The 142,292-nt window shown below is 41.3% G+C and overlaps 8 protein-coding genes across 14 annotated transcripts; 4 read left to right on the top strand and 4 right to left on the bottom strand.

Annotated features, from left to right (window-relative positions):
• The first annotated feature begins 2,913 nt into the window (after positions 1 to 2,913).
• acp2 (acid phosphatase 2, lysosomal) lies at positions 2,914 to 13,194 on the top strand. Its single transcript, XM_084347649.1, has 13 exons — positions 2,914 to 3,049; positions 6,136 to 6,231; positions 7,053 to 7,139; positions 7,434 to 7,494; positions 7,603 to 7,694; positions 7,824 to 7,922; positions 8,037 to 8,126; positions 9,241 to 9,324; positions 9,782 to 9,830; positions 10,371 to 10,462; positions 10,729 to 10,835; positions 11,159 to 11,334; positions 11,423 to 13,194. The coding sequence occupies exons 1-13, from the start codon at positions 2,960 to 2,962 to the stop codon at positions 11,566 to 11,568; spliced, it is 1,269 nt and encodes a 422-aa protein (XP_084203775.1). The 5' UTR covers positions 2,914 to 2,959; the 3' UTR covers positions 11,569 to 13,194.
• A 1,035-nt stretch (positions 13,195 to 14,229) lies between these two features.
• On the bottom strand, positions 14,230 to 26,206 carry gpr137c (G protein-coupled receptor 137c). Its single transcript, XM_084346676.1, has 8 exons — positions 25,518 to 26,206; positions 20,627 to 20,676; positions 20,347 to 20,454; positions 20,096 to 20,234; positions 18,747 to 18,896; positions 17,426 to 17,551; positions 17,220 to 17,344; positions 14,230 to 17,093 (listed from the first exon to the last, which is right to left on the bottom strand). The coding sequence occupies exons 1-8, from the start codon at positions 25,890 to 25,892 to the stop codon at positions 16,808 to 16,810; spliced, it is 1,359 nt and encodes a 452-aa protein (XP_084202802.1). The 5' UTR covers positions 25,893 to 26,206; the 3' UTR covers positions 14,230 to 16,807.
• A 1,142-nt stretch (positions 26,207 to 27,348) lies between these two features.
• On the top strand, positions 27,349 to 37,537 carry txndc16 (thioredoxin domain containing 16). The gene is made up of 20 exons (XM_084346757.1): positions 27,349 to 27,780; positions 27,989 to 28,173; positions 28,976 to 29,058; positions 29,176 to 29,249; positions 29,380 to 29,454; positions 29,551 to 29,672; positions 29,857 to 29,947; positions 30,046 to 30,214; positions 30,592 to 30,761; positions 31,038 to 31,098; positions 31,190 to 31,337; positions 31,504 to 31,650; positions 31,745 to 31,804; positions 32,059 to 32,254; positions 32,963 to 33,099; positions 34,378 to 34,462; positions 34,696 to 34,837; positions 35,632 to 35,819; positions 35,905 to 36,095; positions 37,248 to 37,537. Exons 2-20 carry the CDS (start codon positions 28,014 to 28,016, stop codon positions 37,478 to 37,480), a joined length of 2,532 nt encoding a protein of 843 aa, XP_084202883.1. The 5' UTR covers positions 27,349 to 27,780; positions 27,989 to 28,013; the 3' UTR covers positions 37,481 to 37,537.
• Positions 37,538 to 66,404: 28,867 nt separating this feature from the next.
• ptger2a (prostaglandin E receptor 2a (subtype EP2)) lies at positions 66,405 to 82,076 on the bottom strand. Of its 4 annotated transcripts, XR_014621704.1 has the most exons (5): positions 81,925 to 82,076; positions 81,177 to 81,241; positions 78,929 to 79,846; positions 69,408 to 70,300; positions 66,405 to 69,243 (listed from the first exon to the last, which is right to left on the bottom strand). XR_014621704.1 is itself a non-coding variant. In XM_084347610.1 (4 exons), exons 3-4 carry the CDS (start codon positions 79,754 to 79,756, stop codon positions 69,992 to 69,994), a joined length of 1,137 nt encoding a protein of 378 aa, XP_084203736.1. In that variant the 5' UTR covers positions 79,757 to 79,846; positions 81,177 to 81,241; positions 81,925 to 82,076; the 3' UTR covers positions 66,405 to 69,991. The 4 variants fall into 4 exon arrangements, 3 of the variants coding, with proteins under 3 accessions (XP_084203736.1, XP_084203738.1, XP_084203737.1); XM_084347610.1 differs by having other exon boundaries at positions 66,405 to 70,300; XM_084347612.1 differs by having other exon boundaries at positions 66,405 to 70,300; positions 81,181 to 81,241.
• A 5,563-nt stretch (positions 82,077 to 87,639) lies between these two features.
• nid2a (nidogen 2a (osteonidogen)) lies at positions 87,640 to 122,641 on the top strand. 3 transcript variants are annotated; one of them, XM_084347607.1, is made up of 42 exons: positions 87,640 to 87,935; positions 89,497 to 89,682; positions 89,928 to 90,044; positions 97,492 to 97,593; positions 97,701 to 97,840; positions 98,486 to 98,618; positions 98,708 to 98,962; positions 99,406 to 99,517; positions 101,230 to 101,269; positions 101,463 to 101,572; positions 101,655 to 101,788; positions 101,874 to 101,985; positions 102,395 to 102,595; positions 102,677 to 102,907; positions 107,083 to 107,229; positions 107,929 to 108,057; positions 109,358 to 109,483; positions 109,974 to 110,107; positions 110,193 to 110,298; positions 110,479 to 110,612; positions 110,730 to 110,835; positions 111,216 to 111,349; positions 111,458 to 111,563; positions 111,761 to 111,894; positions 111,994 to 112,099; positions 112,789 to 112,922; positions 113,021 to 113,126; positions 113,254 to 113,387; positions 113,472 to 113,577; positions 113,737 to 113,870; positions 113,958 to 114,063; positions 114,929 to 115,062; positions 115,166 to 115,271; positions 116,855 to 116,984; positions 117,075 to 117,175; positions 117,263 to 117,435; positions 117,539 to 117,668; positions 117,758 to 117,929; positions 119,739 to 119,896; positions 120,066 to 120,189; positions 120,277 to 120,389; positions 121,629 to 122,641. In XM_084347607.1, exons 1-42 carry the CDS (start codon positions 87,729 to 87,731, stop codon positions 121,637 to 121,639), a joined length of 5,514 nt encoding a protein of 1,837 aa, XP_084203733.1. In that variant the 5' UTR covers positions 87,640 to 87,728; the 3' UTR covers positions 121,640 to 122,641. The 3 variants fall into 3 exon arrangements, with proteins under 3 accessions (XP_084203733.1, XP_084203734.1, XP_084203735.1); XM_084347608.1 differs by lacking the exons at positions 113,254 to 113,387; positions 113,472 to 113,577; XM_084347609.1 differs by lacking the exons at positions 113,021 to 113,126; positions 113,254 to 113,387; positions 113,472 to 113,577; positions 113,737 to 113,870.
• Positions 122,642 to 122,711: 70 nt separating this feature from the next.
• rtraf (RNA transcription, translation and transport factor) lies at positions 122,712 to 125,626 on the bottom strand. The gene is made up of 8 exons (XM_084347613.1): positions 125,456 to 125,626; positions 124,712 to 124,836; positions 124,486 to 124,585; positions 124,102 to 124,176; positions 123,915 to 124,003; positions 123,653 to 123,721; positions 123,481 to 123,529; positions 122,712 to 123,337 (listed from the first exon to the last, which is right to left on the bottom strand). The coding sequence occupies exons 1-8, from the start codon at positions 125,514 to 125,516 to the stop codon at positions 123,183 to 123,185; spliced, it is 723 nt and encodes a 240-aa protein (XP_084203739.1). The 5' UTR covers positions 125,517 to 125,626; the 3' UTR covers positions 122,712 to 123,182.
• Positions 125,627 to 126,143: 517 nt separating this feature from the next.
• Positions 126,144 to 128,054, bottom strand: sap18 (Sin3A-associated protein). The gene is made up of 4 exons (XM_084347614.1): positions 127,869 to 128,054; positions 126,825 to 126,934; positions 126,559 to 126,681; positions 126,144 to 126,462 (listed from the first exon to the last, which is right to left on the bottom strand). The coding sequence occupies exons 1-4, from the start codon at positions 127,938 to 127,940 to the stop codon at positions 126,309 to 126,311; spliced, it is 459 nt and encodes a 152-aa protein (XP_084203740.1). The 5' UTR covers positions 127,941 to 128,054; the 3' UTR covers positions 126,144 to 126,308.
• Positions 128,055 to 137,346: 9,292 nt separating this feature from the next.
• LOC311253200 (gap junction beta-6 protein-like) lies at positions 137,347 to 140,878 on the top strand. Of its 2 annotated transcripts, XM_084346985.1 has the most exons (7): positions 137,347 to 137,354; positions 137,500 to 137,548; positions 138,127 to 138,298; positions 138,468 to 138,620; positions 139,823 to 139,971; positions 140,057 to 140,263; positions 140,461 to 140,878. In XM_084346985.1, the coding sequence occupies exons 3-7, from the start codon at positions 138,128 to 138,130 to the stop codon at positions 140,555 to 140,557; spliced, it is 777 nt and encodes a 258-aa protein (XP_084203111.1). In that variant the 5' UTR covers positions 137,347 to 137,354; positions 137,500 to 137,548; position 138,127; the 3' UTR covers positions 140,558 to 140,878. The 2 variants fall into 2 exon arrangements, with proteins under 2 accessions (XP_084203111.1, XP_084203112.1); XM_084346986.1 differs by lacking the exon at positions 137,347 to 137,354 and having other exon boundaries at positions 137,422 to 137,548; positions 140,057 to 140,292; positions 140,461 to 140,546.
• The last annotated feature ends 1,414 nt before the right edge of the window (positions 140,879 to 142,292 follow it).

The following is a 142,292-nucleotide window of genomic DNA, read 5'->3' as shown; positions in this document are numbered from 1 at the left end:
AACTCCACGAAGCCGCCACGTTATACGATCCCAGCATGAACAGGCCTGAGGACAGACACTTGTACTCTTATTCCCAGAAAATCTCCCACTCTGTCGTCCCTCCAGATTAGATTCTCTGGAGCAGCTCCAGCCCAAGTATCAGCTCTCAGGCCGGGGGAAAGATTTCTGAGGAGCCTGTTTTGCAACAGAGGAAACTCAAGACCGACTTACCAGCTTTTTCTGGGTAGTGGGAGTAAGAGTCGGACTAAACGTAGCAGCATTAGAAGCCTAGTACCCAGTGGTTGATAGAAATAGTGGTTATAATAAACATACCAACAAAATGTGTTCTTCCTGCTTCCTTGTTCATTTGAACTAAAAATTGCTTATAAATTAACGTATCATTTAATACATTAAAATACTAGTTAAATACTTATTCAAAGGTAGTGTAAAACCACATCAATTCATGTCAATTCTACACATGTCAGGCTAAATAAGACAAATAGCAGCTATGCTACTGCTACACTGTTATGCTGGATAAGGCTAGTTAACCTTTAAGCTAGTTTAGTTGGTGCTACTTCTTGTTAAAAAGTTGTGGTTGAGTGTAGCCACGGTCTCATTTACGTGAAATAACACAACATTTTATTAACAAAAGTTTTTTTTTTCGAAAACATAGAAAGAACAGGTGGAGAAGGGTAAGTAAGTTTAGCGTTAGCTCAGGCTAGCTGTGGTTAACTCACCAACTAGCTGCTCTCTTGCTGTCTGGCAGATTAGGCTACGCGACGTGCTGTTTTGTGAAATTTTACAGTCAATAATTTTTTAGATGATAAAAACAAATGTCATCAAATCAAATTAATTACACAGTGGTGACAAAGAAGCCCAGTGTCTCAACTTGAAATGAAAGTGTTGAGGAGCAGTAGCAAAGCAGCATAAGAGGACAATGCACCAAAACACCGGGGGAAGCCGTGTTCACAAAGGGCTTAGTCACTCTATTTGTTTGGAAACTATTGCGAAAAGTACGGTTAACACATAGTTGAATGCCGGTATTGAAAAAAGGATATCAGATTCCCACTGGGATCCAGGCTCAGTGCTTCTTGTTGCCAGATACTCACACAACAAAGCTGCTTTTCACTGTGTAAACACACACAGATCAGCATACCGGAGGGTCATGCAAGACAGGTTTCAGGACCAAAGGTTTTCAGTGTTAAGAGCTCTGAATCACAGAGAGCCTTTTCAGACATCAAACGTTCCACACATGCAGCTTTAACATTTAACACCTCCATGATTGTGGCTCACGTAAAATAAGTGTGATTATGACACAGTGCTTGACAGTTTCTGTAAGCCAGATAAGGATGAAAGGTCACAGTCGTTATTTTTACACTTAACCCAAGACCCACATGTCCAAAGGGTAACTTGAGGATCGCAGCTTTAGTGAAATATGTACATAATATGATTAAAATTTACATAGAAGCTGCTGGTAATAATTATTTGAATTATGAAGTAATCTGTTAATTATATTGATTTTTGTGATTAATTATTAAATAATGTACCGTATAAAATGTGAGATAAAAACAGGCCTATCCCAAATATCCAGACGTGCACATATCCGAATGCAGTACTTAAATGGCAAAAGTTCCAGCAACATCTTTGTACGCACAGGTACAGACACAAGCAAGTAATTCTAATCAGTAACACATACTTAAGGTTGCACAGCAATTTCACTGTATGCTGTGTGTCTGACAGGTAAGAAGATGTTTGATTGTAGCCAAGACAACACTGACCTCTAGTGTCTGAAGAGAAAAACTGTTAGCCTCAAAGTGAATGGTCTGATAATACTGATCTGTGTGTTTTGGTGGATTCACCAGCCCAAGTTACAGTATGGAAGCCTGTTTCTGCCAACAAAAAGTTAGACATCATAAAAAATAATATTCATGTAAATATTAGTCAAAATTATATATTTTTTATTTACTAACTTACAGTGTAGAGTTGATATATAGAAAATAATATATTCTAAGACTTGCTGTCTCGTAATATTTATAAGTCAAGTCTAACTCAGTATCTAGAATTAGTAAGCCATTTTTTACATTTGCTATATCAGAAAAGACTTATGACTTATCCTCTAGTAAGTAAATACGATGCCATTTTGACCTCATAAACCAGAAATATGTATATAGCTCATGCTGTAATTTTGACATTCCCATGGGTATTTGTATTATTTTGTCTTTTTTACAATGCACGGCTTTTAATCTATTTTTTTGTCCTTCCATAGATATTTGAGTAATATCTAATATATATTTGCTTCTAATAGATAATAACAGCTTTAAAGGGCAAAAAATATTTACAAAAACTGAAAAATAGTTTTCTAAATGATGATCATAATTAATGAAGCGGAAGAAGAAGTAGATAAAGACAAGCCCTCCTCTCGTCTGTAGCCAATAGAGATAAGAAGCTTTTCTCGTAAAAATCAAGGAGGATAACAAAGTAGTTTACATGATTAGAAATAAATAAAATAAAATAAATAAAATAAAACGTCGCAGCTTGTGCGTGGGTCAAAAACACTGCTCTGTACAGTAACAGAAGTCTTCAGGACTATTTTCAAGCATGCACACGGATTCCGTCACTTCCGTTTCCCCTTACCATGTCAAGTTAACTGTAAATACGCAGACTGTTGATTTCAAAATAAAATGCGTGCTGAACAACATGTCCCTTTTTTCAAGTAAAAAGATGAAAATGGGGGGTGATTAATGAAGCATATGATTTAAAACAATTATATCATAGGTATATAGCCCTTTCCCAACGCTTTATCTTCCCCCAGTCTTGTAATTTTATGTTAAAACTATATGCCTCAATTTATGCTTGAACTTCCGAGCTGCTTCCGGCGGTGTTAACCTTGGCTGACTTGATGCAGCACAGCTAGACGTACGAAACCGACAGGGTTAGCAAACAGAGCAGGGGTTAGCGGTCCTGTGGCAGAGACGGAAACATGGTGTCTGTTGGGGTGCTCTTTCTTTTGACGGTGGGCTCTGTTTGTGGAAAGGTTGCGGCAGAAAGACAACTTGTTTATGTGACTGTGGTGAGTATTATTACTAACAAGTGTAACGCTACGGAGGCTGTGTTGAACTCTATGGCGGATTCGCCTTGGCGTGGAGAGACGCTCACGGAATTGCATTCAACATTTAGGAGGTTTTGTCTATTCTTTGCTAATTTGCAAACATGCGTATTTATGTGAACACAAATGAAGTCTAACGGATATCAGCTGGGTCTTCTGGTGAATTCGGCATATTAATAATCCATCTAGAAACAATTACTTTTTAAAAAGCACCTTTTCTGTTTGGTTTACGTCGCTTGCATCGTAATAGAAAACTAGCTTACTCACCCGTCGCAAAAGTGGACATTTTGTTGAAATAATTTTAAAATTGGACATTAAACTAATATTTTTGAATTGGAAAGCGTATAAAAAAGTAAGGTGTGCTTTGAATTGATAGACATGAGACACAACATGACCAAAGACACAACAGGAACTCTGTTAACAAGTGTTCAAGTGACACTTGAAATAAATGAGCTGGGACCCCTGAACTCCCATGTTAAGGTTATTCGAGGCGAGCGAGAAGTCAGCACTACGTTGCAAACTTTAGTGTCTAGCTGTCAGCTTGAACAGATGATTCATAATATAATGTTTGTGCATGGTGACAAACTCGCTCTATCAGGTGACTTGTCATCTGGACGGATAGTTTAAACAACACTTGGAAAACACTTAAAACTCTCTTCTCTGGGGCATTTATGGTCAGATTGTTAATGGTTTGGATGCTTCCCTGTGTTCAAGCGCACATTAGCCACATGACAACAAAGCACATGCTCAAATATTTGCAGGTACTGCTGCCCTGCCCAGATGAATATGACTAAGTGTATTTTTATTTCTAATTTTTCAACAGATAACGTGCAAATATTTTATCATAAATTCGTTAGGTCAGGATAACCGTGTAGGGAAAGTATGATATTGTGTAAGCCCTAATTTACAAACCAGCATTCAAGCATCACTTTCACCTCAAGTGCTTACATTGCACTCAGCAAACAGTTAACATGCGGTGACAACATACTGTGGCAAGCTGTGGCAAAATCGTATAATTCCAAAAAAAATGTAAACAATAGTTTTTAAAGCGTCCGGAAAATTTTGAATATGAAGAATCCCCGAAAGAAATATATTTTTTTTATTTAAAAAGTGTCTAACCCTTTCTGGCTCGTCTAGTTTGAGTGTTTCCCACCCTCCCACCCTTTCCCCATGGCATCTGTCATGGATGTGAGAATTGAAATAGCGTTAGACACACTGATTTCCCTTGTTAAAGCTGTTCCCTCAAGCATCTTGCATGTCAAAGTGTTAAAACATGATGCTGAGAGTTTGTAACAAAGGTTTTTTTCGGATTAAAGTTTGTTGACTGTCATTGCTGCTACTACTAAAGGAGCTTAATGTTACATGTTCTTGCACTCATTCTTAGAAACGTCTACCTAGATAGCCATTAAAGGATCATGGAACGGATAAGATTAGGAGTTTTAAAGGGATAATCCAACCTTTAAATGGAGTTTACACACTTTTTCAGCTATTTCAGACTGATCAGTCATGTGTGCTCTTCACAATAGAAAACCAACACTTCCCTTTTAGTGTCTCGAAGTTGAATCTCGAAACTGTTCTACATGAAAAACCAGCTGATGTGGGCTAACAAAGCCTGATTGACCAGAAACTGACATTTATTTAACCAAAACCAACAATAGGTTTCACATCAGTAGTCATGATAGTCTCCGTTTGCTATCAAAGGAGCAGGTATCTGTTCATTAACATAGGTACACTGAGGCAATTTTATAAGTCTAACTCTAATGTAAAAAACACCATTAATGCTCATTCTTGACTTCCTCTTTTTGTTTCTGCACCTGCTTATATTGCAGTTCTTAATCATTATAAGCCTTTTTGTAGCCTTTTGTCTTCAGTTGACATGTTTCAGCCGCCCATAACTGACAGTACAGTATCTGACAAACTGTAACTATCAGCTGACTGGAATTTATAACAGCCTGTGCTGACACAAATAAAACTAGGACGAAGGTTTTGGCTGGATTCTGCTTCAGAGGAGCTGCAGGGTGTTTACAGTGTTACATGTACTGTATGAAAGGTTAAAAAAAAGAATTGTTTGAGTAGTGAGAAGCAGTAGAACACAGGGGTAAGAAGGAGGCTTGTAAAGGCCAGAGTCAAACAAAAGTCACATGACGAAAGTGAAAGTTTAATTTGCTGACATTCAGTAAAATGAGCTGGAAGTGGCTTCTAACCTGCTACAAAAAAGAAAAACACTTTTTCCATCATATATGCAGTTTTGTTTGATTCATTTTCATTTCTAATATTGACGAGTCTTTTATGATGTCTATTTATTTCAGTAATATTGAATCAAAAGGCAATGTTAAATCCTAATATTTTTGGTAACACTTTTCAATATAAGTTTCCAAAACAGACATATTTTCTGACATTTAAGGACAAAATACTGGAGTGGTCAACATCAAATAATCCACACAAAATTTCTGCCGAAGTAATTGCTTACTTTTCACATCTAACTATAAAGCAAGAAATCTTTGTCTGTCAGTCTGTGGTTCGCATATCTCGAGAACCGTTCACCCAATCTACTTCAGACATGGCAGGTTTGTTGAAGATGACCCGCTGAAGTGCAGTGCTGAATTTGGTGCAATTTGGACAAACGATACTTTTAATATTAAGAAAGTTTGAATAAACAGGGAACAACACTCACCACTAAAGCGGCAGTGACTGAAATCTGCATGTTTTGCTGTCGCGATTCTCACTTTTAAACCTTCTTTCCCATTTTTGGCAATATCTAGTTGAGTGTTTATCAGGCTTTCAGTATACTCAATAATGAAAACATAGACAGTGATTCCACTACAGCTGATATCCAGCCCTGCTAATCTTATCACCACATGACAGTCTGTTCCTTTTCTAGTCTCTGTGCAGCAATGCTGGGATTTTTCAGTCAATAGGAAAGTAGAACAGAACTTTCAGAACTGAAAGTGACTCTGCAATCACATTTTCTTGTGCCATAGTGGAAGATTCTTGCAGTAGCAAAGTAAAAGGGTAATGACATCCTGACATCTTCTCTCTCTCTCCTCTAGTTGTTTCGCCATGGTGACCGGTCGCCAGTCAAAGCCTATCCCAACGACCCGCACCAAGAGAGCGACTGGCCACAAGGCTTTGGACAGCTATCACAGGTATGATGATTCTTTCGTTGGAGCGATTGCAGAAGTTTGTGCATTGAGTGTAGCAACAAGTGCATCATTTTATGCAGTATCTTGGGTTTTTAATTTTTTAAACTTATTTAATAAGCTGTTCTTGAAAAACAGGATTTTTTTTGTCCTAAACTAAATTCAATTTATATTACAAAATGTTCAGTGTTGCACTAAACTGATCAACTGTGGTGAAGGTCATTATGATGTCACGCACAGTTTATGTAATGCATCATACGCTGTGTGTATTGAAGCTCTGTTCACTCCCATTGCATCTATTACTCAGCCAATGCATTTAGGTCAGTGGTTTTTTATTAAATTTCCCCATACCAGGCTGTTTAGTATCAGTGTGCAGGGCAAACGCGTACTTTCTTGAGCAAATCATTCTCTAGTTTATTGCATCTAAACCTGCTATTTGAACCACTGATATACATACTGTAAAAATGGATGACAGGTCTCCACTGTACAAAAATGAAGCCAAGATATCCGGGATACAGTTGCTGCCATCTTGCGCTACTGCAAATTCTGTGCTGCGGTGACCGGGCGATGAAGCCGTGCTATCGTGGTCTTGCCCGTACACCTGATCAACACAATCATGACCAGTGTCAGCTATCAATCATAGCATCTCAACCCCAATTATAGCATTAAATGACTAATTAATGACAGAAACTATCTTTGGGAAGAATTTATTTGACGTACTTCGAGCTTTTAGGTTGGGATTGAATGGTGAGGCGTCAGGAGATTCCCCCCCTCTTGCATCAGGAGTGTAATGTCTGTTTCATCTGGATTTTTGTGTGTGTTTTCAGGAGGGGATGAGGCAACACTTTGACCTGGGCAACTTTCTGAGGAATCGATACAAAGGATTCCTCAGTGAATCTTATGACAGACACGAGGTGGGTGCACTGGCCTCTTCAGCGTTCAGGTCACATGTTGCCGAGGCAGACAGGCAATCATTCATATTAAAGTTAAAGTTAATGGGAGAGGGCCTCTTGCCATGTCGGTGTTATACAGGGTTACCACTGGTGCTGGAATTCCTGGAACATGATGCAAGTCTGAGATGTGTTTTCCAGGCTGTTATCAGCTCTTCTCTTCAAACTTATAAATATATTTAATGCTGTCATGTCCAAGCTATGGTTTGTAAATGATAATATATTTTTATTCCTCACTGGCCGCTCCTTCGTCCTCAGATCTCAGTTCGCAGTACAGACTACGACCGCACCCTGATGAGCGCTGAAGCCAACCTAGCAGGTCTGACCGTCCTCTTCCTCCTACGTCTCTTCCCTCTACCAGTAATTATCTTTCTAGCACTTCCTCTTATTAACAGTTTGTTTTGTTTGGACTCCTGCTGTCATCTAGGTCTGTACCCCCCCTCTGGTCAGCAGGTCTTCACACCGAGCTTGAAGTGGCAGCCGATACCTGTGCACACAGTGCCACAAAATGAAGAGAGGGTGTGTATTATGGTTGTCAGGAATACTAGTGTAAAAAACTCCTCTTTTGGTGTCATGGAAAAAAGAAAAATAAAGGGTCGTAGACCCACAAAATAGGGTAATATATAAACTTTGTGTCTCTTCTTTCAGCTTCTGTCATTTCCTCTGAATGACTGCCCACGCTACAAACAGCTGATGAATGAAACTGAACACACGGAGGAATTTCTTAATGTTACTAAAACATATGAGGTACAGTTTTTTCTTTTCCTCTCTTTTTTTTCCTTCCCTTCAGTCAAGTCAAGTCATTCTGAAAGATTTTTGAGGATGATACAGTTGTTGAGCTTCCCGTGTTTCTTTCTTCAGGACATTATAGAGCTAGTGAGGAATAAAACCGGGCTGAATAAAACCACTGTGGAGTCGGTCTGGAGCGTGTACGACACACTCTTCTGTGAGGTGAGAACACAGGTCACACAGAAACACACAGTCACCACCAGCAATTACAAGAAGTCAACTGCTTGTATAGATAATCAAGGGCGTAGGTTTGGTTTCAAACACTTCACTTGCTGCATTCAGACTTTTTTAAATGCATCAATTTTTTTACCTTTTCTGCATCAATTTATAATGGAAATGTCTTTATTTGTGTGAAGGATGCAGATGCAAGGTAACATTTTAAAATGTGATGGAATATAATGCAGTAAGGCTCTCAGGCAAGCAATCCGTCCAAATAAAAGTCCCCTGCAACTTTATTGGCAGGTGATGACAATAAAAACACACTTGTGTCATGTGATGCTGCACGAAAGCTCAACTCTCGAAAAAGTTACATCATCTGAGAAGCAGGAAATGTTGAGTAACCTCTAGTTTTACAGAGAGTTTGTGGCAGGGTATCATGTTATAGTTAGAACGTGTTTTAAGTGAGAGGAAGTATGAAAAACTAAAGAAGAATAAAGGGGATAGCTTTAATACTAATGTAGAAATGATATTTCACCTAAGTTTCTGTAATCTATGTTATGTTGGTTTTAAGTCTTGTGACTCAGCTGGCCACACCAGTGTTTTGAGGAACACGTGGCAATTTTGGCAAACAAGCTCTGAGAGGAAGAGGATGGTGCAACTACGAGCTCTTTCACATCTGCATTTTTGTCTTATCTGTCAAAGGTCACTGGGTACATTTTTGAGCATGGCGCAAAGTAGACGATCAATATAGTGCATTAATGTCGATACAAATTTTTCACAAATTCAGGGATGAAATGCACATCATTATGAGTCAAATACACACAAAATAGTGCGAAGTGTGAGATAATAAGAGATCAGGGACAGCTGGATCACAGCAATGTGAGAGATGGTTGCAGAGAGAGTGAAGGTGAAGGCAGAGGACTGCTGACAAAGTGTTATCAAGAAAAGAATGACCTCATTGTCAACTGTCTTTTTCATGGTGTTCATGTTCATAACTCCCACTGTGTCTGTGTGTCTGTGTGTGTGTGTCTGTGTGTGTGTGTGTGTGTGTGTCTGTGTGTGTGTGTGTGTGTGTGTGTGTGTGTGTGTGTGTGTGTGTGTGTGTGTGTGTACTCAGTCCCGTCACAACATGTCAGCTCCTGACTGGGTGAATACTGAAGTTATGGAGAAGCTCCGAGTGCTCAAAGACTTTGGATTTCAGGTAAAAGTAGCAGCATTTTCTACAGTTTCCATGAGGAGCTTTGGTGTCTCATGGTGGTCTAAATTCTGTTTAAAGGTGCATGATGTAAGAGCTGGTCACCTCCTGAATTCAAACACCAAATAAATAGGGGGCAGCATATCATCAGAGTAACCACTAGCTGCACAGCTAATTGAGCTGACGAGCTAACGGTAGCTACAGTTAGCAGCAGTTAGTGGTCCGGACTGTCAGAAAGGTACTACCAGACAGGACAGGCACTGGCTAGCTGGTTAGCATGCTAACTTGAGTGGATATCTCTGCAACACAACACATAGACGTCTTTGACGTATCTTCAGATCTCTTATTTCTACACATTCTTTTGATAATTTTAGTTATTTCTTGAACTAATATTCCTACACATCGCACCTTTTGAGAGTTACAAGTAGTGTAATGTTATTAAACTGTTTGATGTCATGTCCAGGTCATGTTCGGGGTCTACAATCAACAAGAAAAGAGCCGGCTGCAGGGAGGTATGTGCTTGCAGTTTTGGGAAATTCAACCTCCTTACTGCAGGATTGACGTACATAAATCAGCATTACAAAAAATATTGAATTTCTTTCTTTCTTTTTTTAATTTATTTTTTAATAAGGCTGAATATGTTTTTAGCAAACGTTACTTAAACAGGAGGAAATAGTGCATTTATTGGGGACTATTTTCAGTGGTGGATGAATACACACTTGATGCTCTAGTGAGTAGTTCACGTAGTAAGACGGTGTTTGAAGGATTATGTCAAAATAAACTACCTAGTGTGTTCATGGTAATGAAGAAACATGTCACCTTGTAACAGTGTGGCTCATTGATGATTTTAATCGTTTAGATACACACACACACACACACACACACACACACACACACACACACACACACACACACACAATACTTTCAATACGTTTCATTGTTGGTTTTGGTCATGTGATTTGTTGACAATAACACAATTATAAAATATGACCAGAGTTATATTTTTAATACAGGATTAAATAGGTTAATATGAACTGCTGTCTGTCTTGCAGGTATGCTGTTGGGTGAAATAGTGAAGAATCTTTCCAAGATGGCCGTCCCAGACCAACAGAAACAGAGACTGAAAATGATGATGCTGTCAGCGGTGAGCAGCGAACAATACTAACACTCCAAAAATAACTTCCGGAATAAATTTAAGTCAGATTTTCTACCGTTAATACTGCCATGCTAGCTGTTTGCCTCTGTTTGCAGTCTTTATGCTAAGCTAAGCTAACCATCTCCTGGCTGTAGCTTCAAATTTAGCGTACAGACACGAGAGTGGTATAAATTTTCTCATCTGACTCTAAGCCAGAGAGCAAGTAAGAGCATTTCACAAAATGTCGAACTAATTCTTTAATGTCTGTTCTACAGCATGACACCACTGTAGCAGCTCTCCAGGCCAGCTTGAATTTGTTCAATGGACGACAGCCGCCGTATGCTTCATGTCAAATATTTGAGCTGTACAGGGACGAGAACGGGTAAAACGCACACAAACTGTAGACACTCACTCAAGCATGATATTGACACACACCAGAAAGAATAGAACGACTATGCTATGGAGAATAAATGGATGAAACTTTTTTTTTGAAATTTAAAACAACCAGGTTAATAAAATATGAATAAGTCGATTTAAAACTGCTTTTATGATACTGTAAAGCTCCACATAATCAGTCATGTTATCTTTAATGTCCACTAGGACTGAGAGCGGACATTAAACATCTTTAAACGGTATATTAGAGAGTCATGTGCTGTCAATTAAAATCATTAAACCTCTCTCTTTCCTCTCTTTGTGTCCGTCCAGCTCTGCGTCTGTGTCAATGTTTTACCGGAATGACAGCAAAGTGGAGCCGTACCCTCTACAGTTACCAGGCTGCTCCCTTGACTGCCCCCTGGAGGAGTTTGTGGGAATCACAAAGCTCTCTATTTCAGACGACCGGGACAAGGAGTGTCAAGTGCCTTCAGAAGGGAGAGATACAGGTGAATGTTTTTGAAGACTGCTAAAACAAACAAAAGCATGACCGATTGTGCCATCACTGATCCCTTTTTTCTGTCTCTCCGTCCTCAGAAGTGATCATCAGTCTGGCGGTGTCTGGCTGCCTGCTCTTCCTCCTCGTCGCCCTGCTCCTCGGCGTCATCTGTTGGCACAAGGAGCCAATGAGCAGCCGGGGATACCACCACGTTATCAACCAGGAAGCGGGAGACGAATCCTGACAGAAGCACAAACTCCTCCCCCGGAGATCTAAAGACCTCCTGTCTTGGGACAGCAGCGATGACGATGAACTCTAAATGTCCTGAGTGACCTTTTAGACGTTCGGTTCGGGACCCGCGATCATTTGATTATGTCTAAACGACAAGCTTACGTCCATAATGACCCTGTTTCTTGTTGGGTCAGAGGGAAGACTTTTAGAGAAGCATCCAAAAATTCTTATCACCACTCTCATCTAACATGAGTATTGATGAGTGAGACTTTGTCGGAGGGACCAGGATGGATTTCTTCATCAAGAAAACACAGCAGGGAAAACTTTTTTTGCATTTTAGGGATTGTTAGTAAAGTATCCCTTGTGTTTCTATGTGGTCTGATCTCCAGTCTGCCAAATAAGTTCTTGTTTTCAACAAATATGACTTGGAAAGATGCTATCTACGTGGTTCAGTCTGGGTTTTTTGTAACTGTGCGCTTTAAGACTTAAAAGACCGCAGAAAATGGTGATAAATTTGTGATCTTTAATCATGTAATCTGAAAACATGATGGTGAATTCTCAGTAATGTCATTTTTCCTCCAGGTAGGTCTGATTATTCTTCAAGAAATGTATTACAAATAAGACTTTCCCTGATTACAAAACATGTAATTTCAACTTTATCTAAAAATGTTTGGGTACTGAATCTGGGTCCAGAATATTTCCAGAACTGATCCATGTAATCACCGTCTTTTCCAGACAAGAATAAGTTTGTTTTGATGTGTGTAATTGTAAGTAATTCATGCGTATGTCCATGAATGATCGCTTCGTGTGTTGTGATTTGTGTACAGTATGTATGTGTTGGCCCATCCGTGTTGTTTGCGTAGACTCTGAGGCCTAACGACCGAGATGCCTTAAATATTTTTAATAACAAGCTTTCTCTGTTCTGCATAATAACACATATTTTTGTAGGATTTCTGGGTTTTTCATTTGGACTTCTTCAAAGTTCAACAAGGTGTCAACAAGAATCAAATCAGTTAGTTGTGAATATCTTGAAACACTGGAAACCTTTACATGTGTGTGTTTTTTTAATCTGGCAGCCTTTTTAAGAATTCAGGTTTGGATTATTTGAGAAAGAAACTGTTTGTTCGTTTGTGGGTTTTTTGTTGTCTTTGAACTAATCATCTTTTAAACACAGAAGAAATATTGAATGCTTTTCCGTACGCAATTTCATGAAAAACCAGAAAGTTTGGACCTTTTTAAGCTCATGCAGTTTTGGAAAAAGAGAAAACTGGGTTTTATACAACAGGAGATTTCTTTGTTCGCCTTGGGTCTTTGGTTTCAAACAAAATGGAATATATTACAAACTAACTATAAATGCTAATGCAGGTATGAGCAGGGTCTCATGTTTCAAGTCAGGATCCAGATCATGGACTTAAAATTAATTTCCATAAGTGTTAAAATCATCGTGGACAACACATGATATTTGCTAACACTTGTCGCCATCGCAGTATTCAACACAATTAAGGTTAATTTAAAATATTGTGTGAACCCTCCAATATTTCATGTCAATTTTCTTTCATTTCTGTATAAAATGATCAATCAGACTTTGAGAATATGTTGCTTGTAAATGGTTTGTTTGAAAAATAAAAGATCAATCATTTCCAATGTTGTTTATAGATACAGGTGTACAAAGCACAGGTTCTCTTCGCTTAACAGATGTAAAAGATTTAATTTGTGTATTTATCATTCTGACAGGATGTCGTCTTTGTTCACAGAAAAAACACTCGCACTCAGTTTCTTTAATTGATAGTCAGCTGCCCTAAAGATGTAATATGTAAGAATTGGTCTAATTCATACTCCACACAAGTAGGGGGCAGCATATCACAAGCTAACCGCTTACTGCTGTTTACTCTAGGTTCGGTTAGCTAGTTAGCTCAGTCTGCCATGCAGCTAGCAGTCAAGACTGGGAACACGGAGAACTGGGGAAGTTTATACAGCTAACACAGGAGCTGTGGCCTGGGACAGGGGTAGCTCATTAGCATGCTAACTTCAGTAGATATCTCAGCAACACAATAAGTAGACAGCAACCTGAATGATAAATACTAAATAATGACTGTGGCTATTCAATAAAATTCAACTACTAAATAGCTAAAATAGTATCAGTCTGTTATAAATTTTTAATCAGTTAAATTCAGCAAAAAAACAGCAATTAAGCGATCAATCATTAACATCTAGTATACCTGGAGGTCTGCGTTTGAAGACAAATGGCCGCTTCACATGGGCAGATATATTTATGTCTCAGAGAGCAGCAACAAAACTTGGCTAATGTTTTGTTTGCACTGGACTGGCCAGCGTCTCTCCTGACCTAATTCGAAAGTTCCTCATAAACTTGTTAACTGGTAAAGTCTGCCACATGACCAGCTGCAGGAGCTGACTCCTGTGGTGAAGCAGCGATGTACTGATCTCATTTAGTCACGCTGCACATCAGTCTGAGTTGTGTTTTGTGCAAAACTGTTAAGTAAAGAGGCTCTATGTAACAATGTGTAGCACATGAGCCTGTGGACCATTTGTTTAAGTTGTTTAATGCTGCTCATGCTAACAGAGAGCAACAGAAGCTAGCGTAACAGCGTTTTAATATTTTTTTGCAACCGTTCCGGTGATCGATTTACAAACTCAAGTTCAGCTTCGTCTTAAAAACAGTGCAGTAGGCCTTTATTTCAACACGGTAGTGCTTTTTCTTGCATACATCGTTAGTGATCTGTCGCACGATAGGTTACATTCAGTATGGCCACGGATAAAACAAATCCAGAACATAAAAACAATTCACTGCCTTTTTTTTTGAAAAGCAGATAGAGCAAATAACATTTTCACAAAAACAAGAACACACTGGAAAGAAAATATGACACTTGAGTTCTTGCACTCTAATGCAGAAGCATGCACTGCAGATGTTAAGTTTCCTGCAATAGGAGAACAGCTGGACCCAACACTGACAACTTCATTTTCGTTATTGTATTTAAGTGTTGTTGATACAAGTAATGTTTTCTTGTCTTCTTGTACGAAGTTAAAGGTTGCATGGTCATTTACAGATTGAGTTTTCATGACAGCTGAAGTACCACTGTGTTCAAGAACATACGGGCGGCATCTTTTCTTTCAGTTTTGGTCTGAGAACTGGGTTATATATGAAAATGATCCATCACTGCTCACAAGAGAGCTGCAGTCTGTCATGAGAGTCAGAAAAGTTTGTGAGATTATGAATATTGATAGAAGAGAGGGAAAGTGATGAGAGGAAACAATACAATCTGTTAAACGATAAAAGTCAATGTAAAAAAAAAAAAAAATGTACAAAAGCATATCGATCTTCAACAACGAAAATCTAACGTAACACACATACCGACTCGTATTGTCACTTCACGCACACGGATTAGGAATCGATTAACTCGGGAGACACACAAACAATAAAAAAAACACATCATCCAACCGTTTCTTGTGCAAAAATATTTTCCTTAAGGAATGAAACTACTAGATATGACAACATGTGATGGCACATTGATATTTCCTTTCTCAAAGGATAAATAGTAAAATATATCATACAGACGATGATTGAAGAAAGTACATAAAACAAGTAGGAGATGAAATCCTACGTTCAGGCCCGAAGCCTTTTTCTCTGAAGGTCTTCTAAGTGCAAATTGTTGCCTCGCAGCTCACAAAGGATCCGATTACAGGAAAGGTTTTTTGGTCAAAAATACAATTCAGAGACCCTTTGACCCTGTTAATGAGCAATCCTGATGATTTTAACTCCAATGTTAAATGTTAAATTACATACTGTTACTTTGATCTATTCTATATTGTCCAAATGATACGGATATAAGCTAAGGATACGAAGGTAAGCAGGATTTGGCTGCTGTTGAATATTTTCATCCAACAGCAGTGGCACGTTCTTGTGAGTAGATTTGAATTAAAGCCTGAGTCTGAGCCCTAAAGTCATCTGTTTGAAACCGATCATCCACCATTACTTGTTTTTTTAAATGCATTTGTTTGATGTTACATTGTTTTTTCTACACATTTACATATTGAACAAGCTTGTGCTATTCAGATATGGCAGCTACATATAAATTTCACATGTATTTTGCGGCTGTAAGCGGTTTACATGGATGATAGTTGCGAACACTGAGATAAATTGACCAGTATTTTTTATTACGGTAAGTAATGAGAAGTGTAAAAAGCTTATTTTACATGTCAGACTAAACAAGATTTCAGTAAAGTACGACTGAGATGGCAAGCTAAAGGCTAACGCTTGCTAACGTTTTTTTCAAAATCAACAATCAGGTTTTGCCACCAACAATATTAGATTACCAAGTCTGTAACGGACGAAATTTGATTAGCTTTTGTATTTTTGTTTTCTTGGTTAAGCAGATTTTGAGTTTAAGCTAGCTGTTAGCGTTGGCTAGAAGCTAGCTCTCACCTGCTACAGCTGATGGCAAATTAGCAACCGCTAATTCCTGTCGTACATTACCACACCTAAAAGTGAGAAACACCATGAAATGCCCTTTGTAGATGCATATCATTTGGTTTTCATTGTCAGAAGTCTGTTTGAGGATGAAGCTAGCAGGCTAGCATCCTTCACTGTTCTTTTCCGGCCTAAATTACCCTTTTTTATGCTAGTTACAATGATTGTATCAGTCACACAACCCATTTTTGACAAATAATAGTTTGACATTTGCTGAGTGACTAACGTTTTTGTGTCCAGAAGTGTTGACAGGCTTCAGCACTAGCCACGTTAGCTTAATTAGCTGCTAGGCCTCCATGGCTCCTGTCTGACCAGAATGGTATGTTCCATAGAAGTATGATTGGACAAAATTATCAAGGGAAAAGGGGGAAGGGATGATGAGAGCAATGATTATCTGGTCCCTGATAATTCCAGTCTCTGGTCTTTGTAGTTTTACGTTCATTAGCCGTGTAAGTGCTAAAACTCTTAATGTCCATGGGCTCAATTTCTTTCATTCTGGTCCAAAAATGACAAAAAGTTCAGATACTGTGAGAGGAAAATGGGACTATATGTGCCATTTAATGACATCGGTGTCCTAAAACATGACACGACAATTGTCCACTTTGCGGATGCCACCAAATTTCTCTGGAAGAATTCGGCGGACCAATTTTTAGGCACGACCTCCGAAGTACCTGCTTCGACACACCACGGAAAGCAAAATGGTGACAAAAATATGGGGAATTGTTAGTTATAAGTCTTTTTAAAATCTTTTTACGATGGACTCCGCTCAATTCTGTGGGGTGCAGAAATACGTTTGCGACCCGCAGTAATAATTCTGTGGCGTGGAGTAGAAGTTACTGTGATGGTGATGGTGGTAGTTGTTGTTCTGCGGGGTGGAGTAGTAGTTGTGATGGTGGTTTTGGTGACTCTGGATGTTTCCGTAGGCAAAGAGCAGCGGGGCCGTGGAGGATGGGGTTTGCTGGGCGGTCGCAACGCCCGCTGTCAGAGTCCCGTTGCGTTGGATGGAGCCGTACCAACTAGACGTACCCAGCTGGGGAGTGGTGGAGAGGAGACTGAGAGGTGTTGAAGAAGGAGGGAGAGGATAGAGAAAGTAATTTAATCAGTCAGAGTATTGATTTTCGATTAGTTCAACTGATTTGCTGTTAATACTGGACTTGACTGTATTTGTGCTTCAGTACCTGGCCCGATCATTCCTACTATTAATGCTCCTGGACAGGTCGTCGTCACTATCGTATCGTCGAGGGTTGTCAAAGAAATAAGCTCTGGAGCTGAAACTGTGGCTGTTGATCATCCCTCCTGGAGCCTGAGAGGTACAGAAATGTGTTAGCTTTGTTATAGCTCACAGATTATTGCTGGCATTTGTAATTTTAGCGTGTAATTTTACCAGGTTTTGGTTGGGTCTCTGGACTCGGAAGAAAACCACCACTAAGCTTGTAGGCAGCAGTTCCCAGAAGAACAGAATGATTCCGAACACGATGTAGGCTTCACCGCTGATCTCCTGCACATCGGCCTGTAACACACACAAACACTGGACTGAAAAATATTGGACTGAATACTGAGGAAACAGCTAGCTATACTCAAACCACAACTGTCGTTGTTATGTCTTAGCTTATGCTAAGCTAAGCTAATCACCCACTGACTTTAACAAACAATGCAAGTAGAAACATGATAGTTGTTCTAATGTAAGTCGTTACTTTCATGTTGTATTTACAAAAATGTAGGACTAGGCTAGCTGTTTTTCCTTGCTTACAGTCTTTATGCTAAGCTAAGCTAATCACCCACTGACTTTAACAAACAATGCAAGTAGAAACATGATAGTGGTACCAATGTAAGTCATGTAACTATCATGTTGTATTTACCCAAATGTAGGACCAGGCTTGCTGTTTCTCATTGCTAACAGTCCTTATGCTAAGCTAGCTCTCCTGGCTGTAGCTCAATAGTTAACACACAGAAACAAGAATTATTCTGATCTTCTCATCTGACTCTGAAAACATGCTTATTCATCTGTGAATGAGCATGTTTATAGCCACTTGAGTTGTTCATTAGCTAACTCTGGTTATTAAGCTACTTTCGGGTTAGCTCTTCTTGGTTTGAGTGCACAAGATGAAGCTGTGGTTTTATTGAACACCTTCAAACATACTTATGTTATACTCTGACCAGTAAAGTAAGGTTAAATAAAATGAAGATAGACTATAATTAATGAGAAATGTAGTATAAGAAGCTACTGTGTAGTATAAATATGGGTAAAAAGCTTGGTACACACACTCACAGACACACACGATCAGTGAAAGGACAGAATAATGAGATTTTGTACTGACAGCTGGTACACAGACAGATTAAAGAAATCATTTGTAATGTCAGATTATGGCCACACATACACATAGTAGATGTCTGCTGGTGTGTAATGTATCCAACACACAAACATACATGATGGAAGCCTTTAAAGTGGGCTGTCCATCTCCAGGCCTGAACCATGATGTAGGTCAGACACACAGACACACTGACACAAGCACACGCACACACACACACACACACACACACACACACACAGGGTTATTTATAGCCAAACAAAGCCCTTTACCCCACTAAGCATTGCTTCCCCAAATCTCCTAAGATGGATTGTCCACACACACACACTGGGTACAGGGTTTCTTCCACATAAATGCATATTTTCCATCTATAGCTGAATACACTTGGTACAGTACCTGATCAGAGACGCTGTACCAGCCGTAGTTGAAGGGACTGGGTCTGTCCTGTGGCGACAGGGCCACCACCACCAGGTTGTAACAGGCTCTGGACGTGTAGAGCAGAATGACCACGGCTCCTATGGCGGTCGCTTGGCACACTGATGTTCCCTGGAGAAAGAGTTATCGTGCTTATTACAAGCTCACGCTCATGTGACAGTCAGCCATCGGCCCGTAGTTGAATGTCAGAAATGGGCCACAGATGTGATTCACCGATTTTAAGTGAGGCCTTGCCATAACCAAAATGACAGACTGTAGGCCAGGAATGAAGTTTTGAGGGAGAGAAATTTAAGCTTCTGTATTTTTTTGCATTATGGTTACAGTCATGAGTCACCATTACAGCCCAAAGTGCCGGGTATCGTTTAAAAATGATCTTTACCAGTGCAAATAGGCGAGTTTAAAGAGAGTATCAGTGAATTTGACAGGCTTTCACCAAGTTTAAACCAACTAATTCTAGACGTTCAAAGCCTTTAACATCACATCTAAATTCTCACTGTAAATGCAATCCCAAAAAAATAAAGTTTACATTATCTTTGTATACCCAAAACAATCAGTGTAGCCTAGGCTAGCCTATTTCACATGCACCATTTAGCCAATAATTGCTAACTCTTATCAACTGCATTCATCTATGTCAAACGTTTATCATTCAGCCCATTTTTAAAAGCTAGCTATATCAAATATTTATAATTTTAGCTAACTATTTCAACTGTTTATTAATTACTATTAGCAAACCAGCCTAGTTCAACTGTATTGCTAACTTTCAGCTAGCTAATTGCTACTGTGTATCCATACAGTTAGCTTAGTATGAAAATTCCTTACATCTAGCTAACAATGTCAACTGTGAGCGATTACATTTGCCTATTGCCGCTTTTTTTAGCATTACTGTCAGCTAGCTAACTTAACTTATTTATGTGGTGACTACTAGACTATATTGTCACTTAGTTTATTTTTACCAGCTGTTCATAGTAACCTTGATTATATGTTTTTAACGTGATAATACAATGCTCGCTAAGCTCAATGCTAGGAGACAGATAGTGTTTTGTTTATATGAGTGATTGTGCATGAAATACCAAATTAGGTTGAAAGTAAAGCATTTTTTAAGGAGTATATTCAAATTCAAACATACTGCTAACCTTCAAAAAGGTTAAAGGACTTTTTACAAACCCTGCTTACTTTGTGGAAGATGTTTTTTGCAACATAATAATACCTGTGTTAATTTAGTCTCAACACAAACAGCAGTACAAGAACTATTCCTCAGCAAAATACAGTCTAAAATTAGCAGAATGACGCAAGCATGGTGTTTTCCGTACCTTGGATTCAAGGTAAACGTTGGCAGAGGACATCTTGGCAATCTTGAAGATGCAGACAGCCAGAGAGACGGCACACAGGACGAACAGACTGTCGTTGATCAAGACCCGGGCCAGGACTGCATGTCTGATACCCACATCACTGGAGACATGAAATCAGTCGAGTACACAGACAATTAACAAAACCGTTCTGGGGGAGCTAAATGTGACGATGAAAGGAGAAAGTGTTCTATTAATGGTTGTTGTTTGTTCACCTCGGTGACTCAGAGCGCTCCAGAGCTCCTTGCACTAACAACGCACAAGTTAGATTCACCACCAGGAAAAAAACACTGAGACACAGGAAGAACAAACGCAGAGGAACCCTGGAGAGAGAACGAGAGGAGAAAACAGTGAGAGGATAGCCCAAATAGGTGACTATATTCATAAACAACAACTGATTAAAATTCATGCTGTTAAAGCTGCAAACAAGGAAAATAAAGCCCGTCTGGTTCTGGTTATGTTGTGTAGATATAGACAGATACAGGACAGACTTACTTGTATTTGGTGAGCTCTGGGGAGTACTTTGCTTTAGCCTTAAACATCACCTGAACAAGAAAAGTATAAAAAAAAATACCATCACACACATATTAAACATATTTTCACACTCAGTTTCATGTTGCATTTTTTCATATTTCTCATTAAGGCTCAGCTGGAGACGCATTTGTATGATGACTGAACAGTTTCTAGGGGAGAGATTTAATAAATCCACAAAATAAGAACATGATACCAGTAAAAAGAGAGACCGGAGGGGGGGTGGGTTTCTTTTAGGAGAGGAGTGTGAACCTAACAGCGCCTGAGGAGATTCCATTCGCTCAGCACACATTCAAACAACGCTAGAAACACGAAAAAGCCAAGAAGGAATCCACATTACAGTAGACAGATAGTAGATAGTAGACTTACGATAGATAGTAGACTTTACTTTACTTTGTCACGCTGCCTTCCATTTGTTTTGAGTATGAATTCAATTTAAAAATGATTTGCAACCATTAGCCCAATATGGCCTAATACACTTGTATCCAGTAAGAATCTAATTTGCTTTCATCATAATGGAAGTTTACCTTTTTTTTTACCTTCCTATATTAGACGCTTTATTCAATATGCTGTTCAAATAAACTGTACGTTTCTCTGCTACAAGATGTACACATGACAAGGCCACTGACCTTTTGGTAACAAGTGGCGATGGCAACAGTAACGCTGCTGACATCAGCCTATGTAAGTTCAGTATTTACCATTTACTGACTGCTATCTGTTAACTAAATTGCCCCTTTAAGACAATAAACCTTTACTCCCATTAAAGGGATCGCTACATTGGAAGGATCAGTTCAGCAAAATCTCCACTGGTTGGCAAATCTCTATCATCTAGTGTTATGTATTGTCACATTGCCTAATCCTAATAATAGATAAGGAGACGTTAGCCAAAAGTTAATATATGCTGCACATAAATCATCACTTAACCCACTGCCTTGCTGCCAACATGTTATCAGTGGTGACCTCAAATAACTGTACACAAGTCCGATTTACAAAAAGCTGGGACGCTGGCCTCAAATGATCTGGTTCACCCACATCCTAGAATGTTGTTTTTGAAAACTGTTGACCAAAAACATGTAGTTTACTCAGCTAATAAGAGGAACAAACATGAAGACGTATACAATACAATCTGTGATTGGCCCGCTCAAAGCCATTTATCCGTAAGGCTTTCTTTTTTATATTACATGATGAGTGCCGAGGCCACAGAGGTCCTTGAAAATTGCTCAACATTGTCAACAAGAGTTTAAACACACACAAGCACTCACAGAATCTAGGCCAAGAGGTCGTTTGAAACCTAGAAATGAAGCAACCAGTAAACAGAACCCTGACAGATTACATACTGAATGTACAATATAGGTGAAATACTGTTTTTTTTATCTGATCATCATTATTACTTGCTTTGGTGAGAAAGAGGTTAGAAGTAATGAGGGGGAAGTAAATCACAGGTCGGGTCTGGACTCATCCTGACTCATCAGAAAACACACGAGTATTTCCACACATGCATGTGTGTGTCAGGTGACGGGCCGTGTCACGGTGGCATGATGTTATATCAGCCTTCTGCAGGTTCAACATTAAAACAGCACTGTTCAGCAATAATGTATAAACAGAAGATCCTTGTGGTTTGGGCTGCTGGTCGGATAAATCAAGCAATTCAAATGAGTCACATTCAATCGATGATATTAAGAAAAAGATCTTTAATTGCAGCCATAAGTTGATGAGTCAGTGAGGCCACTTCCAGTTACCCCTGAATGAATTAAAATGCAGTGCAGCCTCATAAATTAATAAGAGTTTAAGACTGTAGTTCCCAACCTTTATGGCTTGTCTCCTTTAAACAAAGCAATCTTTATGTTTGAGTAGCTTGTTTTTCTCAGCCTGTAGTTGTCACATGATCACACAAAAATAACAGCAATATTGCAACAATGACATGTGAATATCGACCAACCAAGTCTATGTTTTAGTTAAAAATGTCTGTGTTGTAGTGCCGCTATTAAGTCAATCCATGTTATTTCTCCTCACTCCAGGTTTCCGAATAATCCGACACATAATCCAAATACACAAATGACTTAAACCGGCATTAACTGATTTTTGAGGCCACAACAAGCTTTAAACACAACACTGACATATCTCAAGCTTTTAGGTTCATATGGTGAACGTGTTAGCAAACAGTGGCTCATCCAGCAGGTAGAGTGGAGTCCTGTTTGTGTTCTCTCGTCTTTTAGCTCCGTTTTTGGTCCCCTCCACCTCCACCATTTTAATCAGACTTTCAGTAGAAGTGCTCCTTTTTTGATTGAGAACTTTAATATAACTGAGACTTTTAAAGCAGTTTGTTATGCTACTCTTCAGTGTACCAGGTGAGTCAGGATCGATGGCACTGCAGCAGGTCAGGGTGGTCAAAGTTTCTACTGTGAGAAAATCTGATATATTACTCAGGTCTGACCCGGCTAGACATGAAACCACAAGCAGGAAAAGTTTGTTCACTGGGCTGACCGGTCACATGGTTTCCTCACATAGATAGAGGGACGTATTTTTAAACATATAATGACGGGGTTTGAAGATATGGAAGGATACCATTTTGTTGTTAATGGCGGAAAAGAAAAAAGGCCGCTCGTTTTGAGTAAATGATTGTAGCCGCTGAGTTTTAACTGGCCACAGATCAGCTAATGGGCTACAATGTTTAATCAGCAGTCATATGACACCGCTGGCTTCCTTACCTAATCTCCACTCAGTCAGTTGGACAAGCTTCCTTTCTCCTCGCACCCTTACATGTGATTGAGATACACGCTGTGTTTTCCTTTGAGGCAGTGATTGAACTGTTGGTGTTGCCAGCGAAAAGTCTCAGAGTGCGTAGGTGTTTTCTGACAGAGGAACAAACAGGTCTCTGACATTTGGAGTGGGCAGGTGTTAAACAACTGTGGCTCACCAACTGTGTCCACACGGTTTGGGACACACGCCTCAGATAGGAACATTTGCTTCAGACTTATTGAATAAAACACATCAATGGAGGCTGGGACTTAATGCAACACAGGCTTGTAGAGGGAGATGTGAACATCTGTCACCGCGGGACATGGACTGAGTCAGTTTGCAGAGCTTTCAAATCGACAGCAACCCAAAGAAACTGCTTCAATCAGGCAACCACTCGAATATAGGACATGTAGGCCGCTGGTGACCACGGTGACCACATTTCCCCATTTGGAAAAGAGGAAACGCTGGCTACAGAACCCCACAAGCAAGAACTTGAGTTTTAAGTTACTTGGCTAGGAAAACAGACATGTCTTGAGTGTTACACATTGGTTAGCCACAATACTGCACTCTGACTGGCTTGTAGAAATACTTTTAAACGTGTTAATTTGCCTTCCTTAATGAGTCATTCAGCCCTTCATACTATATGTTTTAAAGCATTTTTAAAAATAGGTTGCTTCAAAAGCCTTTTTAGACCATTATACAACTACTTAGTCAATAACAGGAACTTTTCAGTGCCTTCAAAACCGATCGCAGGGATGTCAAAGGCCAAAAGACCAAATTCACACGGCGGCCATTTTCCCCTAATTTTGCGAACGCTGGGATAAAGATCATCCTGCTGTGGTCTAGCTTGCAAGTCGTACTAAACATAGAGAATCTGACAAATTGTTATCATTTCACCACTTCCCGATTGACAAGCAACTGAAAAGATGACAGATAGTGAAATCTGGAGGCACATCGGGCCATATTTCAAGGTAAAACAACATATGTCCCGTTAGCTAACGTTACAGTTCAACCGCTTCCTAGCTAACGCTACCGTTTCATTACATCCAGTGTGTTTCACTTTCAGGCTTAAATAAATTAGATTTATAAATATATTGTGAATTAGATATAATTAATACTTTTCCTGTTGCATCGTATCACTATCAAATGGTGATATTAGCTAGCATGGCCGCCATGTGAATCTGGTCTATAGCTCATGAACATGCTAACGCAAACACAACAGGCACACTTCAGCCACTGCTATGTCATCTTGTGCCGATAGCAGTCAACAAGGCGAGTATCGGCCGATAAATCACTGCATCCCTATTAAGTATGAAGCTTCAGCCAGGGGATGGAGAACTTAGCTTAGCATAAAGACTGGAAAAGATCACATCTGTGAAGCTAGAAGCAGCTAATTTTTGACATATTTGCTTTTGACAAGCATTTAATAGATTAACAAAATAGTGTTGACTGAGTGTTTCAGCTCTACCCAACATATCTGCAAGCCTATGCCAAAGAAGCACTGCCAAAGCCTCATGGGAGCTGTAGTTTTTGAATAGCTGGACGTTTATCTTTGCTAAAATGAAAACCAGAGCTGCACGTTATGGTTAAAAAAAATGATATTGTGGTTATAGTGAAAGATATTTTTACATCCCAATCTTCATTTCCACTTCCACAAAAATATCAACATCATGATGATGTGACATTTGTTGGGGTCAATACCACACAGACATGTTTTCTGACATCTGGAGAACAAGATTTGTGGGCGAGGACATCTCTGCAGCACCACAGTGATGCATTATAACGCTCTTGGACACTATTTATAAATTGCGGCTTCTTGCTATTTGGATATTGCAAATATTCCTTGGAGAGCATGTTGACTACAGGGTGTTGGTTAATGCTGGCACCAGGAATTCAGGACACTGGGATTAACAGAAGTCCTCCGAAGGAGACAACACAATATGATCTGCTTATAGGGAGGTTAAAATGTGAAATCATATGAACACAATGAACACAAAATTGCAGTGTCAGCCGTTTTATGAAATCAGGTCACACACACACAAACACTGCCCACCATCTCACACACACACATCCTCTCTCCAGACACTCACAGACAGACACACACACACCCAGTTACCTGTGTGAAGTAGAGGTTGAGCAGGCAGAGGGTGAAGAACTGCAGGCAGACGGGGCAGCAGTAGAGCAGCCAGTAGGCCAGAGGCTGCAGCTGGTTCGCCTGCACCACATTTTTAAAGTAGAAAGAGAAGAGGGTCGTCCTCAGCGCGGCCCACAGCAAGCACAGAAACAAAAACACACTCTGGTAGCTGAAGCGCTTGTGTCCGTAGTGCAGAATGAGCCAGAGCTGCAGGTAGACGAAAACAAACAGGAAAGAGTAGAGGACGGTGTAGACGGCGGTCAGACTGAGCTCCAGTGTTGGGGAGATTGCAGCTCCATGGGACTCCTTCAGCGAGGTAAACAAATGGGAATTAACCTCCTCTCCTGCCGAAAACATCTCCACTGCGGGCTCGCACTAACACATGGGATGCTGGGAAAGGCGAAAACATTCAAAGTGGGTCAGCCCTGGGCTAAATTCTCCGCGGATGACAAAAAGACGGAGGGTATTCGGGTGAAAATTTGCGACAAAAGCAGTTTATTCTGAAAAGAAGTGGCATATTGAAACAGCGCTGGTGCTCAAATCCGGTAGGTTGAAGACAGATTTGGGTGTAGTTTTTAAAAAGCGTGAGGTCCAACATAGAAGGAGGGACAGAAAGAAAACAAGAGAGGTCCCCCTGTGAATCTCTGCAAAGCTGCTCTCTGCAAAAACAACTTAAGGGGGGAAAACCTCCAGATCAGCTGTGATGCAGTTCTAGACCCGCCCCCCTTGTTCTCAAATAAAATGGCAACTGGCTGCGCGTTGGCCGCCATCTTGGCTCAACACCAGGCTCATTTTCATGTGAAACAGCTGACTCCGGAGCCACGGATTCTAGCCAGTTTCCGAGCCAAATCTCCCAAGTGAAGGACGTCCTCACGCCCACTTCCTGGATGCGCCGCCTCATTGGTCAAACCCGCCGCCCAGCCTCCGCAGTTCTCCCGCCCCATTGGTTTATGATGATGTCAGCTGTGGCAGTGCCCGCCCTCTGTGAGCCCGTGATTGGTCAATTGTTCAAGTCAAAGCTGTCCCCCGATTTTATTGGCGCAAAGATGCACGTGGGCGTCTCTCGCAGGGAAAGAGGCATCAAAACAACATTTTGCAGACGTTTACGTCAAGTTACTAAGCAACAACCTGCATTTACGTAAACGTTTTGTTGCCTTCAAAATAAAAGTATAAAATGATTCATGGAAAAGTAAGCTTTCATTTCACTCATAGAAAGTCAATTCAACTATTTTATGTTAATGTACATGGAAGATGGATTAACACGACTCTTACCCTCTTATACATTTTAGTCAGAACTGACAGAAAAACAACATTAATTTTTCTACATTGGTTCCATTAAAGTCAATTTCTGCCTAGATAGAGAAATGACAGTGTGTAGCAGTGTAGCTGTGTCATTATGTTGCACATATTATCATTTTATTTTATTACTATTTTTTTATTTTGGTGAACATTCTCAAAACCTGTTCGTAATATTCTCTGCCACAATGGCCATTTATGTATCACCAGCGTTACATTGAACAAGTGTGACCGCCTGACATCCTGTGTGTGTATGTTGTTATCATCTTGTAATCAATCAAATGTAAAGGTTCATGGACGTGAATGGTCTTCTTTTAGATTTGAGAACATGTACATGGCTCAAAGCTTTTCAAAGTAGACTATAACTTAAAGTTTATACAGCTAGGTTCTCATCACACTCTTATAATATCATTTTCGTCTTCATTATACTGACTACGCAAAACACATAGCCAAGCGAGCAATAATGATTTTATTTTGAAGGGATAACAGGAAGTACTATCATAACTACAGCAGCTTTAAAGATGGAGCGTCAGTTTTAATGACACAATTTTAAATGTCACTCTGCAGCTTGCTGAAATATATTCTTGCTGACTTGCTTTGACCAAACATCAGCTACCTCTCCCTCGGACATGTTCCGACATGCATCTGTAAATGTGCAGGTGTTAGCGTGAGCTAGCTGTTTGAAGCCATGGTCGAACATCCATCAGTGCATCTGCGATCCAGCTAGCTAGCCTAGCTAATGAGCTAGCTAGCATTAACTACATTCCAAAGTTAGGAGAAAGCGCCATTTTTGGACTTTTTTCTGGACTTTTTACGCTTGAAGGATAGGCTGCTGCTTATAATTCGCATCATAATGTCTTTATGTCCTTCTGCCACGGGTTTAACTGTGGTTTGCAACGTTTGTTCCACCTGGAAAGACAAAAGTTGAAGTTTAACCCCACTGCCTCAGGTAACACTCTGCTAGCATCTTTGTTATCACTGCTTTCTTTTTTCTCTCTCACAGCTCATTCAGTTGCATTTTGCCATGAACCATTTATAAATAAAACAGTGTAGGTCATATGAAATAATAGTGAACATATTGTAATCCTTCCTGTCATCCAGAAAGTATCCTTTTCATCATGTTTGTCTACTTCATTACAACACATTTCCCCCCACAGAGAGCAGAGCAGAGCCTGTTCCTCCATGATGTGGTGGCTGTGCATTGCAGTCTTCCTGCTGTGGATGAGGTCAGGAGGATGCACAGAAAAAGCCAACACGTCAGACCTGATTGAATACACAGCTGCAGACTTCTATGAGAAACTGCATTCTGGGAAGATGATGTTCATCTATTTCGAGCATCAAGGTATGCTGCCTATTCTGTAGTAAATGGAAACTAAGCAAGCTTTTTCACACATTTTCTAATACATTAATAGGTAATGCAATACATTTGTGACTATAACTGTGTAGTAATTTACATTTGCAGCTCCGATGTCTAAAATATTCTTTAGGTACATAAAAAGGCAGTATATACTGTATATATAACTTGATATAACCAGATTATGTAACTACAAAGAGACACGAGACAAACAGCAAAGAGACCTGCAATGACCAAGAGACAAAAAAGGCCACAGAGATGCTTAAAACGACCTTGAAGAGACACTAAACGACTGCAAAGAGATGTGCAATGACCAAAAAAGATGCAGAATTACAACAAAGGCAACAGAGGCGCACAAAGCAACCGCAGAGACGCAAAATGCCCACAAAGAGATGCAAAATAGCTACAAGAAGACACAGAATGACCACAAAGAGATTTAAAATAACTCGAGGGGGCAAAACATGACCAGGAAAGGATGCAAAACAATGACTGAAAGACACAAAATGACCACAAAGAGATGTAGACAACCTGAAAGAGATGCAAAGCAACAGAAAAGAGACACAAAATGATCAGAAAAAGCTGCTTAACAACTACAGAAAGATGCAAATCAACTACAAGAACATGTAAATCGACCACAATGAGATTTAAAACGATCACAAAGAGATCCAAAACTACTGCAGTCAGACACTAAAGGTCTGCAACGAGATGCAAAACCACCACCAAGAGCTAAATTCATATTGTGTCTTTTAACCTGCTTGTCATGTATTACATTACTTCCCTTTGTATCCAGTCTCTCCAACCATCTCTCTCTTCCTGGTGGAGTTGGAAAAGTCTGCTGACGCACTGCAGGATTATGGGGTGCTGGTTGGCAAGGTAACAGTGTCATGTACTCCTTCTTTAATTAAAGTTGACGTTAAAGCTAAAAGTTTTGATAAGTTGAAGTGAACGGTTAGAGAGGTGGTAGTTCAATACTTTTGTGTTCTTTCTCAGGTCAACTGTAATAAAGAGCTGGTTCACACGTACTGCACAGAGGAGAGGGTGCTGCACACAGCCTTTCTGTTCAGGTATGTTGTGTTGACGTGAAGATGTCACTGGTGGTTAGGCAATAAATACAATTAAATTAAAATCAGGAATTTATCACAACAGACATGGAAGACATGTATGTATATTGGCATTGTCTTCAATCTCCCTCAGAGGTGGTAAAGAGTTCTTGGGGTTTGATCTGGACACCGTGTTTGACGTCAACTCCATAGTCTCTGAAGTCTTGTTGTAAGTAAACAACATTCCCTCAAAATGATATATTACTTATAATACTTGACAGTCAAAATCAGCATCTCTCTCTCTCTCTCTGTCTTTACCCTCCAGTGCCATTCTGCGTGAAGAGGTCAAGTACGTCCACACAGACTCCGACCTCCTAGCCATGGAGAAGGCAGCCAGAGGGAAGAAGGACATTGTGCTGGGTTACGTCAGCAGTCTGGGAACACAAGGTAACGAAAGGAAAGAGTGTGACACAGAGGCAACCGAGAGTGAAAGTAGTTGTGTGTGGGGTCAGTGCTAGAAATGTTCTGGCTAATGTATTTAAGGACTGATTAATGACTCACTGTGTAAGGCGGTGACTCTGAACAACTAATCAGATTAATTGTGTTGTTTCTGCTGATTGTCTTGCTTAAGAGCACAGATCGATAATGGAGACAGCGTACGTGTACGGAACCAAATACCAGTTCATCCTCATAACTGGAGGCCCAGTCTTGAAGAACTTGGGGTAGGTTCTTTGAGGAAAAAGCTGTCTTGCCTGTGAGAGGAGTATTTTTGATGAGAAAAGTTGTATTTACTGTGCGTCTCTGTCTGTCTTTGTTTCAGTGTCAATGAGTTTACTCACTCGTCTCGAGTGTGGTTCCTCCACTGTAGAGATCATAGTGGGTTCACAACCCCGATGACCTCTGAGCGCTGCCCTTTGACACTCATGAGGAAACCCCTGTCCACCCTCAGCCTCCACTCCTTCCTGCAGCTCATGGAGGCTCCACTAGTGGTCAGTATCACATAGATGAAGATGCACGGTGGTACACACTTCAGCAACTTAAGTCTAGAGCTGAAAACAGTTAGTCTATTAATCATTAATCAACATGATTTGTTCTACTTTTGATACTTTTGATTGTTTTTTGTTCTTACTCGATCCATTAATTGGTGAAGTCTGTTTTTTTGTTTTTTTATACCTTTTAAGTCCAAAACTTCCTAACTACATTTTTCTTAAGTGTCAGTAAGCTGTCATTTTCATCTTTATACGAAGTTGTCCCAAATAAACATTTTTAGTCTGATTTTGTAGCAAAAAACAAAATATCTATAAGTAAAATAAGGGCAAAAGTGAATAAAAAATATTAAATGTACATTGTGTCTCTCCGCTGCCAGTCTGAAGTTTACGACGACCCCTCCTCGGTCCAGCCCCCCCAGTTCCCCTACCAGCAGACCCCCCAGGTCTTCCTCTTCTCTCGTCCCGCAACCGGGCACCTGGACCGGGACACAGCCACCACTCTGGCCTGGAGGCTCCGTGGCCTCGCCCTGCTGGTGCTCGTACACAGGTACACATCATCGCTTTAGGCTTTGTTTTGAAATGACCAACATTGATTAATTTTTCTGTAACTCCACATAGAATTTAATCTTGTTATCGCTTTTGAGTTTGTTATGTTTTGCAAATATTCTTTTTTCTTTTCCTTTTACGTAACCAGATTGTGTTCTTTATATATTTTTTCCAGTAACAGTCAAAATCATCTTTTATAGCCGTCTCATATTCGTCTGTTTGTGTGTGTGTGTGTGTGTGTGTGTGTGTGTGTGTGTGTGTGTGTGTCTGTTATCAGGCAGAGTCCCGCAGTGAAAACCCCAGATGAATACAATGCTGCTTACAGGTTGAATGAAAAGGTATGATGGTCACTTACATACAAACATACCAAACTAAGCGTTGTTCATACCTGTTTGTTTTACTTTATTGTGTGTGTGTGTGTGCTTGGAGAGTTCAGAGGTGGAGTATTTGACCCTACACGACCTCGATGAGGTGATGGACCTCGTCGCAAACCAAGAGAAAGAGGAGGAGGAGGATGATGAAGAGGAAGAGGAGGACATGGGCGTGGTGGATGACGAGGAGGAGGATTCACGTTTTGGTGAATGTCTGATTTTAAAATGAAGAGAATGAAAGAGAGGAATCAAACAGCAGCAAAGGAGGGAGGACGTGTGTGTGTGTGTGTGTGTGTGTGTGTGTGTGTGTGTGTGTGTGTGTGTGTGTGTGTGTGTGTGTATTTACTGTATCTAATGTGTATCTCCATCTAGGCAAGCTGGACGATGAAGTTGCAGCATCTGTCTACGAAAACCGTGGCGACGTGACGGACATGGACTCAATTACCCAACTAACCTCTGACAACTTCCACGCCGCGGTAGCTCAAAGCAGCCTGACAGTGGCGCTCTTCTACCTCAGATGTAAGACACACTCTCCCTACTGTCCGGAGCACATTTGTATGAATTCAAATAGATGTGTAATGAAATGAATTGTAGTTTCTGTTTTCACCACCAGGGGATGCCGTTTCCATGGTGCTCCTCAACTCTTTCATTGAAGTTGCAGAGAGACTTGCAGGTAAACTGCAGAGTGAATGTAACCGTCCCATTCACCTCACACAGTACCTTTGCTTCACATCACTCCACTCTCACTGTTTAAAAACCTCTGCCTTAAGTTGCATTCATGAAAACCAGGAATTTGCCCAACTCTGATCTAGGAAGATATTTCTTTGTCTTTACGCAATGATTCATTGTAATTATGTATTTATTTTAATATTTTTTTTTTATGTAAGTCAGTCAAGTCAATGTCTGCCTGATTGATAATTCCTTCAGATTCCTCAGTCCAGATGAGCGCTGTTGACTGTGGAGAGTGGACCGACCTCTGTGCAGCTCAGCCCGGCGGCTCCCTCCCGATCCCCTTTCAGCCGATCACTTCCTTCCCCAGCGTCTTGCTGCTCCGCCCCCAGGAGACGGCCCAGCACTACGGAGGCATGCTGGGTACTGAGGCGCTACATCGCTTCATCATGATGTGAGAATGTTTCTAAGAATCCACAGACACGAATGTGACTTTGATAGCATATTTCATCATCAGGTGCGTTTTACACTTCCAGTTAAGATCAGTCATCACGGAGAGTACTAGGCAATGGCAGTGTTTAAAAGATTAAAGATTTAATAACATGCAAAGATTGTATCAGAGAGTAGGGTGAAATTTGGATTATTGGACAGATGAGAACAATCAGATAATAGTGTTTAGATTACTGGTGGGTGTCTTTTATCTATTAAACCTCACTGTGGCCTTAAATAAATCAGTTTTTATCTGTACCGCTACAAATAAACACACACAGGAAACACCTTTGTACATGAGCTTGGTAATCTGAACAGCCGGACATAATAAATCCATGTCGGGGAGCTTTTCTAAATACATTTTATGTCTGAATCCTTGAGTCATTGCTTATATAGATGTGCAGTCATGTTTTCTATAAAAGCTTTTTTGTCCTGTAATCGCCTGGAGGCTCAAGCCGTGCTTTTCTGTCATCATGTCTTGACTGAGGAGCGTCTCCTCAGAGCAGAGACAAATCAGGCCAATCAGCCCGTAATGTTGTGGCTGTTCTCCTGGAATACCTTCATTTCTGTACCTTTAACCTCCGCCAGGTCCTCTGTGCTCATGAGGCTCTCTTGCCTCTTTTGCCTTCATAGTCTTGTTTATAAATGCTTATTTTTTCTGTTCTTTAACCAGGAGCCACCAAGCTTCTCCTGTGCTACTGTCCACCCAAGAGGAAGTGACATCATTCATTCAGGACGTGCCTCACACTGAGCTAGCAGGCTATAAGCCTGACAGAGTGCTGGGGCTGTTCAAGACACAAGCACACACAGGTAGGAGGCTGTAGTGCACTTTATGTTTAATGATTGTTTTGTAAAATTCTCCAATTGGTGGTGATGCCTCAAATAGCTTAAGTCTTTTGAAAGAAGATCCCGCACACTGCTCTCGATCAGCATCACCAAACCTAACGTTTCGTTCCCTCTGGACCTTCTTCAAGATTGTTTCAAAAGACTCTTGATAAAGATCCAGGGGTCAAGAGTGTCTGTTAGTGAAATGTTATGTTAAGTGGAGATGCCTCAATAGCTGAAGCCGAAACCAGGACTTCTTAACTTTTTTTTTTTAGTGAAAGCAATATTGTTTGGTGTAAAAATCACAATATATATACAGATTTTGAACTTTTTGAACATAGTTAATAAAAATATTAATAGAGATTAAAAACGGCAGCAAAGAAAACGACGGTACTCAAATTGTAAACATGCAAGAGACAAAAACAAAAGAAAAAAAAAAACAAGTTAACAGAAATAAAGAGATAAATACACATTCAGGCACGTCACCCTGGCTCATTGGACTTTTTCACTTTTTAATAGATCAGCAATTGTGTCTAAGTTAGTCCAGATAAGTTGTATCCCTGAAACTTTGCTTGTGTTGTTATTGTTGTATATTTTTCTAACTGCTGACCAAATCCCATGGAAAGAGGAAAAACTAAGGGGTGTGTTAGTCTGCCTGTCAGCACTTCCTGAACTTCCAGGACTCAGGAAGTTCAGTGACAGAGTGACAGAAATATGAGTTTCCCAGACAACAAAACACCACACAACAACTTCGAATACTTATCAATTCTGTTTGATCGGGAGGTAAACAGTGGAAATACAGAGTTAGTTTCTGAGGTACGCTACTAAGAATGTGTGTTTGTTGATGTGCTCTGGCAAAAGATGAACCAGGTTTTTCCTCTCTGTGTGTTGGCCTCCCCGCTGTGTCAACAGACTGACTCTGTTCGGATGATTGATGGAGCTGCGTTTTTCACACAGTGCTAAAGAACTCAGCTTTATTGAGTATTTCTTGCAGCAGGACGGTGTACGTGGGGGCTGAGTCAAAAAACAGTGTCACTGACTGACGCTCCAACACTGGAGCTCTATGGCACAGATGAATAAGATATATCAGGCTTTAGATAGACACAAACCACAACAAACCAACTTTAAAGATGAGAAAATGAAACTGATGACACAAGACGGACCAGGTCGCTCTACAACCTACTCTCTTTGAGAACCACTGACCTGTCCACTGTCCTTGACATCATACGATGATGTATTAGTGATGTTTCTCTGTCTTTCCAGGCGTATCACTGTTTACCGAGGCAGCAAAGTCATTGAGAGGAGAGGTGTTGACTGGACTGCTGACAGATGGGCTGGCACAGAAATGGTAACAGTCTCGTCATTCCTGTTTCAAGGTTGCGTCCCTGACAATCACCTTTGAGTGCTTCACTTGTGCGAAGTTGTAATTTACTATTCACTTGAGTTCTTTGAGATCTTTGTTTTGAATTTGACAAAAGACAAAATTAGCATTATCCACAGTCCTTTTCAGCGGTATGCGATTGATTGACAGTGTTTTTGAGTGTTTTAAATATTGATTTAAGTTGTGTGTTTGCTGTGCAGGGCGGCAGAGCACACAGTGGATCTCCCTGCTGTGTTTGTGTTTCCATCTTGGAGGACACACACTCAGCCCTCCTCACTGTCTGTGTCCACTTCTGCTGAAGAGCTGCTCTCACACATTAACTCTGCACGGCTGCATCCACTGGTAAAACAAACTATGTGTTCATAGTGTCTCATAAAGTCATGTCTACGCTGAGAGATACTAAAGAAAAACAAAGATGCTTCTAAGCTTAACTATGTAAATACAGCTAAAAAAATCTAAATGCCGACGTCTCCCAGCCCACACTGTGAGCCAATCTTTATCTAAATCTCATGAAATTAAATAACCATAGATAAATGATGTGGACGTAACTTCCTGGATGTTCGGTTCGCAGTATGTCACAGATAACGAGCGCCATATGTGGGTTCACAGAGTTCGGCCGTGGTTTCCTCAATACATCCAGGGTCAGAGTCATGCGTCACGCCTGAGTTTACATTTGCTCATTTAAACAAATACAGCGAGCTGATGTGGAAACGGGTCTTTAATGCAGACGTCCCTCAACAAGATAAGTTCAGCTCCTCCTTTGAGTGTTTATTATGCTGTTTCAAGTTAGTTTATAGGGTTGTGAAGTTAAACAGTTGAAATGCACCAGCAAGGGTTGAGAGTCTAAAAACTAGTGTTCAAACAGTAACAGAGTCTTCCTTTTGGTGGTGCTGTTGTCCTCAGTTTTATCAGGACTCAGGAATACAGCAAGATTTCACAAGTCTATCCAGGTCTTTCCAAGTAAAAGCAGAATTTCTTATATATATATATTTTAAAAAATGCAAGATGATTTTTCCTTCCACCCACAGTTATTTGTTAATTCAACCTTCCAATGTGATATTACTGTTTCAGAACAAGCTATCGCCGCACACGGATACTATTTAAATCTTTGTTCTTTATCTCCGTTTTATCCTCAGCCTGAGCTGACGGTGGAAAACCTGCCGTCCTTCCTCTCCCTGGGTAAAGCCCTCCTGCTCCTCTTTGTGGGAGAGGAGGAGGACGAGATTGGGCGGAGGCAGAACCAGGCGCTGGTGGAGGAGATGAGAGGAGTGGTGGACTCGGGAGAGGGGAGGATGGAGCGATACCTGGCCTGCTGGATCCACCTGTACATACAAATTCAACTCACATTATATTACATTTATATACTATTTATGATATTAATAGGTATATTGTGTTGTTCTGGGTTCCAGTGGCCGTACTCCAGCTGGTATGTCCGTCCTGGGGTCATACCTTGGCTCTATGCCCCCCCTCCCTGCTCTGGTCCTCACCCATCTACCCTCTGGAGATGAAATCTATCAGTACTCCCCCAACACCCCCATAACGGCCCCCTCTGTCCTACAGTGGCTGCAGAGGGTCGAGGACGGCACAGAGTCACCTGCAGGTAAGGAGGAGGAAGTGCTGGATGGCAAAGAGATAAGTTGAGCAGTATTTGGGAAAGAATTCAATATGATAATATGACACGGCAGGTGACCGGGCAGTTTGGGTTCACAGGTCTCCTTTCATTGAAGAGGTCGTCCTCTGAAGCAGCAGGAGTCACAGTAATGATGCTTTTAACTGCAGAAAGCCCACTCCTCTCCTCAGTGATTGCCTACTTACTTGCAGTGATTAGCTGACTGCCTGCAGTCATGACTTTCCAACACACTCTATAGCTACCTTTCCACCTGGATGACTCTGGTCAACACTTTGTTGGCACAATGGCTGCTGAGTACATGCGAGATAGATCCAGATACAGACATTATTTCAGGTGTCACTAGAAGAAGAGTACAAGGAAATACCATCACATTTTTTGCTGGACACGTACAGAATAATGGACTGTGCTCTCAAGATGTATAGATGTTAAAGGAATATGTCACCAATTTGAAATTGTCATGGCCCTCAGACAAGCCTGCAGGATCCAACTTGTGTTGTTCTTGTCTGAGGAATGTTAAGTTATGGGCTACAATCTTTGAGTTCAGCAGCAACACGAGTAATGAACTTAAAAGGGTCTTTAAATGAAGGCGATGATTGTTAAGGTACCTTCAGGCTTTAACCTTTGACCTTTTGAACCCTGCAGTTTGTATAGGTGTGGGCCAGGATGTGACACCAGTCTCGCTGTGACTTGTTTTTGTTTATCTGATGCAAAGGATTGCTGTCCAGCACATTCCAGCCATTCTCTGCAGAGAAACCAGGGACCTGCAGGCTTTAGGGATGAACTTTGGCTTTAAGCTTCCAGGTTTTGCTTCCTGTGACTGTTTCCTTGCAAGGCAGTTTCCAAAACACCTTGTATGAACAGAAAGTGTGCACCTTGTCAAATAGCTATGGCTCATAACATTAATGGCTTTTGAGTTTTAAAAATCGCAACTGGACAAGTTGGACTTTATGGACTGCAGTTCATTTTTTCAAAACTTGCGTTTCATTTGCTTAATTTGTTTTTTTTAAAGACTCTTATTTCATGGCATTATTCAGTGTTGTTGTTGCATGAGAGTATCATCTTTAATGATGAATCACGTTGCACGTTGTCATTATAGATCTCTGTCTTGGTCCATCTATGCAGGGATGTTGGGTGATGATAACTGGCCTCCAGCTGTCGATTTCTATGACTTCCTGAAAATCATGGACGAGCAGGAACCTGACTCTGCCCAGCAACAAACTCCTGACGAGGACGAGGAGGAGGATGATGAGGAGGATGTGGATGTGGAGGAACACGTGGGGGTAAAAGAGACGACACATTCCTTCTCCACCTCTCCCACACCTGACAATAACCCAAAGACTCACACTGAACTGTAATGGACCAGATGGGAGAGATGTGTCTCTAGCTTTTGATTAAACGTGATTGTATTTTTATCTGGGCTTCAGTTGTTTCTTTTACTGATATCATACTGGCTTGTAATATTATTGTTGGCATATTTTCTATTCATGCTTTCCTACTTAATTTTACGATTTTTCACGGCCTTGACAACTTCCTAATCAGTCATATGATCAGAGCAGCTACACTGTTATCTTTTCTCCCTGCCTTATAAATAATAATGGTTTAACTGTTCTTTCTTCCCGTTTATAAAATCAAACCATGTGTGGAAATCGCAGTGACTTTAGGTGAAGGGTATCTTGTGTCCTGGAAATGTCTTGGCATTTGTTCTGACGTTATTCTTCCCATCAGTCCACCTCGTGTCCCGTAATGACAGTGGCATCATGGGATGGCTGTGTAACTCTTCCCGGCAGCTGAGATGCAGATCAAAGGAAGTGGCATAGGTTAGTCGGATTGGTCCGTTTTAATTACAGTGGTTTCTGGGACCGAGAGTTGTTTGAATCAATTAGTGTCTCAGTTAAAAGGGAACATCCGTCCTAAACCGTGAAGACTCTGAAAGGCTTGTGGTTTACAGCCGATTCTCTTTCGAGTCCATATGTGAATCTTCTGCTTCAATTTTTCTCCACTTGCTCACTTTTTTCTTTGTTGTAATTGCGCTGACGTACTGTGAATATGATCCAAGGTCTTACAATTTATATTGTAAATGGCTTAGTTAATGCTGTAAGGGCTTGGTTCATCACAACAACAGAAATACATAAATAAATATTTAGATAGTTAATTGGAATTGGGTTATTATATAAGACATAATGGGCAAAATACAGAGAACATAAAACACTTGAGTAGCTAAAAGTCAATGTATATTCTACACTATGTTATTAAAGGTCAAGCAATGGGACCATTTTGAAAAGTCTCACTTAAACATAATATCCCTTGAATTGATGAATGTTTTTTAAATTCATCAAATAAAAAAAAAAATCTTAAATTGTGTAACTGGGACTTGAATATTGGCCCTAAATCACTGTCATAGTGTTTATGAATAGCGTAGATGATCAAGTTCTCTCAAAAGCGTGAAACAGCGCCCCCGTTGCTTGTAAGAACTGGTAAATGTTAGCCGGTCTGTGTGGTCACAAGCGGTATTGCACCCCTGAAGCTGTTGTGTTTTTGTCGCTGTCCACATGGACACAGTTACAGGGACAGGGCCTGCTGAAATAATGAATAAATTCATCATTCAGTCACCAGACAGCTAGAATACTGTTGGCCTATAGGCACAATTTTGTATGGCATGCATACAGATAAGTGTGTGTAAGTCATGTATCTGATATGTGCACTGTTTCTTTTTGATTGGCACTTTCTTAACTCTCAAAGTTAATTTTACTGGCCCCTTTAAAGGAACATCTGGTCCCATCTGGCACTTTGGATGCATGTTGATCACTACCACCAGTGCCATCAGTATTACATTGTACTGCCAATGTATAACAAGATAATAGTAAGCATTAGTTGGGTTTTTATTGATTGATTACTTTAAGAAATACTTGCAGCCAGAAAGCCATTATAGCATATGATTCTTGTCTTGGAGTGGATTTCTCCATCATGAAGTCAGTCTTCAGTTTACTGTGCCCTGCTCAAGTCGATCAGTGTCACAGCTGTAGTGAGCAGAGCAGAAAAACACCAAGCAAGCCAAGACCGAGTCAGTCGGTGTGTGATTACACATCACAGGCGTCTGGCTTTCACCGGAAAGTCATGTTTGGGTTTCCCAGCGATTAGAAAAGGATTAAACCCTGAGGTGCTGCCTGTCTGGAAAAAAAACATTAAAATAAAATAACATTTTTTCAGAGTTCTGGACTTAAAGAGCTTATCTGATCTCGATTCATGTGTCAGCCATGTAATATATGGCAGAGCCACTGTTGGCTTGAATAAATGATAAATAAATGCTGTCACTGGCTTTTAACAGTGAGCTCTCCTGCTGTTGGCAGCTAACTGACTCCTGCCAGAGGATCTGAGGTGAGAATGAAATGCAATGAGATGATGTGTGGCTGCCCAGTTAGCCAGATAACTGAGACAGTAATCTGTGTAGCTGCAGACAGTTTGATTCATGATGACAACTTAAACCTGCGCGGGCCAATTTCACAATCTGCTTATGGCACCAAATGGCAGCACAAGCTACCCAGAAAACCTACTAAATGTCTCGAGTTGAAGAAATTGAAGGTTCTGACATCAATGCGTCTCCCGCATTTACGTACATTGGTGTAAGTCTGTGACTCACCTGAAAAGTCCCTGTTGATTCATGCCCTCGGCCATGTACGCATGAATCTTCAGGAGCATTTCTTCCACAGTGAGGGTCTGCGAACATACAGAACGTGTGTGAGTCTGTCGTCCATATGCCTGCCGATCCGAGAGCCGCGCCATCAAACACGCAAACATACAAAATAATTGCATTTGCTGCTGCTGCTGCCTGGAAAAAAACCTGAGTCGGCGTATTCGATCAGTTGGGAAATGGTCCAACGTAGATCAAATGTGTAACTAGATTGCAGACCAGCCACCCACCCCTGCGTTACATGTGAGTTATGATATCAGCCAAAGCAGACCATGTATATTATTTAATTATCGGGACACGCGCGCGTGCACAGAGCGGACCTGATGCCTCACGCGGTGTGTTTACTGTTAACCTTTTGCAGACAGTTTGATGTCACCATGCGTTTGGGGGAAGTCAGTGATTCCTCACTGATAAGAAGTTAGTCAGCCTGGCTTTGTTAAAGCCTGCATTACCATATGTCATACTGAGGGATCGCAAACTGGCGGTCAAGAAAAAGGCACATTTTCCATAACTTATTCCTTTTTTTTAAAACAGTTTCAGCAGTTGCATAACACCGACCAAAACGACTGGTTTCAACCATGTGTGCAGCAGCTACAGAGAGATGAAACCAAAAGCACGAGCGAGTCAGCACACACGCAGACAGGCACATGGAGGAGGAATCTGGCGTGATTACAAGGTCGGTATTTCGGCAATTACAGAGAAATGATGGCATAATAACACACAGATGCTGCGATGAGTGTAAGAATGCAAAAACAAAATGAGATGACGGGGCGGCAGAAGCACAGCAGGGCCGGGGGAGGATCGTATACAGTACGTCTCTGGTTCCACTGTGTCTCAACGTAAAGCCTCCAGCACTGATTATGGGATTGCATAAGGAGGTCTTACCTGTGCTTGTGTGCGTCCATGTAATCAAGCCAGGCACTGCAGCCACATCCTCTTACAGCATGAGCCCGAGCCGGTGGATGTACGTCACTGATGTGTGTGTGTGCCACAGAGAAATGATCCCAGTCGTCCGGGAGCAGGGTTACAGAGATACGGAGCTGTGTTGGGAATACTTTCAGAACGCGCGCGTGTGTGTGTGAACTTGATCTGGCCCCTGTGTGGGAAAGCATATTTCATGATTATGATAATCAAATTGCTGACCATAATTATGCGGAAAACTCCTTCGGGATGTCCCTTTTATCAGTGTTCTCAGAGACACACACACGTCCACACAGACAGGATCTCACCACCAAAGCCAGGCTCCACTCTGGATTTTCCAGATTTCTTAAAGGAATTTTCGATTAGTCAACTAGACGGTCCAAATTGAGTACAGTTCTGGTGTTGGCTTGTGAGGATGGCAACGGCATCCAATTGCACACATTCCTCATTTTTACATCACAACGCACGGAAAGAGCTTACAACAGCCTCGCAGGTGCGTCTCTGTGGAGCAGTCAGAGTGGATTATTCCACCTCTATCGCAGCCGCCCGCTATCAAACATACTAATAAGGAATGCTCATTCGTATACTGGGCCAGTGCATTCCTTTGAAAAGCTAAAAGAAGCCTCGGGCATCAGCTACGCAGATTAAAAAATGTGATATGGGGTGACTTTGCTATGTCAGAGCTGTGTGGTTATCTGAAAATGATGCATATCCTCTGTCCTGGTGGTTAATTACCCTTTTGACTTGTTCCCAGTTTAAGACCTCTAGTTATAAAGATTTCCCAGTCAAAAAATGTTGGCAATGTACATTTGTACCCCTGGGTCAGATAAAGATCGTGTTTTGGCTTAAAATACCTGTTATGGTTGCAAAAAAAACCAGTTTCCCATCTTCAGTTTTGTCTACCTTCCTTACACAATAATGATCCAGCGTAGAGCCACATCATGGCAGCTGTTACGGTTTCTCTGGCACGCTGCTCTGCTTTGGATTTGTTTGCAATAAACCAGAAGAGCAACTAGATACCTGGATCCCAGATTGAGGGCTCTCAGAGGCCGTGGAGCATGCCACGGGATTGTAGATATATTTTTTGCATAACAGCTGGTTTCCCTGCGCCAACAGCACGCCTCAGGGTGTGACTTAAGTTAATGAATCGATCCTTTTGTTGCGCGGACTTGTATATTATCCTGCTCTTTCTGTGCGTCTTTCCTACCGATCGTAACCGACTGAAGCTTGAACTCAAAGTCTATATGAGCCTTTTATCCTTCCATTCTGCTGTAAAAGTAGGAATGTGGTCCATAAAATAAAACGTCTGTGCTATCTGCAGCGGAAAAAATGAGCTAGTGTTAAGGAGATTGAAGCCGGTATCAAGTGAACGTCTCATAAAAGACTTGAAGATTTGATGCGTTTCAGACCCAGCGTTCCCCTTCAGAGGAGAAAAAGGGTTTTTTTTTCTGCCTTGTGGGGAAATTATGTCAGTCAGGTCATCAGGAAGTCAGTGAGTAATTATGACAAATGTGTGAGTGTGAATGGTGGAAAGTTATATTTTATTAATATGTTTAATTCATCAGCTCCAGAGGTCACTGCTAATATTTGGTCAGCTCATGTTGCCATGGGAACCATCCAGTGCCATTTCCTGTCTCTTCTGCCATAGGGGACGAGTGAAAAAAAAAAGGAATTGAGCCGTGAAGGGCGAAGGACAACTGATGAGTCAAAATGAGGCTAGACTACAATTTCATATTAACTTTGACTGTCATCTCTTTGGAGAATTGAGTCAGTGCTGACCCCGCAGCCTCGTCATGACTGCTGAAGAATATGACGAAATGCATACTGTGCAGTAACTCTATTTAAAGCCGTGCATCATTTTGATCTGGAAGTCTGCACGGTGGAAAAAAAAAGGTTACGTTATGAGAAGATGGGCACCAAAATGATATTTCTAAATAAACACTATAGTCATTTTGCATCATCACTGACAGCTGCGGAGTCGTACAGTAAAATATATATAGATATACATGTATTTAGACAATGCCGGGAATTGTATTGTGCAATTCATGAGTAGAAAGTATTATCAACGTCATGAACATTACTTTATTTGTCCCATTGTGGGGATGGATTATGTTTCCTATAGTGTTATAGTGGAGGCACCTTGCCTGAAACAAAGAGCACCTCAGCTAATATCAGACAAAATTATTACATTTCTAGAAATATAAGATCAGGCTTGTGATGGTAGGTGAGTAGCTCTCATCTTGCAGTTGGCGGCACCTCCAGCTCTGAGGTACGGCGGTGTATCGCTGCTGCTGCAGAAAAAGAAAAAACAATCTTTATCATGTTTAAACGTGAAAAGTTATGAGAGGATTTTATATGTTGTGACAACACAGCAAAGGCCACATTTTAAATGACTGAGGGGGCTGTTTCTAACGTTACATTGATAACAGGACGAGATATGTGAGGATGTCTGTGACTCCGCTCAGCTTATGACTGTTTTACTGATCAAATCACATGTTCAACTGGTGGTGGTTAATCAGTGACATTAAACAAACAAACACCTCAGAGTTTGGGGGAAAAGTTGAGAAGGCAACCGTCACCACTGAGCAGCAGGTCAGACACCTGGCTGAGGTCAGTTTCTAAGAGAAACGATGAAATATGATAAGAAGTCAGGGGAAGAACGGAGATGAGGCTTTAAATGACATTACCTCTCTGTCCATTTTTATTGCACACGATCAGGAAGGACAATTTACACCTTAACGATTCTTCTTCATGAAGTTTGATGAGCTCCCCTCCCAACGGGAAGCTGAGCAGAAGTCCAGTTAACGAAGACGAAGTGAAAGCACCTTTGTGAAAGTGCAGCGGCTGCTTCGCTTTTATTTCTTGTGACGTGGACGTTTTCTTTTAGAATTACACAGAGACAAAGTTTCCCATTTTTCAATAAACTGCAGCATCTACTTTGTGAAGTCAGCCAAGAGGGGGAGCCAGCAACATTATGAAGTCATCCTTAAGCGTTTGTCAATATTTTCAATGTTAGTTTCTCTGCTCCAACACACCTGATTCGAATGAGTGCGTCCTTAGCGGAGCTCGATTTTGAGCTCTTTATTTGAATCAGATGTGTTAGCGCAGAGAAATAGTGACCCCAAAATACCAAAATACAGTGACTCCTTTACACATTTATTAAGATGCATTTGTGGTTGCATCCTAATAAATGTATATCTCCAAATGTATGTGTTGATGGTGAATTTAGCAGCTTGTTTGCAGAGGTTGATATTGTGTGTGTGTGTGTGTGTGAGAGAGAGAGAGAGAGATCTACTGCAGGAGAGAGACATCCGAGAGGCTTTTTATTGGGTTTGTTACACAATTCTGGGAAGAGAAACACAATAGCCTGCCATGGAGGAATAGATGTCAGGAAATTTGGTTGCTTTTGTCCGAGAATACGGCCGACGGTAACGCGGCTTTCTACAAATCCTCTCACACTTTTCCAGGATTTGATGCCCCTTTTTTTTTTCTTTCTTGTAATATTTCAAACAGAACGTAGCTGACCACGCCGCACCGCTGCCAGCTCTGAAGCCAACCAGAAGAAGACTTTTTTCTTCTTTCTTGTTATGTTTCAGTTAGAGACAGATCTGCGGTGTAAGAACAGAAACACAGGGTGGCATGGAAAGTGCCTCTCTTGGTGGCCACAATACAAAGAAATGCTCTCCTACCTCCAGCTCCTGAGAGTCTTACAATTCAATACCTTTTAGCAGCTATTGGAATGGTCCACAAAGGCTCTGTATGTATGTATGTGTGTGTGTGTTGGTGCTGACTGTGGACAGGTGAACAAAGGCAGTGTGTGTCGGCGACAGAGAGGGGAAGATAAAGTCCGGCTGCGGGTGACTTTCTATTAAATCGCAGATACTTTCTGCCTCGACTGCAGAAAGCTTGAGGAGTTTGTTGTTGTTCTTCTGGCTGCTTGAATAAAAAACAATCTGGATCCATGCGCAGTTTGTTCTTTAGCTTTTCATCAATCCTGTCAGGACACAGCATCAGACACACATGACTGAAATTTGCAAAAAGGGCACAAAAGTATTTACTTTAGAGGAATGTGGGAGTTAAATTTGATTGACAAACATAGATAGATGTAGCTGATGCATGTTTATTATTACTTTCATAGTTTGGTAAGTTGTCTCATTAGATCTTTAAATTTGTGCAGATCAGTATCCTTTCGGTTGACGTACTGATACCAATAATAATATTACTCAGACCAACACCCACTTGAGTTTTTTTACGTATTGATCCTTTTTTTCTAAAATTGTAATCAACCTTGACCAGTGTCTGCACATGGGAATAAAATGAACTCTCTGTCTCATGACCGTGAACTCTTTCCCACAGTCATTTTGTTATTGGCTCTAAGTCCACAATCCTTTTAAACCCGGTTGGACTGGACGAAGGCAGTGTGTGTATGTGCTTTGTATGTGTGTGTGTGTGTGTGTGTGTGTGTGTGTGTGTGTGTGTGCACGCATTTTGCATTTCAGCAAGACTGTCTATCTTTGGCTATTTTTTGGGTTCTTTCCCTTTTTAAACCATCAACATTGGAGATGCTGAGGTGGAACAAAGAGAAACAGGAAGTTGTCATCACGCTTCCACGATGATGGAGGAGAGGTCGCCTCAGGACGCGCCGCAGCATCAACACATGCACGCGTTCATCTGCGTATCTGTGAGTGTGTGGGACAGAAGTCACTGAAGGGTCGACAATAACTGATAAACAACGGGCGTTAATGATGTTTATTTAAGTGTGTGTGTGTGTTTCTGCATGATACGATCTCAGGCACTTACTCCCTTTTAGGGACGGATGTGGAGGAGGATCTTTATTAATTGGATTTCTTTTCACAGTAAAAGCCTCATATTCTTCCACTGTTCAGTCAGCTCCACATTGCTCACACCTATATTTTATTAAATATGAAGTATATAATGTTGTTGATGGAATTTTTAATATATATATTTTTAGGGACACTGCGTTATCTAATGCTGAATAAATGTGGGTATTATTATACTTTATTATGTAACATGTATGACCCTCTAAATCACAAGCGTTAATGGATGTTCCTGTCCAGTCTCCTACTCACGGCTGAATCTACAGTATGAGAAGCTTTCAGACTAAAACCTTGACTGATGGGGGATTGACTTTTATTGACGTTCCCTCGGGTTTCTCCTTTCATCTCACGTCTCCTTTATTGTTCTTTTGTTACAAGACTCTTCATTAAAGTGTTTCGGTTTCAAGACTGTTTTTCCCTCCGTCCATGCATCGAGTTTGAAGAAATGGGAAAGGTAAGCTGAGCTCGGCCGCTGTAAACTTACAAAAGTGGTCGAGTAAACCTTTTAAACTCTCCAAACATGGATCTCGAGGAACAGAGACGTCGGATTTCGCATGGCTGAGGTGAAGTGTTTCCAGCCTGCAGCCTCTGTTCTGGGTTTTTACCCAGTGTGATGAGTTCATCCTGTTGAAGTGTCCGTAACCCTAAGGTCAAAGTGATGTGATCCAATAGTTGTGTGTATTTGTATCTCCTGGTACTTTTTCTTCATGACTGATGTTGCTCCGTCAGCTGTAATAACAGTGTGTGACGGGAGACGGATTAAGTAATCTCTTACTTGGAACTTTCCAAAATTCAGCATGGATTAAAAAGCACATGTTTTTACTGGGAACTAATTGCAAAGTAGGGAGGCAGAGGCTCGAAAAAAAGAGGAAGAGCAGAGGTCAGCATTCCTGCAGGTCCTCAGAGACTCAGAGACATGTTGCAGACAGAGCAGAGGCATCGCGAAGCGGCAGAAAGCACAGGGCGTCCCCATCAGAGCACGAGGGAGTCCACTCTGCCAGAGGTCTGCTGCTGCTCAGAGTCACTCAAGCTGCCTTAACATGGGTTGTCAAAAATGTAGTTTTATGATTTTGAATGACATAAAGGTGAGTTCAGCATCGCATTCAGGCTGAGATAGAAATCTCCCACCTGTCCTGTATCAGGGGTCGCCACGGCAACTGTGAAAGCATACACGTTTGGGTTGATCGCAGTTGAAAATCGGATAGCAGATGTCGAAGTTTAAGTTATTTGGAGATTAAGATATGTCAAAACATTACTGTGGCATTGGTTATGATGCTGGCTTTGTGTTGCAGCTCTGATTAAACATCAACAAACATCGGCAATCCAAATTCTACCAAAAATCCGAAACACATGATGTTGTGAAAGTGAAATTTTGGCAATGGTTGTAGTTGTAATAGGAGTGGAAGTGATTCACAGACTGGCAGGCAGACGCTCCTCGCTCCTGTGTGGGCAGGTCACTGATAAAAACACAGCCCTGCATGTCTGATTTCAGTTTCTAACGAGCTTTTTCTTTCTAGATCAAACCTTTCTTTCATTGGCACAGGTTCTACAACATGATCGTACTTTTTATTTATATTTGTGGCATCACTTTATTTCCCTGCATTTATGACCGTTTCACTTCCTGTTAGATTGCGATCTGCTTGTAAACTGAATAATTGATTACTTTCATGACATTTAATAATGTTAATTGAGATATCAATGCCAATTATGGTTTAAAGTTACACGCAATGAATTAATGATGCAGGCGCTGTAAAAAACAACAACACAGCAGTGTGTGTAACGGTTGCTCTGGCGTTGGCACCTGAACAGTGTGCTGTGTGTGTTGTTCTTCCCACTGATAGATCGAGCTGCAGAAGTATTAATCAGCAGGTCTACATACAGTTATGAGTGAAAATCAGGCTCCTGCATGTGTGAGACAAAGTTTTACGCATGCAGAGCCAGATGTTTCTAGTAAAACGGTGATCCTGAAGATTACTAACTCTCTGAGGTCCGGCTCACATGAAAATCGTTGATCGTCATCTACTGTAAATCGAGTTTTACGAGGAAAGATGATGGATCTTTCCAAACAAAAGTTGTGTCCATATAAGCGAGCAGCATAAACATCAGGATAAGCAACTTGACATCTGTTGACCTTCCCTTAATTTTTCTTAGTGGGTTTGCTTTTGTTTGATAAATTCAAAGTTTGTGAGAAGAAGTCGTCCGAATCGTTCCCATGACAATGACGAGTCTGATGAGGTGTGTGAGCTGTGTCATTTTCTAAAGAAGCAATTGGATTTATCTTGAAGCCTGGTGATGTAAGAGTCGTTAACTTTACTAGGGTTAAATCCCAAGATGCGTTTTGTAATGTCTGTGTTAAAGTGCTTCCTTTAAAGGAAAAGAGAAATGTAAGAATAGTGCTCCATGGCCTACTTATGGAGAGTACTGGAGGAAATGTCAGCTGCATTAGAGAATAATTGATATATAGTAGGGGTATTAATATGTTCACATACATTACTTTACACATTTTTACTACATTCTGGCAACTACCAAGACCTTTGATGCTGACCAGACATGTTACCAACAGTGTTATACTATACTGAAAAAGCATATGGTTAAAATATATCTATGCTGACTGTTTGTAGGAAACAGGAAACCAGCAACGGTCTCCCATGCTAAAGTGTGACATGTCGTTGACTCACCCAACCACATCGGGTCTCTTCCCACTGCTGGCAGTAGCATCGCCTGACTTCCTCCTTTGCTTCTGCTGCCGTCACTTGAGCATGATGTTTTTGGGCACGACCAAACGACCGACTCTGTTGTTTTTCTGCGCAGGTCGGTCTCCTAAACTCATCGAAATACACATGAAGCTTACGCGAATCAAATTTTTATGCAGACTCTCTTCTTGGGTTGAACTGAAAAAGCAGAAAGCAGCACAGTAGGTTCCAGTTATCTGCTGTTTATTGGAGCGTGTGGTAGTTTGAAAAATGTAAATTCCTCTTTTTACAGAACATAAAATCCCGCTGCGCATAAACACCAGTATACCACCAATGTCAACACTGTTTCTCTTTATTACAAAGCCAGTGAGAACACTGAACTTTCTGATGGTTATGATGTCATGCCAGCATGATCTCCTGCTGATCTCCTGATTTATTTATGAGGGCTTTTTTCTAAATACCGTCTTCTGTGATTGCAATGCAGCATTACTGTAACGAACCTAATGCACACACACACACACACACACACACACACACCCCTGTAGTCAGCATTTAATTAAATCCGCTGCCATTAAGAGGTTTTCGCGGGATCAATATGGAAGAAATGTTCTGCAAAAGTGCATTTTCATATTGGTATGATTATTTAAAGCACAAAAAGAGTCAACACAGTTTGTTCTGTGTGTGTGTGTATGTGTGTGTGTGTGTGTGTTGTGTGTGTTGAGGTCGCACACGCTTTACATGGGCTTTTCCTACAATATATGAAGCTGCGGTACAGAAAACATCCTCCTCTTTGTGCCTCTCTCTGTCTCCACATGTACAACCTGGTAAACATCCTCCTCTGCCTCCGTCCCTCAGGAATGTCCCACAGCTTTCATGTTCTTGATTGAGTGTGTGTGAGTGTGTGTCAGCCATGATAAGCCCGGACAGCTCTCTCCTGTCAAAACAGTGTGTTTTGTGGTTAACTGGTGCGTTTGATGACGTCAGAGCTCTCGTTTCTCTTTTGTATCTACATTCCTATTCTACCTCACACACACACACAGACACACAAATGTACTATTGACACTGTGCTGTGTTTCAGCATGCAATGTTGAGCTGTGTAAGTCCTTAAACTGGGTATTCGCTGAGCATAATCAAATGCATGATGGGAGATTGCTGCAGAGGCAGTTGTCACCATTGCATCTTTGCCTCAGACAGACAATTCATTCTGTTCTTAATCTGTGCTCTGCTGCCTCAGAGCGCCACTGCAGCCAGAGTTTTTGAAGTTGATCCTGTAAGCACTGGCTTCATCTGGAGGAAATCCCAAAGCGTGCGCTCCCTCCGCACCCACGTGCGCGCCTGCTCCCCTTTGAGAGCAGCAGTGATCACAGATGTGCTCCGAGGCCTTCAAGGGGAGTCTTCTGCAGGTGGTCTTCATGCGGTTAATGACGGTGTTGCTATTTTCTTCTGTTGTACTTCACGTGTAACTACAGCGGTTGTGCCGCCAAAATGTTGCTGCCCTATGCTCAATGTGGTGCCTGAGCGAAACGTGTGTCGACAGACAGAGGATGAAGCTGCTGCTGCTCTGCCAAGACGAGAAGTATGATTCAGAGGACCCTGCATCTGGCAGACGGTGTGGTTTTCCACATGCAGGTTGGCAATTTGACCTGACACCGCCGGGACCTTTTCTCACATCCTCTGATGACTCACTGGGAGCTGGACTCCACCACGGAGGCAGCAGGGTTTACAGCAGCCGGACAAAACCTTCATTTCACATGTTTGAGGATTTCGGATAAAAAATTGAAATCCTATAGAAGCAACCTGTCATTACAGCTGACTGATGACTAAACCATCGGCAGGGAAAACCCATTACGTTGAGCTCAAGGCTTATTGGCATATTAATGTGTCACCAGAATGGTTCATTAGCCAGGGTGAGAGGTTAAGCTTCGAGCTGTGTGCATACAAAGCACAAAATAGGTGATTTGTGTCATGTATGAGCTCAACTGCGACACAGGCTGAGGGCGCTGGGGTCGGTGGATCAATACGAGTGTTGCGTGGATGCAAATCCCTGCAAAATCTCTTAACATCCCAGAGCTCTGCATACCGGCTGGCACTCAGTATTACTGTCAACTGCAGGCACTGTCGCCATGACTGGACTGCTTAATGTAAATGCGCATATGGCAGCAAATCATAGACGAGTCTGCGGGGCTTTGAATAGCTCCCGTGGCTGCACAGGTCACCTGCATGCATTAGACATGTGATGTATTTATGAATGAGGGATGATGGATGGAGGTGTGAGGAGAGAAGTGAAGAGATCAGCCGGCTTCTCTGTTCTGGGCAGTGTGTGATTCGGGAATGATGTTCGATAAGGATCTATAAGCTGGATGAATGATGTGCGCTCTGCTGTGTCCTTGAGAAATGTCACGCACACACACACACACACAGGGCAGAGGTGATGAAGTGTTCATAGTAAACTAGACCAGATAAATCACCTGAATGTGGCAGTTGTGTGATGATCTCAACACACACACACACACAGAGAGAGAGAGAGAGAGTTTGGTTTGAAACACTGTTTGAGTTATTGTGTTTCTTTTAACTTGGTTTGATATATAGATGCTGCAAATGGTGTGTATAACCAACACACACACACACACACACACACACACACACACACACACACACACACACACAACACACACACGGCTGTGTTGTGATAAATGGGACTGCCATACTCCCACTGGCCTGTAAATCAATGACATCATAATTGTTTGTTCTCTGCTCTTGTTTCGTGGTCGTACCAGTCTCGTCACTTTCTCTCGCTGGAGAAAAGGAAGTACACGGACTGTCCTTTAATGAAGCGTCGCTTGCAAAGTATTTCACAAGGAACGCAAAGTAAAGAAAAGACTTACGAGGCACTTAACCTGTGGCAGAAGTGGTACGATCATCAGCTAGTGAATTGTGTAATGTGGAGCTAGCAGCAGCTTGACTGGGAAGGTGTGAACTAGTTCTCTTTCTGCTGGTTGGGACTTGTTTGAATGATTGTGCGACACTGTAGCTGTGACCCGCTTCCATACAACATACCAATTATGCAATATGTGTTATTATACAAATCATTCAAGTGCATTGTTTATTTTGCAGTTAGTATAGAGGACATCAGCATATTCACTATTTTATACTAACAGGAAAGGTGTGCTGTTCATCAAACTGAATTTAAAGCGGACGCAGGCAACTTTTCAACCCCCCAGTAGGAAGAATCCAACTGTAAGACTCTCAACGTGACCTAGAAACCCTGATCTCAGCGCCATGAACAAGCAGAGTAAAACACCTAGTTGTAATAAGTAGTTAGGTCTTGTTACTCACTGATCTAGTAGAAAGAAAGCCGGTTTTTCAGCTGCCTCAAGTCAAGTAAGAGGAAACACATATTTGGGGGTGTGGACCGATTTCGACTCAACACCAGCGTTTTCCATTGAGTGAAGGCCCTTCCTTTCATTCTTGTGTTCCCTCGGTTTCATCACTCCCCCTCTTCGCCTTCTCTCTTTTTCTTTTGCAGTGTAGAGTTTCTGCAGTTCTTCCACTGTAACCTTGGGACGGCGACCAGGTAAAGCAATGCCTCTTCCTGTTTTGGTTGGGCAATGACAGCAACGCTTCCTTTTCGCAGTAATCAAACCTTTGTTTTCCACGAACACTGTTGAATCAGTGCTTACTTCAGAATGATGAGCTGTCTATTACCAGTTTACCTTCACAGATTAAAAAAAAGGATGATTTTTCCAAATATTTCATACCACATCTGTTTCTTTGTGAAGCTGCTTGGCCATCTTACACTGTTTATTAAAACTTTAACTGTTGGAGTATTCTTGTTCTTAATCCTTAACGTCATTTTTGCATTATGAGCACGTCTTTAAACATTCAAAACTTAGAATTAGAGGGCATAATGAATGTGGGACTTTAAGACGGAGCAGAAAACAGGTCAAAGCGAGACCACAAGTAAGGGTTGGGGTTAGACATGTAGCCGTGGTGGTCACGTAAAGGGGCTTCTATGTCAACGAGGGTCCTCACGAGAATAGTGTGTGTTTAATTGTGGATGATGAAGAACAATACACATGCCCTAACAATAACAACAGGAAATTAAAAGTGTTTTCCATCATAGGGTGTAGTCATGCTGAGTGATGAAGTGCAAAGTGCAGGCAGGTCGCGCTTGCACAACGCATATTTTTTCCATTACAGTGCTGTGGTGTTGTCTAGTTTGCCCACACTGATCATGTGTGGGTGGTTTCGAGCCGCTCATGTCATGGGGAGCAAAACATTTCCCGTTGTCGGTGTGATAGAAATAGCCACGGAGCTCTCGGTACTTGGTGTTGTTTTGTTGATCAGTTTTGTGATACCGATGCGTGGAGGTTGCGACTCTATACCGTAGAACCGCCTCGCGATGCTCTGCAGCAGGCGGATTCACGCGTGGTTTTTCACACCTCGTAAACCACAGCTCTGCTTACATGTAAATATCTCTGTGGCCTCACTTCCTCTCCAGTGATCTGCTCTACTCTCTGTGCGGTTCTTATTCTTTGATCCTTATTGAATCCCTACTTGATCGGTTCAATCAACAGCTGTGACAAAAAGCAAGAAATGACTCATCACTTTCAGTAAACGCATCAGAACTGGGGGTGTTGGTAGGTACAGCGTAGCTTGTCAACAGTGTGGTTGCACAGGACTATCTAGGAATTAAGGCTGGTTAATTTCCTGTGAAATTACTGTTCGCTAGAAGAACGTCAGTGAGCTGTTTGGAGCTTCAGGCCATGTTTCCTGAACCGCAGATTCCTGTTATAAATCACCGGGAGTCACAGAGGGTATCAAGGGAGTATAGACATGGCAGAAAAGGACAGATACGGAGAGGTATTTCAATATTTATGGATGACCAGGGGTCAGAGGGAAAAGGAAGTTTGACATGGAAAGTGATCAAGGGAAGGTAGAGTTAGATTATGTGTGAGGGGGAGAGCAGAGGGAAGGGAGTGGATAAACAGAGATAAATGGAGATATGTCAATATTTATGAATAGTTTCGGGGTTAAAAATAATGTTTTTGTTCCGGCGTACGTACAGCTTTAGCTTGAGCTCTTCCATCTTCAATCCTTTATTTGGAGCAGCAGTTTTATGTCACTGTCGCTGCAGGACCACCTGTAGTTTTATCAATTCAAACAGTCCCAAGCAAAATCATGCACGCTTTACCTTAGCGTACAGCCAACTGAAACACACTGACTTATACATTATTACCCTTTGGAGGAGCACAACGGCCACATAATTCATTATTTTGGCCTACTGTTTTGTCTCTTATGTTCATTTTATTAGAAGAGCAAAATGGAGACCAGTCTCTGCTTTTCGGGGGAAATTTCATGAAGCTGACATCACTAATTGTAATGACTGAGGTAATTTTTTTAATGGGTTTCACGGTGGATTTTCCCTGTCGACTGGAACTTCAAAGGACTCATCAGCCTTCACTTTATTGATTCGCAGGAAGCCACCGCAAGAGTACTTTCTGTTCCGCAGCATCATCTCATAACAACAAGATGACGCAGTGCCTCACTCACCTTTTTTAAAACTGCTTTGAACGTATAACTCCTGTCTCTCTTTTTTATGTTTTTAGTGTGTTGTTTTTATTATTCTGCTTTTTAAATAAATGTAGTATTATTATTATTATATGACGGACAGCCAGCTCAAGCAAACTGCAGAATCGACGAAGGTGTTCCCTCCAAAATAAGATTTCAAAAGGTTTGAGTTTCAGTTAGATAACCATCTTACCCCTGATAGTGACAACAACAAAGAGGGTGGATCCAAACAGACAAAAACATTAAGCCAAAGAAATGCTATGGAGGTTAAATCATACCAGAAAAAAAGTAATGTGTGGTAAAAATAGAAACAATGAAATGCTGAAGTCAGTGATAGGAAATACATTTCAAGATAGGAAACTTATGATGAGCTTTTGTGTGTGTGTGTGTGTGTGTGTGTGTGTGTGCGGTTGACACCAAAGTGAATATATTCAAATATCTTCGACTCCATCACTTGTTGACACATGATGCCAGGAAATAGCTACCTCTCACACAATTGGCAGGCAAAATATAAAACACCACAGCATTTTCATGCTATGGAGGAGTTGAAAAACCAGTCTGCACTGGTTCTCATACAAAATGCTCCAGTCCTGAAGACGCTAAAGCATCATATTAAGCACCTAAATATATATATATACCTTTGTACTTGTGGGAAAACATAGAATCTAAAATTGCATTACACATAACTGAGAGATCTTGGATATAAGAGCCAAAACTCAGATTGTCGGGATCTCTGTGGCTGCACTTATCTTCATTCTTTTGGTGGTGTGGTTTGGAAAGGAGACATGACTCGCAATCAATAACATCCATTCAGCCACGAGAAAAACCAACAGGAAGACCACGGTAGCATCCGCCTGCCATCAGTCCCTTAAGAACACAAACACTGTCTGCAGACTGTAGATCCTGCTATTTATTGCAGAAAGCTACTGGGGAGATACAACTGCGCTGCTAGCTCTGCCTGTTTGCCAGCATTATTCGAACATCACTTTCTTAGTGCAGGTCGTGACAAGGCTCACTGTTGGCTCGCGTACAGAACTAACACTACCACAAACACACGCCCATGTACCGTGCACCCAGTGGGAGACACACCTCATAACATATTGTTGGTTTTGTTTACTTAAGCACAGAATGTCGTGCGGATTGTTGGTTGCAGATGAACAAAAAGACAATTAGGAGGAAGAGGAAGAGCAAAGGAGTTGCCTAGAGCTCAGGGTTCGCTTGTTCAGAGGAAGAAGCTGACTTTACTCCAACTCACTGATATTCAGGAAGAGATGATGAAAGGTTAACTGACATTTCGCAATAAATGGCTGACTCAGGAGGATCACCTGCAGCCGATGTTGTAATAATTGAAGTTTTTGCATAACCTCAGGAAATGGGCTTTTCAAACTTGTACCAATGGCATACAATGCAGTGAGAAATACAAGAAATACAAGGATTCAGCCGAAGATTTAGGATAGAAATTTGTCTGGCAGGACAGAAATCAGTGCTGCGACAGTGGTGCACAGACACAAGTGGAATATTTCTTGCTGTCATTATCATGTAAATCTTTTAAAAACTGGAATTGATGGTGAACAAAAAGATGTAGCAAGGGAAAACAGAAAATGTCGTGTCGGTATAACTGAAAATAGATAAAAGTGCACCAAGATCAACTAATAATAAAGTTTTTGATAGGTGACAGTATCATTTAGTCCGTTATATTTTTGACTTGTCTGATAGCCTTTTACTGTTTGTGTGCTCCATAGAAACATATGCATATGTACTAGACGTGACAAAAGGTTATGCTGAATAGGAGGACACTGACATGTAAGGTCAACACATTTTAGCTTGGCATTTCAGCCACTCGTATTTGCGTGTGCCAAACTGAAACAAAGGCTTGTGAATGTTTTGTCCCGGTCCAACTCAGCTAAACAAAGTCAAACAGGCCTTTGACATTTCAGCTAGTTGGAATAAACTCCCCGACAGACCTGTTGAGAGTCTGAAGAGCGCGGCACTCAGACAGTTACAGCAGGGGAGGGGAGGACAGTTACAGCGTTAGAGTGAAACTGGATGTGTTCAGACCTGCACCGGAGGAAGGGGGGGAGTTTTTTTTACACAACTCTGAAACAGTGTTATTTATGTAACTCGCAGGAAGTGTTTCAGAAATCAGATTCTCAGGCATTAATGTGTCAAGTCAAGCACAAGCTGCTTCTTGCTGTTTTTTTGTACTACATTTCCCAGAAAACAATAGTAGTACTTTAGTTTTACTTATATTTCCCAAACAAACAAGATAAAACACTGTATATGTGCATTACTTATGCCGGACATATAGTGTTTGGATAAGAAAACAAAGATTATACGAGTTACAATCCTTAAGATTTCAGTCTTGGTTGTTTTGGCGCCACCTGTGGTTACTGGTGGTAACAGCAAGTGCAGTTTAATCCGACAGCTCTTCTTAAAGCCGCCATGTGTTTAGCCAGTTGAACGATTTCAATGTGAAGCTGTGAAACTGCTGGCTTAGCATTAGCACTAAGTTAATACAGCTTTAATAGGGCTGTAGAGTAAACAGGAAACAGCGGGGCTGATATCAGTGAGATCAAATTAAGACCAATAACTCTGCATTACACTGATGCCTCGTTTCCTGTTGAATCCAGTGTGGAAATGGCGGACTCCGCCACTTACAGTGACAAATACTGTATAGAGAAATACTTACAGGATGTAAATCCACTCAAAGGATATTGGCTGACCATCGAAAAAGGTGATTGATTACATGAAAATGTAAAGGTTTCTAATTTTAAACTGAATACACTGTGTAAAGTTTGTGATACATGTTGCCTGATGACGATTTAATTTGATATTCAACTGTGATGGGATCTCAACTCAATGGTTTTATTGCCCTTGTGTGCAAAATACAGCAGAGTTTTCTAGTCTAGGGTCACATTTCTGCTCTTTCCTGTGGTTCAATACTGTCAGCGTGAGTGATGTATTGCTTTAGCTGCAAAAAAAAAATGAATGAGAAACGGCGGGACAAACACACACATGCACATTTAACTTCTCCCCTAGAAGAGACATGTCTAGATCCCTGACTTCTCACCTCCTCCACTCTCACACAAACACACAAATACAACACACCTTTTACCGAGTCAACTTTGGACACTTGCTATTGTCTCTGCCAGTGTCTCTGTGATCATAACACCACATGTCTGTGTTGTTCATGTTCAGAAACTACTGTTTTTGTACTTTCCTCTGTGAACAGATGTATCCTGCGGGGATACGCTCACCCGTCTCTGCGGTGCCTAAAAGAACAGATAGCAATTGCAGCTGCAAACCACACTGCTGCCACTCAAACTCATTTGCTGAATATGACATATCAGTGGTTACATATTTTTAGCATTAATAGTGTAAATAACTGCCAGGAACATGTCAAACTAATTAGTGTTAATCTTGTACAAAGATAAACACATGATATCCAGGTTTCTTAACAGAGTCAAGAGCTTCTGTCTGACAGTAGTGATATCACAGCTGTTTGTGGACAGTTTTAGCCAATATTTGCACTTCACTGAAGTTTAAACATAGAAAGAGTCCAATGTAAAAATACCAAATATACATTTTTTCCCTTTTGGACCAATAATAATTATGCGTTCATTCCCAGTGAAAGATCTGTTTGGCCGATCACTCCTCTGGCAACTGGACAAGGTCGTTCCACGATCTCTGCTTGACCAGAAATGACTCCTGTCCATGTTCCCCTCAGTAGCCCTCTTTGCTGTAAATGCACTACTCACCTCTGAATACCATCACTGTGAGGAGCATCCTGAAAACCCCGCTCTTGAATGGTTTTAAGGATCTTGAATCTTGACGCATGGAGTTTTAAAAGATGTTGAAAAACTCTATCAAAAGTTACTTACAGACACTAATTAAACACTTTTTTAAACAATTCTTAAAACTGGAAGTGTCATCGAAATCAGATGTAGTCAAATCAAGACAGTGCCTTTGGGCTTGCTCACCAATTTCAGTTAAACTACAGATGATGCTGAACACACTGAATATACTGTTGGCTGCTAAACTTGTTTGCCGGCATTGCCAGGAAAAGAAGTGGAGGTGTTTGTGTGTGTGTGTGTGTGTTTGTATGTGTGTGTGTGTGTTTGTGTGTGTGTGTGTGTGTTTGTGTGTGTGTGTGTGTGTGCCAGAAATGATTCACACATACTTGCTCTACTTTTTGATGAAAGAAACTGAGAGCAAAACATTTCTGAAGAAGTTGGGTTGAGGTTTGTTCAGGAAAACAGTGTGAAGAGAAGCGTATTGTGGCTTTGGTTTGCCCCCAAACAGCCAACGTACCTACTGCACAGATATCAGCGATGTGCAAACTAGCAACTGATGCACTGACCTTGTGTGTGTGGTCATGTCTGTGTTTGTATTTGGTTCAGCCTCTGACCAAACTCAGAACTCTGCAGAATCTCTGGTTCTCTCTCTTTTCCCCCTTCAATCTTTCTTCTTATTCTTCTCGTGTTGGTACGTTTATGAAGCAGATACAATGACTTCCGAAGTTTCACTGCTGTCGTCTAAACATTTCCAGTTTCTTTGTTTTTGAACCATAAAGTGTGTTGTTTCTCACGAGTCCTGGTGCACAGCAGTAAAAATGGCGCCTCACTTGCTTGTGGAGGAAACCGTTTTCACACAGATGTTCTGATGTTGTCGTTGTGATCCTGCTCTTACTGCTGTGTGAGTTGTGGAAAGCCTGTGTTGTTATATTTAACTACACCCGGTGTCCAGAGGCTGTTTGTCACTGCAGTGTGTAATAGTGGACATTTAAGAGTTAGGCAACCCTGCTTCTGTTTCCCCCGTGCTGTATGACCACAGGGGGAAATCCCTCCCCACTTCATGCATCCTTTCTCACCGTGTCTTTACTCTCCGGCTCATTCTGTCTGACTTTGTCAGTGTTTCGACCTGTAAATGAGCCGTGGGATGTGTATTGATGTTAGAGTGAAAGTGGAGGAGAGTTGTTGCGGTTCGCAGGGGAAGCGGTTTCATGACTGAAGAAACGAGACATCTGTCTAGAGGCTGGCATCTCTCTGGAATCAGAGAGATGCCAGTTTTCCTGTCTGATTCACATATTTCTCAACAGGCAGTTAGGCAGACATTGAGCTAAATAAGCGTTCAGTTCAAATTTTCTGGAATCTATGAATGTCCGTACAAAATTTCATGGGAATGGATATTTCTGGACCGAGGTGGAGGACTGCCAGACAAACATGGCCATCCATAGAGCCACTCTACTAGCATGGCCAAAAAGCAAAAGTAGTATATGTAGGCTACTATTTGTATAATCTATCAAGGAAGTGTAAATCACTAAGAGATGGTGACGGGGCTCCAGACTTTCCACAACGGTTTCACTGGCCTAACTTCCACTACGTTACATTTCACTACATTTTAATTTCATAACACAATTTGTAAATTGATATAAACAGGATTAAAAGTGACATGTTTCTCTTAATTTGAATCACAGCACACTGCAATAAATTCATGTAATAAATAATACAACGTTAAATTGAGAGTTCTCAGCGTTCTCTGTCCGACAGATGTGAGATGTTGTCGAGAAATATTGCTTTGGGCAGGATGTGTTGCAAGATGCTTCTCTCAAGCTCTCAAGGTCCCTAAATACATTACTTCACAACATTTCTAAAGTACAAAGGAAGGGAGACATAAAACAGATGTTGGAAATCATTGCCACAAAAAAATTTGTCTGGTAAGTTTTACACTCTTGCACTCAAGCCCGCAGCTGGAGGACCAATAAAATAATGCTGAGGACCATTTGCTAAGGTCACTATTGCTACAACTGTCAGGCTATCGATTACAGCACGACACGAGTAGTTTGCAGTAGATAACAGTGGAAGACACTCAACTTGAATATTTAAGAGTCTTAATTTTACAAAGACGTAGACAGAAGGATCATCATTTGCAGCAACAGTTTATTTTGTTAAACAGAAATAACTGCAGATGAACATACTGTTGAGTCCAATACTATTCTACTTCTACAATATTTTTTACCAGATTGGATAAAAGCATTGTGCTAAGCTTAGCTATGGCAATATGATACCCAGAGTCAAGGCTCAAAGCTCATTTTGATGGAGGACAAATATGCTGGCAGCCACTATGTATATAAACCTACCCTCGTTGCTCAAACAAGCAATATACTGTATTTGTCTGCTCTCTAGGGACACTCATCTGACACTGACTTGATTTTGCCACAGATCGGTCAGAGCGGTCTTCGACTCTGACGTTTGTGGTTTCAAATAAACCCTCATCTCCATGAGGACAAATGAAGCAGTTTTACAAGCTATTACCAGAAGAATGCTCCGTCATTATAGTCAGGATGAAGAAGATGAGTTTTAATTTTCAAATGGAAATCTCAAGTCGTGCTGGAAAAGCACAGCAACAGGGGAGTTTTAACCCTATTTTGGTACATATCTCACTTACTCATCGGTTATGTTGGCTTCACTGCGCAGACTTCATTACTCCGGCCAAACACAAACCAGATATAGAGTATGACATCTACTCCTGTTTTACATCAGCTCTAACTGCCCTTCAAAACATTTGCAATAATAAAAAATATTAAAGAAACTTCAAAAACTTTAAGAAACACAGTGTATGCCTCTCAATCACAGTACTGGATTACATGTAATCAACTTGACTGAAAAGCATTAAAAATATATTATATAGCTGACAAAGTGCACTTTATTCTAAGCAGATGATGCTTTTCCTCATCTACAGCAGTGGCTTTTAAGATTAATTATCACAAGGTCAAACCAGAGATCCTACCCCAAGGTAAAGTCAGTCAGCCACTTTGCCCAAAAGTTGCTTTTCCAACCTTTGATCTTCAGATCGTCAGCTGATGGCTGCAGAGAGAAGATATAAGATAATAAAGATAAGGGCAACTCGTTGTATTACTGTCTGTTGGTTGGTAAGCAAGCTGTTTCAAACTGGAGTACAATTATCCCAGAATAACATGCAGAGATTTTGCTGTATGTATTGTTTGATTTGCAATGAAAACTCTGAAAAATTCAGAGAGATTACTGTGTTTCTATATAAATGCTCAAGCTGGCAAATCTAAAGCTACAAGCTGATTGGGAGAACTATGGCATATACGGAACAAGACATATACAGTCATTTACCACATCTGATTTGTATCTACCCAGCAGTTCGTCTTTCTCAGAACTATAGGGGATTGAAAAGTGCATATGAAAGTGGAAAATATTGTTATTCATCAACGTGTTTGGCCGTGGGAACTTTCATGAGTGCAATACGGGAAGTTGACTGACTAATTTCAGTGTGAGTGTTGAAGAAACAGATTATCTGGAAATCAGAATCACGTTAATGGACAGGGGGTTTTTTTGGGGACATTTCAACTGACATTTCAATTGCTTTCATCTCATTGTCTTTCAGTTCATACGCTTGAACTAGCACAAATTTCTTTCACTTAAACAAAAATTTGAACAGATTTTTTCATCTTATTTCAGTTTTCGTATTTCAGCCGTCGATTCTCAAATGTCTAAAAGGTCAATTATAAGCTGTTTCTAGTTTTCTCTATGACATTAGTCAAAAGCCACTCAATGTTCCTTTAGTCCCAGGAACTACTCTTCAAGGAACGAAAATGTTTATTGCGCCTCTCTGCGTTTTAATTGTGGTCTAAAGACACGCAGAGATGAGGCACATTAGTCTGCTGAGATGAAAAAGCAACATATGTCATTACACCTCATTTTGCTACATTCAACATAGATCATCATTGGTCCATCTGTCGTATGCTGTCTTCTGTAGGTCAGATGTGTCAAAGCACAATGAAGATAAATGCAAACTGGTTTGCAGCTCCAGATGTTTAAAAATGCTTGACCAATCAGAAATGTTCAGTGCTTCAAACCTCAACCTCAAAGTTCCTTTATACTTTTGGAAAGTACTGCCCTCCAGGCAGGGACCTTTTTCTGGAGGTAAAATAACGACCCAGGAACTTGAACCCTGGTCCCTGTGGTCGTAACGCTTGAGTTGCTCCAGAGGTTCCTAGTCCCTGGGGAAAGTTCCTTTTGTGGAAATGCGGCTAAAACTGTTTTGTCTGAAAAAGGCAACAACAAAAAGTAAGCTTTAATGATGAGCTGATATCCAAAGTATGAAATCCAAAATCTGAAATGCAAGTCAATAGGCAAAAAAGTTGGATGAACAAACGAAGAGTAAAGAAAAAGGGCAGGAAAACAGACAAAGACAGGAAGTGTAAAGTAAAAAATACACATTAGGATAAACTTTTAACATGAAACAGGAAATCAGCTGAAATAAAAACCTAGGACCATGACAGTACAGTCACATACTATTATGAAACATATACATTATATCATCATGCACTAAGGGTTTCTTGAAGAAAAGCAAGTATTCTTTGCTATGCTGATGACACCCAGCTTTATATCATATTTAAATACACTGATAGCGTTTTGTTAAACGTGTTTAAGGCTGAAGGGATTTGGTTAGAAGACATGACTGGAACTCAAAACCTTCGGCCAACATTGTGAATCCTGGCTCGGACTCCTCATATTCTCAGATGTGGAAAAAGTCATTTAGATAATAACTACATAGCCAAGTAATTTCCTGTTAATTTGTGTAAATTACTCGTATTTAGCTTCCCCGCTGCTGGTTAATAATGATGCTGCTTTACTGGTTTAAAAAAAAAAAAAAAAGGGTTAATCACATTTCTTCTGCACTGGCCTTTTTTTCCCCGTGTACGCTCTGCAATTTGCTCATTTTAAGGTTTTGTTCTTTCTTTAAGCTTCCCCCACATAGCGGGGCCCAACATCTAACTGTTAGGGAAAAAATGAATCTCAAGCTATTTGTGGACAAGGGTCAAGGGGTTGTGAACATCCCCTTGAACATTTTGTAAATCCCTACAGCTTTCAGGGTTGGCTCCCAATAATGCCATGCTCGTCTCTGGAATGAGCAAAGTAATCTGCACACTCTCAATATAAACTCAGCAGACACATCAGCTCCTTCCTTCCTCTGACCTAATCTTTACACAAGAAGACACGAGATTATCCAATTAAAGGGACAGGGTTAATTAATCAGCTAATCAATTATGTTGAATAAACTTAGTTAAAGCTGATGTGTTCCAGATGTCTGGTTGATCAGTTGGATGTAATTGTTTTTTGGTTGGACATTAATTGACGGAAAGCATGCAGGATGTGTAATGAATTATTGGTAATTATAGGTGGAAATTACATTCTTGTCTTAATGTGATCGGATGACGTGTGCTTTCAACGGTGCAAGTTTGACTCTCAATACTTTGGTCCATTTGTCCCCTAATGGCCCCTGTTGGATTGTAGGTGGTGTGAGCCTAATAAGGAGGTGTCATTGATGGAGGACATTATTATTCAACACTACAATAAGGTGGCAAACTCAGGATTGGTTCTGGCCAGATAGTGTACTTTTGGTTTGTAAGTGCAGTATGTTGATTTGTAAACAACACCGATGAGAGCTAATGTTGTGGGCCGTAAAAACAATGAGCTAAAAGATGCTAAAATGCTCCACATGGCTGAGGGGGCTGCAGAGTCAGATGACAACTCCTCATCGTTACGACATACTGTAGTGTCAGTAAAGTCATGTCATCTGTAGACCTTTTCGACAGCTGAACACATTTTGGCATTTCCTAGTTAGCAGGCGACACACAGATGTAACTGATTTGCATGAATGCAGCTTCCTAGCAGGGAGAGAGCATGGGAGCTGAAGTAACTACTCATTTTTACTGCGGTCGTCACTGTTTATGTTTATGTGAGAGGGAAAACCTGTGGCTCATCTTAAAAGCATGCAAAGACACAGGAAGTCTCCATTACATAACTCGAGCAGTAGAAGACGTGTTTTTGGGGGGAAATTTCGATGTGCACGCTAATAACATTTAACAATTAACAATTGGTAGTTCATTCTGCAGTACAATGATCAGGCAACAGGAGGTGACGATCAGATGCTAATGAATATTCACTTGCACTTTAATATGCTAACACATCTGTGCACACACACACACTCTCACTGATGGACTGTTAGCACCGCTGCCTGATGCCAAGGGGCTCTTAGTTTACTATTGCTGGAGAGACAGATGAAAAGAAAGAGGGAGGCAGTGAGAAATATTAATTTGCAGAGTGGATTGAAAGAGAGGGAGAGGAGAGATGGGCTTATAAATGGGTTGTGGCATTTAATGTCTCCAGTCCTCAGTCTTGACTCTTGATAAATTAGATTATCTCACATTCGCTGGCTAATGGTGGGAGGAGAGGAGAGGAGAGAGGGAAATGTCTCGAGAAGAAGGGAAGAAGGAATAGAGGGAGATTCGTTTGATGATTAAAACTGAAGACAAAATTGTTGGGTGTGAGTGAAACATGAATTTTGAAGCCCCGATGATTGATTCTGATTGACTAATTTGTTGTCTTCACCTCTCGACCCACAGGACAATATTACTTAGAAGCAAAACATCTTCCAAACAGTAGTGTGATCACACCACCCACACAAAGCCGGACTCACGTAGCACACGACTACTATCTGTATCTATTAATATCACAAAAAGTGTGGTTGGATTCGTAGTAGAAATGAGAAGGTGGCACAGGAAGTTGCTAGAAATCTAGACTGATTGATTTTAATGTAACACCGAGTTCGAGTTCAGCAGCTCGCAAAAATATAGAAATATAATAAGATGTGATTTCTGTTAGAGCCTGATCTTCAAAAACAAAAAGCCTAAACTGTGTCAAAATAAAAGCTGTGTAGCTTTGGAAGTGAATGGTGAAAACAGGATGCTTTAACAGTGAAAAGGTCAGAATTGCATTAGGCCAAATTGCAAAATCTGGAAGGAAGTTGTGCATGAAAAGGGTGGAGGTGCCGATGAAAATGAAGTCCGTCAGCACCATGCCTGCAGCCAGTTTGTTTACATCTTGGTAAATCTGTATCAGTCACGCTTCTTTGGCTGTGGTTGTTCCTCTTCTCACTGTACAGACAACAATCAGCTGGATCACTGATATAGTTATAAGATGAGCCTTTTGAGTCTTGTGAATGCGAAATGTCTCGGAAATGCCAGAGACAATCGTCCACTTGGAGTCAAGGAGGAACTGATAAGAATTTGGTGGTCAGAGGTCACTGTGACCTCACAAAAACACGCTTTTAGCCATAACTTAAGAATTCATTTGCTGATTATAACAACATTTCACACACATGTAAAATAGGATAAAATAAAGAAGTGATGACACTTTATGGCCAAAAGGTCAAAGATCAACTTTACTGTAACATCATAATGTTCTGCAAAATCACTTTTCTGGCCGTCATTCAACACCATAAATCAGGAACAGAAAGGGAGATTGGTTGGATACTGAACTGGTGACCACTAATCTTGCGTGTCCATCTTGAAACTGTTGTGATTGCAGAGATCTTCTGTGCTGCCGGGTTTAAATCCCTAGAATAAGTTTATAAATAACACAATAACTCATCTAATTTTGTTTTAACAACGCTGTGCTAATGATCTTATTAGGTTTAGAAGCAAAAGAAAAATATCCAGTAGTTTCACACTTACAAATGTTGAAGCGCTGTCTTGAACTGTGGTTACTGGCCTGACAGCCTTCTCGCATGTAGCTCCACCAGCGTCCCCTCCACATACACATGCAACATGACACATTTTGTAGAACACAGCCAATGACACGTGCAAATGCGAACGTGTCCGTGGTTTGCAGAAAACACTTGTGAAGCATCCCGTTTTAGATATGTAGCTTCTTTGCAGCAACATGTTTAATTGATGTGGTCCACCACAAGCTCATAGGTTTCTCTGATACTGAGCTTCAGCTGATTGTCGTTGCACCGTGTGACAAGGCTCTCTGTCAAATAGTCTCTAAATGAAGATATATTCAATATAATGACTAAAAAATGCACAGATTCCTTTAAAGTCTTCACTCCGTGAGTTTGGACAGACATAGATGTAGACTGCAACTTAACTGGTTGGCAGGTGCATACAAACGAAAGGCAGTAATTGCAGTGGTTCATCATCAGAGTTGTGACTGAAAAGAAATGGTGTGATGTGTGACACATTCATGCGGTTTCTATCTTATCACATGAATAATACGTACATGTTGATGTACTTCCCATTTGCCATCCATTTCAGTCTCTTAATAAGGTGCCGTGAAGGAAGAAAAAACAACAAAATGATGAACACATTTATGATTATTAAACTGTGGCTGAAAACAATGCGAAAGAGCTGACTGACTAAGATCACACGCCCATTTTTGACTTCCTGTGTGCTGGCGTGCTGTCAGAAGCCCACGGAGGCTGTTGTGGTCACTGCTTACACTCGATACATTGGCCTACTTGGGTTAAACAATAGAAATGTGTTGTGTTCAAATGATGGAAGAAGAAAAAAACCCGAACAAAGCAGCCTGTCTTAAAATGACGTGGAGGGAAAATTCAAGGCAGACGTACAGATACTGAAACACGCACGCGTCAAAATGAGAGATGCAGCTATATTCTTAACATCTGGAGCCCATCCACAAACTGAGTGTGTGTGTGTGTGTTACAAAACAGGTCGGACAGAATATGTGGTGGATGAGATGTTTATTTACACAAGCCATAAAACACACGCACATACTTGTGTGCTCAGTGCATTCAGTTTCATGTACAGTACTTTTTAATAACAGAGTACAAGACATCCAGGTAGTTAGCATTCTACATCATTACAAATCAGTGCTGTTGGACACACGCACACGCACGCACGCGCACGCACACACACACACACACACACACACACACACACACACACAAGCTTGAACAAATTATAGCTACACACACACACACATACATACATAAAAGCAATTCTCACATAACATCCACAGGAAGCAGTAAGTCACTGTTGTAAACACCGAACATTTTTAAGCTGAGCTCAGAATCAACAACAGACCAATAGAGACAATAAAACATCTCACAACATCACAATAGCAACATCATCTGTGCACACACACACACTCTCACTCACACACACACACACACACACACACACACACACTTTCAAATAAAGGCTCGCAGCCCAAATTTTCTGGCCTCCTTTCAAAATGTCAGACCGTTGAGAACTTGTAACTTTCTTCTCACATTTTTCACCGACCTCGTACTTTTTGTTTTTCACACCGGACTCCCGCTGTTACACAACTGCGTCAGTGTTTTTCTATTTCCAGAGATTAAATGACCAGAGATCCTGCAAAAACCTGTAGTAGCTTATTTTCTCGCCAAGCGCTTGAGCCCCGTGTAAATTTGACTTTAAAGGGAAAGGAGCTGCGACAGAATCCCCCGTGGTGTTGTGTAATTCGAAACACTAGGAATCTCACCATGTGTAGCTTCAACCGGTATGCAAACTGCCTACTTCTTTTTTTTTTCGTCCAGGAAACTCATCTGGTTTCAAGTCGGATAGAGCTGACATCATTGTAACGTAACGATGTGCTATGTAGGTGGGCGGCGGATCACATGACAGCTGCACATTGTGTAATGGAGACTATGGCTCAAGTGGACCTGAACGTAAACCCGCTTTTTCTGGGTTTGCTTTAGTTGGCAGCTTCACTTGCGTGAATTAAATGAGGATAATCAGAGACTGCAATCATGACGCTTCCCTTCTGGGCTCTGAGTGGTTCTTTTTTTAACGTGGGCGTACATTGTCCCATATGAATTGTGATTCTCTGGAAAGACAAGCGTTGAATAAAAATAACATTTCAAGATGTTCCCCGGTAAAACTACTGCAGTTCCAGTGGCACTTTAAGTCGTTAAGTTGCTGGATAAAAAATTAGGGGCGTTAGTTTCCAAATAACTTACGGGCAACGGGACAGAACAAAGTGCCTGGCAAAAGAAAATGAGGCATGATACAGAGGGAAAATTATAAAGTTGAGTAAGAGCTCTGTCCCAACTGACTGAGAACTGATTCATGGCACAAAATGAAAGCAAAACATGGTACTTTTTAAAGGGTAACAAACAATTTATGTACTGCAAATGAGATTATTGGGTTATTAATTGATTACGACTTATATTTAACTGAATGATAATTATAATTCAACTGCAGCCAAACAGTTAAAGGTACCATGTGGAGTTTTTGACATGTGGCTCCCTGTTTTGTTTATATTCTCCATGCTCAAGAGGACACACATGCATGAGCACTGGTGATGAGATACACATTACTGCCAAAGGGATTCGGGCTATTCCAATGACAGACTAAGTGTAAACATGACTTTGTTTGTTTACAGGAAAACGCCACGGGGCACCTTTAATTTCAGCTCCGGCATGTTTTCATCCCGGAAAGACAGACTTAACTCAAGTTTGTCTTTTAATACTAATAATTGAAAGATTAAAAAAAAAAACATGATTTGTTGAAGTTTGTTATGTGTTGTTTAAGGAGGTAGCATGCTCTTCAAAAAGTACCATCATTTGTTAAAATGGGCGCTATCATCATTCAGTATTTAAACCAGATAATGTGAGAAGCAGAAGTTTTCAAGTCAAGAAGTAACTGCTGTTTCATATGAAATACGCATCTATTAACTGCTACATACTGTACATGTCAATATAAATGAAATCTGGTCACTACAATCAACACCCTTTTTGTTTATCGCTCTCTCCCGCCCACCCTTTGACTATCTTGTGCACCAGAAACTCTCTCAGGCATGTCGCCTTTTGACCTCTCCAGCAGGAATCTGATTGGAGTGTGAGGGCAGAGGTTACCAAAGCAGACCAGAGATTAAGGCCAGGGGTTAAGAGGTAAAGGTCAGAGGTAACGCAAAGATAATGTTCTCAAGATGATGAGCCACAGTGCTTTAAAGAGAAAGTGATGCCCCAAATATCTATCAAATATTTGAGCTACCCCGCCAAGCTACCTTAATACATGAGCATTGTGATCCCAATTGATCTGAATGCGCTTACTTTATGTTGGTGCGTCATTAAGTTTATCTTGGTTTTAATTCATGTAACCTGATATAGGCTCCATGCAGGCTGTTCTTTGACTGTGCTCTATTCAACTGCATGCTAATGGCAGGTAACGAAAACGCCCAATAACAACCGTTTGGAAAGCAGCATTGAAATCGGCGAGGGGCACGTACAGCAGGACCTTAAAGGTCACATAGTGTAGAAAGTGAGATTTACATGTCTTTTTATATTATAAAGCCGGTCTTGGTGCTATATGAATGCCGTGAAATGTCAAAATGTCAATCCACAGAGAAATGTTCACGGCCCGTATTCAGAAGCTGCCTTCAAACGAGCCGTCGGGACTTTAGTAAGGTCGTGATGTCACAACTATCCAGTCACCGCCAGCCATGATTGCCAAAACACAGGAAGAGCTGATGTGAAAACACTGTGGGTGGAGCCTGCCCAGGCCTGTGAGAGCTGACCAATCAGAGGCTTTTCAGGAGTGGGAGGGCCTTAAAGAGACAGGCACAAATAGGGTGAATAGAGGTGCTGCAGTATGAGAAAAATAATGTGTTTTTTGAACGATAAAGCATGTAAACATTTTCTAGTAGACACCCAAAATGAAAGTATGAACCTGAAGATGAGCATAATATTGAACATTTAAGTCATTGGTTACCTCTTCTTTCACTGTTCATCCTGTAATGGAGGCTGGTCCCATTTCTATCCACGAGTGTCTTTAGTATGTTGACATCTTTCACATCTCCTTGCACAAGCTTCTCCAACCGGACATCTTTGTTCAATACAATGTAGACAGAAGATCTTGCAGTTTTTTCAATTCCAGATCATTACAGAATCTGGATAAAGTCTTTCTTTTGCCAGTTCCCGTCAGCAGCCTTTTCATTCATGTATTTCATTGGCATAAAACATAAGCAGCAAATGTTGCAAAACATTGAGCTTTTACACTTAGAATATGAAGCTCTAGAGGAGTCAGTATGCATTCGACATGCATAAACTCAGCTCAAAATGCAAATGGCTGGAAACACCCTGTAAATGGCAGGAGGCGGCCACCAGCTGTTAGAACTGATGTGTTTATCAGTCAAACAGAAAGAGGCATTATCTAATGGAAACACCCCATAAATAGATAAGAAAGTCCACACGCGTTGGGAGAGATGTTGTGGTCCACAAAACCTCTCCACTGAAGCAGAACACACTGTTCAATCCTGTGTCAAATAAATATAAATATCAAATAATAAAATACTGTTATTGTAATAGAGTTTCCGCAGTGGGTAGAGTTTCTGCAGTGTGGAAATGACCGTTGGAGTTCGCCGATGGGCGAGCCAGTTCCAGGTCAGCTGGTGAATTGGCCAGCGATGATTTAAACACCGAACCCCTGGAGATTCCCACAGGGCCCCTGCAGACCGAGGACCAGCAAAAGTGCAGCACGCTGGGGGAGAGGAGGATAAAGACCCAGGGGTCGATGATGGAGTTCACGGAGATGAAGCGGAGGGCGATCAGATCCAATCTGTGAGACTCTGTGTCAGTCCAGACGGAGTTGATGTACACTCGGAACTGAGAGATGGACAGGAGAGGAGAGGCGAGGAGAGGGAAGAAAGAGATTGGGTGTTGAATTAGCTGTTGTTGTATGATCCCTCTGCTTACACCAACATGACACCCACATCCTAGCCAACATCCTGGTTTAACACTAACCCCTCTATAGCATCAGTAACAGATGACGACTGGGACCAGTTTAGGGGATTAGTGGGACAGCCTGATATGGGGGATTCATCATGCATGTTTGGTTTAAAAGTCCCTTAAATGCCAGGGTTGCTGATTGATGTGAATCCCAGTGTTGGGCACACGGTGTTGTTTGAATGCATGAAAGAGGAAGTGGGACATCTCTGTGACCAGTAACCTTTTCTTTGTTTCTGATCCTGCCAGTGCAGTAAGATAAAACAACAGCCTGAAATCAAGTGTAGCAGCCATCATAAATGTCATCACAGTCCAGGAAAGCATTTAAAGTGCAGGTCAATAACTGTATACCAACAACTGGCATACAGATAAATGGAGTGTATCCATGTATTTTACATCCCCTGGTCCTCGTATTTGCCCAGATCCCATGGCAACCACATCTTGTTTGTCATTATTTTAATTTTTGTTTGCCTGAGAAATGCTTTGAGGTTTGAAACTTTGCGTCAAGACATTTCTTTGGTAGCTTTCGCTTTTCAATGTGGGGATTAACTGTTCATTTCCTTCAATAACAAACTAAAGTACTGGACAAGGTCGACCCTAGAGCCATAAGACTAGCGCGGATAAAACACAAATGCGGCGTTGATTATCTTCCATATTTATGACTTATTTTCATTTTTGAATTTTGGGAGGGATGAGGAAAAATACACATAGACTTACTGCAAAGCTTTTTATGTTAAATAACAATATTTCCACTTGGTTTCCAAAGATTATAATAAATATGCTGCAAGACGAGCAAAAGCTGTCACTAAGCTAACATGTCTGACTGTTTGCAGAGGTAAGTGGAGTGAGTGTGTACTTAGTTTAAATATGTGTTTGCTCACAATAACTGTAAAAAGTCACTTATGAATTTTCGGCTGAATGCACACTTCCTTATACCATCCTCTGACACGCTGTTGATCCCAGCACACACAGGATGTTTGCAGAGAACGGAGTGATGTCCTAATTCAAAGGGGACACTTGAATTACCCTCAGCATAATTTTGTTTGCTTTTTCAGAGGCAAACACAGGCAGCCGATAAATAATCGAGACTGTGACCATGTGTGTACTTTATGGTTTGAGGAAAGGCTGAGAGGCAGATGTTTGAATTTCTCCGGCCAAGTCAAATAGAGATTCCCATGCTGATATCCAGCTGAGTCGGTTTACCGACTAAGATGCACAGATTAGGAAAGAATCCTTGTTGTGAAATGAGGATTGTTGTTCATTTTTACTGTCATATATCACAGGATGTTCGTACGCTAATGGAAATGTCTAGTGCTTCTGACATAATCTGACTTGTGAACAAACATTTCTCTCTGTTGGTATTGAGGAGAGCTTCCAGGTTTTGAATCACTGAACATTTACAGCCTGTTAAAATGGTAAAATAGAGGCCTTGGGAGCTGCAAAATCTAATTTTACTCTCTTGGACCAGGAAAGTATTTTGAACTTGATTTAACCAGAATTTGTGCCTAATAAACTGAAATGATTTCGTCAATCAATACCTTGCCAAACATATTTCCCCCACTATATTGATTATTCATAGTTCATACATGTGTTTAAATGTCTCAGTTTTCTTGTCTATGTGATTTTAAGGTACTTTAACCTCAACAAACTGTGAAATTCACTAGATGGCAGTTATTGCTACCTCGCTATGCTAGTCTAGTTATCTTGTGTTAGCTGAAGTTGAGCTGTTTTCTTTTTCCAGATAAATTGCTCTTTAGCTACTGGCTCATTTATCTGGGATAGATAAATAAATGACTAAAATGTTCGTTTGTCAGAATTTGTATTTTTTTATTTGAGACAAGAGCTCGCAAAAAAGTAAGTGAATATATCTTTAGCTAATGCTAGCCTAGACTACCGTATCAGCGAGCTTTGACTTGAAGCAGCTAACATTAACATTAACATTAACATTTTATCATGTGAAACAGAAGTCAAGAGGTCCTTTTTTTTTTTTTTTAATCTTATCTTAACTCTGTTTTGACCAAATTTGGTATCTGGGTTTTGCCCTCGTAGACCAGAAACCGTTTCGGGAATGATCCTCTTTCTTGTGAAGTCATGAATTTGTTTCGCCTTCAGCCTTTTTCCAAACAATCAACACTGGAAAGATAAAAATCTAAATTCCCCTTCACTATATCTCACATGCAAGCACACTGGTGTGACGTGTGTTCTTCTGCGACTGCAAATGCCTGCTTTATTACAAAGTCTTTGACCTTTATAAAAGGAAACAGCTTTTTAATATGGCTGTTTTTATTAACGCGACTGAGGGCCAAGTATGAGCAGCTGATTTCATTTATTAGTTCCTCCTCTGTGGCTAAAATACGTGAGCGAAAACAGCTACTGTGGCGATTGGCTGAACTGAAAAACAGTAAACTCCCCGAGCTGATGGCCACAAGGTTGGGAACCAGCATATTAATACAATCCATGGAAGCTGTGACTAGTTCACAGGTTTAGAAATTCCTGCTGCTGGACTTTCTGGGGGTCAGACAGGAACAATATCCAGTTAAATGCGATGGGAAAAGTGACCTTAAAGCAGATTGTAAAGTCGATCTATTCACTGAAAACGTATTATTCCCTTCTGTGACATTTCCCGTTCTCTTTCCCTTTTCTAACTTCATCCTTCTACCCACCCTTTTTTTTCTCTTGCAGTTTTACCACCATCTCTCTCCTCGTACTCTTTCCTATTCCTCGTTCCATTATAAAGTTATTTCTTCTCTACTGACTCAGGTTTGACTCTTAAAAGCACCAAATTTCCCAACATGCCGATGTTTGCGCAAGCATCGTCACGCCAGACTCATTAGGCCAATTTCCTGTTGCTCAGTCTCACAACCCAGTGGCTGAATTGTTACCATGAAGACTAATTGCTTTTTTTTTTTGGGCTTTCCCAGCCACCGGCACAGCTGCAAAAGGCACTTAAGAGTCTCTCTTGAGAGTACATCACCAGCCATTAGTTTGATGGGTGAGAAAGCTGTTAAATACTCCGTTTTCCAGAATTTTACTGCAGGGGAACGGTTATTGTTTCATAACCCTAACAACAAAATAATTGCATAAAGCTCAAAAATAATAACAAATAAACTAAATTGTAAGAACTCTTACAAATCAAATGACTTTGAAATGACTCATACAAGAAATGTGGTATGTGTTTTCTCTTGAGGTGTGGAACACCTCCATGCTAATCATGCTAATGTTGTTTTAAAACCGCATGGGATCATTACTGTGATTAGTGCCAGGCCTTGCCATGTGTGTGTGAGACAAAAACAATGTAGGCGGAGGCTTGTGTGCGCATGTGGAGACAGATTTTTTTGGTTTATCCTGGCTCAGCCGTGAAATCCAACTCACACTGTGAACCCCGTGTTTGCTCTCCTCTCTCGGGGGCAGACAGGAAGCGTAATAAAAGTGTTAATTCAAAGTGTCTGCAAGGAGGTGATCCTCGGAGAACAACACATTGCCCTCAGTGTGGGTTTAGTTTTCAAGGAATTGCATCCTGTTTGCATATAATGCAAAAAACCTAAAATCTTAGAATCAGCTGCACCACTCAGATCACATAACTGTATTGAAATGTGATCCTTTCACTCTACCTCTCCATCAATATGTCTCTTTCTAGCTATTTTCTAGCCATTAAAATTTTTAATGCAGTCACAAAGAACCGCAGGCACGTCATGCACACGAACACGTAAGCACGCAGTTTCATACTTGCAGAAAAATGCGATATGATCTGTGTGTGTGTCTCTGTCAGATATCCCGACCACAGATTGTAGCATCGCATTACTGGCAGTCACCCCGCCAGTGTTTATATACGGCTCTTGATAAATTATGCATTGGTAAGAACGGTTTATCTTGAGGAGCTGAGGAAGACCACCAAACCAGTATAAAACACATCTTAATCTTAATGAATAATCTCATCATTAATCTAAATCTTAATAAATCTACCTAGTATCTTGTAAGTCTTTATACAAATGAATGATACTAGTTACTGCTGAACCACAGCAGCAACTAGCTTCCCACTCTAACACTGCAAATACGCAATTCTAGACATTTAGTCACTGACAGATGCTATCAGATGTAGCTAGTTAGCAAATATACACAATCCTGTGAATTATAATTAACTGTAGGCTGTGTTAGAGTGTGAACTCTTTAAAAAGGAGTTTTAAAGGGGCAATGTGTAAGATTCAAATTGTTTTAGGCAACAAACTAACTAACTTCCGTAACACGGTGTGGTTGGTTATCTGTACTGGACTTTCGGTTTGCTGTTCTTGGCCGCAGTACAAACTGATTTAGACATGTGTGGGCCACCTCAGCATTTCTCTATGCGTACATGAGCAATTTATCTGAAAGGTCAAGCTAAACTTACACAATGTTGGTGATAGTGTACGTGTGAAAACTCACAGATGGTTAGAAGTGAAAGAGCACGACGTTCAGTTCATGTGCCTGACGATCAGAATTTACAAAAGTCAAAGTACAAGCACGTAATTAATCAATAGTAAGGTTTCATGTCATGTCAGTCTTCAGCGAGCTGTAAGAGCACTTTTCTCTGAGCAGCAGCTCACGTTTGTCCCCACCAACACAGCAAATGTCTCAAATTACAGACTTCTCCTCTGCATCTTTGAAGAGGCCACTGAGGTCCTATATAAGGCCTGGCTCCGGCACCACAACAATGAAAATGTAAAATGGCAATAGGTACATTTTTCCTCATCTTAGTGCGGGGCAACAAATGGAAACGTCTGCCAATAGGTCAATGTGGCCGTTCAGCGGAAATATGGAGGAGAGGCTAACGTCACAGCCGCAGGTAAGTGATTCACTAGTATGCATGACACAGGACTCCCATTACAAAAATAATTTATCATGTCTGGCTGACGTTAATGTTATGATGACTTCTGCCTGCAGTGGTGAAAGGTCTGGTGACCCTCACTGGATATCTGATCCAGAGAAGGTAAGACAGGCTAATAGCCGGAGATAATGGACATGAAGACGCTGATAAGCAGCCTAATAAATCAAAGGACCAACGCACTGACTTGTGCAGGCACAAGACAAAGACCTTCTCGCCACAAATTTGAAATCAAGAGTGCTTTAAAAATAAAGAACAAGAACAAGAATGTCTACCCAACAAAGCAAATGGATGCTTTTTCTGAACTTGTTTCTGAACCTACCAGACTGACTAAATCAACTATAAACTTCTTGTCTCATTAAACTGCAGATCCCTGTTTGAGGCTTCATGTTCCTCTGCACTATAACTCTCAGTTCTGCTTTGTGGTTAGCTTTTGGCTTCGTTAGCTCAATTAGCCCTGTAGCCAAGCCACTGTGAACTAGTTTTGTTCTCACATTAAACTGCAGTTCACTGTTTAAGGCCGTTATTCTGAATAGAAACTCACAGTCCTGCTTTGACTTTAGCTATTCGCTGTGTTACCTCTATTCAATTCATTAGCTGTTAGCTCTCTTGGCCAAACCACTCTAAACTTGTTGCGTTGTCGCTGTTAACTCTTCACGTTCCTGCTGTTCGTTAAGCTGTTCACTCTCTTAGCTCGTTTAGCTCCGTTCGTTAGCAGTTAACTCCTTTTAAACAACGCCGCAGAACTATGCTGCCCGCCAGCCGCTAAACGCTAACAGCTAACTAGCTCTCCTGCTGATTTCAACACAAACGGCTGACTAGCTTCCACGTTTGAGTAGAGTTAGCTTGATATATTTAGCACTGAGCTCTAGTAGACAATTGTTTTTGTCATATAATACTGCCAGGTAGATACTGTATATACTGATTTATATATACGGTATATGGATGTATTTTAGGTGTTCAACTTTTACTTTTTTGAGTCCTGCTAATACCACGGGAGAGGAGAAAGGATCTGCCGTCCGTCAGTGTTCTGTCCTTTCTGTCCGTCCTTGTTTACCCTCACTGTTGTACCCGAGTCATCTGTTTCATTCAGCCTGTTGATGAGGAAGTGAAAAGAGCCAATGTGGAAAGCTGATACCAGCGTCCTTTACCTGCCTACAGTGGAGTGCACCTGGTACATAGTGTACTGGTGTCCAGTGGAGGACAATTTAATGACATCAACCATCATATATAACCATCTTTGCTGTAAACGGCCTGTAGATGATTCTCTGTTTGGGCAGCAGCTGTCTGGCGAATTCATTTTCCTCACCACAATAGGAGGTAATAGAAATGAACAAACATTATGAGTTCATCAAGTAGTACTGACTCAGAGTTTCTAAGAAATTGTATCCCATTATGCTTTCAAGAAATAAAGACTTGTATCAAAAGATGCTCTGTTTATTGATTTGAATGGCTGCTAAACTGTGACTGACTCTATAAAAGACTCCATTCAGTGAGGAAACAGAGGTCGTCCAATTGCTTCTGTCTTCATGTGGTCTGTGTTTGTGGATGCTATTAAGTACGCTGCAGTATTTGGCAGAGCAGACGACTCGAGCCACGGCTGAGATGCCGCAGAGCACGAGATGGCACTTTGGCCCATTACTGCTAAAATAAAGTGCACAAAAAATCATATCCTGCTGGGAAAGTAATATTGATTTTCAATTTGAGATCCAAAGTGACACTTTTGAGAACTGAGGGGGCTCACAAACAGATGACTCAGGGGTCGTACAGCATAATGGCTCACAGTTTGGATAATGAGCCATTTGTGGGTAGAAATTGTACTTTGGTTTGTCCATCCATCGAGCCAATATCAACTTTCTGGCTCGTGTATCAACATTAGAAATACGCCAACATTACCTTCTTGCCAGCACTGACATCAGCCAATCAGAATCCTGTTTTAAATCTCAAAAAGTTTCCTCTGCAGTGCATGTGTTATCAGTTTATACATCCCTTGTGTGTGATTCATTAATCTACTGGACCAAATCATTTAGTGGCTGTTCTCCTGCGATGGGGTCGATGTCATTAAATCGTTAACGCAGTCCATCATTGGAGCATCTAACAGGCATGGTCAATGATTATTATCCCCCAGTTAGCCATCAGTCACAGCAGGGTTTTTTGTTGTTGTTGCTGCATTTGAGACCAAATGTATAATTACAGATCTTCACAAAGATCCCTTATCCATCTTCTCATTATGGTCTCTGCCCAAATTGTTTCCTGATGACAAAACTGATTAAATCCTGGACTCTTCAAAGAGCATTTACAATAAAGCAGTTTGCCGTCGGTATGGTGGAGTTTCACGTTAACAATCAGCTCTGTTGGATGGTGTTTTTCTAGAAATATCGCTGCACTCATTGATTAATTCATTGGAAACTAACTTGATAATTGAATAATTGTTTCAGCTGTTTTTTTTTAAAAACAGTAGATAGTTAACTGAATGTTTAGGGGTTTTGGACTGTTGTTGGGGTCTGGGAATTCATAAAGAGCTTTTTTTTTGACATTTTATAGACAAAAAGGATCAATTAATTGAGAAAATGTCATCTGATTAATCTTTGATGAAGATACCTATTACCTGCAGCTCTAATTAGGGACACTGACCATTTTGCACATGTAATTTTAACGAACACCACACAAAAACTAGTTCTCTCAGACTAAAAACCAAAATTCTAGGCATTTATGATAATTATAAATTATAATAATAAATGATTTTGCATAATTCAACCTTAAAGGTGCATGTTGTAAGAGTTTGAGTTAAACAAATTCGAAAATGTAGTATAATTATTAACAGAAAGATGAAAAATAACTGTTAAAAATAATGTCAAAGATGTTTCTAGTGACTGGACTCTCCACCTGAATAAGCATTTATTGTTTTCTTTGGAAAAATACAGAGTGTTTGTCACTGTGGACTGGGAAGTTCCATTAAAATGAAAAAAATGTAACATCTGGTTTTTTACAGTGATTAATATTTCCCTTTAAAACCCAAAAAGTCTGAATATCTGAGTAGATTAACCACTACAATGACATTATATCTATATTTAATACCTATTGCATCAAATAAGCAGCTGAGTCAGACACGCTGTGAATGGCACTGATAGAGTGTTTCCTGTCTACAACAGAACAGCCCATAGTCCATTGTATTATTTATGAATAGCCCACAAAATGTCACAAGTGCAGATACACAGTTGCACGCAGATGTGTATCACAGCAGACTGTGTTTATTGTGTCTGCTCAGGTGACAGCGGTTTGCTTTATCTTTCAACTGTGATCACATTAGGGAACTGAAAACTAAAGAAAATATAGTTTATCACACAACGTAGTCATCACCTCTTTGCTCAAAGAAATTGAATTAGTGATTTATTCAATTTTCAGTCCTGATTCTGATACAGGTCCTCCAATATTGTAATATAATATCTAATATATATCTGCTGATACCGAGTCTGAGTACCGTCTTAAAGCAGATGGCAGATTTAAACACACCCCACGACCAACACAACACAATTTAAAGACACTTGTTGCACTCAGTCGGACCTTACAGAGTGAATTCACCCCACTCATCTTAAATCTTCTTGTGTGTATTTTAAAGCATGCATGTGAGTGTTTTGCTGCCATCTTACCACCAGGGGCAGTGTGCAGATGATGAAGATGATGGTCATGAAGACCAACAGGATGAGATGCTCCACCTCCTCAGCCATGGACGTCGACCTGCGCTCCTTGTGGCATCTTGTGGTCGATATCACCGAGCCGCCGTTCCTCCTACGACGCTGGTACATCTTAAACAGCTGGTACACCACAAACCCGTTGCACGTCACGATAGCCAGAACCAGCACGAGCATCACAGTGGCATACAGGTTGGCGTAGACCCGGTGGATCTTTATTTTCGGGTTCATGTCAATGAAACACCATGTCCCGGGGCAGTATTGTACATATTTACCAAATCCCGCAAAAGGGAGGAGACAGAATAATGTACATAATATAAACACCACTGGGATCGTGATATAGGCACATTTCTTGGTGACATGCCTGTTGTACAGGTAGGGGTACCCAATGGCAAGGCATCTTTCTAGTGCCGTAGTGAAGAGAAGCGACATGGTGGCGAGGCTGAAGAAGGTCATGCTCACGCCGAAGTATTGACACGCGCTGTCAGACGTAGGCGACATCCCCACCAAGGTGGTGTTCTGGTTATACGACAGCTGCACCAGCGGGCTGACGAGGCAGGTGCCTGCAAGGTCCGTGACCACCAACGATGTGATGAGGATGTGAAACAGCGAACGCCGGCGCCCACCCCCATTCCTCGAGTCTCTACAGCGCCGGACTTCCAGGATCACCAGGGCGGCCACGTTGCCAATGATGCCTGCAGCAAACATGATGGCACTGATCGTCTGGGTCGTGGGGGGATCGATGAATAGCTTGCTGTGGCACGTGTCGTTTTCTGGATTCCCCATGGCTGAATGCTGGCTGGGTGTAATTCAGAAATACGTCTCTGGTTCCAAACGTTTCAAAAATGTGTCCTTAAAAAGTTGTCTGAAGCCATCCTGGTTAAAGAGAGAGGAAGAAAGAAAGCATGTGAGATGTGGAGCTGCAACAGTTAGTCGTTTCATCAATAACACTTTCTTTTCCTCTCCTCCAGTGACAGACAAAGTTTCTTTCACTGTGGAGATCCTTGTAAAAAAAATGCATTTAGCAAAGCTGCTCTGTTGTTAGTGCTGATGGCTCAGGCGTGTCTGAGCTGACCAATCAGAGCAGCCTGGGTTTTCAGGAAAGGGGCCTTAAAGAGACAAGAGCGGAAACAGAGCGTTTTCACTGGACAGTATGAGAAAAATGTGATTTTTGAGCATTAATGCATGTAAACCTATTCTAATAGTAACCCAAAATAAAAATAATGTGAACCTGAATATGAGCATGCTTTTCTTCATCATGTGTGAAAGTAAACTTTGGGTTTGCTCTGACAATTTGAATATATCACCTTTAGCTGTGGGGAGTTATAAGAAAAATGTTTGATTGATCTTGATCAACTGAGAAAACAGTCTTCAGATTCATCGATAATGAAAATAACCTTTAACTGCTGCGGGAGATAATAAGAGAAATGTTTGAGCAACACAGCTTTTCTGTTCTGGGTAAAAACTCGATAATGAGATGATTGATTTCAGTTATGTTCAGACATGTTTCATGCTTGCGAGCGCAGAATTCAAAGCCAATTATGGAAGTTAACCAAAGTCGCAGCCTTCAGACCATCTGCCTATCATCAAACTCAAGATCTTGGCTCCTGAGTAAATTAAATTCTGGGTGAACTTTAGCGAAGGTCACGATTTAATGCTGTTCAAATGTTCCAGCATTTAAAAAATTACACTTACTGGCCACAACATTTGTTTACTTTCTCATAAGCCCAAAGGGATCCTGCATCATTTGCGAAAGATGTTTACTAGTCTCCTTTGACTTTCACTGACACTGTTTTGACTAGATGTCAACAGCTCTGACTACACACATCACTTTAATTCTTCTTCGCTGATCCCCTACATACACAGAAAAGCCGCAACAACATCTTTCTCACATAAAAAAGGGACATTTTGCATACACTGAAAAATTCCAGGGCTTCAACTGTGCTTCATTGTGGGTTTGGGAGTTGTGAAACCCAAAGTTGTTCCCCTTCTGTCTCACGGCTTAACAGATATCAGCTGACCGGGTGAACTTTCAGAAGCTGTGATCCAAGTTTTCACACTGAATTTTCTGCTCAGATTCCCTCTTGGGTTTATGAGTGTGCTGTAAATATAAGCCTGCATAACATTAAACATATGTTCCACTTGCATGACCTGCATGTGCCTTCACTTTTTCAGTGGGTGTGTAAAAGCCAGATAACTGACTCACCTACTTGCTCTGTCCAACGTGTCCGCTGTGGTGACGCCTGCTGGAGTACAGGGCTCCAAATGTCACTGGATCGGTCCAAAAAAAGACACTTATTAACTGTGAAAACGTGAAATGTTCGCCTCAAAAAACAGCTGAGAGCTCTGACAGATGTGTCCAGGTGTTGGGTCAGCGGGCAGCTGGATGCGTTTCACAGAGATTAAGGGAGATTTTATGTCAGCGGTGATATTAGCGGGATAATACCGTGTAATCAGACGTGTAAGGACGTGAGACACGTTCTTTCGTTTGGAATAATACCAGATTACCTTTAAAAAACGGACAAATTCAGGGTTTCTTGCTTGTGAGCACAAACTAAGAGTAAGCAGCACCACTTGTCCATTAAGACAGAAACAGGTCTGAAGTTCGGCTAAATTAAATGCACTGAATCGAGTTTGAAAAAGTCTGTGTACAGCCTACAAAACGTGTTGATAAATGAGACAACAGACAGAAGTAACTACTTGTTAAAGTTGTATATTGCTTGAAAATACACGCTGCTGGCTGTCTACAATGTATGCCGAATGGAAGATTGACTACAGACATACAAAACAAATAACGTCTATCTCTGACCGCGGAGGCGTTTTTAGTCAGCAAGCAAATTTGACATTTTCTAAACAGAGTTTCGCTTTAAGGTCGCCCCGGCTGACAAAAACAGCGCGAGGCAGCAGCTGCCTGTCACGTCCGCGTGGACGCATCCACACAGCGAACTTCTCACCTGTTTAATAACTTGCTCCGCGCGATGTGTTTATGTCCGTGTTATGAAGTCCAGACTGAGTCTCAGAAGAAGTAGAAGAAATAAATCCCAACGTATCCTCAGTTTCACTTCTGACGCCGCTCCGGTTTAAAGGTGAGGTGTGGAGAGGGCGAGGCGCGCGGCACTGTGATGAGGCGGGCATGAATGGACCCGGGGTACAGGGAATGATGCGGTGACGTCACGAGAAATGGGTACAACCCCCCCAGCTTTCTGCGTGCAGGCTGGAGCTGTGTGATAAACTGCAAGCATCAACCCAAAACTACTACAAAATACTACTGGGAGTACCAAGTATGGAGCAATCTGTCATCATGATACACTAAACATGTCACTTATTATAAGTAGTAGTAGTAGTACAATTGAATACATATTTATTTTAAATATAGTAATTATTGTTCTGCAGGAAAACATCCCGCAGCGACAGAAATTACATACTGTGGGATTAATGTCCAAATTAAATTAAAGAGTAACTCCACCAGTTTTCCACATTACAGTGTGTTTACAGGTGTTGGGGAGTACTACTGCACATGTGAAAAAAGTAGTGTAAAGCGTTTTGTGGCTCCACAGGAAGCTGCATGTAATCTTATAAACTGCCGCCAGTGATGTCACTCAGGGGCTAAGTTGCATTGTGGGTACTGTAGGCGCCAGGTTATGAAAAGCAGTCCGCTGGTCTCATCGTACTCGTATAACACTGTTGGACTCATTATAGATGGTTTAAAAACAAATGATTGAAATCGATACAGCAGAGCCAGACATATCATGTTTTATATTCCACGCAAACCTGGTGCCTGCATTACCCACAATGCAATTTAGCCACTGAGTGACATCACTAACAGCAATTTATCAGATTACATGCAGCTTCCTCTGGAGCCGCAAAAAAGGCTTTATACTACTATTTTCACAGAAAACAATTTGCTTTTGGAGAAAGGAGTATGCACACATTTTTGTATTTGTGCACAGTCTTGAAACAATTATTTTGATCATAGTTTAATCCATAAATTAGTTTTATATTGGTTATTCAACAGAAAATAGTCAGAAAATTGTCCGAAACTCATAAATATTATATTAAAAATTGTATAAAACAGCCCAAAGCAGCATATCCTACTACTGGAGAACCAAAACCAGGAAATGTTTGGTATTTCTAGCATGATTAAAATTTTGCAGTGACAACCACTGTGTCAGAAAGGACATTAAATAACTACTATTTCTCTCTCTTGTCTGTGTTTTGCATGATAACAGAATTACTGTTACTGATACTCACCTTGAATTATGCAGCACACATGTACAAACTGACTGAGTGAGACAATTTGCATAGCAAACACTCAATCATTTTCCAGTCCCATAATAAATGCTTCTCTAAACAAGCGACAAGGAAAGTCTTCCCACTGTCCATGCAAATAAAGTTGGCTCCAAAACCAACATTATCATGTTTTTGTGAGTATCACGCAACCCTCTATGTACACGAATGGGTGGAAGACGTCTTTCTGTCTTTCCTTGTAAACCGGTGACATATCCGGCATATCACATGTCTTCTATTATAATTTGCTGGTGATCCAAGAAGGCGAAGGATGAATCAACAATTGACCAGCAGCTGGTGTGACTATCTCACATTTATCTGTTTTCCTTTCCAGGGCTGTGCCATGCTGTTGATGATTCTGTGGGGCGAGGATGACATCAACCGTAAAGGCGTAATCCAAACATCTGCTCGTTTTTTAGCGCAGTAGCTCTCAGAAATTCCATAATGCACTGAAATGTTACTCTAATTACATTTTTTAAAGAAAAGAATAACTGCCAAACAGGATTCTGTAGGCTGAAAGCCCTGAAATGACGGTGCTTGAGTGCCTTTTATTCAGGTCCATTAACGTGACATATTGCCATTATGCCATCGCTGCTTCCTCTCTCCCTCCTTCTGTCTACACTCGTCTCTGGTCCTGCAGACTTTTGTGCTCCTCCAGACTGAGCTCAGCTACTTTAACATTGCTTAACCCTAAAGTCCTTCAGCTGATGAAGTGTTGAAGTGATTATGTAAGTAAGCCATGTAAACATTTTACAGCCAGACTCGTAAAGTTCTCGGTGTTATTTTTAGTTTTGACAGCAGGAATCCTGTGCACGTCTCCTTTCTGCCTCATCTTTCCTTTGCTTCTCTTTCTTTCTGTAGTTCACTGTCTCCATTCAGGTCTCTCTCCCTGTCTCCTCTTACCTTTGCTCTATTTTTGCTTCCTCCCAAGCAGAGGCCTCTTTTACCTTGTCCTCTGCCCTTAATGACACCAAAATACCTTTCCTTTCCTTTCCTTTCCTTTCCTTTCCTTTCCTTTCCTTTCCTTTCTTTGTTGTTAATTTTCTGTCATTTTCTCCGTTTCCTTTCCTTTCCTTTCCTTGTTCAATCATTTCCTGTCTTCTTCTTGCATCTCATTTCCTGTCCTTTCCCTTACTTTTCTTTAATTTCTGCTCTTTGACTTTACTTCCCCCTTTTCCTCTTTTTCTTTCTTTTTTTCCTTCCTCATCCATCCTTTCTTTTTTGCCTTTAATGTCCTGTCATTTCCCCTCATTGCCCCCTCTGTCCTCCCCTGTTTTCCTCTGTTATGCTTTCCTTTCCCTTTCCTTCCTTGAATTTCCTCTTTTTCTGTTTGTTCCCTTCCATTTTGTGTTGTTTTCTTTCTTTTACTCGCTTTTCCCTTCACTCCCTATTTTTACTTGCTTTCCTTTCCTCTCCTTTCCTTTCCTTTCCTTTCCTTTCCTTTCCTTTCCTCTCCTTTCCTTTCCAGCCAAGGCACAGCCACACAGCTGGAGTTCAGAGGAGCAATTGTTTAGATGATTGACCCTCAGTGACTTTATTGCATATTAAAGCACTATTACAACGCATTACGTACACTTATAATAAAGTCTTCCAGATGACAGTTTTAAACAGAATCAGACACGTCCGTTTGTCTGATACAAATTCAATAAGAATCTCTGTGAAGAGTCCAGATCTGTGAAGCTCACTGATCCACCGTTGAGTCGTCATCGATCCAGATGATGAGAGAAAATACCATCTTAAGTGGCGATTCTCACCTTCTGTCTGCACTCTTTATATTTAGAAGATATTAAATTATTGATCAAGGTCCTAATCCACAAATCCTCTGCTCAGCTCTGCTGGTAAACAGCCTTTGTTGAGGGCCTGGCACCAGTTAAAGTGCTGACAAGGGCTGGATGTATTGTTAGTCCGTCTCTGCACACACATACACACACACAAACACACACACACATACTGTATATAGAGGCTTCATTTGTCACGTCAGTCAAAATGCATTAGTGTGTGTGTGTGTGTGTGTGTGTGTGTGTGTGTGTGTTTATGTGTGTGTGCGTGCTCCAGCCTGCTAATGGTCTCTGTCTGAATCATTGATGAGTTCATTGATTTTTGTGAATATCTGATGTCATCAGTGAAGTCAGTCTGTCAGTCAGCGGCCTGTGATTACACACTGTGATACTGACAAACATCAACAGAGCAGGTCTGACATCAGATTTTCAGGCCATGGTTGGTTAGAGCGCAGTTATCCATGATCAGGTTACATACGGGCGTTTTTGATGATCTGGCTGAATGTAAAACTGAGTTTGATCATTGAATCCATGTCAGACTGCAGAACATAAAATAATATAAGTAAAACATAATTTTGGGTTTCACAAACCAAATGAATGAAATAAAATGTGCTTTCTTGTGCTTGTTTCGTTGTACCGTGGTATCTCAGCCTTGTCTTTGCCTCCACCTACAGGTTCCTCTAGGTAAGTACAAGCATCATCCATGACTGCACAGTATTGATTGATCAGCACTAGAAGGCATTTTCAATCAATAAAATCTACTTGTCCAAATTCACTCGACTGGACTCCGTTAAGAAAGGCATGCACCTGTATAATCACATTGTGTAGAGGAACTGATCCAGGCAGTGTCCGCTTGAGCACAGTGGGCTCAGTTTTTGTTAAATGGAAGATGCAAGGAAAAGACGCAAGTAAGGGAAAAGGGATGTACTCTGTGTAGACAGGAAGGATCTCAGTCAGAGCGGTGATGAAGACTCTAATGGCCACTAACAGAGCCTCAGAAGTCTTCTGCAGAGATATGGGACAACCATCTCAAAAGTACTCCCCTTTGGTAGAGTGGACATAGAGAAGCTTCACCTTAGTAAAAGGCAAATTGCAACACACCTAAAGTTCAGCAAAAGGAACCTAAAGGACACAGGAAAACGATTCTCTGGCACTGCATCTGCTGAAATCATCACCTGACATCAACATCTGATGCTCCCCATCCAGTGTGATCGAGCATCCGCCAGGGAGACTGAAGGAGGTGGCTCAAATTAGGACTAACACAGATTTTGTGGAGATGAGAAATGTCTTTGTTTTATCATTTTGGGCTATTGTGTAGAATGAATCAGCAAAATTAACACCAGAAAGTGATGACATCTGAAAAGTCACTATATGGTTTTAAAATATGACTTATATTGTCAGCTTATAGTTTAGCAGCTATCATAAAATCTCTAAACATGTGATTTAATGCTGCACTATAGCTGTCTGGTCTTCAGCAGGTGAACACATGCACCATGTGTTTGACTGATGTGGCTCGCTCAGCGCATTCCTCTCCAGGATTACTGTCTGTGTTTGGGGTAATTTTCTTTCTGCATTTTGCTAAAGTTGTGTGATCGTAACATTGTACAAGTTTGAATATGTGATTTCTACCTTGTTGCTCTTCCTGAAGTATCTTCCATTTATTTTTTTCCACGTTAAAGTGGATATTTGCAAAGTTTTTCCCTTTTCAATTTGCCATTCAATGCAAATTTGTCATTTTTGGCTCTCTTAATAAAATTAACTTGACTTATTCTATATAACATGTTCTTGTTTTGTCGGACCATCAGTCCAAGCTGCAAGAATATTACATTTATAATCAGACAAAGTGGAGAAAAGCATCAAATACTCACTTTTGAGAAGCTGGAAGGAGAGAATGATAATTTCTCTGAATTTATCTGATTGTAACATGAATTTTCTTTAAATGCCTGAGTGCATGTTGTATGCTACAGTGTGCTGTTGCAGCCACAAGGGGGCGCGCAAGGTTAAGTATTTTAAAGTTGCATGTATGGCCTTGAAGTGAAAAGTAAGATGTAATACTTATACAAATACAAATAAAAGTTATATATAAAAATAAGATATACTAGTGATGCAAATGCCTGTACTCTTTAGATTAAAACACTTCCTTTAGATATTCAGATTTAAATCTGGACTTCTTCAGTGATTTTAATGCATTATAATATAGTCTGTGTTTTTAGATTAAAATATAGGCTAGTCCTTATACGTTTCCACTGACACTGATGGGGCTATCTGGATAAATCCCTCTCGAAGAAATTCAAACTATCTAGGAATTTTAACCGGTTTCTCTTTGTGTGTGTGTGTGTGTGTGTGTGTGTGTGTGTGTGTGTGTGAAGTGTGTTAAAATTACACAATGTCTCTTTTTCATTGTTGTGAAACAGATAGAGTTACATCCGGATTAAAAACGCTCTATTTGTCTTTTCTCTAATACGAGCCAGATGTTCTACCTCCAGCGCCGGGACCTGCTGTCACTCAACGCGCCTCTGACCAATGAGAGCGCGCCTTGGCTCCTCCCTCCCTCCCTCCCTCCCCTGCAGAGTATCCTCGGCTCGGTGCAGAAGAGAAGAGGAGAGCTCTCCTTCTTTCTGCCGCTCCCTCTCAGTCCATCTGTACCTCAGTCCCCGCTGCTTCAGAGCTGCTCTCTCAGCCCCGGCTCTACCATGGAGAGAGGGCAAATGCTGGCTCTGTGCGCGCTCTGCTGGAGCTGCAGTGTGTGTGTGGTTACAGCCATCCAGAGGGCTGACATGTTCCCTTACGGCTCTCTGAGTGGAGATATGATCCTGGCAGAGGGCGACGATGAAACCTCCAGAGTGCTGTCCCTGCCCAGACCCGTGTACTTCTACGACTCCCTCTTCTCCCAGCTATATGTGAGTACAGATTCATTCAGGCTCATGTGCATGCTCGTTACTGACTGTGGCAGCGTTCAGCTGTCTTCAGTTGACTTTGTGCAGGTGATGTTTGCAGATGTTGGGTGAGCTCCGCAGCAGGACGTTTTATGGAGCGAGTTATTAACCTGTTTGAATGGGAAAGGCGCTGCTGGGCTCTGTGAGGTGACCGCAAGTTTATGATTTCAACGAATACTCCAGTTTAAACATCAATTATCTGAAACTCGACTGTTGAGTCAACAGAGACTGGGATAAAGAAGAGATTGTGATGGAAATAACTTTTAGCTCAGCTCCTGTGAACCCAGTGGTGGAAGTATCTCAGTTTATTTAGGTAATAGTGGCAATGCCACATTATAAAAGTACTCCATTACAAGTAAAAGTAATTGATAAGATGAGTAACTGATGTTGAAAAATAAGAAATATACACAAAACGTACTTATTATGGAGAATGGCCCTTGCCAGTGTAATATAATTGTGTCACTGGACAGTAACTATACTCAAGTACTGTAATTGGAACCAATTTTGTAATACTTATACTTGAGTATTTCCTGTATGCCACTTCATACTTCTACTTCTCTACAGTTCAGACAGAAATATTGCACTTTTTACTCCTTTATATTTATTTATTTAATAAACTCAACTAATATTATGATGTAATATGATAGATGAAGTAACTAAAAGTAGTCCTACCTTCACCAGCTGCAACATTAAAGTGATGCTCACACCTTAATTCATAGTTATGTACAATAATTCATATAATACATTTGACTCTGAAATGGGCCGAGTGCACGAGAACTTTTACTTAAAGATCCGAGTACGAAGCAGAACTGTATTTTTATAATGTACTTGAGTTAATGTATCAGTCCTACAGTACGACGATACCCCAGTACAAGTAAAAGCCCTGCATTCAAAATCATACATGTGCCCAAGTATGTTCAGCAAAATGTACCTCAAGTATCAAAAGTAGCTCATCAAGCAAACACCCTCCCTCTCCCGAGTACCTGGTCGTCTCTTATTGGTCAGCTCACACACGCCTGAGCCAGCGTCACTCACCTTGTGTCTCCTGTCGGCTCTGTTGTGTTTACAGCTGCCAGTTAATTCACTTCTACTGTGAATATAGGTATCAACTGAGTGACATGGTGACATAATGACATCAAGCCAGGTATACTGACGAGGTGTAAGCTTCTTCGAGATCCTACAAGACACAACGAAGGGAGGGAAAAAAATGAGAAAGCATAATAGGTCTCCTTAAAATCCTTTCTAATGGTTAGTCAGGGACCAGGGATCCTTGAAGGAGCCCCAGAGATCCTTGAGGAGGATCCAGTGGTTTATGAGGGGAGTCTTGGGGTTCATTATGTGGTTCCTGGGGTCCACGAGGGGGTTCCAGAAGTGCCCGAGGAGGTTCCAGTGGTTTATGAGGGGATACGGGTTCATTAGGAGGTTCCCCTCGGTTCATGATGGTATTCCAGATATTTCTTAGAGGATTCAAGGTTGTTATGGTGGGTTTTTGAAGTATTCAGCTGCTGATTGTTTCTGTCCCTAGGTGGCTACCAACGGTATCGTATCAGCCCAGGATCTGCCCATGGAAAAGCAATATGTGGACGACGGCTTCCCAACGGATTTCCCTGTGGTGGCTCCCTTTCTGGCTGACATCGACACCAGCGGAGGACGTGGACAGATCTACTACAGGGTGACCGAAACACCCAGCGTACTCAACAGAGTGGCTCAGGTGTGAGACAAGAATCACAATCGTTTGATTATTGATTGACCAAAGAGTTTTGTTGGGAAAAGCTTTTAATTGCATGTTTGAGATGAAAATCTTTTGCACTCTGCTTAACTAAAGATCTGGATTCTTCCTTTTTCCAGTTCGTCATCCATTAGTTCACTCCATTGTTCTCTCCATCTTTCCTTTTTTTATTTTCTCCTCCTTCCCCTCCGTCATTCATTCATTCATTCAATCATCTGCTCACCCAGGAAGTACACCGAGGGTTCCCAGATGCCAAATTCACCCCCACACATGTTGTGGTTGCTACGTGGGAGAACGTCGCGGCATATGAGGAACCAACTCGGACTAGTGGACCATCAAACAAGGTAAGACGGGTGGAGGGTTTTCAGGGCGCTACCTCCAGGCCTCCTCCTACTGATTTATGAATGAGGGAGTCCACGTTATCATCATGTAAACAGCCCGCACGTCCCTCACGAGTGTGTTTTGGTTCCCGTGAGAGACAATCCAGAATTCCTGTAAGATGTGCATCACTTGTAATCAGCCTGGGGCGGGGGGTCTATTTGTAATTCCTCTTCGCCTCCTAATCTGCCTCTTAACCTTTTCAAGGGGTCAGAGGTCATCTTTAGAGGTCATCAAAGTGCCCCCTCCCCACTCGTTATCCCCTCCTCCAATTCACTCACAGGTAGACACAAACATGCCTTGACCGTTCACGCTCACATGCTCTGTTGGACATTACTTCCCTCCCTGTTTGTCAGTCAGTAACCAGTTAAAAACTTGGTTTCCCATTAAAGAACTCATGTCCGGTAAACCAGGTTCAGCTCAGTGAGTTACTAACACACTGTCATATTTAAGAAAATGCACAAACACCTTGGAACTTATGCTTTGTCTTCCTTTGATTTGGGGGAAATACGTGTTTTAGGTTTTGGAAATACAGTTAGCATAATTTGTTTTTCTATGATTTCTAGGCTGATTTATCGATGTTTATCGAGTTTATTGAGTGAGTTATGACTCGGAGAAAGTGTAGAAATTGTGTTGCAAACTGTGGCAATATGCCCCCTTTAGGGCTTCCAGACCACCGGCATGCACCTGTCCCTTTAACCTCAAACAGTATCATTGCGTCACATCGCTCCCGCGAGCCTCTGGTGAGGCGCGCCTTACCCCTAGAGTAGGGTAACACTGTATTTTACGTGTCCGTAATTTTCTAGGAATTTTCCTGGAAAGAAGCATGCAATTTGGCACTAATTATAGGGAAAATAGGAATTTTGTGGAAAGAAAACCCAACCTCAGGTCATTATTCACTTTTTGTTAGAATCTGTCCATATTTGTTGAGTTTGTTTGCTTTCTTGTAGACAAATGTGATTGTTCAGATAACCTGCTGTGCAAATAACCAAAAGACTGGGATCATTGGATGATTAAAGGGCCACTCCAGCTATCAAGTTTTATATTCCATGGAAAAGGTGCACTCACATCAGACAAAGATCAGTGCAGCAGAGGCCATGATATTTTAACTTTCGGCCTCTAATTGGGTCCAAAAGCGGTGGATCTACATTTCCCACAATGCAACTCAGTAGCATCTTGCATTAGACTTTCCCTGCCTCATAAATGTCTTTTAAACTTCACATCTGTTTGTAACACAGGCTTGACATCACAGCGACATCATCAGGATTATTTAACTTTAAAATGCTCCTTTATTCAACAAGGCAGAGTAGTACTTGACTGGTAAACTGAGGAATGTCCCTTTAATTGGAAAAGTACCAAATTAACATTTTTATCTATTTTAATAGCAAATAAAGTGTCACCTAGAGGAGCACTAGAGGCTTTGTGTAAGCTAATCTCTGGGAAAGACTCCAAGTAAAGCCGGGCCGACTGAACTTATCGATCAAACAAACAGTGCTCTGTTGTTCCTGGTTTGGAGCGTGTGGGATGGAGGGATGAAGGGAGTGGCAGATTTTGGGAAAAAACCCCAGGAGATCTCTGTGTCTCATCTGCTTGTCCTTTTTCTTTCCTCTCATGGTCTGTTTGCTTTTATGCCTCCTCCTTTCTTCCTGATTGATCAAAAGCGAAAATAGCCCAGCAGCATTAAGCCTCTTGAATATTTGGATGACGTCTATCTGCTGTTGACTGAGTCCACTTCTTAAAGTACAAAATGTTTTAACATGTGGTTTGTTTTCTTATTTAAAGGGTCTGTGTGGCTTGTCAGATCGGAGCAGTCGGGGTCCCGGTTGGGATTTGCTTCAGTGGGTCTTTCTCCGGATTGATAGCATCTTCCTTTGAAGTGATTAGCCAGAGGTGCTGGGTGGGGTGCGTTGGGGGTAGAGTGGTATGTGTGTGTGAACTGATTAACCTGAGGTGTGTGTTTGTCGGGATGTGTGTTAAGGCAGGCCGGGTGGGGTAGTGTTTTTGGGGGGAGGGGACGGACTGTGTGGTGTTTGGGGGTCGGATGCGGATATGAGAAAAGAGGCGATGGAAGAAAAAACAGGAAAACTGAGGAGAGAAAGTTCACATCCCTAAGAAGTGGGGTTGTATTTTCTATGAAATTAGTCGTAAAGAGGTTATTATGATAATTGGAAAGTAATTGCTTCTCTTGAAACCTTAAACACACATTCTGTTGTATCTTCTACCATGTAGCCCGATTTGCTAATGACCTGGGCAATTTACACGGAGAATCTGGCCTTATGTATGCTGATGTTTTAAGAAGTGTTGACCAGGGTTCGCTTTAAGCAGCATAATGCTAATCCTTCATCACACGACGATACCGGTCATGTTGGTGGATGCTTTAACATGGTTTATCTTCCACTCCCATGAAAGTCAACTTCTTGTCTTCTAGTTAAGTCGATGTCGACATCCAAGATTTTGACGTTATATGCTGATGACTGAGTTTTATAGTTGCTGGCTTTTTGAAGACGTTCATGTTCACAAATGTAAAGTAGACCATAGGAGTGGCCAATTGCTGAACGTGTTGAATATTATACCCGCTAAACATCAGTGTGTCTATGTAATTTCAGCCATGTTAGCATGTTGACGTAAGCATTTAGCTAAAAGTATGGCAGTTAAGCACTTCTGTAGACTTTAAGTCTTGTTCAAATGTTTTACAATGATATTTTATGATATCTTAAAGTTGGAAAATAGTTTTACGAAAAGTATATACTGAAATTGACCAACTTTCTCAACTGAAAAACAGTCTGTGATTGTGATGTAATGCATGTGAAAGTTGGGGGACATAGTGTTAAAAAACTTTGACGAGAAGTGAGAGAAGTACTGGAGAAAACTAAGAGATAACTTTGCACATCTGTCCTCAAGTTCCCTTCCTGAGAGCGCTCCTGTACATGAGCAGCAGTTTGAAGTGGAATGTGAATTTACATTTGACCACAGTAGACCACTTCCCCCCCTCAAGCTCTCTTCAAAGCTACATGTGCTAGAAAGCAAAGTAGGTTGAACAGCATATTACATGTCTGCCGCGTGAAGGTCAGATGGGGCTGAGTGAATGAATAAATGGACTCCTCTGTTGGATTTGGCCCTGGCCTTTCATATTGCTCTCTTTGCCTACCTTCCTCTCCTGTGCTCTGTCTTTCTTCTTCTCTGAAGCACAATAGGAACTATTGTTTCTATTAGTGTTGTTTGTTGTTTCTGGGGGGCCCCCTTGCAGTGACACAGGGGGCATCCCTTGAAATATGTGCATCCTAGTTCAAGGGAGAGTCTTACTGAACTTCAGCTTTCATAATATGTTATTCTGTCCTTATCGCTGAGCCTGTCTGTGCCGTAAAGACACCTTGTAGCTATAGAGCTCAGTAATAGCCACCTGACTACAACAGTCACTAGCACTGAGACTTGGGATTTCGGCGGCTTTACTAATTACTAGTGCGGTCAAAGTGCTCCGGTTTGTAGTTGCGGCAAAGCTGTTCATGTTCACAAACCTTTCAGGATCTAAGAAAAGCAGCTATGGTTTTACCCGCCATGTGTTCTCGGGTTCATCAAAAGGGTTTTTGAAAAGCTCTCATAAGCCCTGAAGTTGTACAATTTCCTCCAGCTTTCAGACGAGCAGGGAATCCTTTTGAGTACAGCTGAAGTTATAACAGCAAAAGTCTCCGAAAGGACTGGAGCAGGGCTTTTTTTTTCATATGACAACAGCGAAATACTGCCTGCACTGATCCTGGCCACAAGCCTGGGCTGTGTTTGTGTGTGTGTGTGTGTGTTTTAGTGTGTGGTGTGCCAGTTCCCACGCTGTAGGCAGTTCCGTTTGTAGCACTCTGGTAAGGCTGGCAACTGGACTGCAGCTGCTCTCCGTCTCTCTCCTCCGCCTGCTTGCAGCTGTGCCGATGCCGATGAACTCAAAAACCAGCAACCAACAAACAAGTGTAGCACGTTCATCCCAGGCCTCCCTCTATCTCCGTCTCTCTCTTCCTCGGGATGTTCCAGGACATCCCAAGTGGGATCCAGCTCTGGAAGTAATAATATGATTCAGAACATTTGTCACAGAGTGTTGAGTCACTTATTGGAAACGTGGCCAAGATGAGAAGACAGTTAAAGTATCTTCAGCTTAAGTTAAGTTTGCGTTTGTCGAAAAATTATGATGTGTTGACAACAAGTCTATAAACCCACACAGCTTGTGCAAGAAAACACATTAATTAAGAGGAATGGTTTCTACATTTTAGGAATTATTTTCCTGCTCAGAGTTAAATAAGAAAATTGATGCCACTCCGATGTGTGTATGCTAAATATAGCAAGGGCTGACACCCGGTTTAGCTTAGCTTAGCATAAAGACTGGAAACCAGCGGAAACAGGTAGCCTAGCTCTTGCCAAACATAACAAAATCTACCTACCAGCACCTCTAAAGCTCACTATTAAACATTTTGTCTAGTTTGTTTGATTAACGAAAGACATTTTAAGTATGTTCCTGGAAGCTCCGCTAACCCTGCAGCCACCGAAAACGCGGGTTTTCCCATTCATTTCAATGAGGGCAGTCCGTTATGGCTGGTGCTGGCCGCAGGGGGCTCGTATGCATGTAGTTCAGCTTCGTGGCAAGGGCATGGAGAGGAAGATCCGGGTCGGGGTTGAAAGTTGTTCTTCTTCCCTTATCTGTCTAAAGGGGTTGGCCAAACAGCTTTTTGGAACAATACCGCCACCTTCTGGATCGGGGGAGGGACTAAAGATCCCAACTTGATGTCACACCATGGTCCGGCTTATGTTAATTAAATGACACACCAACGCACAAGCCTGCAGCGTTTCACCGCACCACTGGATTTGGTGTGAATGTAGCCTAACCCAGACCCTAAAACCTGACTTTGCTTTCTCAAACAAACTGCTGTATTCTCACTGAAGCTGTCAGGTATTTCCAGACTTTCTAACCCCCGCTGTGCAGCAGACAAATGTAGCAGACTGATGATGTTACCACCTAAACCTTAAACAGTCGGAACGACCCCGACAACAAACATTTGTCGGCCCCGGAGACAATTAGTGTGTGTGTGTGCGTGTGTGTCCGGTCAGCGCGAGGAGTGTGAGGCCACTTAAAAAAAAGGTGTGACAAAAAGCCTGCAGGGAGGTTCGAGGGTGTGTGTGTGTTTGTGTGTGTTTTGTGTGTGTGGGTGGGATCGTCAGAGCACACACTCGCATCCATACTGAGCGACACAGCGTCTGAAAGTCTTTGATGTGTGTTGGCCGCAATTTGTTGTCTTCCAGCTGTGAGTCTGTAAAACACACCAGGACGACTTTACACACAGAGACGCAGTCAGACGGCGAGTGACCACACAGATGGATGAGGGGTGGAAAGGAGAGCACAGATTAAAGGAACAGTGTGACATTTTAGGATATATCCTTATGTGCTTATACACCCTTAGGTAGAATCCAGTCTTTATGCTAAGCTAAGCTACTGGCTGCTTGATGTAGCATTATAATTTCAAGCAAAAATTAGCTAATTAGCAATAATTACAGCTGATGCTAATGGGAATGTTCTTAGTTTTGCAGGTATTTGGTCATAAAGCTACGGACAAATCAGAATTTTGAGGATGATCCCGAGGATGGTTGAAAACCCCATCCAGGGAATCACCAGAGTCACCAGGATTTATCATCCGGGGACCATGAAAGAGTAGAAACCGTCTCACAAAGCACAACCTGACTGCATGTAACATGTGGACACAGAGATATAAATCCATGAAAGGAACATGAACGCCGTCATATCGATGGGAAACGGGGGATTTAAAGGAAAACACACTGACTCACATTTTCTTTTGTTGACTTAACTTTTCATATCTGTTTGGACGGAAGCCTCTCCTCTTTTCTGTCTCACCATATTTCTCCCATTGTAAACCAGACCTATGGCCTCTCTCCTAACTCTGCCAACCCCCCCGCTGCCTTTCATCTCTCTATCTGTCCATACTTATCTCTGTATCCCCTCCCTCTCATCTTCTCTCTCCTCCGCGAGCAGTAGAGAAAATCTAGACATTTTGACAGGATACGAAGGACAAAGAAAAAGCAGATTCCCTCTTGTAGCTCCGAAATTCTTCTCCTCCTTCCTTGAAGAGAAAAAAAAAAGAAGAAAAGACCCCCTCCTCACTAATTACACAGAGCCCGGAGGCTACAAAGTGCTCCCCGCCCACAAACAACAAGATAGTTTAAAGATGTTGATGTAAACAATTAGGAACACACACATACATTCACATGAGATGACTATAGGTGGGGGGGTGAGGGGACACACAGCTGTGCTGGCGTGCATGCTCATGTAAGTGTGTACGTGTGTGTCTCACATTGTAACGACGTCTGGTTCGAATGCTGCAACATCGTCATGAAAGATGTCCAGACACACAGGAAGACAGCTGTGGAGATCAACATCTGGGCTGGGGGTTGAGACACCGAGGTGTGTGTGTACATTTCTTGGTCTCTGTGTGTGTGTGTGTGTGTGTGTGTGTGTGTGTGTGTGTGCAGATAATCTGATTCTGTCCCAAAGGAAAACAACATGGGATCACTCACAGTCTTCCCCTCGTTCACCAAATCTGTGTTTTTTTAACTGTGGTTTCGGGAGGCAGAGCGGGTTTGGTTGTCCCCACGTACGCGGAGGAAATAAGTTCATCAAGCTCTCTGTTGAGAAAATAAGCTTGGGTAGAAAAAGTTCCTTGATTCATCCCAATCAGTGCTAAAATAGGTGTTTGGAAACCCGCATACCCGGGTCAGTATGTCAATAATTAGCGGTGGTCGCAGGAGGAGGAGGAGGAGGGTCGCTGAGGGTGAGAACTCCCAGCAGAGCGAGAGATGAGAGAGGAAGAGGAGGAGACCGGGGGAGGGGGGGGAGGTGCGAGGAGAGGTGTGAAGTTTAAATATGAGGAGTGAGTGTTAGAATAATTTGAGGGTGGTTGAGCTGAGCTGACCCTGCACACACAGGAGGTGACCTCATCCGTCTGACGCGAGGGAAGGAAAATAAAAACACAGCGCTGAAATGTGGCCGGAGACAATGAAACTTTCAGTCGTCACTTGCTTATAAAGAGAATGATATGAAAACCTTAAAGGGAAGAGTTCAACTTTCTTAAAATCAAACATTAAATCAAGACTGTGCTGAATAGCGGCCTCTGTGGCCACAAGTGGTAATGACAGTATAGTGGTACCTACATTTCCCCACTCAGACAATTGCCTTTTCCTTCTTTTGCTGAAACTAAACCAACACTATGAAATCCAATTAGCAATGTAAAGATTAGCAATGTAAAAAAAACCTAAACAGGTGACAAAAAAGGAAATTATTATATTTATTTCCTGCCATTTCTTTCTTCTCTTGTTTACTTTGTGTCCTTGTTTCAAACTGACATTGTCTTTCTTCTCTCTCTGCAGTTCAATACGTTCCAGGTAGTCATCGGCTATGATGAGATCGACTCGTACGTTCTCTTCCTCTACCCTGAAGGTGGTCTGAACTTCTTTGGGACTCGACCCAAGGTAAACTGGTTATACACAAGCTTTTAAATCACAGTTTGGATATTTTAGACCTGCAGTTTTAATGACTAGTACCTGAGGAAAATGTTTTTCTTATTTTTTGCTTGTAGGAGTCTTATAATGTCGAGATCGAGCTCCCTGCTAGAGTTGGCTTCAGCAGAGGAGAAGTCACGTATCTGATCTTCTCCCGAACTGAGGGACCTCACTACAGCGTCACTAGCGATGAGCAGAGTGTTAAAAACCTCTACCAGTAAGTAAAAAACATCACCCACATCTGGCAACATGTGAATTAACCTGAGAATTTGCTGTGTGCAAATGGTGGCCAGCAACATGGCCAGAAAAACAGAAATATGTGCAGTACTTTGGTTAGCTAACAAGATAGCAGGCTTTGCTAGCTGACAAACAGGAGTGAGTAAAAGTTAAATAATTATAATGTAGATTTGTTTTGAAATTGAGGTCAACCATGTGACAAGAATGCCATATTTATAGCTATAAACTAGCTTACTAGCTTACTAGCTAGCAGGCAAATTAAGCAAAGCAGCTGTTGCTAGTGAGCTGTTAGCTGCAATGCTAGCTTTAATTGAGTACAGTGCTTTGGTAAATACATGAGTTTATAGTGAAAGTTTGCTAACAGGAGAGTTAACAAGGTAGTGGGCTTTGCTAGCTGTCAAACCGACACTATCCAAACACAAATGTAGGCTTGGTAAGGAGCTCGAAAAAGCAATTCACTTATGTTTCTCACCTTTTTCCAAGTAGACATTCCTGCGCTGCATGTCGTTGCAGTGCAGAAAATCACAGGTGTTATTAATACATCGCTAACAATAGAAACCTGTGAGGTTGGAAGTGTACACAGACTGGCCCGTGAGCTCCCGCTGACTGGTTTCTTGCTCTCCAGGGTTGGTAATACAGGAATTCCAGGTGTTTGGCTTTTCCACACCGGGAACCGCTACTCTTTCGACAACATCGTTCCTGCATCCATTGGTGGTCTCCTCGCTACTCCACCAGCTGGAGGACATGGCCTCTCCCTGGTAATTTGGTTTTAATCATTATCTATAGCTAGGAGTTGTTTTTTTAGCTGCAGAACTTCCTCTGACACCTCCATGATTTGTGCCTCTAGGACACCACCACCCCCGAGTACCCTGAGTTTGAGGAATACCCAGACAACACTTTTGACCCCGACAACCAGGACGAAGAAGATGACTACCCCCTGACAGGCGGAGACCCTGAGTTCCAGCCAGCGCCTGCCGGCGACCTGCCGCCTGCCGCTCCCTCCTCCCCCTCAGAGGATGTTCCTCACGGCTCACAGCCATCAAACAGGCAGTACGCTCCCCCTAATCCCCCAGAAGCAGCACCAGAGGAACAGCAACCACAGGTAACACCTAAACGTCCCTGCAAATTCAATGTATTAACAGTTTGATGCTGTTTTTCCAACCAAAAACACGTGAACTACAATCATTGCTAAGCCGCCCTCTGTGGCAACCTCTTCAAATTATTCTACTTATTGTAGCGGACATTAAAAAAGAGGAATTTAAAGTGGCACTGTCTGCGCTGAGAGTTTTGTAATTGTAAATGCTGTGGTTATAATGGAACGCTGCCTTGGAGACAGTACAGCGGTGTCAACAAAACGCTGGCCCAGCTCCAATCACAATCCCCTACACACTGTTTACAGTATGTAAAGCATGCATAGATCATAGCGGTCTGGTTTATGGCATCTGGAGAGAGTTAAAAAAAGTATTGTCTTGGCTCAACGACAACATGAAAAACGTATTTTGAAGTTAAACGAGGCCTTTTTTCCGGCTCTTTCCGTCTCTGTAGGCTCCTCTGGAGGTGGTGGACGTCTACCCCCCTCACAGAAACGAACCACCTCTCTCCCCCGGGGGTCACGTGGTCAGTGTGGACGAGGACGATGTTGATTTTGACACAGGAGGTAGGAGACGAACCATATGTGTGTATGTGTATATTAATATGTATATAAATGCCTTCTCAACTTCTGAAAGGACGTTCGCTTTGAGAAGCGGAGGGGTAACGTTACCTCGCCCTCTGCAGCGGAGCAGCTCTGCAGCTGGCAGTACAATACTGCCGTTGTGCCGAGCAGCTCCCAGGTGTGTGTGTGTGTCTGTGTGTGTGTGTGTGTGTGTCCAGTACTCCTGGCCTTGCAACTGCTCCCACAGGCTTTTGCCGTAAATAAGAATGTGTTCTCAGTCAGCTTGCCTGGTTACATAAGGGTCACAAGAGTCTTTTAGGGTAAAAAATGTTCATCGCAGCTCAGTTCAGAGTGATGAAATGCGATTTTTCATAGAAGATGCGAAGAAATATGTCAGCAAAACGACAGGAGTTAGACCAATCCCTCGTTTAGTGCTCAAAATGTCTCATATCTGAGATATCATACACCATAAGAGGGATGTGTCTGAAAGTGTGTGTACATACACAGTCGTGTGGGCGTGTGCATTTTTCCAAAGGTCAAATTTTTCAAAGTCTGAGAAAAAGCATAATTTTCCAATTCACACGCCTACATGGTGATATCAGTGTTGTGGGTTTCCCTTGCCAGAATGATTTAAAGCGCAGTGATTTCCCCCTTAAGTGTGTGTGTGTGTGTGCAGAGTCTGAGAAAATACCCGGACATCCTGTGTTCATCTGTAAGCTTGTGTATGTGTGTGTGTTTGTGTGTGTGATGCCCCTGTAGGATGACAGAATGCTGCATTGTGATCCCAAATCAGCCGTTTACCAGAGGGACAAATAGAGAGAAAAAGCGATGTGATGTTTTGAATCCGGTTCTCTGCGTTGCCACGAATTGCTTCCTCTAAGAGACATTTTTAAATTTAGACTTCACGTTTCAGTGGTTTTGAAACTCTCTGCTCAGCAGTGTCGACCAAATGTTTAATGCTGACTGTCACGTTCTTTGTTTGTTGCAAATAAATTAAGAACAGAGTGCATCACTTCCTGTGTGTCAGAGGATTTTCTCAGAAAAGAGCGATCGTAGTGTTACAACAGTTCATGTAAAAGCTTCTATGACTTGCCTAACCTGTAGATACAGTGTACATTACTTTATATACATATACTTTATATATATAGACATCTGAAATATCTTTTTTATAGCATTTTAGATGCTATTGGAGATCATGAAGTAGCAGTGAATGTGTGTGTTTGTGTGTGTGTTTGTGAGTGTGTGCATGTGAATCAGTGGGTGTGGGAGGTGGGACCGCAACAGCTGGTTTCTCTCCAACTACTGCCTTGACATATGTGTTTTTGAGCGTGTGTTTTGTGTGTGTGTACGTCTCCCTGGATCTCGTCCACCTTCTTATTCTTCCTGTCCATCTGCACTATGGAAACAACCGTCAATGGTCTCTATTTAGAGTTGCGTGTTTGTATGATGCAAGTACCGCAATCAAAAGCAATATCTCTTCTAAGTGGTCAAGCAAAGCTACCCAAGGTCACTGCCACTTGGACGTAGATAATGGTAAAAGCTATAAAAATACAATGGAAGGAAAAAGGGATCAAGCTTTGATGTTAACATTGCAAACGACAGTCCTTGTCTGCATGTATGCCTTAATCTTTGATAGGAGACATCAGGATATTGATTTTATATTAAATGTATTGTATATGTGAAGGATAATAATGATTATTTTCTCTCTCTCTCAGTGATCCAGTACACTACAGAGAATAAGGAGACATGTGCCAGGTATGTGACTGGATAACATCATACCTGCTGTTGCCTGTAGAGGAAAATGTATATTCTAACATGAACTGTTGAAGGTTGAGTTGCATTGTGGGTAAATATAGGTGCCAGGTGATGACAAAAACATTTTAAAAAAGGTGATTACTGTTTCTGCAGCATTAAACTTGTTTTTCTTCGCTCTGTCTCGTCGTCCCAGATTCCAGCAGCAGTGCTCCCAGAATGCATTTTGCTCCGACTACGCCACAGGCTACTGCTGTCACTGCCGACCAGGCTTCTACGGAAACGGGCGCCACTGTCTACCTGAAGGTCAGAGCAGCACCTTTAATGAGTAATAATGTCTTTAAAAGTTGAAGTAGTTTTTAGTGTAATCCTTGTGCGGCTCCTTCAGGCGCTCCGCAGCGTGTCAGCGGTAAGGTGAGCGGGACGTTGATGGTGGGCTCGACTCCGGTGGATCTGAACAACATCGATCTTCATGCTTACATCGTGGTGGGAGACGGGAGAGCGTACACGGCCATCAGTGAGGTAGGAGTCGAAAGAAATACATTTCAACATGTTATCTATACGTTTAAATCTTACAGAACGTGATCGTAAATGTTCCTCTTCTCAGGTACCTGAGCCAGTGGGCTGGGCCCTGATGCCAGTTGCACCAATAGGAGAGCTGTTTGGATGGCTGTTCGCTCTGGAGCTGCCCAATAGCCAAGCAGGATTCAAACTCACAGGTAAATTGAGTGTGAGTGTGTTACCTTGGGATGTTATGTTGCCTCGTACATTCTGACTCACGAGCACATCTGTAGAGGGAACTCCTCTGCAGTGTGTGTGTGTGTGTGTGTGTGTTTGTGTGTGTGTGTGTGTGTTCATGTTTTCTGTCTCCAAGCCAGCTGTATTCTCTCCAGGGATGTGATGTGATATCAGGCTTCCACCTCCCCTCTCTAATAGGAAGCAGCTGTCTGTGTGTGTATATGTGTGTGTGTGTGTGTGTGCGTGTGTCCTGTACAGATGTAACCACTGCAGACACTCCACTTTTTATGATATGTGACTGCTGCACTGTCGGTGTGTCTGCAGTAATCTGGAAAATATTCTATAAATAGAAGAAGTGATTCGTTGATCGATCGGCTGATTTCCCACCAGGTGCTGAGTTCACTCGTCGCGCGGAGGTGATCTTCTACCCCGGCAACCAGCGCCTGTCAATCATCCAGACGGGCCGCGGCCTTGACAACCACAACCACCTCACCGTTGACACCGTAGTCAGCGGCAGCGTGCCGTTCCTGCCCCCTGGAGCTGAAGTCACCATGGATCCCTTCAAGGAGACCTACCAGTACTACCCATCTGGTAACCATAACAACCATAAAAGCCGAAATCGTTTGACATCTGTTTCGTCCGTTTGCCTAAAACCTTTTCTCGTTTCTGCAGTTGCCACCTCCACCTCTGTGAGGGAGTACTCGGTTGTGTCGGCAGATCGAGGCTCCGAGTCCTTCTCCTTCCAGCTGAAGCAAAACATCACCTACCGCGACTGTCGTCATGACAGCCGCACCGCCGCCCTGGAGACGCTGCAGATCACCATGGAGAGGGTGTTTGTAATGTACGTCAAGGAGGAGCGTATCCTGAGATACGCCATCACCAACAAGATCAGCCCAGTCGGAGGTGAGTCAAACGGGGATTAGAGGCAGATATCAGGCTTTCATTACTAAGCAGATGTGGTGTAGTCAGTGAGAGTGATATTTACATTACCATTTTTATGGGGATTAAAATGGGACAGGACACAGGACTTTTACTCAGGAGACCACTGAAAGCGTCTCAAATGAAACTAAAGTCAACGTTGGCTTATTTTAACGTGCTCATGTCACATATGTCGCATAAATAACGTAGCGTACTTATTTGAACCCAAACCTGTCACAGTTAATCAAAAATGGAGCCAAACGCAGACACTGTGTAAAAACACTGCCGACAAAAAGGCAACAAGGAAAAATAAAAAGTAATACAAAAAAACAGAGGACAAACCATAAAACTATGAGGAACAAATCCAGCTCACAGTGAATACACAGAGGAACGCAGGAGACGCAGGAGAAACACACAAATACACAAAGGCTAATGAAACACAGGTGTACCCACAAAAATGGAAGGAAAACAGACAAGAAGTAGAAACATTTGTGCCAGATTTCAGAAATAATTTAGGAGAACCTTCAAAGTCGTACATTACCAGATCATTTCTCTGGTCATCAATCTGAAAAAATATACAATACCAATAAGATATATGCCTGTAATCTAGTGTAAGATTTGAAAACAACGTCAGGGTGGAAAAGCCATCGCATCGGCACCAACCGGCTGATGTCTTTCCTCCACTGAAAGGCTAACATCAGCGAATTATATCAAAGACCGAGTGTTTGAGTGACTCCCTAAATCCATTCCAGACCATCACTGTCAATCTTTAAGTGGGTGATCACACTGTAGGCGTTGAAAACGTGAGGTTTTCTGTTCCAGAGCCACAACTAGCATCCAGACCACCTCGTAATTGTTGCAGCGCTGCCACAGAAACCTCTGCCAAGCCACGAGGTTGGACAGGGCTCAGATTTAAACACACACGCTGCAAGCCGAGGGCTCGTTATACGTAAAACCATAGAAAACAGTGTTAAAGCGACTGTGTTACCTCTGTGGGTTCATTGTCTACTCGAGGCCGCAGACACAAAAACACCCCTGTCTTTAAGGACCGTTGTAACCACGATTTGCGTCACAGCTGGCTTCAGATATTGGTCGACAATTGGCATTTATGACTTGAACCTGGACAAGTGTTGACGTTGTCTTGTAGAGTGAGCTGGTCAGGCAGTTAAAACTGAATGGAGGCCAGCACCATTCAATAAAGTTCAAGAATGAGGAAACCAAATGAACTGGGGAGAAAACTGTCCACCTCATTATTGGGTTTGGTGTCTGAAAGTACATTGTGATACCAGAACACAAAACCAAAACCACAAAAGTTAATGGCCATGATGGATTAGTGTACCAATCCATCTTCAGCAGATTTGTTTAGCTTCAAGGTCTCCTCACCTTCGTGTCCCTTCTCCTTCCTTTCTCTTCATTTTTATTTGCCCGTGCGTCGTCCGTTCTCATCTGTTCACCAGATACCAGCAGAAAACGCTGCACAAATACGGAAATGTGTATAGAAATGCAGCATGAACGCGTGTCGTGTTCTGTTTCTGTCAACGCACGGTGGTCATGCTCGCTTTACCCTCTCTGATGAAAGCCAGAGAGAGACGGGGAGAGACAAGAGACCTCAGAAGATGGAGAGGAAGAGGAAGAGGTTAAGAGAGACGGAGAGGTTGGGTTTTTGAATCCGGACCAAGTTTCTGTCATTTAAACGTCAACACGTTGATTAAAAAGGTTATGATGACACATCTCACACATGCACACGCACACACACTGATACACCCAGAGCACAGCTGGAAGAGCTTTCGGGGATCAGGGGTTTTGTAAACACGGGTTAAGTGGTGTGTGTGTGTGTGTGTGTGTGTGTGTGTGTGTGCATTCAAGGGTCTTACACTCTCTGGGAAATAATATCCCAGCCAATGACAGATTTTCTAGCGGGGGGGTTGCTGGGCAGAATAGCTGCCCACTGATGTCATGAGAATCAGAGATTGCAGGAGAAGTTCAGGCACTGGACTGATAGAGAGAGAGGACAAACCTGACACGAGTCTGTGTTGTTTATAGGTGAAGTTATGGAGCCAGATTTGATTTCAAACCCTTTCTTTGTCAGAGATTTGCTTTGATTTGGTCTAAACCTGTGGATTAATACAACACATAGCCCCTTTGTGAATATCAATATCCTTGTGCACAGCTGTCATGGAGCATAATACAAGGTTCCTCCCTCAAGGTTTATTTGCAAGATTTTAAAGGGGTACTCCAGCTAGTTACAGTTGTGGGACTTGCTGTTTAATTCTTTGAAGACACCTCAAAAGCTGTGTCCACTTTATCTTTACATTGCAAATAGTAATAGTAATATTTTTTGCTGCTAAATAACGGATCAAAATATCATTCAGGATATTTAACCTTTAAGGTGAACCATCAAGATAACCTTGATGACAGCTGTGTTATTTTCTCAGACTTCAGAAAGCTCCACCCAAGCCACAGAGGACATTTTACAACTGTTTTCATGGTCTGAACAGCACTCTCCTTGAACTGACCTTTATGTGTAAAATTGGTGGAGTGCCCCTTTAAAGCGCTGGCTTTAAGCTCGAGGATCTATCAGTCAAACTTCATGTCCTGGATTGTGTTTTACCTTCATGCTTCTTGCTGAAGGCCTGCCTCTTCATCCCTTTAACCATCACGCTCTCCTAAATGTCAGGTCATGTGTCAGTAAAAGTTAGTAATGACAGATAATGATACAGATAATTTTGTGTTGCGCCCAGTGTGGTCGATTGGATTTCAAGAGTAGCCAGTGCCATCTTGACAGGGTTTTGGCTACGCCTCTGTTGAACCAGTCTTGTTTTTGTGTGTGTGTGTAGGAGTTGTGTAAAGAGCAACAGGTGGGAAACTGCAGTCGTTGCTTTGATGGTGTGTAGTGCATCTCTCTCTCTCTCTCTAATTACCGCTCAGTCTTTTCTCCCATCCACATGTATCTCGCTCTCTCATCTCCCCGTCTTCCCGGCCACATTCAGGACTTTGAAGAGTCTCTCTCTCTTTGATAATGAGCCACAGTTGGCCTCTGGCTGTAAGAGATGGAAGCAAGCTGTGCCTAATGTGTGTGTGTGTGTGTGTGTGTGTGTGTGTGATTGTGTTTAGGTGTTAGCGTGTATATGTTGTTGTTTAACGTGGATAATGCCCCTTATTGTAAAGAAAAAGCCCGTCCTTAAACATCATTAAAAACAGATATTAGTGATGTGATTTATTTTCTTTCGGTTGGTTTGCATTCTTACGACACTGAAATTTTTTCTTTCCTTGTGCCAAGTGGAAATATTGGAAATATTTCCATCGTGAAGTTAAACAGTTCTCCAGGGAAAGTCAAACATACATTTTTCTTCAACCCTTCACACATTTTAAGAGCATTATTTAAACAACAGGACCACCACTCGTCTTGAAACCAGTACTAATTAAGTGCCACCCCCCATCCTGATGTATGCACTCGGGAACATATTGAAGTAGAGAAGCACTTCATTTATTGAAGTCTTTACATTCTTTTCTAATGATTTCCCATGAGTTTTCTCCTTTCTTCTTTTCTTCTGCGCTTTCCATAAAATGAGTCTGAGGTTTGTTGTGTAAATATCCCGAGCTGTACGTCGGTATGAGGAAACCCCGAACACACATCCGCTCACTCATCCCTCTGTCTGTCTCTCATGTATATGTGTGTCTAACCTCATCCATATGTTGACGATTGAGAGCATGAAGGGAGTCACTTCCTAGGAGGAAACCGTCCCTATGGGAACTTGTCTGGAGTGATTTTACATGTGTGTTTGGTTAGGCTGTCCTGTAATCATCGCCGTAATCATTGGAGTTTTACTGCCGAATAATCCACATCTTAATTTATCTTAATTCAGGACAGTTTGAAGCGTTGCTAGTCCGCGCAGCTGTGCAGTAGATCTTCCTTGACATGTCTCTCTGGAACCACATGTTATACTTTAGTGTCACTGCTTTCTGTCTCATCTCTATCTGTGCTGCTGAAGCTGAAAATATACTTTCCGCTTCGGTGATTGTGCGAAAGTTTGGGTCCCAGAAGCAGCGTTTACAAGGTGTCAGCAGTGGTGGAAATTAAATTGCTAAATTGCTAATCAGTATATTGTTGTTATGTTTCTTTCTCATGTCATTTAATCCGTCTCTGCTCTGCTCTGCAGTTGAGCCGACCGGTCCGGAGCTGGTCAACCCCTGCTATGCTGGAACCCATGACTGTGACACCACGGCTCAGTGTATCCCCCTGGAGGGACAGACCTTCCAGTGCCAGTGTGCTACTGGTTACAGAGGGGATGGACGCAACTGTTACGGTACGGGCACGCAAGTACACATACACTGTTCAAGATGTCTTTCTGGATATACTGTCGTGACAGTGTATGTACATTTCAAAGTGCTTCATTTTGCTTTGTTTAGTCTAATGGTGCCCCCCCCCCACACACAAACACATGCAAGTTAAAGACAGTTCAAGGCAGCATGTCTGTGTTTCATCAACATCTGTCCATCCAGTGTAGACGGGTCAAGTACAGGCAATCGTCTGTCCCTCTCTCTTCTCTTCTCTTCTCTTCTCTTCTCTTCTCTTCTCTTCTCTTCTCTTCTCTTCCAGTTAATTCTCTATTTAATAGGGACATGCAGCGCTTTAAGCCGGTGCGTGGCCTGTCATTAGCCCAGCAGCAGGTCGTTCTCTCCTGCTGACAGCCCTAGGAAAGCCCCAGGCTCGGGCTTAGTTCCCATGATTGGGCCTCAGTGTGTCTCTCTGGTCACATCATCTGTGTGTGGTTTTGTTCTGTACGTTGCAAAGTACATTTAAAAGTGCAGTCAAGAATCCAGGTGTGGGGTTACGTATACGTATAATGTACACATAAAAGCACCAGTAATGACCTTTAATTACAGCTTCAACTCTCAGACACATGCAGCAGGCGACACGTTGTTAGATGGAGGATTCCTGGTTTACAGGCTCATGAGTTCATATAAAAAACGTGCTCACTTTCTCTCCTCTCCTCTCACTGCAGACATAGATGAGTGTGCCGAGGGCTTGTCTTCATGTGGCGCTCACGCTCAGTGCATGAACCTGCCTGGGAGCCATCGCTGCCAGTGCCAGAGCGGCTTCGAGTTTGGCTTCGACGGGCGTACCTGCGTTGGTGAGTTGCAATGAGTGAAATATACCGAAGATGTGCTGATGACATGGGTTTGAGTTTTTCGAGGATCAAAATTTAGTCTTTAGTCTTTATCAGCAGCATTATTTTTTGTTTCTAACATAGTTTAACCAGCCTACTGAGCTTTGATTGTACCGTACTCGCTGCTGCTCAACTGTGCTCTGAGTGCAGGTGTATATATCGGCAGTTGGGACCATTCAGAGAAGAGATTGTAGCGGATGAATGGGTCGAGGCATCTGTTTAGTACTTGAAAGTTCCCTAAGCAGGATCACTTAACCCCCCCTTTCTTTACTTTTTGTGTCTGTTGTTTCAAGGCATGTTTCAACACCTGCTAATTCTTCTCTAAATGAAAAACAAGCCCATTGTAGTGGTTTGCCTTTGAGCTCAGCTTCATGACACTCCATCATCTAACTGAAAACACTACATCAACAGGGATATCATTAAAAGCCACTAAAATAAAGGCTTGGCTTCAGCAAAACGTCAACTACAACCGCTAAACATGCTGCTCTGTGTTGAATCAAGCTGTGTCAGCCCGTCCTCCTGCGTGTACTGTAATTATGATAAATGTAATGCTCCTCACACGCAAATCAAAAAAGGAGCAACAACAGCAACCATGTCATTCCCCATTCTCCACCACATGAGAGATATTTTGCTGCATGTTCCAAAGCGAGCCGAATATTTTGGAAGAGACCCACATATTTGTCCGAGCGCAGGCATAACATTTCTTCCGCAACAGTAACGCACAGCTGCAAAAGTAAGGAAACACAGCGAGAGGGGAGGATGGGTGACAAATGTGAGGGTGGGAATGAGAGGACTAATGTGAGAAGGGAGCGGGTGAGATAACGCAGGGGAGAGGGGGGTGAAAGTGAAAGACAAATGGAGCAATGACACAATGTGTGTTTTGCTTCGGAATGTGTGGAGGAGAGAGGTCCTGCCGACGCGTATGGTGTGTGTGTGTGTGTGTGTGTGTGTGTGTGTGTCCTCCTTTCACCCATCAGTATGAACTCCTCATGAACCTCCTTTAAATCCTCCCCACCTCCCTCCTTGACAGATAATGTTACGCTTTACATAAAGCCTTGAATTCATCCAAAACCTCAAACCATAAACTGATAAGATACAGTACGACTGAACTGAATTATTTCCACCCAGCAGCCAAATATCATTTTATACCTCAGTATAAATATGCGGAGATAGTCGAGGATGTATTTATTTCCAAATTCCAATCTGAGGTGTTTCTACATTTATGGTTGTTACGTTTTCATTCCCGGTCCTTCTATTTCCTTAGATGTAGACGAGTGCAGCTCCTCTCCGTGTCACATCAGCGCCAGATGTATCAACGGACTGGGTTCCTACCAGTGTCAGTGCCAGGCTGGGTTTTATGGCGATGGTTTCTACTGTTCCGAGCAGGAAGGTCCGTAAAAATGACCACTTATGTCACGCACAGTGATGGAATGTAACTAAATACATTTACTCAAGTACATTTTTGAGTTACTTGTTCTTTATTTAAGTATTTCCATTTTCTGCTACTTAATATTTCCACTTCATTTTGGAGGCGCGTTGTACTTTTTACTCCACTACATTTATTTGATTATTTGAGTTACTAGTTACTTTGCAGATTACATGCTGCGTCAAAGCCAAAGACGTGCATTTTTAAAGTAATTTACTATCAGATAACAAATCAGTTATTCCAGTAATCAGAGCAATGCTAAATATCGGATCTGGTTATCAGTCGACCCATAGTTTAAGTAGACATTATGTACACACGTACATGTAGTTCACTTTTACTTTGGGGTCACTCCCAGTGATGTATAAATACTGTATAAATAACAATGCATATCTAAAATTAACCAAATACAACGTTAACAATACTAAAAGGTATTTTTTCAATTGTCTGTCTACAGGACAGACAGTTCGCCCAAAGAGCCAGTGCGAGCAGCACAGAGACAGTCTTCAGAGTGGCGGTGAAGATGGTCCACCGAGTGTTGGAGCCTTCGTCCCTCAGTGCGACTCTGACGGACGGTACCGACCACTGCAGGTGAGCACTGACTGGTGGTGAAGTGCATGGCTGATTGATGATCTGGGTTATGTGATGTAAAGAAATTGGAAATAATTCATGACAGTGTCACGGCTCCACTGGACATTGTTGGTGTGTGGACGGTAGGGGGCAGGAGAGAGCAGGAACCAGGACTCCACCTGGTACAGCACCTAGAGACTGTGACAGACCAGGTGAGATGAAAACCCAGTGACAAAAACACACTTATTGTATCAAAAAAGCATCAAAGAGTGATTGCCTGAAATATTTGAGTTTTCAAACTTCAAACTCTTTCCCTTGAGCTTCAGGAAAAGAATCAAATTTGTTTATTTTTTCATTTTCTTCCTTAATTTTGTTCATCTTTATCTCCACAGATGAACCAGAGCGTCCTAAAACTCACTGTGAACACTACAGAGACAGTGTACGGACCACGAGTCCAGAGGGATATCCTATAACAGGAGCCTATGCACCTCAGTGTGATGCTAATGGACAGTACATACCTCTACAGGTTTGTCCCAAATAAGTGTTTTAAAGAGCGTTATTTCACCTCCAAATGAAGAGAGATTAACTTAAATTAATTACAATAAAAATAAATTGTTGTTGTTGCTGATATCATGTACTTTAGTGTCATGGCTCCTCTGGACATTGTTGGTGTGTGGACAGTAATGGACAGGAGAGAGCGGGAACAAGAACAGCACCTGGTACAACACCCACAGACTGTGACAAACCAGGTGAGGAAGGTGCACTCACAAATATTGTCTTGGCGTATTAGGGTTTTAGGCAATAACCATAACCAATAAATTAACTCATTATGTATAAATGGTGGATTGCCCCTTTAAAAGTCAACGAAGCCAATAAACAATGATGGGCTTCCCCCACTTTCTATAGACCTTCATACAAAGATGTAGCATTAGCTGCTGAAGAATGTCAGCTTGTTTTCATAGGTCTAAGTTTTAATCCAGCATGCTACACGTGGCCATTCAACCACCTGAAATGCTCATATATGCAGATGACACCATCCTGTTTTGCCTCAGTACTGTACATGCATCAAAAGGGACCTGCCTTCTAACCTTTATGTTAATCTTAACTTATTCGTTTTCTTCATTTACAGACGAACCAGAGCGTGTGAAAACTCAGTGTGAGCACCACAGAGACAGTGTTCAGACTACCAGTCCAGAGGGATATCCTATAGTCGGAGCTTACGTACCTCAGTGTGATGATAATGGACAGTACAGATCACTACAAGTCAGTGCTTTTAATTTGTTAAGTCCATGAAACATTTTCATATCAATCGTTAAACTGTAACTTTGAAGCTTGATGAATTCATTATGGTTTCTGTAATTGTTCTTTTAGTGTCACGGTTCCACTGGACATTGCTGGTGTGTGGACACTAGGGGGCAGGAGAGAGCAGGAACCAGGACTCCACCTGGTACAGCACCCAAAGACTGTGACAGACCAGGTGAGATCTTAACTGTTTTGACTGTCAAGCTAACAAAATTTGATCAGATTTGGAGGAAACTCACAGCTCTGGAGTGTGATCATTGTTTAAACAGACAACCTAACTGGAGAGACTTTCAGGCATTAAAGGAATAGTTCAACATTTTGGTTTCAAATTTTCAATGTCTATTAAAATACATTTAATGCTTTCCTCCCCAGATGAACCAGAGCGTCCTAAAACTCACTGTGAGCACCACAGAGACAGTGTTGAGACCACCGGTCCAGACGGATATCCTATAGTCGGAGCTTATGTACCTCAGTGTGATGCAAATGGACAGTACACACCACTGCAGGTCAGCAGTAATGACTGATAATTGAGACAGATGAACTAATATTGTTTTTGAATTTTATCTAACATAAGAATTTCTGACTGAAAATGTGTATTTTTTCAGTGTCACGGCTCATCTGGACATTGTTGGTGTGTGGACAGTAGGGGACAGGAAAGAGCAGGAACCAGGACATCACCGGGTGCACCGCCTACAGACTGTGACAAACCAGGTGAGAATTAGAAATAAACATGAATAGACAGGCCTCTCCCTTTATTCAGTTTCACACGAGTGCTTGAAACGGTTTTGTTATCAGCAGTAACAGCGTTAGCAGGTGTATTATGTCACGGCTCTTGAGGCTTTCTTGCTAAACATTGACCCGCGAACCCACTAATTCCTCAACTCAATGACAAGTCAAACAGACAGCACGTTTACGTGAGTGTGTGTCTAACCTTGTAAGTGGTGCGCGATTGAGGTCATTGGGTCACAGCCTTGGAATGCCTGGAAAAACAGGTGATATCACCGCAAGACTGCGTGTGTGGTGGGAAGTGGAAAACGTTACTCCGACTCTGTTATTGTTTTTTGTTGATACCAACCGACTGGATTTTATAACCTTCTGCACTTTTTCAACTGACTTATAAAATTAAACAGTAAGCAAATTAACATCGCTCCAGTCTTCCCTTTAAAATGTGCCTTTTTAAAGGGCTCTTGTAGGTTTTTATACAAACACAGCCCAGTCCACACATCCAGCGTTAACCTCAAGTAGTAGCCTATGCAGTTTCAAACTTCAAACAAATAGTGGGCAGCATATTACCAGAGTAACCGCTAACTGCTGATTGCTATACCTACCGTTAGCTAGATAGCTCAGTAAAGTATCAGAGTACAGGGACTGAGGAAAATGTATACTCTTTTCGTCTCCAGATGAACCAGAGCGTCCTAAAACTCACTGTGAACACCACAGAGACAGTGTGCAGACCACCGGTCCAGACGGATATCCTATAGTTGGAGCCTATGTACCTCAGTGTGATGCTAATGGACAGTACTCACCATTGCAGGTAAACATTTTTGTCTTCATCTGTGTTATGATTTTACTTGCATTACTTGAATAGAATTGTAGACGTAATGCGTAAATTATCTTTCATTATTGCCTCAGTGTCACGGCTCTTCTGGCCATTGTTGGTGCGTGGACAGTAGGGGGCAGGAGAGAGCAGGAACCAGGACTGCACCTGGTACAGCACCTAAAGACTGTGACAAACCAGGTGAGGAGAAAGATTCTGCTCATTGAACCTCACTGGTTCCATGTGGCTTCTTTTAAGTTTACAAGTCAAACAATGACGTTTTAGTCATGTTCCCATTAAATTTCTAATTTTTGAAAATGATCCTTAGATGAACCAGAGCGTCCTAAAACTCACTGTGAGCACCACAGAGACAGTGTACAGACTACTAGCCCAGAGGGATATCCTATACCAGGAGCATTTGTGCCTGAGTGTGATGCTAATGGACAATACAAGTCTCAACAGGTATCATTCTGATTGTTTTGTAAATGAGATATCTATGCACCCTTTTTGTTGTTGCAGCTACAATGACCTTTGTGTCTATTACAGTGCCACGGCTCCACTGGGCATTGTTGGTGTGTGGACAGAACGGGGCAGGAGAGAGCAGGAACCAGGACTCCACCTGGTACAGCACCTAAAGACTGTGATAAACCAGGTGAGACCGCTAATTCAAGCTGCTCGTTGGTCCCACAGTTGGTTAACTCAGTAGGCTGATGTGGAATTGAGTTAATATCAACCAGACCTGCAATTTTAGAGTTCCTAGAAACAGTTTGTGTTCCTTAATAACTTGCGTAAACTTGTAAATGTTTTCCAGATGAACCAGAGCGTCCTAAAACTCACTGTGAACACCACAGAGAGAGAGTGCAGGCTACTACTTCAGATGGGTATCCTATAGTTGGAGCTTATATACCCCAATGTGATGCCAATGGACAGTACCTACCACTGCAGGTTAGCCTGACTGACACACCTATATAACTTTACCACTGAGTGATCATACTTTGACTAACTTGAATTTATCTTTCTTTGTTGTGTTAGTGCCACGGCTCTAGTGGACATTGTTGGTGTGTGGACAGAACGGGGCAGGAGAGGGCAGGAACCAGGACTCCACCTGGTACAGCACCTAAAGACTGTGACAAATCAGGTGAGACTGCTAATTCTAGTTTTTAACCTGCCAAAGACCCCTGTGGACTATGTTTACAGTGGATATAACAAGGTAGTTTTAACATCTCAGCTAAGAAGCAGGAGGCCAGAGTGAAGGATGATAAAGTTTTGGAGTTAGATACAAACATTCTGCAGCATTCAGGATGAGCCGTACAAGCTGACAAACATTCTTTATGAGGCCAGCCAGAAATATTTATAGTATAGAGTTTATACAATATGAGAAGAGCTAGAAACGAGCCAAATGTTGTAGATTGCAGACCCACAGAATGAGAAATGAGCATGATGCACGCCAGATGGTTGTATGGATTGTGCCAAAATAACTCACAGTAAGTCTGTGAAGGAGACACTGTTAATCTCACAATAGAGAGGTGTCGCAGAAGTCAGAATTAATTGCTAGAAAGTTCTTGCACACCAGAAAATCTTGGCGACAGATGAATCTGATCAGAACCCAAAACACTGTAAATAATGTGAATACAAGTGATTGACTGAGCGCAGTTATGAGGAGACACCTTGGGATCCATCAACATTAGCAAAAAATGTAGATAAATTACATAGACAACATTTAAAACACAATATTTACAAGGTGATGTAAAATACAACAATATTAAATATGCACATAAAACAATGAAACTGAATATGAGCTGGATCTCTTGAGTTCAACACTTAAGGGCAGCCTAAATGTGGTTGTAGGCTGATGTGAATAAATGTGTTTTGAGTTTACTTTTGAATGAGTCAGCTGAGTGCGCTTCTCAAATTTGGAAAGGAAAACAATCACAGTTTCCCAAGAACCCATTGTGTGTTTCCAAATAACTACATAACCTTCCAAATTTGGTCCTTCTCTCCAGATGAACCGGAGCGTCCTAAAACTCAGTGTGAGCAGCACAGAGACAGTGTGCAGACCACCAGCCCAGAGGGATATCCTCTGTTTGGAGCCTTCGTACCTCAGTGTGACGCTCACGGACAGTACTCACCTCAACAGGTAAGACTTGAGACGGATTCTTCTTTCTCCTTTGTTTTGTTTTTATGTTTCTCCTGTTGTTGTTCTAATTATTATTCTGATCATTGAAATCATTCTGTCACAGTGTCACGGCTCCACTGGACATTGTTGGTGTGTGGACAGTAGGGGAGAGGAGAGAGCAGGAACCAGGACAACAGCTGGTACACCACCTGTAAACTGTGACAGATCAGGTGAGACACTTTGAATTTCATAGATATTTGATCAGCCAATGATTTGTGACTCTCGGTTATTTTAGCATAACAAGTGGGAATGGGGAAAACAGCTTGCCTGGCTCTATTTAAAGGTAACAAAATCTACTTACCATGAGATAGTCAGGCACACAGCCTCTCATAAACCCACAAATTAAGGTTTGTTTTTGTGTGTGTGATTAAAATATTAAAATGATAGAGTGTGTGAATTAGTGAGCTTCTTAGTGAGCAATCTAAGAGAAATATGTAACAAGTAATGACCTTGTGGCACACAGAAAACACACGACTCGATTCTCACTCAGACTCTAACGTTCACACAGAGGCTGTCCTATAAATTCAGCTCGAGCTATGAACTCCATTTACGACCATCCGAACATCTGAAGCGGTCATTTGGTGGTAAGATGAGCTGCTCCCGGTTGCCAGGCGACCACCAAAACAGGACGGGTTTGCATGAGCAGCTGAGTGACAAAACAGTGTTATACCCGCCCTACAGACACACAGACACACATGAGTTGTATGCATGCGCTGCTTTTTGAAAACTTATCTTATCCCATAATTTAGCAATATTAATATCTGTTAAATCATTTGATATAAAAAGTTTATTGGACTGCTATTGAAAGTTTTCAAGATAATAAAAACCTCAGGCAGTCCAAACAAGAAAATATCAAAACAAGGAAGTAATTATCTTTAAAAAAAGTACAATTACAATGAATGAATCCCATTTTTCTCAATACAGCTGGAAGAAAAAAGTCGCATTCATGAATTAAATTTGCAGCAAATTTAGCAGTTTACGTGATGCAGCCATCAAACACCCACATTAAACTATTTGTGTGCTGGTTGAAGTTAGTATTATTATGTGGGCAGGCATAAATACATAGTATATGTATTTATGCCTGCCCACATACAGCTCACTGCCAACACAGTAAGTCAGCCTGAGGATTGAAATATCATAGATATAGTGGACAGTCCATGTGCTGTCCATTTCTGGGAAGAGACACGGGAACCACTAATTCAGTTGGTCATGTGGTGAAACAGTAAATAGATGTAAAACCAAGTGATTCATAACCGCCACTGAAATAAATCCTGCTGGAAAAACTTAGTGAGAGACATCAGTCTACTTGTTTTGTTAGTCTTTGTCTCTCTTCTCTTCTCACCCGCCTTTCAAATATCATCCTAATCTCTGTCTTAGTTTAGAAACTGTGCACCGAGAGAGAGGCCAGTATAAACATTAGTGGAAGCCTAAAGTGGTTTTGGGTTTAGTTCTTAAGCTCTCCTATAAAGTGAGTTATTAAAGGGATTTTACGAGGTAAACAGTATTGACAAAAGCAAGATGTGTGTGTGAGTGTGCGCCTCTTTAAACACAGGGCCTTCCTGCACCATCAATCAAGCGCTCCACCTCTCGCTGGAATATAAACGAGAGCAAGAAAACACACTAAGAATACACCTAAATAATGACAAATCACAGTAGGATAGGATCCAGATTGTAATTTTAGAGCTGTGGAGAGTTATATTTAACTTTAAAAAGAGTATCAGCGTTGGGTGTGTTTGATTCGTGTCCCCCTCAGTCCCCGTGGTTCCGACCCAGCGCCCTGAGAGCGTGTGTGAGCGATGGAGGAGCAGTTTGATCGAGCACTATGGCGGCAAACCAGAGCCACAGCAGTACCTGCCTCAGTGTGAGCCAGATGGGCAATTCAGGTACACACACACACACATACGCACACACAACAAAAAACAATAGTTTAAATCATTTTTTTAACGACAAATTACTTTTGAATTGTCTCTCAGTCCAGTCCAGTGTTACGGAGAGTCGACTTACTGCTGGTGTGTGGACCAGGACGGCCGGGAGGTTCCCGGCACTCGATCGCACGATGTCGTCAAACCCGCATGTGAGTATCTCCACACCCGTGCTACACGTTTGTTTACGCGCTGAACAGAATACAAACTTTTTTTTAATCCATCCCGTCTCGTCCCAGGTCTTCCCTCAGCGGCCCCGCCCACTGTCCGCCCACTGCCCCGCCCAGACGTGACCCCGCCCACAAACACTGACATCACACTGTTGTACGCTCAAGGACAGAAAATAGGGGCGTTGCCTTTAAACGGTACCAGACTGGATGCGAGCCGGGCCAAAACACTGCTGACTCTACATGTAAGAGATTCTTGTTGTTCTAACATTTTATCTAAGTAAGTTGATCCATCTTTTAAGTGTCGGTATTGTTTACTATCGTGTGTGTGTGTGTGTGTGTGTCCAGGGGTCCATAGTTGTCGGAATAGCCTACGACTGCAAAGAAAACCGAGTCTATTGGACAGATTTGTCAGCGAGAACAATCAACAGAGCTTCGATGTCTCCTGGAGCCGAGCCTGAGATCCTCATTAATACAGGTAAGAACACACACACACACACACCTTCATATCTATAAGTTGTGTGACGTTTAAATGATGCCAATACCTTCTGCATGGTCTGCTTGTAGATCTGGTCAGTCCAGAGGGTTTGGCGGTGGATGTCAATCGTAGGTTGATATTCTGGGTCGACTCAAACCCCGACATGATCGAAAGCGCCAACCTGGACGGCAGCGGGAGGCGGACGCTGTTCGACACGGACTTGGTCAACCCCCGCGCCATCATAGTGGTCTCTTCCACCGGGTAAGGCTCTCCGTTTGCCCTCATCCATCTCACAAAACCTGCCACTTCTGAAGCTTCGGCAAGGTTTATTTGCAAACACGTACAAATAAACAGGCGCCCACACACTCTCTCTGCGATCGCGTGTAACATCCTGAAGCAGAACGAGCTCTCACTGTATCCAGAGTGGTTTCATATCAGAGGAGCGCACAGATGGTTTCCAGCCCATTACCGCGATCATGAAGTCCAACACAGTTAATCCTCAGACAGGCTATGAGTCAACACAGCCTGTGTCTAATTCATTAGTGCAGCGCAGTTTAAATATTTAAAGCCTTTAGCGGAGAGGATTCTTGTTGAGTCTGGTTTCTAGAGTCGGGAGACTGTGACACAAACATGACCTCATCAGTGCGAGACGGGCGATAAGGAAAATCGATGGGTGGTGGTTCCCAGGGCGGAGTGTGTTTGAAAATAATGTCATTTAGGTGACTTTAAATGCTTTCTGAGCCAAGAAAACTGCACCGGATTTACTGATGTTGTGAAAACTGGACACACACACACACACACACACACACACACACACACACACGAAAGTACAGGGCTGTCATCGGTCAGCTCTGCAGGAATAACATCTGCTTTTCATCATTGGTACTAATCACATAATCAACAGGTATGCATGTACATGTGTGTGTTCACAACAGAGAGTGTGTGTGTCACTGTGTGAGTCAGAGAGTGTCTGTTTGTGTTTGTGTGTGTACGTGTGTTAATGTGTGTGATACAAATGATTAAACATCGCAGCAATAACCCGACTCATAAAACCTTAAATGTGCGTTTCACGTTATTTGGATTGACGGTTTGAAGTATACTTTCTGACTGAAGGCCAAGTGTGTGTGTGTGTGTGTGTGTGTGTGTGTGTGTGCGCATGTCTGACAAAAAGCCAAGTCCTAAAGGTAATTACTGCCTCACACGGGTACACTTATGATTAAGCATGTGCTCTGTGATTTCTGAGCCAGCACATGTTGCCGTCTCACACACACACACACATACACACACACACATGCAGAAACATAACCACACACAGCGAGCACACACATTATAAAATCATGCGCACGTGTATGAATGTCTCACACCAACATCTGCTCGCCCATAGGTTCATCAAACTGAATAACGTACACACTCATAAACATATGGTGTGTGTGTGTGTGTGTGTGTGTGTGTGTGTGTGTGAGCTGATTGCTCATGTGGTGTGTGTTACCTGTCGTTCCCAGCGGACTGCCCCACATGTACCCCATCACACACAGATGAGAGGCAGCGTGGCGTCATGAGCAGCCCACACACACTCTGCCCGGAGCTGCTCACATCCACATTTAGGTGTTTTGAAATGTTGCAAACAATAAAAAAATGATTTGATTCGCCACAAAAACACATCCAGAAGAAATATGAAGCTTATTCAAAATGAAAACATGTCTACTTGTGTTAGTCAGTGCGGTCAGTGTGTTCTGATGCATGCAGATGAAACAGCCACAAAAAAAGCCCAGGGAACGCCGAGGGTCAGAGGTCGCATGTTGCTCAGAGTAACCTGACCGTGACCTCATCAGCGTGAGACAGCCGGTCCCTCGAGCCCTTTGCTCTTGTACCCACTCTTGTGTGTGTGTGGTTTTCCTCTTGTCTCATTATATTAGCCAGATCTCAGCGCTCCATACCAAAGCAAAAACACAGCGACTGCAAAAATATGTTTACTTGTCCTCTCTGAAGTGTTCAACGCGATGCAGAAATCCAGCCTGGATCCTGCGTCGTGTCTCGTCTAATCCCTCGCTCCTGTTCTTCTCCCCTCAGCACTCTGTATTGGACGGACTGGAACCGAGAGGCTCCGAAGATCGAGAGTTCGTCGGTGGACGGTCAGAACCGCAGGGTGGTGGTGTCTGACGGGGTCGGCTTGCCAAACGCTCTGACGTTTGACTCGTCTTCAGGACAGGTCTGCTGGGCCGATGCAGGTAAACACCACAGTCACTGTGACTACTGGTCAACTGCTTCCACCATTATTGGTAGTAAAGTACAAGAACATTATCTAAGTACAATACTAAAGTACTGTTTTAAGGTACTTTCTACTTCATGATACTTTACACAAGTAAATATGCACCTTTCTCTTTCTCTGTACGTCAGGAACGAAGCGTTTAGAGTGCGTGTCTCCAGATGGTTCAGGTCGGAGAGTGATCCACTCCAGCCTCAACTATCCATTCAGCATGGTCTACTACAGGAACCACTTCTATTACACTGACTGGAGGAGGTAGCCATGTTTGTTCATCTCTCTGTTTATCTTATGCTTCACTACTGACGGGTGGTCAATGAGCTGTCTCTGTCTGCCGTCTCGTAGGGACGGAGTGATCGCAGTGAGCAAAGAAAGCAGTCAGTTCACTGATGAATACCTGCCTGACCAGCGCTCTCACCTGTACGGCATCGCCATAGCAACCAGCCAGTGTCTATCAGGTGAGATAAGTGTACTTTTTTTTTTTTTACATTTTAATAGAAGATAAACACACACACTCTTTTCAGACTCTATTCAGATGAGTAATGTTGGCTCTGTATAATGACAACACACACACACAAACACACACACAGACTTCAAGGTGCACCAGACAGTGAGCTCATTGGTTTGTGCGCAGTGATGTCATCACATTGGTCAACTCCCACCAGATGTCACCTTAACCCTGAAGGCTGAGACCAAAAAAAAACACAGTTAACCCCACACAGGAGGGTGGTGGAGGAGAACGATGCATTCAGGTCCTGTAGAATCACAGGATATATGAGCTTCTTTGTGAAAGCAGCACATTAGCATGTATTTTCAGCTGATTTAAACACATTTTTTATTGCACAAAGAAGCCAAACTTTGTTTCATCGCCCTGCACCCATCAGACAGCTGGCTTACGACTCTACTCCACACCTTTACCTGTGTGACACCCACCCACCAACAATGATTACACACCTGTCTGCGCCCCTCTACTTGTAACCTGTGTGTTTTGCGTACATGAGACCAAAGAACAATGATTACACAGCTGTGCGCGACCCTCTACCTGTATTTTGGTGTTTGTGTGCGTCATGTTTGATGTGTTGATGTCTGCAGATGGCTTCATGTCCTTTCAAAGCCTCATGTTAAAGTACAAAGTAGGCCTCTAAACACAGGATAATCCCTAAAGTAGCACCTTGGTCGGTGTCGTTGTCAGAGCCGCAGTGTAAATCTGCTCCCGATGGAAGAGCTGTGAAAACGGTCAGGATGACGGCTATCGCTCGTGTGCGTTGCTGTAAATGTCACGTCTGCACACTTTCTAAAGCCTCAGACAGAGTAACAGCCGCTCTCTTCAAAGATGAGCGGTGTAATTCTGACCATGATGACAGCTCTAAAACACACTTGTTAGGAGGCTTAAAAGCTGTTATTGTTGAATACATGAACACACACTCACACATGCTCTTTACGGAGATGATTCTCAGTCACCACAAGCTGTTAAGTGTAGGGCTTTGTTCAGGATGGAGGGTCTGTTTGTTCTGTCATTAGGCCACCGCAGCACTTAAAGCTTTCATCTCGTCACATTCGGATTCACACAGGAAGAGAAAATCAGACTCTTCATTTCCTCCCGCAGCTATAAATTTAAAGAAAAAAGGATTCTTCCACTTGAGATGTGATAAAAATGAGCCATTTTGTCTTATAAACTCCTGATTTCTGTGTCTCAGGGACCCACTAACGACGGACTGGCAGCCGCGGGGTCCTTTGGTGCTAAAGTTCTGGAGCAGTTCCTGATCAGAGGGCAGGACCACCCATAAAAGTGCCCTCTCCGGTGTCCCTCAGAAGAAAGGACACTCAGTAGGAAGCAAGATAGCTTCCTGTTGCCAGATCGACCGTCGGAGCAAATTTACAACCCCTCCACTCACCCTGACCCCACCCCCATTATCTCACCTTAAAGATATAACCCCCAAATAATTGTTTTGTAAATTTGTTTTATACCTCATTTCTAGTTTGTTTTTTTTCTACTGTATTTTTGTACGTGAGTTGTTTTTCTATCGATTAAAGCTACAGAACAATGAAATCAGATTTTAAAATGTACGTGAGTGTAGGTTTTCTCTGCTAAAGCCGAAGAGGAACGACACGAAGAGCTTTAAAACCGTTCGAGCCAAAGTTCTGCTGTGAAGCCGAGCATCAGATTTCTGTGTGGTCAGCTGGCCGCAGTGTTTTTTTTAAAATTCAGGCTAATTAATTAGCATTCAGAGTGGATTCTGGGCAGATATGTAAATATGATCAAGGAAGAGAAGATTGTCGAAGGAAACTTGCGATCCTCTTTCTGTCTGTACGTCAGACAATGAAGCTAGAGCCGGGGGATGGTGAGCTTAGTGGCGTAAAGAACAGAAACAGACTGACTGAAGTTAAAATAACCTGTCATGTTACATACTGAAACCTGTCTAAATTCTATGAAATATGCTAGGTGGAAAATCATTGCCACTTTTGGGTGACTGAAATAGTTTCTGTAATCAGATTACAAAGGAATAATGTATTTCCCTCAGTGCTGTGTGCCACAGTCAGACCACAGTCCCGCCACATTTCTCTGCACTACTAATCTGTATTTCACACAAGATGAAATGACGTTACTTTCTTTATTTTTGCCAAATATTTTTACTACTACTACTTTTTAAATCTTTATCTTTTTATAAGATGTGATATTTATAACAATAAAATGTGATTTGGTACTTGACGGACTTTGTGTGTTCGTATTTTGTAATTATCACCAAACGACGACCACACAAGAAGCACAGAAGACAAACTCTGTTCAGCTGTATTTATATTTTCCCACACAGCGTCTATGTAAACCATTTCAAAATAAGCTTTTCCTCCACCTGCAAAAAAAGGTTTTCTCCGTAAGACACAAATATAATCGCCGGTTTGAATATTTCGGCAGCTTCTCTGTGGTTTCTGGAGGTTATCAAAGGCTTAAACCGAAGTCTCTGAAGAAATTAGTTTTTAAACTCTTCAGCATCTATAACAACGTGTGTTTTGATGCGTATTTATCGAAACATGTATACCAAAAATGAAAGACAACATGTGAAGACTTGGCATTTTCTCAACTCTAGGAAAATTCCCAATCCGAACAGTCTGATCTCGTGCATCAAAGGAAAAATACAAACTCATTTATGTCCAATTCAAACGATGAAAGACTTCTCCTCTCAAAATCAAATTAAAACCCCCGTGGTTCAGTCCGTCCCTCCTTCCTCCAGCGTCCCTCTTCATCCTCACTCTCATCTGCCGACCTTGCCCAGCCTGTGGTCTGTCTTGGGGTCGGCGATGATGGCTTGAACGGCGACGATGGCCTCGTTGATCTTTGTCTGGAGCTCCCTCAGCTCCTCGATGTGCAGCAGGCGGAGGATCTGGGCTGCTTCGTTCAGAGTTGCGTCTGAGAAGAAAAGTATTTTACTTTTTGGGCCATGAAGTTTTATTGGATACATGTGTTTACGCTTCACATGTCCTAAAAGGTTGGGGACCTCTGCCTGACATCGTCTTCTTTTAAAAATAATAATAAGAAAAAGCAGCACTCACCTCCAGTGTCGAAACCCAAGATGTGCTTGTCTAAAGCTACTGGGATACCCTGGAAATAAGCACATATACAGTGCGTGTCACAAGTGAGTAGAGCTGAGCCGAGCCACGCTATGCAGTGGAAACAAAGCATTCAAGTCTGATACAAAATATGTGCATCTTCAGTGTACAGTACCTCTTTATTCTGGCTGGTTTTAGCAATGGCTTCTTGAGAAAGTCTCTCCTGGATCAGAATACGAATGGCCTGACAGCAGCACGAAGACAAAGACAAACGGATTGATATGACAATTTTCTATTTAACAAGTATATACTGTTGATATAAATAGGTATAAATCTGAAGTTTAGTGAGCCAGAGTCATGAATCTGAGACACAAAATCAAAATTTGTCACGCGAGTACAGAAATCTTAAAGCAAAGAGTGTATGAGCTCAGTTCCACCTTGAGCATAACCAGGTAGTCGTCGTGCCGCTGTATCTTGAGGATGTTGGCCAGAGCCATCACTCCTGCTTTGAAATCTGGAGAATTAACTGCAAAACACAAACGAAGGATGATTTAATCTTTCACCTGAAACAAAGTGATCAAAGTGCATGGATAGGCAGAGGAGCAGAGTAGCGTATCTACTTACCATCGAGGTGGATGAGAGGGTCGGCTGCTTTGCTGCTGGCGGCTGCCAGCGGCTCACAGTTCTTATACTTGTCCACTGAGGAAAGACACAAAACACACCGTCATGTGCATTGAATATTAGCATGTCATGTGAATATTCTACTTCTACCCTTTTTTGTGTCTGTAAAAGGCGGTCTGGTGAGTTGGCATCATTAGAAAACATTATTCCTTTTATAATGTCTCCATCTACTGGTCATCGTCAGTATTACACCATCGTGGCAGAGCATGAATTGCATCTATTATAGCCATATTGTTTGTATAGAGATTATCAGCTTTGCTCAGCAGTCACTTGATCCAGAGTTGTACTTTCACTGACGTCATCTTAAACAACATACTGATATCCTACCATTATCTCCATATTCATATCGTACAGACAGGCCCAGTAACCAGTCCAACGCCTCCTGCCTCTCCTGAACTCCAAATGGACAGTTCACGTCCTGCAAGTACTGCACACAGGAAAAGGACACTCAAACACATATACTTGTACACCCATTCATTCAGCTTTAAGGTGGTGTTTTCTGTAAGGTCCAGATTTCTCAGTGACTGGCAGTATGATGGTGGTCTGGTCTCACCTTCTGGTAGGCTTTGGGCCAGTCTGAGCTGGGGATGTTCCTCAGGTTTCCTCTGTCCTCAATTTTATAATGTCTAATCTTCTGGTCCTCTAGCCACACAACGCAGTTCCTAAATTGAGTCTCATCTGGGCAGAGAGGACAGACAGAGACACATCAGCAAATCAATGGACACATGGCAACATCTCAGCAGCTACATGTTGTAATGTAGCGTCGTAAATAAGAAGCAGCTGGATAAATCAACGACTAGATCTCAGCCTCAATAATGTCTGCTAAATAGCTAGTTATCACAGGACGCAAATGGGTAGCTAGCACTGCTAAAGGCACAACTTTGACAGTGTTATATTAAAGATTACAGTCTAGCAATAAGCCCAAAATCTGAGTGGTCATATTCACATAAAATGTCCTTTTTCAGAATGTTGCTAAATTGCTCGCTTTAAAGTTGGGATGTAGCACTAATTTCATGGGTAAAACTGAGCGTTTTCTTTCAACTGTATAGTGAATTTTAAAATTAGTTAAGCCGAATAAAAGTGAAGTATACTAAGAGGTTGTACAATGTTGTGTGCTACCTTCTAACAAACGTATAGGTTTTTAAGCCCAAAAGTATCATAAAACGACTATTTTATATTCAGAGTTTGGTATGTCGTTGTCTCCAGTGACAGACATTCTACACGCATACACGTTAGCCGGCTCCACGTTTAACTCAGTTAACCAACGTCAAGCGGTCTTTGAAGAGTTTTTTCTCACCTGTGCAGTCAAATGCATCGGGGTTGTGATAATCTAGTGCTGTCAGTTTTCTCCGAAACATTTCTACGTCTGTTTTGTGTATAAATCACCGCAATCTGCAGCTAACAGTATGCTAACTTGGCTGTGTATTCTGCTAGCTGTCAGTATGTGGTATTGCGCATGCGCTGCCGGAGAGTCTACGATTTCCTGTTTATACTATCAAAATAAAACTACTTACTGACCACCTAAACTGTCTGTATAGCATTTTTTTTTATATCTGGCCTTTACCCTATGATTTTTTGATAGATATCAGGTGTTTTCTGTTCTCCAAGTACTCAAAAGCACAGATTTTGATTTAGAATATTTTCTTATGCGCAAAAACTCCAGCAGTTTTGAGTTGCATTTAGGTCATTTCAGTTTTGGAAGTCAACCGTAATTTAAAAAATCTAAATGAAAATGTTTTACAACCAGCTCCCAAGATTCCCAGAACCGTTACAATTTACTGTATTAGTTGTTTCCATTAATTTGAAACCACACCGAGAGGCCACTAAGCATTCTGACTCCAAATAGATATGGGACTGGGACACCTTGTCAGACAAAATGGTGGGTGTCTACATAATAAACCTTCCTGTGCTCAAAAACATCCACAAATTCAACATTTAATTCCCGTTACCTTCTCATAGTATGTGACACAGAAAAAGGCAGAAGGTTTGTTGAAAATGACAACTTTATTACACGAAACATTTTAGAAAACGAGGCAAAAACCATCCAAGATGATGCAAAGGCAAAAAAAAATAAAGAAAAAAAACTCTTCAGGTTGATGTGTGTGGGTTTATGTATGCATGTCGGTACGTGTGTTAATGCATGTGCAAGTTCAGAAGGGCCTCATGCGTGTAAGGGGTGGGGCTCTGTTGGGCGGCGTGATAGCTATATCCAGATAATCTCCGATCTGGAAGCGCTGAGACTGCAACGTCATGGAGTCATCCGTGCCCTTCCTGCCAGACACAGTACTGCCAATATCCTTCAACCTGAGAAGGAGGACAGGAACATATTTCAATATACAGTGGGCTCAAATTCACCACACCAGTTAGCAAGTGGACTGCTCCTTCTGGAGTGATACCAACCTGTACACTTTCCCTCTGGGATCAGGGTAGACAATGTTAAAACTGAAGTGGGTCCCCTTTTTCCGAGCCTCTGGATAAACTTCCTTCACCAGGCTGGTCAGCTCCTTCAGTGTAGCATCCATCCTTAAAAAGAGCTCAGAGAATCAGACACCTTCTCCAAACACTAACTGAATAAGGCGTCTTACAAACTCAACTGCAATCTCTGGCAAATGCTCCTTTGACACATACAACAACGGAGAAATACAGTAAGATGTACTTGGTCTTACCATGTGTATATTTGCAGTTCGCTAGAGGGAACGTTGCCACGGGCAAACTCATCTGGTCGGTGGTGTCTGCCACTGTTGGTGGTGAACACTCGCAGCAGAAGGGGGCAGGTCTGGAAGCATTACACAAGAGTATTAGACAAAGTAAAGTGTGCAGAATGGCTGACTGTGCAACACAAAATACAATCACAAGAAGTTATAAAATGTAATAGACTGCTGTTGATGAACATGAATGTGTTGTTGAAATATTCAGCATGACCTCCTGGATTTGAACCCATTACACTCATTCATGTACACTCATACTCAGGGTACATATTTATTAATTTTCAAAGTTTGCTCTGAATGATAAGGTAAGCTATTGCGTCTACCTTCACAGTGGTGGAGTTTCGGACCTTTACTGCCCTCTAGTGGCCACTTCAAGTGACTACAACTCGACATTTTTAGCTCCAATACACTGTACACCCCAAATGAGTGGAGGTGGCCATAATGTTAGACACACCTGAAATACCTGACCTGTGCCACTGGAAATATGGGGTGCAAAACGCAAAGAAGTAGCATTTGCCAGACTACTAAGCCGTCTACAGTAATTTATATTGCTAAACTGGGTGTTGTTTGACCATTAAAACATTAAAATTTCATCACACGCATTGTTTTAATGACATTTTTCCCAGTCCACGAGGCCGACGTTTGGTCAAACATTAATACCAAAGTCTGAAGTCAAGCAACATAATCTACAAGACGTCTTTATCTTTTTATAGGTGACGAATACACATCCATTAGTATCTATGGAGCCATTAGCTTGCACGCTAGCACGCTGCAGAAGTTGCTAACTTACCCAATCAATTTCCTTTCATTTACATTAACTTCTTATGTAGAGCATCACGCAACTTGAGAAACTAACGAAGAAATGGCTTTCTAACTATGTTCTCAGTGTGTTGGAGTTTGTCCACCTCATAAATCATCCGGTCTCCTCACTGTTAAGTTAGCATTTAAGGCTAGCAGAGCGGAGCTAGCTTACGCTCGAGCTCATAAGGTAAACAACCTCACCTTCTCTCGGTCAATGGGCTTCTCTGGCTCCTTCTTGATTTCTTCCTGTGTAATCCGCGACTCGAGGGCCATTTTTATTTTTCACCGATATATGGACCCAGTTGAGTATTTTTCTGCCACCTTGCTTCGATATTTCTCGAGCTGCTGTAGCAACGAATGAGACCGGGGCTGTTTCCGTTTCCGGTGAAGTTTAAGCGGCTGAATTTAGCAGCCAGTGACGTCAGTGTCGCCCCCTGCTGGTTAGGAGAGAGTATCAGACTCAGAATCAGAATCAGAAATACTTTATTATCCCGAGGGGAGATTGTTTGTGTTACAGCTGCTCCCACTCAAAGTTCAGAATATGCAATAATAATAATAATAATAATAATAATAATAATAATAATAATAATAGTAATATCAATATCAATCACTGTATTTCTACTGTGTGCTGTGTATTTCTACTGTGTATTTCTATTGTGTATTTCAGTTGTGTATTTCTACTGTGTACTGTGTATTTCTGCTGTGTGCTGTGTATTTCTACTGTGTATTTCTACTGTGTATTTCTACTGTGTACTGTATATTTCTACTTTGTGCTGTGTATTTCGATTGTGTATTTCTACTGTGTATTTCTGATGTGTATTTCTAATGTGTATTTCTACTGTGTATTTCTGATGTGTATTTCTAATGTGTATTTCTGATGTGTATTTCTACTGTGTATTTCTGATGTGTATTTCTAATGTGTATTTCTGATGTGTATTTCTACTGTATATTTCAGCTGTGTATTTCTACTGTGTGCTGTGTATTTCTACTGTGTATTTCTGATGTGTATTTCTACTGTGTATTTCTACTGTGTGCTGTGTATTTCTATTGTGTATTTCTACTGTGTATTTCTGATGTGTATTTCTACTGTGTATTCCTGATGTGTATTTCTACTGTGTATTTCTACTGTGCATTTATGATGTGTATTTCTACTGTGCATTTCAGTTGTGTATTTCTACTGTGTACTGTGTATTTCTGCTGTGTGCTGTGTATTTCAACTGTGTATTTCTCCTGTGTACTGTGTATTTCTACTGTGTATTTCTATTGTGTATTTCAGTTGTGTATTTCTACTGTGTACTGTGTATTTCTGCTGTGTGCTGTGTATTTCTACTTTGTATTTCTACTGTGTATTTCTACCGTGTACTGTATATTTCTACTTTGTGCTGTGTATTTCGATTGTGTATTTCTACTGTGTATTTCTGATGTGTATTTCTAATGTGTATTTCTACTGTGTATTTCTGATGTGTATTTCTAATGTGTATTTCTGATGTGTATTTCTACTGTGTATTTCTGATGTGTATTTCTAATGTGTATTTCTGATGTGTATTTCTACTGTATATTTCAGCTGTGTATTTCTACTGTGTACTGTGTATTTCTACTGTGTATTTCTGATGTGTATTTCTACTGTGTGCTGTGTATTTCTATTGTGTATTTCTACTGTGTATTTCTACTGTGTATTCCTGATGTGTATTTCTACTGTGTATTTCTACTGTGCATTTATGATGTGTATTTCTACTGTGTATTTCTACTGTGTATTTCTGATGTGTATTTCTACTGTGTATTCCTGATGTGTATTTCTACTGTGTATTTCTACTGTGCATTTATGATGTGTATTTCTACTGTGTATTTCTAATGTGTATTTCTGATGTGTATTTCTACTGTATATTTCAGCTGTGTATTTCTACTGTGTACTGTGTATTTCTACTGTGTATTTCTGATGTGTATTTCTACTGTGTATTTCTACTGTGTGCTGTGTATTTCTATTGTGTATTTCTACTGTGTATTTCAGTTGTGTATTTCTACTGTGTACTGTGTATTTCTGCTGTGTGCTGTGTATTTCTACTGTGTATTTCTACTGTGTATTTCTACTGTGTACTGTATATTTCTACTTTTTGCTGTGTATTTCGATTGTGTATTTCTACTGTGTATTTCTGATGTGTATTTCTAATGTGTATTTCTACTGTGTATTTCTGATGTGTATTTCTAATGTGTATTTCTGATGTGTATTTCTACTGTGTATTTCTGATGTGTATTTCTAATGTGTATTTCTGATGTGTATTTCTACTGTATATTTCAGCTGTGTATTTCTACTGTGTACTGTGTATTTCTACTGTGTATTTCTGATGTGTATTTCTACTGTGTATTTCTACTGTGTGCTGTGTATTTCTATTGTGTATTTCTACTGTGTATTTCTGATGTGTATTTCTACTGTGTATTCCTGATGTGTATTTCTACTGTGTATTTCTACTGTGCATTTATGATGTGTATTTCTACTGTGTATTTCTACTGTGTATTTCTGATGTGTATTTCTACTGTGTGCTGTGTATTTCTATTGTGTATTTCTACTGTGTATTTCTGATGTGTATTTCTACTGTGTATTCCTGATGTGTATTTCTACTGTGTATTTCTACTGTGCATTTCAGTTGTGTATTTCTACTGTGTACTGTGTATTTCTGCTGTGTGCTGTGTATTTCAACTGTGTATTTCTCCTGTGTACTGTGTATTTCTACTGTGTATTTCTATTGTGTATTTCAGTTGTGTATTTCTACTGTGTACTGTGTATTTCTGCTGTGTGCTGTGTATTTCTACTTTGTATTTCTACTGTGTATTTCTACCGTGTACTGTATATTTCTACTTTGTGCTGTGTATTTCGATTGTGTATTTCTACTGTGTATTTCTGATGTGTATTTCTAATGTGTATTTCTACTGTGTATTTCTGATGTGTATTTCTAATGTGTATTTCTGATGTGTATTTCTACTGTGTATTTCTGATGTGTATTTCTAATGTGTATTTCTGATGTGTATTTCTACTGTATATTTCAGCTGTGTATTTCTACTGTGTACTGTGTATTTCTACTGTGTATTTCTGATGTGTATTTCTACTGTGTATTTCTACTGTGTGCTGTGTATTTCTATTGTGTATTTCTACTGTGTATTTCTGATGTGTATTTCTACTGTGTATTCCTGATGTGTATTTCTACTGTGTATTTCTACTGTGCATTTATGATGTGTATTTCTACTGTGTATTTCTACTGTGTATTTCTGATGTGTATTTCTACTGTGTGCTGTGTATTTCTATTGTGTATTTCTACTGTGTATTTCTGATGTGTATTTCTACTGTGTATTCCTGATGTGTATTTCTACTGTGTATTTCTACTGTGCATTTCAGTTGTGTATTTCTACTGTGTACTGTGTATTTCTGCTGTGTGCTGTGTATTTAAACTGTGTATTTCTCCTGTGTACTGTGTATTTCTACTGTGTATTTCTATTGTGTATTTCAGTTGTGTATTTCTACTGTGTACTGTGTATTTCTGCTGTGTGCTGTGTATTTCTACTTTGTATTTCTACTGTGTATTTCTACCGTGTACTGTATATTTCTACTTTGTGCTGTGTATTTCGATTGTGTATTTCTACTGTGTATTTCTGATGTGTATTTCTAATGTGTATTTCTACTGTGTATTTCTGATGTGTATTTCTAATGTGTATTTCTGATGTGTATTTCTACTGTGTATTTCTGATGTGTATTTCTAATGTGTATTTCTGATGTGTATTTCTACTGCATATTTCAGCTGTGTATTTCTACTGTGTACTGTGTATTTCTACTGTGTGCTGTGTATTTCTATTGTGTATTTCTACTGTGTATTTCTGATGTGTATTTCTACTGTGTATTCCTGATGTGTATTTCTACTGTGTATTTCTACTGTGCATTTATGATGTGTATTTCTACTGTGTATTTCTACTGTGTATTTCTGATGTGTATTTCTACTGTGTATTCCTGATGTGTATTTCTACTGTGTATTTCTACTGTGCATTTATGATGTGTATTTCTACTGTGTATTTCTACTGTGTACTGTGTATTTCTACTGTGTATTTCTGATGTGTATTTCTACTGTGTATTTCTACTGTGTGCTGTGTATTTCTATTGTGTATTTCTACTGTGTATTCCTGATGTGTATTTCTACTGTGTATTTCTACTGTGCATTTATGATGTGTATTTCTACTGTGTATTTCTACTGTGTATTTCTGATGTGTATTTCTACTGTGTCTTCCTGATGTGTATTTCTACTGTGTATTTCTACTGTGCATTTATGATGTGTATTTCTACTGTGTATTTCTAATGTGTATTTCTGATGTGTATTTCTACTGTATATTTCAGCTGTGTATTTCTACTGTGTACTGTGTATTTCTACTGTGTATTTCTACTGTGTATTTCTACTGTGTGCTGTGTATTTCTATTGTGTATTTCTACTGTGTATTCCTGGTGTGTATTTCTACTGTGTATTTCTACTGTGTGCTGTGTATTTCTATTGTGTATTTCTACTGTGTATTCCTGGTGTGTATTTCTACTGTGTATTTCTGATGTGTATTTCTACTGTGTATTTCTACTGTGCATTTATGATGTGTATTTCTGATGTGTATTTCTACTGTATATTTCAGCTGTGTATTTCTACTGTGTATTTCTACTGTGTATTTCTGATGTGTATTTCTACTGTGTATTTCTACTGTGTGCTGTGTATTTCTATTGTGTATTTCTACTGTGTATTTCTGATGTGTATTTCTACTGTGTATTCCTGATGTGTATTTCTACTGTGTATTTCTACTGTGCATTTATGATGTGTATTTCTACTGTGTATTTCTACTGTGTATTTCTGATGTGTATTTCTACTGTGTATTTCTACTGTGTGCTGTGTATTTCTATTGTGTATTTCTGATGTGTATTTCTACTGTATATTTCAGCTGTGTATTTCTACTGTGTACTGTGTATTTCTACTGTGTATTTCTGATGTGTATTTCTACTGTGTATTTCTACTGTGTGCTGTGTATTTCTATTGTGTATTTCTACTGTGTATTTCTGATGTGTATTTCTACTGTGTATTCCTGATGTGTATTTCTACTGTGTATTTCTACTGTGCATTTATGATGTGTATTTCTGATGTGTATTTCTACTGTGTATTTCTGATGTGTATTTCTAATGTGTATTTCTGATGTGTATTTCTACTGTATATTTCAGCTGTGTATTTCTACTGTCTACTGTGTATTTCTACTGTGTATTTCTGATGTGTATTTCTACTGTGTATTTCTACTGTGTGCTGTGTATTTCTATTGTGTATTTCTACTGTGTATTCCTGATGTATATTTCTACTGTGTATTTCTGATGTGTATTTCTACTGTGTATTTCTACTGTGCATTTATGATGTGTATTTCTGATGTGTATTTCTACTGTATATTTCAGCTGTGTATTTCTACTGTGTATTTCTACTGTGTATTTCTGATGTGTATTTCTACTGTGTATTTCTACTGTGTGCTGTGTATTTCTATTGTGTATTTCTACTGTGTATTTCTGATGTGTATTTCTACTGTGTATTCCTGATGTGTATTTCTACTGTGTATTTCTACTGTGCATTTATGATGTGTATTTCTACTGTGTATTTCTACTGTGTATTTCTGATGTGTATTTCTACTGTGTATTTCTACTGTGTGCTGTGTATTTCTATTGTGTATTTCTGATGTGTATTTCTACTGTATATTTCAGCTGTGTATTTCTACTGTGTACTGTGTATTTCTACTGTGTATTTCTGATGTGTATTTCTACTGTGTGCTGTGTATTTCTATTGTGTATTTCTACTGTGTATTTCTGATGTGTATTTCTACTGTGTATTCCTGATGTGTATTTCTACTGTGTATTTCTACTGTTCATTTGTGATGTGTATTTCTACTGTGTATTTCTACTGTGTATTTCTGATGTGTATTTCTAATGTGTATTTCTGATGTGTATTTCTACTGTATATTTCAGCTGTGTATTTCTACTGTCTACTGTGTATTTCTACTGTGTATTTCTGATGTGTATTTCTACTGTGTATTTCTACTGTGTGCTGTGTATTTCTATTGTGTATTTCTACTGTGTATTCCTGATGTATATTTCTACTGTGTATTTCTGATGTGTATTTCTACTGTGTATTTCTGATGTGTATTTCTACTGTGTATTTCTACTGTGTATTTCTACTGTGTGCTGTGTATTTCTATTGTGTATTTCTACTGTGTATTCCTGATGTATATTTCTACTGTGTATTTCTGATGTGTATTTCTACTGTGAACTGTGTATTTCTACTGTGTATTTCTGATGTGTATTTCTACTGTGTATTTCTACTGTGTGCTGTGTATGTCGACTGCGTATTTCTGATGTGTATTTCTACTGTGTGCTGTGTATTTCAACTGTATATTTCTACTGTATGCTGTGTATTTCTACTATGTATTTCTACTGTGCATTTATGATGTGTATTTCTACTGAGTATTTCTACTGTGTGCTGTGTATTCCTACTATGTATTTCTGATGTGTGTTGTGTATTCTACTGCGTGCTGTGTATTTCTACTGTGTATTTCTACTGTGTGCTGTGTATTTCAACTGTATACTTATACTGTGTGCTGTGTATTTCTACTATGTATTTCTACTGTGCATTTATGATGTGTATTTTTACTGTGTATTTCAGCTGTGTATTTTTACTGTGTGCTGTGTATTTCAACTGCGTATTTCTACTGTGTGCGGTGTATTTCTACTGTGTATTTCTACTGTGCATTTATGATGTGTATTTCTACTGTGTATTTCTACTGTGTATTTCTGATGTGTATTTCTACTGTGAACGGTGTATTTCTACTGTGTATTTCTGATGTGTATTTCTACTGTGAACTGTGTATTTCTACTGTGTATTCCTGATGTGTATTTCTACTGTGTATTTCCGATGTGTATTTCTACTGTGAACTGTGTATTTCTACTGTGTATTTCTGATGTGTATTTCTACTGTGTGCTGTGTATGTCTACTGTGTATTTCTGATGTGTATTTCTACTGTGTGCTGTGTATGTCTACTGTGTATTTCTGATGTCTATTTCTACTGTGTGATGTGTATTTCAACTGTATATTTCTACTGTGTGCTGTGTATTTCTACTATGTATTTCTACTGTGCATTTATGATGTGTATTTCTACTGTGTGCTGTGTATTCCTACTATGTATTTCTGATGCGTGCTGTGTATTTCTACTGTGTGCTGTGTATTTCTACTATGTATGTCTGATGTGTGCTGTGTATTTCTACTGTGTATTTCTACTGTGTGCTGTGTATTTCTACTATGTATTTCTGATGCGTGCTGTGTATTTCTACTGTGTGCTGTGTATTTCTACTATGTATGTCTGATGTGTGCTGTGTATTTCTACTGTGTATTTCTACTGTGTGCTGTGTATTTCTACTATGTATTTCTGATGCGTGCTGTGTATTTCTACTGTGTGCTGTGTATTTCTACTATGTATGTCTGTTGTGTGCTGTGTATTTCTACTGTGTATTTCTACTGTGTGCTGTGTATTTCTACTATGTATTTCTGATGTGTGCTGTGTATTTCTACATTAAGTAGTATTTCTACTTACTATAGAGTATGCATCGTTTGAAATGCTGCACAGTAATTGATTTAGATTATCAATTGAAAAGAAATGACAGTTATTACTTTATCCACAGCCTTTTCTTTTACATAGGACAAAACATTTATTATTATTATTATTTACTTACATATGATAAATAAATAAACAAGCCACCTCACTATCATGGGGACATAAATTCACACTTTAAGCGACTAAATCCTTTAAAAAGCGATTGAAGATCAACATATTTTGCGATCACTTGTGATTTTACTGCATGAAGTCTGGTCGATGGCACTTTCCCATGCATCTTAATTTATTTCCTAATCCTTTTAAAATGCTCCTCCCTTTAAACATGGCACACCGCAGCTTCATCACAAAGTACAGTGCAGAAACATCCCAGCAATGAGACGATACTGTAAAGCACCGAAGAAATCTGAATAGAGGGGCTGATCCAGGACCAGTCGGCCAAGTCCACCTACAGAACCGAGACCTGCTATTCAGTCACATGCTGCTCTTCCCCCTCACTCATTACAGTGTGTGTGTCGACGGTAACATGCATGTGAGTGTTGTACAGTGTGTGTCTGTACAGTCTGTGGCTGTGTGTGTATCCTGACACTGGCTCCCTCTGTTCTCCTGCTGGCTGGCTGATCAGGAGCTACTCTAACAATCAGCTCTATTTTACCTCTCTCTCTCTCTTTCTCCCTACTCATTCACTTTGTGTGACCCAGCATCCCCACCCCATCCTCACCACCACCACCACCACCACCACCAGAATGGACAGCTTGAAACAATCCGCCAGCCTTTCCCTTTCTCCCCCCTTTTTTTTGTTTTTGTTTTTGTTTTTTTAAGCCTGGTCCTGACTGACAGATCGAACAGTGGCTCTTTGAGTCCAGCCCTGACACTGATATCCATTCATTGATATGCATCAGGAATAAGTGTCGCTGTTATTCCCCTAATGACTCCATTAGAATCACTAACGCCCTCTCTGGGTCAACCCAGGACGTTTCCTGTCCCTGGAGATCACTGCTGTCATTCTGTACGGTCATGTTACATGCAGAGTGTACAAACCACCAAAAACCACTCTTACTTCATGACATTTGTCATCAAAACGATAATCATTAAACAAGATTCTTAATATTTTCATTTCTGTAGCTCAAGCAGAATATGTCACAGCTTTTTCTAAAGGTTTCATTTCACTTTCACTGTGAGCGTCCACAGTGTAAACAGAGGAAGTTGGTTTTTGCTCCCACTCTTCAGCAAACAGTGTGGAAAGCTCATCGGTCACAGTCATTAGCAGCACACAGAGCTGCACTGTCCTGCAGGCCGACCGCTGCCAAGTGATGCTTTGGATCTGAAAAGTCTCTACCTGTGTCCTGTTACAGTCACAGAGGGATCACACACACACACACACACACACACACACAGATACACACACACACACACACACACACACACACACACACACACACCTTTTCACTACAGTTTGCTCTTTCAAACCGCCGACCTCCTTGCCTCATGGGCAGCCTGTAAGAACAGATGGGGACCTTTTAATATCTGCTGATTAAAGTTGGTGTGAAATATTGGTTGTAAATATATTTAATGTGGAATTAATATTGGTACCATGGCATAATTGAAAGATCCTTTTGGAGCTGAGTGTCAGCAGTAAGGACTAAAAATCAAGTCACCATAACTTTTGCTGCTTTAATTTTCACCATTATGGGTTTTAGATTGAATGATTTTCCACTGCTTTCATCATTCACTCTCACAGAAACGGTCTCATCAGTATTCTGTACATCCACACAGAGCGACAAACACAGTACGCAGTGGTGACATTTCAAATGAAATCAAAATCACGTCACAGTTTTTTTTCTCCTTGCTTCATTTCTCCTTAAACATTATCCCCATTTCTGCTTTATGTCATATTCGTGTGGCATCTTCCTCCAAAACAAAATTATTTTTTGTTTTATTCTGAAAGTCAACACAGGAAGCGATCACATAATGTTGTGGCTGGCTCTACGCTGGTGGCGCATCTTTTCTTGCATGCAAAGGAATCAGGAGCTGCAGGTTTGTGTTTTGATCAGGATATTAGATCCAGATCCCATTTAATTGAATTGAATTGAATCTATTTTAATTAGATTTTTATCATAGTGTACTACAGTATATACTGATGTGACAGTGCGCTGATGCTGTTTGTTTTCATGCTGGAAAGGACCATGTGGACTATTTTCCTGCAAACTACCTGACTCTCCAGACACGAGGTGAGAAAAGTTTTCAGCCTCTTGATTTCTTGAAATGAAAAGAATAACTCACTTTTGGAAAACAAAAAAATATATTGATCATAACTTGTACTTTTTTACTTTTAAGGAAGCATATTATAACTGGAATTAATTGAGCTTAATGAATATATACATGTAATCGATATATCAGTACATATCAATTAAATAATCGATAACTCGATTAGTGGTTGGATGTGAATGGTGACTGTAGTAGTGGGTTTGTACAGTGCGCTCAGTGTGTTTTTTAGTCGAGTGGGCTTAGTTCAGTACAGTCCACAGTGGGCAGAGAGGTTCATCGGTTCACATGAATGCTGGCGCTGGGCCTTCTCTCCTCCTCCTCTCACTTTCATTCCTTTTCATCCTCTTCCTCGTTCAAACTTCTCTTTTGTTTCGTCGCCTGTCTCTGCTTTCATCCGTTGCCACTGCCTTCCTTCTCAGTTTCCATCAGATGAGGAGTTCAGAGGAAGCAGCCCGACCTGGTACAAACACACAGCTTTCACACTGACGGTCGCTCTCGTCCTCTCTCGTGTGTGTCCTCATGTTTGTGACTGTGTCCTCAGGATGTCTTGGCCCGCTCTGTACACTCAGCTAGTCGGGGCAAACCGCCACTCCACCAGCTTGGGTAAAATCTGGCTCTCGGTGCTGTTTATCTTTCGGGTCATGGTGCTAGTTGTGGCTGCTGAGAGCGTCTGGGGGGACGAACAGTCTGACTTCACCTGTAACACACTGCAGGTAGGGCGCCCAGCCGGTTATGTATCTGTTTTCATGTCTCATATATAAGATGTCATGTCATCAAGGTGTCTTTTACCTGTGTGACTTCCTGTGGATCCAGTAGATTTTGGAGCACCACACTTACATTTCCAGTGTCGTAACAATCCCTGTGTCCGTCTCTGTCTTTCAGCCTGGCTGTGAAAACGTCTGCTATGATCAGTTCTTCCCCGTGTCCCACATCCGTCTCTGGTGTCTCCAGCTTGTCTTTGTCTCCACACCAACGCTGCTGGTCGCGATGTATGTGGCCTATCGTAACCATAGAGATAAGAGGAGGCTCCTACAGGTGTGTGTGCTGTTTGATTTGTCTGTTGTCCTCATGGCAGAGAAACAAGGTGGTCTTATTTCATGTGATGTGATGACTTGTCTTGTTCTGTCATGTCTTTTCTGCACGTTTTACCCTGTTTTATGTTGTCATGTCATACAATGTCTTGCTTTATATCTTAATGCTTCATGTCTTTTCTTGACTAATCTTGTTTCGTCATGTCGTGATTGATCGCAACTTATCCTGTTTTGTTTTTTATCTTGTCAAGTCACGTCTTGTTTTATCACATCATGTTTCATGCCTTATCATGTTTTATTTCATCTGTCATTCCACGACATGTCTTATTTTCTTTTATCTTGTCAAGTCACATTTTTTCTTATCTTACTTTCTTATCTTATTATCGGGAATTCCAGCGTTCGCACTGCATTTTCAGCAGGAAATGCATTTCCTAATTTCATTTTGTCAGGTCACATCGCCTTTTACTTTATCTCATCATGCCACAGGTGGCAGTCTTTTTGTGCCATGAGCTGTCATGTCTTGTCGGGGGGTAACCGCCATTCCAACATGAGGCCCTTATTGTCGGAATGGCAACACTTAAACCTTTAGTTAAGCGTCCCACCATTCCGACAAATTTTTCCTCCTAAGGTCGGAATGGCGGTATTTTTTCGTGTTTTAAACGTGTTGCCATTCCGACACATCTTTTAAAAGGGTTAAGGTTAGGGCTACGGGTTGCGGGTTAGTATTAGCCTTGTCGGAATGCCGGGACAAAACTTTGGCGGAACGTTCACATGTCAGAATAGCGGTAAGTCGGAATGGCGGTATGTCGGAATGGCGGTATGTCGGAATTTTGGGATGTCGGTATTTTGGGATGTCGGAATGCCAGCATGTAACCTGTCTTGTCATGTCACATCATGTATTTCTTGTTGTGTTTCGCCTTGTTTTCTCGTGTCATGCCGTACCTTGTCTTTTTTTATCAAGTCATGTCATCTCGTGTTGTGTCATATCATGTCCTTCCTGGCCATTTCTCTTCTTGTTTTATCTTGCTATGTCACATCATTTCAGGTCTTGACTTGTCTTATTTTATTTGTTGTCATCTCTTGCCTCATCTTGTGACTTTATGTCCTCTCTTCTCCTGCACTACATTCACAAATCATGTGATGGCATGACTTGACAGTGTCGCCTCTTGTCTGGTTTTGTTCATGACCCGTCGTCCTGTGTGACAGGGTTCTGGTAGAGCTGGTTTCCTCAGCAACAGAGGCCAGGATGAAGAGCTGGAGACTCTGAAGAAACGGAGACTCCCGATAGCTGGTGCCCTCTGGTGGACGTACGCCTGCAGCCTGGTGTTCAGGCTGCTGTTTGAAGGAGGCTTCATGTAAGACCTGTTCATCACATTGCTGGTTTTGTATATATTCATACCATGTTGCCTGTCTCCATACAGCATCTATATGTGTCTCCAGGTATGCCCTCTACGTGGTATACGATGGTTTCCAGATGCCACGGCTGGTGCAGTGTGACCAGTGGCCGTGTCCCAACCTGGTGGACTGTTTCATTTCAAGGCCCACCGAGAAAACCATCTTCACTGTTTTCATGGCCACTGCCTCTTCCATCTGCATGGTCCTTAACATGGCTGAGCTCGCGTATCTTGTCGCCAAGGCTGTCACTAGGTAGAGGTATTAATCAGTCAGACTGTCAGGTGATTAATCAACTGATTAATTTATGAATTATTCCAGCAATTGTTGTTTTTAGCAATGTTTAAACTACTGGTTGTGTATTCCACATGTGTTTGAGTCATACAACTGTCCGTCATCTGGATTATCAAAATGCAGACAGTCTTTAAATCCACGTGTATTTTGTTTTTCAGGTGTCTCTGTGGTCAGAAGGAGAGGAAAACATGCCGAAAATCGAGCAGAGAAAGATCGCAGAACAAGACGAACCACAAATTACTCGTCTCAGCCTGAGGGAGCAGCAACACAGTGGATGATACACGAAGAAGAAAGACTTTCCAAAGACTTGAAACACTTTAAAAAGCTGCGTAATTACAAAGAATGACCCAAAACATGTGTAAATACGACTGAACATTTTCTATGATGCCTCCTGAGGTCTTAAAATGTAACATTCAGTGGGTGGAGAGGATGGAATCAGTGTCGACAACTCAAAAAACTGTACAAAGTTTATGATTTTAACTTTAGACAAACACACACACACATAGAAAACTGTTTCTGTTTTTAATGGATTCATTGAATAACAGCGCATTGAATACAAATGCTCTCACCGTTTCTCACTTTATGTCCACAAATAAAGTTTCATCTTATCTTAACTGTGTGCTAGTCTCATGATTTAAGTTGCTCTGGTCTTGGAAAATGAAACCGACTTACATAAGGATTATTTTTTTGCATATCATCAGGTGCATCACACAAATGGAAACGAATCAAATGTCGTCTAATGTATAAAATGTCGTCACACTTTTTTTCCTTTTAATGCAATCTGCAACCACAACACTAGATGCCACTGAATCCTACATACTGCTCCTTTAAAACAACAATATATTGTAGTTTATTAAACCCCAGTTCTGGCTAAAACTTCAACTAAGTCGTACACTACAGAAGATTTTTGGCTGATGCCTGCAAAGCGGCACAGTCAGCGGATAAGTTACTGGAGAACCAGAAGATGCCTGGAGGGTTTTCTTTTTTTTTTTTTCAGGACAAGGTGACGTAGTGATGTAAAAGGGTATTGGCTTATAGGATGTGTCAAAATAGATATAAATCATATATATTTATTTATTTTATACATGTATCAGCTAAAGGATGAGGCTGAAGCATTGATGACACTGATTTCCATCAGGGAGTTTTGCTTTTGTTCTTTCTCACAGTATCTGTAATTTACAGATCCTTACTGCTGATGTTGTATTTTAAACTATGATGGTAAGTCATGAAAAAAAAGGGAAAAACTGTGTAAATGTTCCTACAGTAGAAAAATTAGGGGGGGAAAAGGAACTGGAGCAGATGTGATCTACTGTATTGATCTCTGGTGACCTCTGCTGGTGACCAGCAGCCCCTGCAGCACCTCTGACAGTTGTGGGTCGCCCACCCCTCCTCTGAGGGACAGACAAAACAAAGTTACAACAGAAATGTCTGATCAGGAGGTGATGTCATCCTATAACGAGCGGCCACGGTGAAATAGCTGTTCAAATCGCTCGGCCTGCTATAAAGCAACAGGCTACCTTTTATAAATTCAAAATATGTGGAGCTACGAGCCGACACAACTTTTTAAAAAGTATCGTTGAAAGTATCTGCAGGACATGCTAACTTAAATAGTACGCAGGCTTTTAGTTATTTGTTTTTCTTTAAAGGAGCACTATGTAGTTTTGAGGAAGACATCAGAATAGAAACTGATTTGTTTTCTATTCCTAAACAAACTAAATAAACTCTCTTTGTTCTCAACTTAAAGGACAACACAACTTCATTTTACTTTGTGTATATGTGTTTTCTTCAAACAGTGTTCTGGGGCCTTATTTTCCTCTGAGAACAGCTTGTTTATTCACTTATTCACTACAACAATAAATATTTGAGTTTGTATCACTCATTAATATTATAAATATCAGAGATTGGATTTCTTCTCTAAAACAACACAGCGCTCCTTTAATGCCAGTTTTTGTTGTTGTTACTCATTTGTCCAGATTTTCAGCACACAGCT

Source organism: Pagrus pagrus (genome assembly GCF_965226575.1).
Source record: "Pagrus pagrus genome assembly, chromosome: 24".
NCBI classification, from domain to species: domain Eukaryota; kingdom Metazoa; phylum Chordata; class Actinopteri; order Spariformes; family Sparidae; genus Pagrus; species Pagrus pagrus.
This window is presented reverse-complemented; position numbering and strand designations above follow the sequence as displayed.

Bases quoted from the DNA above. Each gene is read 5' to 3' on its own strand.
- LOC311253200 (XM_084346985.1), top strand. From the start codon at position 138,128: ATGTCTTGGCCCGCTCTGTACACTCAGCTAGTCGGGGCAAACCGCCAC. The intron at 138,299-138,467 runs GTAGGGCGCCCA...TCTGTCTTTCAG, and splicing joins TCACCTGTAACACACTGCAG to CCTGGCTGTGAAAACGTCTG. The intron at 140,264-140,460 runs GTAGAGGTATTA...TTTGTTTTTCAG, and splicing joins GTCGCCAAGGCTGTCACTAG to GTGTCTCTGTGGTCAGAAGG.
- sap18 (XM_084347614.1), bottom strand. From the start codon at position 127,940: ATGGCCCTCGAGTCGCGGATTACACAGGAAGAAATCAAGAAGGAGCCA. The intron at 126,935-127,868 runs GTGAGGTTGTTT...TAATGCTTCCAG, and splicing joins AGCCCATTGACCGAGAGAAG to ACCTGCCCCCTTCTGCTGCG. The intron at 126,682-126,824 runs GTAAGACCAAGT...GCTCTTTTTAAG, and splicing joins GAACTGCAAATATACACATG to GATGGATGCTACACTGAAGG.
- rtraf (XM_084347613.1), bottom strand. From the start codon at position 125,516: ATGTTTCGGAGAAAACTGACAGCACTAGATTATCACAACCCCGATGCA. The intron at 124,586-124,711 runs GTGAGACCAGAC...TCCTGTGTGCAG, and splicing joins GGCCCAAAGCCTACCAGAAG to TACTTGCAGGACGTGAACTG. The intron at 123,338-123,480 runs GTGAGTGCTGCT...TTTTCTTCTCAG, and splicing joins CTTGGGTTTCGACACTGGAG to ACGCAACTCTGAACGAAGCA.
- txndc16 (XM_084346757.1), top strand. From the start codon at position 28,014: ATGATGTGGTGGCTGTGCATTGCAGTCTTCCTGCTGTGGATGAGGTCA. The intron at 31,099-31,189 runs GTATGATGGTCA...GTGTGCTTGGAG, and splicing joins CTTACAGGTTGAATGAAAAG to AGTTCAGAGGTGGAGTATTT. The intron at 31,338-31,503 runs GTGAATGTCTGA...ATCTCCATCTAG, and splicing joins GGAGGAGGATTCACGTTTTG to GCAAGCTGGACGATGAAGTT.
- nid2a (XM_084347607.1), top strand. From the start codon at position 87,729: ATGGAGAGAGGGCAAATGCTGGCTCTGTGCGCGCTCTGCTGGAGCTGC. The intron at 101,573-101,654 runs GTCAGAGCAGCA...CGGCTCCTTCAG, and splicing joins GCGCCACTGTCTACCTGAAG to GCGCTCCGCAGCGTGTCAGC. The intron at 102,596-102,676 runs GTAACCATAACA...TCGTTTCTGCAG, and splicing joins CTACCAGTACTACCCATCTG to TTGCCACCTCCACCTCTGTG.
- gpr137c (XM_084346676.1), bottom strand. From the start codon at position 25,892: ATGTTTTCGGCAGGAGAGGAGGTTAATTCCCATTTGTTTACCTCGCTG. The intron at 20,235-20,346 runs GTGAACAAACAA...TCATGTCTCCAG, and splicing joins GAGCGCTCTGAGTCACCGAG to TGATGTGGGTATCAGACATG. The intron at 18,897-20,095 runs GTACGGAAAACA...CTCTTTCTCCAG, and splicing joins ACGTTTACCTTGAATCCAAG to GGAACATCAGTGTGCCAAGC.
- acp2 (XM_084347649.1), top strand. From the start codon at position 2,960: ATGGTGTCTGTTGGGGTGCTCTTTCTTTTGACGGTGGGCTCTGTTTGT. The intron at 3,050-6,135 runs GTGAGTATTATT...TCTCTCCTCTAG, and splicing joins AACTTGTTTATGTGACTGTG to TTGTTTCGCCATGGTGACCG. The intron at 7,140-7,433 runs GTGGGTGCACTG...CTTCGTCCTCAG, and splicing joins AATCTTATGACAGACACGAG to ATCTCAGTTCGCAGTACAGA.
- ptger2a (XM_084347610.1), bottom strand. From the start codon at position 79,756: ATGGGGAATCCAGAAAACGACACGTGCCACAGCAAGCTATTCATCGAT. The intron at 70,301-78,928 runs GTAAGATGGCAG...TCCATCTCTCAG, and splicing joins TCTGCACACTGCCCCTGGTG to TTCCGAGTGTACATCAACTC.